The sequence below is a fragment of the Erinaceus europaeus genome, chromosome 21, assembly GCF_950295315.1.
Source record: "Erinaceus europaeus chromosome 21, mEriEur2.1, whole genome shotgun sequence".
Lineage (NCBI taxonomy): Eukaryota > Metazoa > Chordata > Mammalia > Eulipotyphla > Erinaceidae > Erinaceus > Erinaceus europaeus.
The window spans coordinates 27834598-27971390 of record NC_080182.1 but is presented as its reverse complement, the minus strand read 5'-3'; the positions used below and the strand labels follow the sequence as shown (position 1 = coordinate 27971390).

The 136793-nt window shown below is 54.4% G+C and overlaps 6 protein-coding genes and 1 long non-coding RNA gene across 23 annotated transcripts in view; 3 read left to right on the top strand and 4 right to left on the bottom strand.

Annotated features, from left to right (window-relative positions):
* CAND2 (cullin associated and neddylation dissociated 2 (putative)) overlaps positions 1 to 23188 on the top strand; it is a 26764-nt gene extending 3576 nt beyond the window's left edge. The window contains exons 2-15 of one of the 7 annotated variants that reach the window (XM_060180668.1): positions 529 to 669; positions 4216 to 4370; positions 5602 to 5725; positions 6477 to 6751; positions 8788 to 8893; positions 8982 to 9124; positions 11050 to 11342; positions 11941 to 12082; positions 12472 to 13974; positions 14232 to 14327; positions 16164 to 16333; positions 20704 to 20868; positions 21964 to 22071; positions 22553 to 23188. In XM_060180668.1, coding sequence (XP_060036651.1) covers positions 529 to 669; positions 4216 to 4370; positions 5602 to 5725; positions 6477 to 6751; positions 8788 to 8893; positions 8982 to 9124; positions 11050 to 11342; positions 11941 to 12082; positions 12472 to 13974; positions 14232 to 14327; positions 16164 to 16333; positions 20704 to 20868; positions 21964 to 22071; positions 22553 to 22780 — 3649 coding nt within the window. In that variant the 3' untranslated portion in view covers positions 22781 to 23188. Of the gene's footprint in view, positions 1 to 528; positions 673 to 3344; positions 3362 to 4215; positions 4371 to 5601; positions 5726 to 6476; positions 6752 to 8787; positions 8894 to 8981; positions 9125 to 11049; positions 11343 to 11940; positions 12083 to 12471; positions 13975 to 14231; positions 14328 to 16163; positions 16334 to 20703; positions 20869 to 21963; positions 22072 to 22552 lie in introns of those variants that run through there. The other 6 variants (XM_060180667.1, XM_060180673.1, XM_060180669.1 and 3 more) reach the window with 6 other exon arrangements.
* A 275-nt stretch (positions 23189 to 23463) lies between these two features.
* RPL32 (ribosomal protein L32) lies at positions 23464 to 26173 on the bottom strand. Its single transcript, XM_007517083.3, has 4 exons — positions 26119 to 26173; positions 25596 to 25696; positions 25334 to 25515; positions 23464 to 23659 (listed from the first exon to the last, which is right to left on the bottom strand). Exons 2-4 carry the CDS (start codon positions 25689 to 25691, stop codon positions 23530 to 23532), a joined length of 408 nt encoding a protein of 135 aa, XP_007517145.2. The 5' UTR covers positions 25692 to 25696; positions 26119 to 26173; the 3' UTR covers positions 23464 to 23529.
* Positions 26174 to 29690: 3517 nt separating this feature from the next.
* Positions 29691 to 50516, bottom strand: EFCAB12 (EF-hand calcium binding domain 12). The gene is made up of 9 exons (XM_060180666.1): positions 50209 to 50516; positions 45915 to 46378; positions 43561 to 43749; positions 38240 to 38396; positions 36076 to 36281; positions 35447 to 35660; positions 34867 to 35002; positions 32496 to 32552; positions 29691 to 30130 (listed from the first exon to the last, which is right to left on the bottom strand). The coding sequence occupies exons 1-9, from the start codon at positions 50384 to 50386 to the stop codon at positions 29875 to 29877; spliced, it is 1857 nt and encodes a 618-aa protein (XP_060036649.1). The 5' UTR covers positions 50387 to 50516; the 3' UTR covers positions 29691 to 29874.
* Positions 50517 to 54653: 4137 nt separating this feature from the next.
* MBD4 (methyl-CpG binding domain 4, DNA glycosylase) lies at positions 54654 to 65771 on the bottom strand. Of its 4 annotated transcripts, none has more exons than XM_060180663.1 (8): positions 65586 to 65771; positions 63338 to 63564; positions 61931 to 62787; positions 57968 to 58042; positions 57757 to 57891; positions 56822 to 56971; positions 56325 to 56428; positions 54654 to 54998 (listed from the first exon to the last, which is right to left on the bottom strand). In XM_060180663.1, the coding sequence occupies exons 1-8, from the start codon at positions 65637 to 65639 to the stop codon at positions 54783 to 54785; spliced, it is 1818 nt and encodes a 605-aa protein (XP_060036646.1). In that variant the 5' UTR covers positions 65640 to 65771; the 3' UTR covers positions 54654 to 54782. The 4 variants fall into 4 exon arrangements, with proteins under 4 accessions (XP_060036646.1, XP_060036647.1, XP_060036648.1 ...); XM_060180664.1 differs by lacking the exon at positions 54654 to 54998 and adding an exon at positions 55150 to 55503; XM_060180665.1 differs by lacking the exon at positions 54654 to 54998 and adding an exon at positions 55150 to 55484.
* Positions 65772 to 65929: 158 nt separating this feature from the next.
* On the top strand, positions 65930 to 124496 carry IFT122 (intraflagellar transport 122). 8 transcript variants are annotated; one of them, XM_060180659.1, is made up of 30 exons: positions 65943 to 66105; positions 77186 to 77252; positions 78582 to 78666; positions 86363 to 86441; positions 88649 to 88725; positions 89474 to 89540; positions 90538 to 90684; positions 91730 to 91906; positions 93868 to 93943; positions 97238 to 97429; positions 97532 to 97670; positions 98898 to 99100; positions 100364 to 100501; positions 101425 to 101589; positions 103245 to 103442; positions 106884 to 107024; positions 109201 to 109254; positions 112519 to 112680; positions 115284 to 115450; positions 116907 to 117078; positions 118157 to 118259; positions 119742 to 119882; positions 120160 to 120254; positions 120737 to 120837; positions 121814 to 121979; positions 122404 to 122515; positions 122773 to 122863; positions 123536 to 123623; positions 123724 to 123885; positions 124134 to 124496. In XM_060180659.1, the coding sequence occupies exons 1-30, from the start codon at positions 66065 to 66067 to the stop codon at positions 124221 to 124223; spliced, it is 3696 nt and encodes a 1231-aa protein (XP_060036642.1). In that variant the 5' UTR covers positions 65943 to 66064; the 3' UTR covers positions 124224 to 124496. The 8 variants fall into 8 exon arrangements, 7 of the variants coding, with proteins under 7 accessions (XP_060036644.1, XP_060036642.1, XP_060036641.1 ...); XM_060180658.1 differs by having other exon boundaries at positions 65944 to 66105; positions 123721 to 123885; XM_060180657.1 differs by having other exon boundaries at positions 65944 to 66105; positions 122773 to 122898; positions 123544 to 123623.
* LOC132535297 (uncharacterized) lies at positions 103334 to 107038 on the bottom strand. The gene is made up of 3 exons (XR_009547081.1): positions 106905 to 107038; positions 106260 to 106426; positions 103334 to 103458 (listed from the first exon to the last, which is right to left on the bottom strand). It is a non-coding gene; the product is annotated as an uncharacterized LOC132535297 (long non-coding RNA).
* Positions 124497 to 129763: 5267 nt separating the features above from the next.
* RHO (rhodopsin) lies at positions 129764 to 134994 on the top strand. The gene is made up of 5 exons (XM_007517079.2): positions 129764 to 130129; positions 132713 to 132881; positions 133395 to 133560; positions 133655 to 133894; positions 134786 to 134994. The coding sequence occupies exons 1-5, from the start codon at positions 129769 to 129771 to the stop codon at positions 134891 to 134893; spliced, it is 1044 nt and encodes a 347-aa protein (XP_007517141.1). The 5' UTR covers positions 129764 to 129768; the 3' UTR covers positions 134894 to 134994.
* The last annotated feature ends 1799 nt before the right edge of the window (positions 134995 to 136793 follow it).

Here is a 136793-nt window from a genome sequence, read left to right as displayed (position 1 = left end):
ATGCACAGCACCCAGGGAGCCCCATGGAGGGTGGGCAGGGCTGTGGGGTGTCTCCTCTCTCAGCACCATGCACAGCACCCAGGGAGCCCCATGGAGGGTGGGCAGGACTGTGGGGTCTCTCCTCTCTCAGCACCATGGACAGCACCCAGGGATCCCCATGGAGGTGGGCAGGTCTGTGGGTCTCTCCTCTCTCTCTAAAGTGAAGGTGAAACCTGGCCTGGGAGGCCCCAGGAATACTGTTCAGACGTGAGGCCCTGTGCTCACTGCAACTCTACCACACCAGCAGCAGCCAGAGCCCACCCGGCTTATCTTTCAGATTCTGCTTGGGGTAGGGGATGGTCACCTTTTTCTCACCTGCCCTGAAGCTGAGAGAAGGAGGGGACTCACCACAGTCCCCCACCCCAAGGTGCCCAGAGCATGCACACAGCTCCAAGGACACCCTGGTGTCTGGACCTGAAGGGTGCCTGCCCCGTCACCGGGTCCGGGATTGCTGGCACTGTCCCTATCGCCCCCTGCCCCTACACACAGGTTCATGGCCACCAGCGACCTGCTGTCAGAGCTGCAGAAGGACTCAATCCAGCTGGATGAGGACAGTGAGCGCAGGGTGGTGCAGACGCTGCTGGGGCTGCTGGAAGACAGGAATGGTGAAGTGCAGGGCCTGGCGGTCAGGTGGTGAGAGCCGGGGACTGGGTGTGGGAGGGAAGGGCAGGGGTCTTTGTCCCTGTGGGGTGGGGTGTCCAGGAGAACTGTGATGGGGTACAGAGCCTGGCAGTTAAGGTCTCAGGCAGAGGCATGTGTGTGTCGCAATGTTGGATGACAGTGACAGTTTTTTTGGCAAACGCTAGAAGAAGTGACAGTGGAAATAATGCCCAGGTCCCATGAGGTCTGCACCTGCATGAGGGGTGGCTACAGTGCATGTTGGGGACCCTGAAAGGAACATCTGCATTTTTTTATATTTATTTTTTTGTTACCCTTTTTTTGTTATTGTAGTTATTATTGTTGTTATTGATGTCATTAGATAGGATGGAGAGAAATGGAGAGAGGAAGAGAAGACAGAGAGGAGGAGAGAAAGAGAGACACCTGCAGACCTGCTTCACCACTTGTGAAGCGACTCCCCTGCAGGTGGGGAGCCGGGGGCTCGAACCGGGATTCTTCTGCCGGTCCTTGTGCTTTGCACCACATGCGCTTAACCCACTGCGCTACCGCCTGACTCCTGCATTTTTTTTTTTTTTTTTTTTTACCCATTGCACTGGTCAGCTCTGGTTTATGGTGGGGTGGGGGATTGAACCTGGGACTTCAGAGCCTCAGGCATGACAGTCTGTTTGCATAACCATTATGCCATCTACCCCTGCCTGAGGAACATCTGCAGATGAGACACACAGATGCTGCCTCCTGTTACCAGCAGTGGCAGCCTCAGGGTTGAAGCGAAAGCCCAAGCAGCATTCTTTGTGTTTTGTTTGCTTTTTGGGGTTTTGCTTCATGTTTTTGTTATTGTTGTTGTTGTTGTGATTTTTTTATTATCTTTATTTATCTATCAGATAGAGACAGCATGGCTTTGAGAGGAAAGGGGCGCTAGAGAGGGAGACAGTCAGAGACACCTGCAGCCCTGCTTCACCACTCATGAAGCTTTTCCATGGGGACTGGGGGTGTGAACCTGGGTCCTTGCACATTGTAACATGTGTGCTCAACCAGGTGCACCACCACCCGCCCCCCCTTGTTTGTTTTTTAATGAGACAGAAGAGAAGAGAGAAACCAGATGGTGGCACACCAGGTGGAGTGCACATGCTACAGTACACAAGAACTTTGGCTTGAGCCCCCAGTCCCCATCTGCGGGAGTAAAACTTTGTGGTTGGTTAAGCAGGGCTTCAGATATCCTGTCTCTCTTCCTCTCCATCTCCCCCTTCCCTTTCAATCTGTCTCTATCTAATAAATAAAGATAATATAAAATTAGAAAAGAGAAGGAGAATACAGAGAGGACGGCTAAGCCATGCTCAGCTCTGGCTTATCATGGTGCCTGGGACTGAACCTGGAACCCTGGAGCTTCTGACAAGAAAGTCTTTGCAAAACCACTGTGCTATCTCCCCAGCCACATTCTTTGTGTTTATTCAGAGGCTGAAATGAGGTTCTGGACTCAGGCTATGATAGACTTTTCTTTTTTTCCAGTTGTCAGATTCTGGGTGTTTTTGTTGTTGACCATGGAGTTTGAAGGGGAGTTTGATGTGTCTTTTCACCAACATGGAAAGCTGGTGGGATGCTGGAGACTTCCAGAGGTTGTGGCACAGGGCTTCTGTAGAGGGGATGCTGCTCTGTTTTTGCTTTATTTTGCTCCTATCATCCCTGGCCACCCAGCCACCCCCTGCCCTCATAAAAACCAGAAATGCCATCAAATAGTTGTCATGTCCAAAACAGCCCCAACAAGTTTCAAAAAAAAAGAGAGAGAGAGAAAGAAAGGAAGGAAGGCTGTGGTCCAGGAGATGGCATAGTGGATAAAGCATTGGACTCTTAAGCGTGAGGTCCTGAGTTCAATCCCTGGCAGCATATGTACCAGAGTGATGTCTGGTTCTTTCTCTCTCCTCCTTTCTCATTAATAAATAAATAAAATCTTTAAAACAAAAAAAGAAAAGAAAAGAAAGGAAGGAAGGAAGGAAGGAAGGAAGGAAGGAAGGAAGGGGGAGCACCCCTAGGGGCAGGTGCTTTTCCCCAGAATCCATGCTTTAGAGGAAGGAATGGGAGGACCCTGATGCGGGGGGTGGGGGGCGGAGAAAGGGAGCAGCCAGGTGTAGCCTGGCCTGTGCCCTGGTGAGTGTCCTTGCCCCAAGTCCCACTTCAGGGGACCCAGAAAGGGGAGGCTGAGTGAGGCAGGTGAGAGACTCTCATTTTGTCACACACTGAGGCTGCGGATGCTCGACCTTCACTGGTCAGACTCCCCTCCGGGTTCAGCATACCCACAGCGCACCACACCTGAGTCCAGTTAGCCAAAACTCTCTGGGCCAGCTCCTTGGTGACAGCTGTTAAAGGCCTCAGACTGAGCCAGTGTCCAGCAATCACTGGGAGCAAAGTGTAGCTCATTCACCCATATTTGTTTGTCTGTTTATGCTGCCACCAGTGTTATCGCCGGGGCTCGGGGCCAGCACTACAAACCCAGCACTCCTGGCAGCCATCTTTTTTCTCTTCTCCTCCTCTTCTTTCAATTTTTAAATTTATTTATTACTGGATAGAGACAGAGAAATTGAGAGGGGAGGGGAAGATGGAGATGGAAAGAGACAGAGAGACATCTTTGCTCCACCTCTCCACTCGTGAAGCTTCCCCCTCCTTGCAGGTAGGGACCAGGGGCTTGAACCTCATCCTTAAACAATGTAATGTGAGTACTAAACCAGGTGTGCCACTGCCTGGCCCCTTCCTTCTCTTCCTCCTCCTCCTTTTTTATTTTCTAGCACAGAGAAAAATCAAGATAGAAGGAGGAGAGAGAGAGAGAGACCTGAAGCTCTGTTTCACCATTCGCGAACAGAGCTTCCCCCTGCAGGCGGGAACTGGGAGTTGGAACTCAAATCCTTGTGCATGATGGTGTATGCAATCAGCTGGGTGCACCACCATCCAAAACCCCAGCCCCACCCTGTGCACCTGCTCCTAAGCCTGAGTTTGCATCAAGTCACCCAAAGACTCTGGGACTACAAGCTGGGTTCACCAGACTTGGTGCAAGACCCCCAAGTCAGCATTTCCAGCAAGTTCCAGGACGGCTGGTGCCAAGCCGAGACCGCACCTGGAAACACAAGACTGATGGTAAAGCTTCTCGAGCTGCCGGTCCTGGACCTCCAGACTCAGCAACTACTGAGAACTTGCTAGAAATGCCAACGCTCAGGGCCTGCCTTCTGAAAGCAAGAATGGGGGAGAGAGACCCAGCAATCAGAGCTTTCACAAGTTTGGGGTGGGGTAGGGGTCCTGATTCTCACTCAGGTCTGAGAACCACTGCTTGTGGGCTCTGGTTGTTTCTAGCTATGGTCACTGGGTTTCCTGGTTTTGCCACTACAGAGGTCAGAAGGGACATAGGCTTGGGAGCTGGCATAGGCAAGTGGGGGGTTTTCTTGGCCTAGAAGCCAGTCCCCGGGGGTCTGGCATCTTCCCCTGCTCCATGACCCCCCAGGCTAAGAGGGCCCCCACAGGGCAGCCTGGCTCAGGCTGTGTGAGGCTCTCGAACCCCTTCTTGCCCCTGCTCAGCCTGGGCCCCCTGGTGGGCAAGGTGAAGGAATGCCAGGTGGAAGCCATCGTGGAGGCGCTGTGTGCCAACATGCGCTCAGACAAGGAGCAGCTGCGGGACATCGCTGGCATTGGGCTCAAGACCGTCCTCTCCAAGCTGCCCCCCGCAGCCACAGGTAGCCAGCCACAGGGCTGGTGGGCAGCTAAGGCCCCATAGCAGGGGGTGGGGAGGAAGGGCGGAGGAAGCCACCTAAGGCAGTGGGCTGGATGGGTCTCCACAGCAGCCCTGCATCAAGACTCAGTTTCATGTCATCAAAAGTGAGGAGCAAGGGCTTGAAGGGGTGGAGAGTGGTTCTCCGCATCTGTTTCTGCGGGACTTGCCACTCTATTAAAAAAAAAAAAGTGGGGAAGATGCATGTTACCATGCACAAGGACTCATGTTCAAGTCCCTGATCCCCACATGTGGGGGGAAGCTTCACAAGTAGTAAAGCAGGGCTGTAGATGCAGGTGTCTCTCGGTCTCTCTCTATCTCCCCCTCCTCTCTCAATTTCTCTCTGTCCTACCCAATAAAATGAAAAAAATGGGCAGCAGGAGCAGTGAGTTCATAGTATTGGCACCAAGCCCCAGTGATAACCCTGGACACACACACAAAAAAAGATAATTTAAAAAGGGGCACAGGCAGTGGCACAGCTGGTTGAACACACACATTACACATTATCATGCACAAGAACCCAGGTTCAAGCCTCTGCTCCCCACATACAGGGAGGACCCTTCCCTTGCTTAACAAGTAGTAAAGCAAGTCTACAGGTGTCTCTCTTCCTCTCTCCTTTTCTGTCTCTCTCTCTCCCCTCTCAATTTTTCTCTGTCTTACCTAATAATAAAGTTTTAAAAAGTGTTATGATGTGGTCCAGGAGGTGGCACAGTGGATAAAGTGTGGGACTCTCAAGTGTGAGGTCTAGAGTTCGATCCCTGGCAGCACATGTACCAGAGTGATATCTGGTTCTTTCTCTCTCTCTGCTTATCATTCTTCATGAATAAATACATAAAATCTTAAAAAAAAAAAAACTGTTATGAGAGTGAGAACCAGAGCATCACTCAGCCACATGCAGTGCCAGGGTTTGAACTTGGGACCTCATACTTGCTAGTCCTGAGGCTCACTATAGCACCATGTCCTGGGCCACCATCCATCTTGCAGCTCTTGAAGTTATACCCATAGCAGCTGGCAGGGCCAAGGGCTCAGCCCAGGGTCTGGGACAGGAGGTGAAGGCTCTTCCCGTTCCACCAGTGGATGCAAATGCACCACGGCTGACCCACAGTTGCCATCTGCTCCTGGCTTGCTGGCAGCAAGACTTATGCTTCAAGGGGTAGGCTGACCTGGGCCTGATCATGCCCTCTACTCCTGCGCAGAGTCCAGCTTGGCCACCAGCGTGTGCCGGAAGGTAACGGGCCAGCTCACTGCTGCCATCATCCAGCAGGAGGACGTAGCACTGCAGCTGGAAGCCCTGGACATCCTGTCAGACATGCTGAGCAGGTGCAGGGACAGGCCGGAGGGTGGGGGGCTCGAACCAGAATCCTTAAGCTGGTCCTTGTGCTATCCCCCCTTCCCTCTCAATTTCTGTCCAGTCAAGCAAAAATAAAGGAGAAAATAAAACGGAAAAACGGCCGACAGGAGCAGTGGATTCGTAGTGCTGGCACCAAGCCCCAGCGATAACCTTGGTGGCAAAAATAACAATAATAATGACAATATCAATAGGAAGGAAGGAAGGGAGGAAGAAAAGAAAGAGAGAGAAAAAAGTAAGGAAGGAAGGAAGCCCAAGAGTCAGTGCGGACAGGGGAGGCCGTGGGCCGCTGCTCTGTGGAGGGAGGGAGGGAAGCGAGGTCTGAGGACATATAGAGACAGAATATGCAGAGCACAGTCTTGAAGGGGAGGATGGGGCTCTGAAAGAGAAACTACCCTCCGCCACACCTGCTCAGCCAGGGGGGACTGGGCAGCCACGGAGATTAGGCAGAGGAATATGCCAGGTCGGAGGCACATCTCAGACACGTCCTGTGGGGCAGGGGGACACTGAGGTGGAGCCCCTGGACTGGGGGGAGGGAGGTTCAGCCGAGCGCCGGTCCAAGCTTTGCATTCCCGGGCTGAGTGCCCTCGGGGCTCTCCCCTCCGCCATCACCCCGGGTCACTGCTCCCCTCGCCCGAGGGCCCCGGGGTTCCAGTACCCGGGAGGGGGAGGGGCGGCGCCGGCCCCCCACCTGCCGACGCCCAATGCGCCCTCCACCCGCAGGCTGGGCGCGCCCCTCGGCGCCTTCCACGCCGGCCTCCTGCACTGCCTGCTGCCGCAGCTGGGCAGCCCACGCCTGGCCGTACGCAAGCGGGCGGTCGGGGCGCTCGGCCACCTGGCGGCCGCCTGCTGCAGCGACCTGCTCACCCAGCTCGCCGACCACCTGCTGCAGCGCCTGCCCAGCCCGCGCGAGCCCGCCTGCCCCACCTGCCCCGCCGCCGCGCGCACCCTGGTCCAGTGTGTGGGCAGCGTGGGCCGCCAGGCCGGCCACCGCCTAGGTAAGGGGGCTCCGGGTGTTGCTGCTCTTAAGAGGGGCCGGCCGGGGAGGGGGCGTGGCCATGACGGGGCGTGGTTTGTACTTACAAGAGGCGGGGCGGGGCCGTGGGCGGGGCTTCTGGTTCTATGAGGGGCGGGGAGGAGGGCGTGGTCGTGGAGGGACTGGTTTCTGCTTATATAAGGGGCGGGGCGGAGAGGTGAGTGGGACACTGGCAAGAGGCGATCACTCCTCATATGACGGCGGGGCGGGAGGCGGGGCCCTGTGTATATAAGGGGTGGGGGAGGGGCGGGGCTTCTGCTTATATAGGGGGTGGAGCTTACATAAGGGCCGAGGCGAAGAGGTGGGTGGGGCATTGGCGAGAAGCGAACATTGCCGACACAAGGGGGCTGGGGAGCGGGGCTCTGCTTATAATAAAGGGCGGGGCAGAGGGGCAGGGAGAAGCCCCGGTGAAAGGCGGAACCTGAGAGGGCGCAGCGTATATAAAGGGGAAGAGGGCGTGTCCTAAGAAGGGCGGGGTGGAGCGCTAGCGAAGGGCAGGGGGGCGGGCCCGCTACTTACCTAAGGGGCGTGGCAGAAGCGCGAGGGTGGAGCCCTGACGAAGGGCGGGGCCTGAGAAGGCATCTGCTTACAGATCTTGGGGACTGGGTGGTGGTACACCTGGTTGAGAGCACACATTACTATGCACAAGAGCCCAGGCTCAAGCCCCTGGTCCCCACCTGCAGGGGGAAAGCTTTGCAAGTGGTGAAGCAGGCCTGCAGGTGTCTGTCTCCCTATCGACCCCTTTCCCTCTCGATTTCTGGCTGTCTCTATCCAATAAATAAATATTTAAAAAGCTTTACAAAATAATGATTACAGATCATGCCAACTATCTTCTATTAACAAAATATTTATTTATTATTGGATAGAGATAGAAATTGTGAGGAGAGGGGGAGATAGAGAGGGAGAGAGACAGAGAGACACCTGTATTCCTGCTCCACCACTCCTAAAGCTTCCCCTCTGCAGGTGGGGAGCAGAGGCTTGAACCCGGGCCCTTGTGCACTGTAGCATGTGCACTCAAGCAGGTGTGCCACCGCCCGGCCCACTAAACCATGTTCTCTGGATAAGCTCCCGCCTACCAGGTTCAATCCCATGCACCACCACAAACCAGCACTGAGCACAGCTGATTTAAAAAAAAAAAAAAAAAAACATGAAAGATGGCTGCTTAAAAAGCATGCCTCCAGACTTCAATTAAATAGATCCTCTCCTACTTTGATAAACATTCCTTGACAGCACCCCCTCTTTTTTAATTTTTTGTTTGTTTGCGTATCTCAGTGTTTCCTGGGGGATGCACGTGTAACAGGGCACACTGTTGAAGCCTGACTTTATTTTGGAGCGGAGCTGGAAACTTGCACATTAGTGGCTTCAATGTTCATTTAGACAGAGAGACAGAACCACCACAACACTGAAACTTCCCCCATGACATCATGGTATTTGCCACCTCATCCCAGACCACACTAAGAGTGTTTCAGTGTGTTTGCACTCTGTGAAATTACCCCACAGTCAAAATGCAGAACACTGTCACCCCAGAGTGCCTTCCACCCCTGTGAGTAGCAGCCAGGAGCCCCTGGTCTGCTGCCCATCGCCATGACTTAGCTAAGTCAGTCGGAATGTGTGCTCACACCCCTGGAGTCCTGGGCTAGAACACAGAGTGGGGAGATTAGCCAGTCTGCCCACTGCCCTCATTCTTAGGGGCCCTACTAGCACCCATGGGGACCCCAGCCCTGAGCCCACACTCTGCTCCCATGTCCCCAAGCAGCAGCCACCCTTGCCTCGTCCTGGGGATATGGGCAGGGAACAAGGCCTAGGCAGGACTCAGAGTCACAGGCCTTAGGTCACTTGACAGTCAGGGAAGTACCAGGGTGCCCCACTCCCATTGGTTTGAAAAGCAGTCCCTGCCCCTAACATAAGACCCCTCTGGGGCCTCTGGGGTGCTGGCTGGGGTGCTCTGGACAAGTGTGTGGACTGCCTGGCTGGCCCCGTGACCAACCGGCCCTGCAGGGGCCCACCTGGACCGCCTGGTGCCCCTGGTGCAGGACTTCTGCAGCCTGGATGATGATGAGCTCCGGGAGTCCTGCCTCCAGGCCCTGGAGGCCTTCCTGAGGAAGTAGGTGCAGGGATGCCGGGAGACGGGGGTCAGGGACAGTGGTGAGTGGAAGGCATACTCCACACAGTGGCCCCTTCCTGCCCCGCAGGTGCCCCAAGGAAATGGGCCCTTACGTGTCCAGCGTGATAAGCCTCTGCCTGCAGTACCTGAAGCATGACCCCAACTATGACTGTGGCAGTGACGGGGACAAGGGGCAGATGGAGACGGAGGACAGTGAGCTCAGTGGGCAAGGTAGGTGGCCAGCTTCTGGGGGGGGGTTGGAGGGGGGGTGGACACAGCCTCCCCAGGTGCCCTGGCCAGACAGGGCTGGCATCTGGGACACCTCTCCTGCAGAGCCAGGCCCTCTGTGCTCTGGATCCCACCACACCCACCCTCCCCAATGGCCGGGTGACACTAAGCAGAGCAGGAGCTGAGACCTACTGGTATCCTCTTCATGTTCCTTACAGCCCCCTAGAAACAGCTCTTAGTCATTGTCCCCGTTCCAGACCAGTGGACAGACTGAGCAGAGGATTGGGTGGTGCCTTGTACATATCTGTATTTTCACCATCCTTTTAAATTTTTATTTATTTGCCTCCATGGTTGTCACTGGGGCTCAGTGCTGGCACTATGAATCCACCACTCCCAGTGGTCATATATTTTTTTAAGATTTTATTTATTCAGGGGGATGGGTGGTGGCACACCTGGTTGAGTGCACATGTGATAGTGCACAAGGACCCAGGTACGAGCCCCCAGTCCCCACCTGCAGGAGGAAAGCTTCACAAGTGGTGAAACAGTGCTGCAGGTGTCTCTCACCCTCTCTAGCCCTCCCTCCCCTCCCGATTTCTGACTTGTCTCTATCCAATAAATTAAAAATTTTTTTAAATTAGAAGATTTTATTTATTTATTAATGAGAAACATAGGAGGAGAGAGAAAAAGCCAGACATCACTCTGGCACATGTGCTGCTGGGGATTGAGAGCCCAATGCATTATCCACTACACCACCTCCCGGACCACTCACATTTATTTTTCTTGCTTGCTTGCTTTCCTTTTTTTTTTTTTTTTGTTTTGTTTTGTTTGTTTGTTTCTTACCAGAGCACTGTTCAGCTCTTGTTTATGGTGGTACAGGGGATTGAACCTGGGACTTTGGAGCCTCAGGCATGAGAGACTCTTTGCATAACCATTATGCTATCTACCCTCCGCCCCCTTTTAATTTTTTTTTTTTAGTTGGATAGGACAGAGAGGGGAGAGAGTGATAGGAAGGGAGAAAGAGACAGACACTTGCAGACCCGCTTTAGCACTCATGAAGCTTCCCAGCTTCCTGCAGGTGGGGAGTTGGCGCTTGAACCCCGTCCTTGTGCATGGTAATATGTGTGCATAACTGGGTGTGCCACTACCTGGCCCACTCTCCTTCCCTCTAATTTCTCTGTCTCTATCCCCAAAATTAAATAAAATGAGGGCTGGGGAGACAGCATAGTGGTTCTGCAAAAGATGTTCATGGTTGAGGCTTTGTGGTCCCAGGATCAATCTCCAGTATCTCTCTCATTAATAAAATGTTATATATACTTATATATATATATATATATATATATATATATATATATATATATAAGTTTATTTATTTAATTTTGTAGGATAAAGAGAAATAGAAAGGGGGATAGAGAGGGAGAGAGAGACATGTACAAGTGGGGACTAGGGACTTGAACCAGGGTCCTAGCTCATGATAATATGCACTTAACCAGGTGTGCCACTGCCCAGCCCCTAAAAAAAAATTTTTTTCAAATTTTATTGCCACCAGGTTTATTGCTGGGGCTGGGTGCTGGCACTATGAATCCACCACTCCCTGTAGCCACTTTTTCCTTTTTATTCTTTTGTTTCTTTTTATTTTTCCTTTCTATTATACTTGCTAGGACAGAGAGAAATTGAGAGGGGAGGAGAGACCTACTTCACCACTCATGCTAGCAGGATGGGGTGGGCCTTGAACCCAGGTCCTTGTGTATGGTAACATGCACTTAACCAGGTGTGCCACCACCCTGCCCCCCCCCAATATATATATATATATTTAATAGGCAGGTAAGGATGGCACAAAGCCCCCCCTTTCCAGCCTGGGGATAGGCCTGGGCATGTCAGGAGTACCCCCTCCCCCCACCATCTGCTCTTCCCATGTCTTGGCCCCACAGAGAGTGAGGATGGGTACAGTGACGAGGAGGACCAGAGCTGGAAGGTACGGCGAGCGGCAGCCAGGTGCCTGGGGGCGCTGCCCTGTTCACGGCCCGACCTGCAGGCCGAGCTCCTGTGCTCGCTGGGGCCCCCGCTCATCCATCGCTTCCGGGAACGTGAGGAGACCGTCAGGGCCGAGGTGTTTGCCACCTACTCGGAGCTGTTGCACCTGGCACGGGCCCCGGGAGGCTGGCCAGAGACACAGGAGGAGGCAGGGGAGCAGGGGAGCTTCCGTCACCTGCTGCGGGGACAGGTGGGTCTCCCCTACACACAGCCACCAGTGCAGCATCCAGGCTCCCACCTCTGCACCCTCAATCAAGCACACCTGTGTCCCCGGGACTGGGCACAGTGGGGAGCCAGGGTCGCACGGCCACCCATAAACCCCTCCAGACTGAGGGGGGGTGGCTTCCACGTTATTCTAAGGACCTGGGAGTCGCTGGAGGGACTTGGGGCCACCAGTCACACCTGGAGTAGCTCACAGGCTGCCGGGAGGATGGGTGTGGCTGTACCCTAGAATGGAGGGTGGTGCCTGGCGTCCTGAGGGTGCAGGACAGTAGTGGTAAGACCTCAGAGGTAGTTAGTTTGAGGGTCTTGCTGATGAAAGCGAGGGGGAGGGTCCAGGTGTGGGACCTGGGCAAAGCCAGAAGTGCAGTTTCCAAGATGGCTAGGAGGGGCATCCAAGAATCATGGTCTTTCTGGGGGTGAGGGCCTGGTACCCCAGTCTTGCAGGTGGTGGGGTTGGAGACCCGGGAGGCATCGCTTGGCTGCATTTGGAGCTGGGGAGAGGCCTGGAGGGCAGGGCACGGGGTGAAGCAGGGGGCAGGTGCATACTGACTGCACCCCACCCACAGGTGCCCCTGGTGGTCAAGGCCCTGCAGCGACAACTCAAGGACCACAACCCACGGGTGCGCCAAGCCTGCTTCAGCCTCCTGGGTGAGCTGGAGGCAGCGCTTCCAGGCAGCCTGGAGGAGCACACGCCCATGCTGGTGACAGGTAGGGCAGCCAGGTGGGGGGTTGCTGCTCTGGGGGAGCTCCCCTCCACACCCCAGCAGCAATGAGAAAGAAACAGATGAGGGGGGTTGGCTTGGAAAACAGGTCACAGCTGCTGACATGTGCAAGGCTCTGGGCTCCATCCCAGGCACCACATGGGAGATTCTCAGAGCACCAGAGGGAGCTCCATGCTTCTCTTTTGGTGTCCCTGAGGCTGTCTAGCATTGTGGAACATGGGTTGGACCCTCCCTCTATCCCCTGAGGCCTGGGTGATGCCCTGCTTCCGGGGCTCAGAGGGGGTCTCCAGCCTTGGGCCCCTCAGTGCTGAGCTCTTGGGGTGACCGGGCTACGACTCAGCCTCACCCCCCACACACCCCCCACCCTGCCTGCAGGCCTGGTCTTCTCACTCGGAGAGCGGTCTGGCCCCTCGGCTGTGCGCCTGGACGCCCTAGCCCTCCTGCAGCAGCTGATTGGCACCGAGCCGGTGGCTACCTTCGCCTCGCACCTGCCCACCCTCCTGCCTGCCCTGGAGGGCTGTGTGGCCGACCCCTGCTGCCGGCTGGCAGCTGAAGGCCTGCGGGCGCTGCAGGAGCTGGTGAGGGTGCTGTGGCCCCTGGACGGGCCTGGTGCCCTGGACCCGCAGCCCCACGTGGCGAGGGTGGCAGCAGCCTGCCTGTCCCGGCTGCGTGCAGTTGACCTGGACCAGGAGGTGAAGGAGCGCGTACTGGCCTGCACCGGGCACCTGCTGGCCCACCTGGGCGACCGCCTGGCCGGGGCCGAGGTGCTACTGCTGGGCCTGCTGCTGGAGCGGCTGCAGGGCGAGGCCACCCGGCTGCCTGCCACCCGGGCCCTGGCGCTGGCCGCCGCCTCCCCGCTGTTGCTGGACCTGCGGCCCCTGCTGGCCGAGGCACTGCCCCTGCTCGCTGGGTTCATGCGCAGGGGCCCTCGGGCTCTCAGGCTGGCTGCCCTGCAGGTCCTGGAAGCGCTGGCTCGCACCCGGGGCCCCAGCCTCCCATCGCCTGCCCTGCAGCCCGTGTTGGCTGAGCTGCCCACTCTGCTTGGTGATGGTGACATGCCCGCGGCACAGCTGGCCTTGGAGCTCCTGGCCGCCCTGGCCCAGGCCCAGCCGGCCTGCTTGGCCGAGGTCAGTGGCCCGGTGCTGGATGCACTGCTGGGGCTGCTGTGCTGGCCGCTGCTGCCCGCAGGGGTGCTGGCGGCGGCCGAGGCACTGCTGCAGGCACTGGCCGGGGGGCGACCGCCCTGTGTGGACTATGCCCGCCTCACCCGGCTGCTCATGGCACCCGTGATCCAGGCCCCTGCGGCCGGCAGGCCCGGGCCGCCCAAGCAAGCCCTGCATTCCCTGGCCCGCTGCCTGGCCACGCTGGCGGCCGCCTGTCCCCAGGAGGCGGCGGCCACTGCCCAGCGGCTGGTGGCTGAAGCCCGGTGTCCCGACTCCAGCCCGCACATCCAGGTGCTAGCCCTGCTCACGCTGGCTGAGCTGGGCGCCGTGGCGGGGCCAGGCCCACAGCGGGAGCTCAAGGCCGCACTGCTGGACGCTCTGGGATCAGCCAGCGAGGACGTGCGGGCGGCCGCGTCCCTGGCGCTGGGCAGGGTGGGCGCGGGCAGCCTGGCCGACTTCCTGGCTCTCCTGCCCGCCCAGCTGCGGGCCGAGCCACGCCACCAGTACCTGCTGCTTGGCGCACTGAGAGAAGCACTGGGCATGGCTGTGCCTGACAGCCTGAGGCCGCACCTGGAGGTCGTGTGGGCCTTGCTGCTGCCCCTCTGCCAGGTGGATGAGGAGGGCACCCGTGGCCTGGTGGCCGAGTGCCTGGCCAGGCTGGTGCTGGCCAACCCACCCTTCCTCCTGCCCCGCCTCCGGATGCAGCTGGCCGCAGGTAGGGCTCCCCGTGGGTCCTGGAGTGGGGTGGCTGGCAGGGTCCCCATGCTTCTCATAGGTGCTTGTCTCTGTGCTGAGCGGAGTTGAGACCGTCCATCTCCCTAGCCGAGCCCTCAGGCCTGGACAAGAGCATTTGGGGGCAGGCCACGGGCAGAGGTGTCTCCATGAGGCAGGGGTTGCAATGGTGTCTCCCACTTGGTGCCTGGGCACTCATGAGGGCTGCCCACCCCTCACCAGTCTGCCCTCACCTCCCAGACCAGCCCCTCACGCGGAGCACAGCCATCATGACAGTCAAGTTCCTCATCTCAGACCAGCCCCACCCTGTCGACCCGCAGCTCAAGACCATCATGGGTGAGCACCCCCTCCCCTCTGCTCAAGCTGGCATGAGATGGGACAGAGACAGACTTGAGCCACCATTTCCCCTCCCCAGCTGCACATTCCCTCCCTACAGATGAAGCAGAGATGTCTCTCACCACAGAGTTCTCTTCCCGCCAAATTCTGGGCTTCCCCACAGGGAGTCAACACAGAAGCTGCACTGGGGGGTGGGAGCCCTGACATGAGCCACATCTCTGGCTCTGTCCACTGTGGGGGAGCTGCCCCCTGGCTGGGGTCTGTTGTACCCACACGCTGACCACTGCAGAGAGCAATTGAGAGAGGAGAGGAAGAGACAGAGGCACCTGTAGCCCTGCTTCACCACTCATGAAACTTCCCCCTTGCAGGTGGGGAGTGGGGGAGGGTGGGGCTCAAACCTAGGTTCTTGTGCATGGGACTGTGTGTGCTTAACAGGCTGCGCCATCGCCCAGCCCCTCTCTGTCTTTTAGAAAGCAGACCGGGTGCCCTGGGTGCTGCTGTGGTCCTGCTGCCCAGCTGCCCACTCTGCCATGTTGCAGTGCCCCCATACCCCTAGACGGGGAAGACAGCATAATGGTTAGCCCTGATGGGCATCAGCTGCCTCTTGGCAGCTCTGCGGCAGCTGAGCCTGGGCCCCTGGATTTGCACAGGCGCCCAGCCTGGCCACTGGGGTGACATTGCTGCCATGGCCTCTGAGCACACAGGACTGGGACGCGTGTGTCTGAGTGTGTGAGTGTTTATGTGGGAACATGGTTACCCCTCTCCATTCCAGCCCCGAGGGCCTCACTCTGACCATTCGTCAGCCCTTCTCTCTCAGTGAGAAAGTCTCTGTCGGCCAGTCAGCCCTGACATGCATTCACTTCCTCCTGACGTTCACAGAAAGCCATTTGGAAACTGCTCATCCTTAACTATAAAAAGTCAATCTGTAAACAGGGGAGACTGCCTGAGGCACCGAGATCCCAGGTTCAGTCCCAGCACCACCATCAACCAGAGCTGAGCAGGGCTCTGGGCAAAATTTATAATAATAATAATAGCAATAATAATTAATAAGGCTGGGGAAACAGCACAGTGGTTCTGCAAAGACTCTCTTTTTTCTGCAAAAACTCAGCCTGAGGCTGAGTTCCCAGGTTCAATCCCCAGCACCATCAGTCAGAGCTGAGCAGGGCTCTGGGGAAAATAATTATTTTTGTGTCTGTTTCTTAGATCTTTATCCCAAGGGCATCCAGTAAAATTCTTTCTTTAGAAATCACTTTGGCGTTGCCTTTCAAGTAGAAGGTTATGTCAACCATTTGAAATATAGTTAGGAAACTTCACGAGTGGTAAAGCAGGGCCGCGGGTGTCCTCTCCCTCTCTGTCTCCCCCTCCCTTCTCAATTTCTCTCAGTCCTATCCAAAAAAATGAAAATAAAAGAAAGAAAAGAAAAAATGGCCTCAACAATAGCAATGGAGGCAAAAAATAAAGTTTCCCATCTACAAAGGAGGGGTGCAGAGAGCTGTGTCGCTTTGTGTGGGCGTCTTGGCCTCTGCTCTGTAGGAATCGGGTCAGAGCAGCGTGGGCTGAGCTCACAGACTATGCAGGGGCTGGGCCAGGCCCTCTCTCTGTGCAGTGTAGATGCTGTGAATCCTCAACATGGCCCTCACTTGGACAGGTCGGCAGGGGTGCCCACCTTCCAGGAGCCACGATCTGGATTCCAACCTGAGCAGGCACCTGTGCTCTCTCTGCTCTTGAGACCTCTCTTTGCCAGGTGCTGGCAGACAGCACACTGCCCTGCATTTGGGCCAGCCAGGAGGGGCACTGCCCATGACCATGCCCATACTCACACCCACCTTCTGCCAGGTGACTTCCTGGAGAGCCTTCGGGACCCGGACTCTGGCGTGCGGCGGGCGGCGCTGGCCCTGCTCAACTCGGCTGTGCACAACAAGCCCTCGCTGGTGCGAGGTGAGCTGGGCACCGTGCTGCCCCTGCTCTACCAGGAGACCCGCGTCCGCAGAGAGCTCATCCGCGAGGTGAGGCCCGAGGTCCACACCCAAGCTGGACCTCCCCACGGCCATCTCTGCAGTGCCTCCTGGGCCTCAGGCTCCCCTCTGCGTCTGGGGAGGCCATGGACTATTTTTCCCTTCAGTTCTGGCTGAGTGAGGGGTGGTGTTTGGGGGGGGGGGCAGGGTTCAGCACCAGGCTTCACTGCTTGGGGCTCTTTTTCCAACAGAAAGACAGACGGAGGGAGAGTGGGGGCTGGGTTTGAACTGGGGTTTTGTGGGCAGCAAAGCAGGGACACATCCAGGTGAGCTATTGTGAAGCACAAGACTTTCTTCTTTTTTTTTTTTAAAGATATTTATTGTCACTAGGTTTATCTCTAGGGCTTGGCACCTGTGCAATACCACTGTTCCTGGCAGAAGATACAGACACATGCAATGCACACACACAGAGACAGATAGACATATGGAAAGAGAGAGGAGAAACACCTGCAACCTGCAGCACGGTTCCACTACTTGTGAAGCTTTCCCCTTCAGGAGGGCTTGAACTAAAAAAAATAAATTAATTAAGGTTTTTTTTTTTTTGCCTCCAGGGTTAGTGCTGGGGCTCAGTGCCTGCACTAAGAATCCACTGCTCCTGGAGGCCATTTTTTTTTTCCATTTTTGTTGTCCTTGTTGTTATTGTTATTGTTGTTTTTGGATGGGCAGAGAGAAACAGAGAAAAGATGAGAGACAGAGAGGGGGAGAGAAAGATAAGACACCTGCAGACCTGCTTCATCGCCTGTGAAGCAACTTGCAAGTGGGGAGTCAGGGGTTCGAACCAGGATCCTTATGCCGGTCCTTGTACTTTGTGCCACGTGCTACTGCCTGACTGCCCCCCAAGAATTTTTTTTTTAAAACACATTTTCATTCTTCAATGGACAACAGGTTCTAACACTTGGTGGTAACTGCTGTTTTGCCTAAGCAGACTCTGGATCTTTCCTTTCCTTTTTTAAAAAATTTTTAAAAATATTTTTATTTATTAATGAATAGAGACTGAAGTTGAGAGGGGAAAGGGATATATATATATATAATTATGCTGTCTCCATATATATATGGAGAGAGAGAGAGAGTCACCTGCAGCTGTTTCACCACTCATGAAGCTTTCCCCCTGCAGGTGGGGACCAGGGACTTGAACCTGGGTCCTTGTGCACTGTAATGTGTGTGCTTAAGCAGGTGCACCACCACCTGGCCCTTCCTTTTCTTTATCTTAACAGAGAACTGCTCAGCCCTGGCTGATGGTGGTGCAGGAGATTGAGTCTGAGACTTTGGAGCCTCAGGCATGAGAGTTTCTTTGTGGAACCATTATGCTGTCTCTCCCATTCTCCAGATGTTTTCTTTTTAAATTTTCTTTATTTATTTCCTTTTTGTTGCCCTTGTTTTTATTGTTGTTGTAGTTATTGTTGTTGGATTGGACAGAGAGAAATGGAGAGAGGAGGGGAAGACAGAGAGGGGGAGAGAAAAATAGACACCTGCAGACCTGCTTCACCGCTTGTAAAGCGACTCCCCTGTAGGTGGGGAGCCGGGGGCTTGAATCGGGATCCTCATGCCGGTCCTTGCGCTTTGCACCACGTGCGCTTAACCCGCTGCGCTACCGCCCGACTCCCTCCAGATGTTTTCTAATAGGAATGAAATTAAGGAGCCCAACTGTCTCAGGTGGACACAAAAGGAACAGCTTACTCTGCCAGGTTTCTTTTCTTTCTTTTTTTTTCCTCTTTATTTCACGTTACAGAGACAGAGAATTACAGAGGGCCAGGTGGTGGCACACCTGGTTGAGCACACACATTACAATGCACAAAGACCTTGGTTCAAGCCCCCACTCCCCACCTGCAGGGGAAAGTTTCATAACTGGTGAAGCCGGACTGCAGATGTCTCTCTATATCTTTCCATCTCTATCTCTTCCCCTCTCAATTTCTGTCTCTATCCAAAGTAAATAATAAATAAAACTTTAAAAAGAGAGTTTCGGGGGCCGGATGGTAGCACAATGGGTTAAGCGCACATGGTGCAAAGCGCAAGGACTGGCGTAAGTATCCTTGTTCAAGCCCCTGGGCTCCCCACCTGCAGGGGGGTCGCTTCACAAGCGGTGAAGCAGGTCTGCAGGTGTGTATCTTTCTCTCCTGTTCTCTGTCTTCCCCTCCTGTCTCAATTTCTCTCTGTCCTATACAACAACGACTGCAACAACAATAATAACACCTATAAACAACAAGGGCAATAAAAGGGAAAAAAATAGTCTCTAGGAGCAGTGGATTTGTAGTGCAGGCACGCCCAGCAATAACCCTTGAGGCAAACAAAAAAAAAAAAAGGGGGGGAGAGAGTTTCACATCAAGAGAGAGAGAGAGAGAGAGAGAGAGAGAGAGAGAGAAAGAGAGAGAAGCCAGAGCACCACTCATCAATCCAGGGCTCTAGCCAGGGCAGGCCCTGAGAGTCCTGTGCTCTCCCAAACGAAGCTCTCTCCCCAGCAATTCTGCAGGTCTGAGTCCCTCCAATTTCTTTGCTTGTCTGTTTCTGCCTTATCTTCCTCAGCCATCTCCCAGCCTGTTTCTTGGACTGTCAGGGGCTCTCGCCAGCCCCCACACCGCCCCCAGGCCCTACCACCAGAAGCCTCCACTGAGGATAAGTGGAGCCAGCCTGGAGGACAGGCGCTGGGGCAGACAACATGGTAACCAGCAGCTGTCAGTGGTATCTGAGCTCATGGTGGGGAGCTCCCCAGAGAGAGAGGCCACTTCAGCTGGGCTCTGAGGAGTGAAGGGGTTCAGTACTCAGAGCCCTTGCGGCAGGGAAGGGGCTCAGAGGAGGAGCATAGGACTTGCATGCCTGAAGCCCCTGCTAGCATTGCACTGGCCACGGTCAAGTGGAGCTCTGGCTTCTCTCAAAAGCAAAAAATTCTTATGTTTTAGGCCTCACTAGAGCTTCATTGCTCTGGCCCCACTTTTGCAGATGGAAAGTCAGAGACAGACAAAGGGAAACACAGTGTCTGATCCTCCTTTAGGCTGGTTGAGCCAGTCTCCAGCCTGAGTGGTACAGATGCCCGAGCGTCTGTCAAAGTGAGCTCACCTTCCCGAGCAAATAGGTGCCAACAAAAACAAACAAGAACAGCAGAGTTTTGTGGTTAAGAACTTCAAAGCAGAGGGTCGTGTGGTAGCACAGCAGGTTAAGCACATCTGAGCGAAGCACAAGGACTGGCGGAAGGATCCCAGTTCGAGCCCCCGGCTCCCCACATGGAGTCGCTTCACAGGCGGTGAAGCAGGTCTGCAGGTGTCTATCTTTCTCTCCCCCTCTCTGTCTTCCTCGATTTCCCTCTGTCCTATCCAACAATGACAGCAGTGACAACAATAATAACCACAACAACGAAAAAAAAACAAGGGGAACAAAATGGAAAGAGTGGCCTCCAGGAGCAGTGGATTGGGGTGCAGCCCCAGCAATAACCCTGGAGGCAAAAAAAGCAAAAACAAAGAAAACTTCAAAACAAGGTTCTGAGGTCCCAGTACCACCAACAGCCAGAGCTCAGCAGGGCTCTGAGGAAATAATAATAACAATAATAATAATAAATGGGCCAGGCGGTGGTGCACCTGGTTAAGTGCACACATTACAGTGCACAAGCACGCAGGTTCAAGCCCCCAGTCCCCACCTGCAGGGGGAAAGCTTCACGAGTGGTGAAGCAGGGCTGCACGTGTCTCTCTCCCATCCCAATTCCTTTCTCTAGCCAATAATAAATTTGTATTATAAATATATATATTTATTTATAATAAAGGGGCCAGGTGGTGGCGCACCTGGTTAAGTGCACACATTACCTGGTTTGAACCTCTGGTCCCTACTGCGAGCGGTGAAGCAGGACTGCAGGTGTCTCTCTCTTCCCCTACCTTCTCAATTTCTGGCTGTCTCTACCCAATAAATAAAGATAATAAATCATTTAATAAAATAATTAAAAACCGATTCTGGTGGGGGCTGGTGCACCTGGTTAAGCAAGCAGGTTGCCATGTGCAAGGACCCAGGTTCAAGCCCTGCTCCTCACCTGCAGGAGGAAGCTTCATTTAAGTGGTGAAGCAAGGATGCAGGGGTCTCTTTCCCTCTCTATCTCCCCCTCCGCTCTCAATTTCTCTGTTCTATTTTTTAAAATCCTGATTCTGGATCAGCCACTTAACCTGCTGTGTGTCCCCGGACACGTTAACTCACCTCTCTGGGCTCAGAGGTAACAATGCCTCCCTGGGGCGACCAAGACGCCTGAGCCAAGTGTCTCTGCATAGTGCCATCCCACAGGACTCAGCACGGTGACCACTAATCTCAGCTGGTGGACAGGCCTGGTGACCTGGCACCTGGGCGTGGTGTGGGGGAGAGTGGGGTCCCCAGCTGCGGCCTCCCCACAGGTGGAGATGGGACCCTTCAAGCACACAGTGGATGAGGGGCTAGACCTGCGGAAGGCGGCCTTCGAGTGCATGTACTCGCTGCTGGAGCGCTGCCTGGCCCAGCTGGAGCTCGGAGAGTTCCTGAGCCGTGTGGAGGATGGCCTGAAAGACCACCCTGACATCCGGGTAGGCTGGGCTGCCCTGGGGTATGCTGGCCCTGGAGACATACGTGGCCAGCAAGTACCCTGGGGGAGAGCTCCCATCCCCTCAGGGGTGCCTGTGGCACTGGGTCGTTGGTACATTCTGGGGGAGCTGAGTGAGGGCAGGGCCTTCTGAAGCATGGGGGTCCAGGTGACAGCACTTCTGGACTAGGGTCACAGCAGGGGAAGGCGCTTCCCCAGCAGGGCGGGGCTGGCCTCCAACCTGGGTCCCCGTGGCTGGGCAGCACTGTCTAGGTGAGCTGTCTTCCGGTCCCTGGCCCAACAGAGACGATTTTTTTTAAGTACTTCTCTTTCTTTACTTTTTTTTTAAGATTTCAATATTTATTTCCTTTTTGTTGCCCTTGTTTTTATTGTTGTTGTAGTTATTATTGTTGTTATTGATGTCGTCATTGTTGGATAGGACAGAGATAAATGGAGAGAGGAGGGGAAGACACGGGGGGAAGAGAAATACAGACACCTGCAGACCTGCTTCACCTGCAGGTGGGGATCCTTACTTAGGTCCTTGCGCTTTGCTGGCCCCTGGCAGTCCTCTGTGATCTGTTAGAGGACCCCTAGCAATTCTAGTCATAACTTCAAGACAGTGAGGGGGCCGGCAGAACTGGTGTTATCACCTCCTTAATCCTTTAAAAATAAGGGGAGGAGTCAGGCGGTAGCACAGCTGGTTAAGTGCAGGTGGTGTGAAGCACAAGGACTGGCATAAGGATCCTGGTTCAAGCCCCCAGCACCCCACCTGTAGGAGAGTCGTTACACAGGCAGTGAAGCAGGTCTGCAGGTCTCTCTCTCCCCGTCTTCCCCTCCTCTCTCCATTTCTCTGTCCTAGCCAACATTAATAACAATAACTACAACAATAAAACAAGGGCAACAAAAGGGAAAAAAATTAAGAGCAAATTATGTTTGTGTGTGAGAGCCAGAACATCTCACATGATGCTGGGGATCAAACCCAGGGCCCCTACTGGAGAGTCCTGCTTTATCCCCTGGGCCACAACCACTGCTTCTGGAGAGCCCCAGCCCCAGCTTGTGCCCAGAGCTTCCTGGCCCCAGTACCTGTCTCCTTCCACAGATGTCCACCTTCACCATGCTGGCTCGGCTGGCAGCCCTGTGCCCCGCCTCCGTGCTGCAGAGGGTGGATCGGCTCATGGAGCCCCTCAGGGCCACCTGCCTGGCCAAGGTAAGGCCCCTGCCGCAGGTGGGGGCCAGGTGATGAGTGTCCTGACCTGTAGACAGGGTGCAAGCCAAGCTCTGCCTCTCCTGTCAGGTCCCAGGTTCAAGACCTATTCCCCACCAAGGGGTAGGGGGAAAGCCTCATGAGATGTGAGGCAGGGCTCTTATCCCTCCCCTCCCAATTTTGCACCTAAAGGATCCCTCCCCAATGAGCCAGGGAGCAGACTGCTCTATCCCTGGCATCAAGTATGCCAGTGACGCTGTCTCTTGGTAAGACCCACAGCCACTTGCAGTGGCAGGGATACTTCCTGAACCCCAGAGCACCCCAAGTCTCAGAGCACAGTTGGCCCCAAGGGCTTAGGGGGTGCAGAGGCCTGGAGAACAGCAACAGCTGGACTCAGGTTGTTGGGAGAGCCTGGAGTACAGGCGTCTGTTAGGTGGGGTGCAGGGGGGCCAGACCCCAGCTCAGTCAAGGCTGTCTGCTCTAGGTGAAGGCGGACTCCGTGAAACAGGAATTTGAGAAGCAGGAGGAGCTGAGGCACTCTGCCATGAGGGCCGTAGCCGCCCTGCTGAGCATCCCAGAAGTGGGCAAGAGCCCCATCATGGCCGACTTCCTGTCCCAAATCCAATCCAACCCTGAACTCAAGGTTCTTTTTGAAAGCACCCAGAAGGACTCGGCTTCAGGACGCAGCACCGACACCACAGAGCTCAGCTAGGGGCATGGGGGTAGACTGTCCCCTGGACCCAGGCCTGGTCCCCCTTGCTTATCTGGGGTGGGTAAGGCTTATCCCCAACTCACTGGCCCTTTCCTCAGGAGAAAGCAGCAGGGTACCAAGTGCCCAGCTGTGACCTCACTCACTGGTCAGGGCCCCACTCCAATGCCTGAGTAACTTAGCTGCTTCCAGTTACATCACAGAATCCAGACCCATTTTCTTTCTCACTGAGGAAGCACTGGCCCAGAAAGCTGCTCGTTACCCTGCCATAGGGTAGGGCCCTGAGCCTAAGTGGGGGAAAAGGACAAAGAGAAGCCACCTTTCTCACCCTGAGCAGAACAAGTGCAGTTGGAAATGACAAACTGGATAATGTACCTGCTGCCCTGGGGGAATAAAGTCGAAACTGTCTCCGTTTCCTGGGCACACTCTTCAATAGATGCCACCGGGGTGGCAAGGCTGGCACATGGCTATGGGGTGCCCCTCACTGAAACACTAGGAAGCAGGCGGGCAGGTGTGCAGTGGGCCCGTCACCTGCCCCCACACTCCAGCCAAGAGCCACCATTGGACAACCACCAACTTCTGAGGCTCAGACCCCTCCCAGCCTGAGGGCAGTGCCCCCATCCCACAGAGCTGGACATGGGCCCCTCTACTCGGAAGAGCACAGGGAGGTCCGCACGAGGCAGGGGCAAGAGAAACAGCAGACACGCAGAGGTGGGTCTGTGGTTTATTAACAGGACTCTGGGTGGGGGCGGCTACTCGTTCTCCTCGCTGCGCAGCCTGGCGTTGGGGTTGGTGACCCTGATGGCCAGCTGGGCCGCCCGCTCCACGATGGCTTTGCGGTTCTTGGAGGAGACGTTGTGGGCGATCTCTGCGCAGTAGGACCTGGAGGTGAAGCAGAGCACAGCTGACCACTGCGGTCACCTCACCCCAGCACACCTGCTGCAGGAAGCTTGGCCTCTACACCCCCAGGTCACTGTTAGAAACCATGGGGGTGGGAAGCTCATCAAGTTAAGCACACGTCGTATTAAACACAAGGATCTGGGTTTGAGCCCCGCTCCCCACCTACAAGGAGGTCACTTCATAAGTGGCTAAGCAGGTCTACAGGTATCTTTCTCCCCCTCCCCTCTCAATTTCTCTGTCCTGCCCAATAAAGTGGAATAAATGGCTGCTGGGAGCAGTGGGTTCAGTGTTGGCACCAAGCCCCAACAATAACCCTGCCGGCAAAAATAAATAAATAAATAAATAAATATACCAGACTGCCCCCTCACTCAACCCTCTGGCAGCAAAATGTGCAAGAGCCAGGTTGCCGTGGCTCAGCCCAGAGACCTGCTGTCTCCCTCAAACTCCTCCAACCAAGAGAAGTGACCCAGCCAGGGGCCCCAGGCCATCTCAACTTGCCACCAGCCGCAGTCCCAAGCAGCCAAATAAGACATTGGCATATCTACAAGTTTAAGCTTTAAATTGTTCCCAGAACCCTTTTCCTTCCCGTCACTCAGGTCCTGGTCCACAATCACACCAAGGCCCGTAGATGCCTGAACACAGTCACCCCCCCCCCCACACACACCAAGCACAACCAGGAGCCTCCCTGCATTTCAAACGTTTAAAGGCACTGTCCCAGGAGGGACCCGGGGTGCCATAGCCGTGTGCGTGGTTGAACGCACGTGGACTCAGGCTCGAGCCCCAGTGGGTGTCTCTACCCCGTAATCGATATTAAAAAAAGACGGTGGGCCCCGGTGATGACGCATCTAGTCGAGGGCATAAGGACACAGGTTCAAGCCCTCGGCCCCCACCTGCAGGGGGAAAGCCTTGCAGGTGAAGCAGTGTTGCAGATGTCTATCCCTACCATCCTCTTCCCTCAATTTCCAGCTGTCTATCCAGTGAATAGAGTAAGAAAAAAAAAGTCGTCTGGGAGGTGGCTTTGGACTCTCAACCATGAGGTCCTGAGTTCCATGCCCGGCAGCACATGTGCCAGAGTGACGTCTGGTTCTTTCTCTCTCCTCCTATCTTCTCATGAATAGATAAAATCTTTTTAAAAAGGGAGTCCTGCGGTAGCACAGCGGGTTAAGCCCACGTGGTGCAAAGCACAAGGACCTGCCTAAGGATGCAGGTTCAAGCCCCGGCTCCCCACCTGCAGGGGAGTCGCTTCATAGGCGGTAAAGCAGGTCTGCAGGTGTCTCTCTCCGCCCGCCCCGCATCTTCCCCTCCTGCCTCCATTTCTGTCCTATCCAACAACGACATCAACAATAACTACAATAAAAAAAGGGCAACGAAAGGGAATAAAAAATAACCTTAAAAAAAAAAAACCCACCATTCACGCATCAATAGACATTTAGAAAAAAAGAAATAACAAAAACATGACATCTTGGCACCAGCCAGCCCCACCGCGAGCGAGTACGACGGGACCCCCCCCCCCCCGACTCCAGAGCCCAGGCGGGACGGGTTTCACTCCAGCCTGGGCGCTGCCAGCAGGTCCCCGGACAGCCGACACCCCGTGCTGACTTAGCTCATGGCGCCGGGCGACCCCCCCCAGGCTCCCGCACCCCGGCCCGCACTCACTTGTTGCACATGAGCAGCACCTCCAGCTCCTTGACGTTGTGCACCAGGAACTTGCGGAAGCCGCTGGGCAGCATGTGCTTGGTCTTCCTGCTGCTGCCGTAGCCGATGTTGGGCATCAGGATCTGCCCCTTGAAGCGGCGCCGCACGCGGTTGTCGATGCCCCTGGGCTTCCTCCAGTTCCTCTGCGGGGGGACGGCGCTCAGCACCCAGCTCCCCGCCCGGGCAGGGCGCCCCCCACCCAAAGGCCCGCCGGCACCCGCACCTTGATCTTCACGTAGCGGTCCGACTGGTGCCGGATGAACTTCTTGGTCCGCTTCTTGACGATCTTGGGCTTCACGAGGGGTCTGAGGGCCGCCATGACGCCTGCGGGTGGGGAGGGACTGAGCACCCTGAGCCGAGCACCCAGGGGTGCGGGGCAGTGGGGGCCCCCGCCTCCTCTGGAGGATCCAGCACCCAGGAGCCCCCCGGGAGCCGGGAGAGCGGCTCAAGTGCCTCTTGTGCCATCACGTGGCCGGGGCGCCCCGAGCCCGGGATCCCCGGGCCCAGCAAACCCCAGCGCGACACTCTTAACCGGCGCCCTGGGTGCGGAGTTGTAGCCGCAGCCCCATGGCTCCAGGTAGCCTCCGCAGGCCGGCAAGAGCCGGCCCCGGCCAGCGAGACTCCGCCGCGGGGCCTGTACATAATAGCTACCACCCCGGGCCGCGCAGGGCCAGGCCTGCTGACCGGCGGGCGATGGGGGAAGACAGCGGCGGCAGAGAGGCGGATGGCGCGTGATGAAAACTCACCGAGCAGCAGATAGACGACACCTCCGTAGGCAGCGCCGAGGAAGAGAGAGGAGGGCGGGGCGCAGGGGCTGATGGGACTTCACCTCCGGGTCCTGGCAGGGCAAAGGCAAGCACTTCCGGATCCGGGTTCGTCCACGGAAATCAAGAAAGGTGGAGAAACTACACCTAAAAAGGCCGAAGGAAAATATCTGGGTTTCTCGGAGAGAATATCTAGTATCAGGGCCGACAGATGTTCATATATGCCATCGGACTACCAAGAAAATTTGGGATTATCTCAGCTTCCAGGACCTGTGGCGGGATACGTATTTCCGCCTGAACCTGAAGCCGCGTCTCCGCAGGACCAGCCAGTGTTTAGACGACTTCCGCCCGCCCTTCCTCAGCTCCAAAGGGCGCCTCTTAGTGGCCTGGAGGATGCATCACAGGGACGTCCTAATAGGCGCCCTGAGTTTGCCAATGATTGTGGAACCCTGGTGACAGCTGTGGCCTTCAGGGAGGTCGCTCAGGGAGGTTACGAGATAATCACTGCGATGATTTTCCATATTTTGCACATGTACAGAGTGAAGTTTGGAGACCGGACTCCCCAGACCCACACCGATTAGTCTTAACTGTCCGGCAGCTCACTTCTTTGCTTAGCTTTTAGGGATTATTGTGCGAATGATTATCGATCACGTCCTGGGGCCATAGCTCACCAGGCAGAGCGCACACGTGGCGGTGCACGAAGGAGGACCCGGCTCGAAGCTCTCTGCACCGGGGAAGCTTCGTGAGTGGTGGGGAGCGGCGCTGGGGTCTCCCTCTACCCCAAGCCTGGGATTGAAGGAAAAAGGGGGCCACTGGTAGCCGGGAGTCGCAGCTGCAAAAAGCCCCAGCAGGGGGAAAAAATACCTGTGTCAGTCAAGAGGGGAATATAACCTGATTCCATAGCTCAAACACTTAGCGCACAGGGGAGACAGCATCATGGAAATCTCTTGGGCAAAGAGACTCTCATGCCTGAGGCTTCGAAGTCCCATTCAATGCTGTGCAGAGCAGTGCTCTGGTTAGAAATACATTAACAACAACAATAATGATTTAGATGTCGTGGGCACGGCTGGCCAAGTGTACATGTTACCATGCTCAGGGACTCGGCTTTTCAAGCCCCTGGTCCCCACCTGTAGGGGGGAAGCTTCACAAGTGGAGAAGAAGATCTGCAGGTTGTCTGTCTCTCTTTCCCCCTCTCATCTTCCCCTCCTATCTCAATTTCAGTGTCGAAATAAAACAATTGGATGTTCCTTTTTATAAATAATTTTTTTAAAAAAAATTGGATGTCATCAAGAACAGATAGAGAGAAGCTAAACTGGGTGGTCCGGGAGGTGGAGCAGTGGACTCCTAAGCATGAGGTCCTGAATTCAATCCTTGGCAGCATACGTACCAGAGTGGTATCTGGCTCTTTCTCTCTCTCCTATCTCTCTCATGAATAATTAAGTGAACTCTTTAAAAAAGAGAGAGAAGCTAAACTGGGTGTTGTTAATAGTGAGAAGTGAGAATAGAGCCCAGAGAACACAGATCCCTTTTTTTTAAAAAAAAAAAGATTTTATTTATCCATTAATGAGAAAAACAGGAGAGAGAGAGAGAGAGAGAGAAAGAACCAGACATCACTCTGATAAATGCACTGCCAGGAATTGAACTCAGGACCCCGTGTCTGAGAGTCCAATGCCCTAGCCACTGTGCCACCTCCCAGGCCACAATCCTTCTTCCTTCTTCTTCTTCTTCTTTTTTTTTTTACTAGAGTTCTGCTCAACTCTGGCTCATGGTGGTGCAGGAGACTGAACCTGGAACTTTGCCCCACACCACCATAAGCCAGAGCTGAGCAGTGCTCTGGTAAAAAAGAAAGAAAGAAAGAAAGAAAGAAAGAAAGAAAGAAAGAAAGAAAGAAAGAAAGGAGCTTGCATTGTTGAACCTGGAACTTTGAAGTCTTAGGCATGAGAGTCTGTTTGCATAACCATTGTACTGATTGCTAATTCCCCCACCTGGAGATAGAGATGTTTCTATACAGGATTTGCATGCAAGAAGTCCGAGGTTTGATCCCCGGCACAGACAGACATAGCTGAGGGGTGTCTATGTTAAAAAATAAATAAATAAAATAAAATGTGAGACAGTGGTCAGGTGATGGCACACCTGATTGAGCACAGTCATTACAGTGCACAAGGACCTGGGTTCAAGCCCCCAGTCCCCACTTGCAGGGAGAAAACTTCACAAGTGGTGAAGCAGGGCTCTAGTTCTCTGTCTATCCTATCTGTCTATCTCCCCTTTCCCTCTCAATTTCTGTCTCTATCCAAATCAAACAAACCAATAATTGTTTTAAGTAAGATAGGCTAGCAGTGAACACTGACAGCTCCTTTAGGAGATTTGAGGAGACAGAGAAGTGAACTGTGACATGCCGGCTGCTGGTGGGGAGGCAGAGGAACTAAGGGTCACGTCTTAGCTGAAGGCAAATATTGGTGGCGGCCATCTTGCCCTCCTCCTTCCTGACTTGTTTCACTGAGCATCTTCTTCCCCAAGTCCATCTACTTCATCCTAAAGGATCCGATCTCATCCATTTTTTTAAAAAAATATTTTCTCTTTTGTTGCCCTTGTTTTATTGTTGTAGTTATTATTGTTGTTATTGATGCCGTCGTTGTTGGATAGGACAGAGAGAAATGGAGAGAGGAGGGGAAGACAGAGAGGGGAAGAGAAAGATAGACACCTGCAGACCTGCTTCAACGCCTGTGAAGCGACCCCCCTGCAGGTGGGGAGGCTTGAACCGGCATCCTTGAGCTGGTCCTTACGCTTGGTGCCACGTGTGCTTAACCTGCTGCGACACCACCCGATCCCCCCATCTCATCCCTTTTTATTGCTGCATAATACTCTGTTGAGTATCTGTCCCATAACTTTATTATCCTGCTGTCACCAAGTGGCCTTGGCCGGTGGCCTTAGAATCTGCTCCTTCAGCCTCAGAGTCTGCTGACCACTCAGACAAAGTGTCCTGTCTTTATACAGAAAAGAGGGGGAAGTTACCAGTGCTGCTTGTTGCTATGAGTGACTGTGGAAAAATGAGAGCTGTAAAAGGCCAAGCCCCAATGGGCTGAGCTGATAATACTGGCACTCAATGAAGGCCACTTCCTACACGGAAGACTTGGTGTGTCGCCTTTCTGCCTGAGAGTCTGAACAGAATGGACTCAGATCAAGCCGTGACTCACCCCCCCCCCCAGAGTCCTGCTGGGCCCTGAGCTGTGGGGAGGAGGAGAGCAGGGCAGCTCTGAGGACCAGGTGGGGGGGGGTCAGTGAGCCTCTCCCCACTCACCGCCCACACACTGCAAACCTCTTGTCTCTGACACCTGCTTCCCTGCCCGTGACCCCAGCAGCTTTCCCAGAGGGCAGAGCTCCCTTGGGACTCAAAGCAGGAACACCCCCTACTGCAGGCTGCTCCCCCAGGGGTACTGAGCTCCAGCACCAAAAGCCAGAGCTGCCCACAGCTGGGGGTGTGTGTGACAGCTGTGCCACCGCAGACTGAGGACCTCCCCAACCCTAGAGCAAGAAACCACACGGGGACATCGAGCTCTGTGAGAACTCCAACCTGGCTCAGTTCAGAGGGCAGTGTCCATAGGGGGAGCCCCTCCCCCCAAGTCTCCATCTTTCCCTGGACACTGACCCGGCTGCCTTGGGGGTCTCTGGTTACAGGGCCTGGAGAAGCCTTTTGAAACCTGGCGGGGCGCGGGGGGGGGGAGGCAGCCCTGGAAGCTTCTAGTCGATGTGGTAGACCTTGGGGGCGTCGTAGTGGCCGTAGGTGAGGTAGCGCTTGTCCCTGACAGGCCACCAACGGTGCGGGTGGTAGGTGGCTGGGTAGGCAGGTGGCAGGTGCTGGACGCGGCTGAAGAGCACCAGGCTGCGGGGGGCCACCGTGGGCAGGTACAGCCGCAGCTTGTCCAGGAGGTGGCCGGGCCAGAAGGAGTTGGGCTGTGTCCGCAGCTGGGCGGCCAACCTCTTGGTCTTCAGCTGACTGGGGAGGGGGACAGCAGGTGTCAGGCCAGACAGGCTCCAGTGGCCCCAGGCTTGGGGACAGCTCCCTCTGTAACATGGGGGGCATCTCTGGGGCCCTGTGCCGCACTGGGAGCAGCTATAGGAGAATTGACCAGCACCAGCCCACGCTCAGAAATTTGTTCTTTATATATATACAGAGCATGGCTCATCTCTGATGGTGCGGGGCCTTGAACCGGGAATTTGGAGCCTCAGGCATGACAGTCTCTTTGCATAGCTTTATGCTATCTACCCCCGCCCAGTCTTTTTTAAATTAATTATTTTATTTTATTTTTTTGCCTCCAGAATTATCGCTGGAACTCGGTGCCAGTACTACAAATCCACTGCTCCTGGAGGCTGTCTTTTTTCCATTGTTGTGTTGGGCAGGACAGAGAGAAATGGAGAGAGGAGGAGAAGAGAGGGGGAGAGAAAGACAGACACCTGCAGACCTGCTTCACTGTTTGTGAAGCGACTCCCCTGCAGGTGGGGAGCCGGGGGCTCGAATCAGGGTCCTTGTGCCGGTCCTGTGCTTTGCGCCACGTGTGCTAAACCTGGCGCGCTACCACCCAGACCCCAGTCTTGCCACCTCAGGGTTGTGTCCCCATCCCCACCTCCCTAGATGACCACTCTAGTTCTCCTGGTCTTGGATATAGATGGACATTTTTTTTTCACCTTCCTACATTCAGTTGTCTACATTCCACACGAGTGACAGCATTCTGCAGTTGTCCTTCCCTCCTGACTTGCTTCACTGAGCATCATCTTCTCCAATTCCATCCACTTTATCCCAAAGGACATATCACCCCTTTTATTGCTGAGTAATATTCCATTGAGGATATATCCCAGTCATCTGTCAACGGGTATTTCGGCTATTTCCAAGTTTTTGCTACTGTGAACAAAGCCGCTATGAACGTGGGGGTGCACAGATCCCTGAGCAGAGCCTGTAGATCAGGTTTTACCAGAGCTGACGGGACAGGAACAGCTCAGAGCTGGGCCATGAAACCCCCAGACTCAGGTGTTTGCAAGGGCAGAAGATGCCTGGCCTTCTGAGCCTCAGAGACGCCCACAGCTGGCGACTGAGCAGGACAGACGCCGCGCCTGATGGTGGGGGGATGCTGGGACATCCCTTCCCACATACCCCAGCATCAGCCCGGGGGCAGCAGCTCTCTCTTTGCTGACGGGCTTCCCTGTCTCCATGCTGGGGCTCCTTGTCACTGCCTGCCCCTGTCCCGGGGGGCTGTTCCCTAACTTGTTTATTCCCAAAAACCCCTAGACCTTTTGCTGCCTGCTGCGCCGTCCTCCCCAGCCCCCCAGGGCATCACCGGCTGAAGGAAGGCCAGGCCCGTCTTCACAAAGTACTTTACAGACATTGCTATAATTGATTACAGAAATCTGGGAAAGACCCCAGCCCCACTGCTCAGCAAACTCCAGGCCTCACCTCTCAGCTGCTAAAAACAAGCAAGGGGTGTCTCTCCTCTCCCACTCACTTCTCCTTTCTCTCTCTCTCTCTCTCCCTCTCTCACCTCTCCCTCCTCTCCCTCTCTTTTCTCTCCATTTCCTCTCTCCTCCTCCTCTCCCCTTCCTCTCTCTTCTATCTCACCCTCTTATCTTTCATGTCTTCCCCCTGCACCTGCACAATTCCAACCATTTCTGGCTGAAGAGAGAGAGAAGAGTGAGGATGGTGTGTGTGTTTGTGTGGGGGGAAGATACCACACCATGGCTTCACCATTTATGAACCTTTCCCTGTGGTGGCTGGGGGCTCAAACCTGGGTCCCCACACAGGATAAACTGTGCTTTTTGGGGTGAACCACCTCTTGACCCCCTCCCTCTCAGTTTCTATCTGTGATAAAATGGGGGTGGAGGTGGAGTGAAGAGTCCTTTGGGAATCATGCAGGTGTGACTCACAGTGATTGAGTGAGTGAGTGAGTAAGTGAGTGAATGAATGAATGGTACCCACCTGTACATCATCTCTCTAGAGGTATTTTGTGGATTTGGCGGGGGGAGGGGGGAGGTAGGGGAGTGCATTCCAGGGATCAATCCCTTGGCAACATACGTGTGCCAAGGGGCTACGGCCACCTCAACATGGTACTCAGAGCCCCACCACCTTGGGCCACGAAGAGCAGGGTTCAGATCCCCACTCCCCACTCCAGAGAAGCACAGCTCTGAGTAAGCCAGAGTCTCCTCCTATGGAGCAGGCATGCTGACAGGACTCCCAGGGTCTCTGAGAGGGGCTTCTATGTGTCCCCATGAGCATCTGCCTGGCACCCCTATGGCATTTTGCCCACACCCTGCACTGTACAGTGCAGAGTCCCAGGCCCCAGCCCCCCCAAGTATTAGAGGAGGCCACACACCCGACGAACTCTTCAAATTCCTGGAACTCCAGCTTCTTGGTTTTCTTCGGCACCTTCCTGGTAGAGGAAAGGGAGGGGGGCGTTGTCAGGGGTGCGGGACCCCCTCAGCCTCCGGAAGTAGGGCCCCTAACCCAGGTCTGACCTAAACTACAGGCAGGAGGGGCTCTGGCTCAGGCCACCAGCCCACAAGATGTGCCTTGCTTGCCCCAGGGCAACTGCTGGGGGGGACCTACCCCACCTCCACCCCCCCCCAGGCCTGGCCACCAGCTCAGACTGACAGCATCTGGACAGGTCCTGTCTACGCAGGGCCCTTCGTCCAGGGTCCACCACAGGCCAGGTGCAGCTCGGTGTGTGGAGAGGCCACACCTCTCCACGCGGGGAGGCCTGGGCAGTGCTCTGGGGAGCCAGGCCCAGCATCTGGGGAAGCGCTGAGTGTTGGGGCAGCACTATGGAGTTTCTCCTTCTCTCTTACGATTACTGTTAGGCTTTATTTTATTTTATTTATTTATTTTTTTGTCTCCAGGGTTATTGATGGGGCTTGGTGTCTGCACTACAAATCCACTCCCCTGAAGGCCATTTTTCCCATTTTTGTTGCCCTCATTGTTAGCCTTGTTGTTATTATTGTTGTTGTCCTTGCTGTTGTTGTTGGCCAGGACAGAGAGAAATCAAGAGAGGAGGAGAAACAGAGGGGGAGAGAAAGACAGACACCTGCAGACCTGCTTCACCGCCTATGAAGTGACCCTCCCCGAAGGTGGGGAGCCGGGGGCTTGAACTGGGATCCTTACACCGGTCCTTGTGCTTTGTGCCATGTGCGCTTATCCCACCTGACCTCCTACTGTAATTTTTTAATATTTAATTTATTCTCACTTGTTGCCCTTATTGTTTTATTGTTGTAGCTATTACTGTTGTCGTCATTGTTGGATAGGACAGAGAGAAATGGAGAGGGAAGGGGAAGACAGAGAGGGGGAGAGAAAGACAGACACCTGCAGACCTGCTTCACTGCTTTTGAAACGACTCCCCTGCAGGTGGGGAGCCAGGGGCTCGAACCGGGATCATTACGCTGGTCCTTGCGCCAGTCCTTGCACTTTGTGCCACTTGCGCTTAACCTGCTGCGCTACAGCCTGACTTCCTGTTAGTTTTTTTTTTAATGATTTGTTTATTTATTTTGTATAGACACAGATATTGAGAGGGAAGGAGGAGACAGAGAGACATCTGCAGCCCTGCTTCACCACCTGTGATGTTTTCCCCCTTCAGGTGGGAACCAGGAGCTTGAACCCAGGTCCCTGCACATTGTAATGTGAGCGCTTAACCAGGTGCACCGCTGCCTGGCCCCTGATCACTGTAAGTTTTTAAATAGTTATTTATTTTACTTGACAGGACAGAGAGGAATTGAGAGGGAAGGAGGAGACAGTGAGACACCTGCACCTGGGTCCTTGCTCAGGGTTACAAGCGTGCCCAAACAGGTGCATACCACCCAGCTCAGTTTTGTTTTTGTTTTTGCTTTTTGGATAGAGATAAAAATTGAGAGGAGGGAGTCGGGCTGTAGCGCAGTGGGTTAAGCGCAGGTGGCGCAAAGCACAAGGACCGGCATAAGGATCCTGGTTCGAACCCTGGCTCCCCACCTGCAGGGGAGTCGCTTCACAGGCGGTGAAGCAGGTCTGCAGGTGTCTGTCTTTCTCTCCCCCTCTCTGTCTTCCCCTCCTCTCTCAATTTCTCTCTGTCCTATCCAACAACAACGACATCAATAACTACAACAATAAAACAACAAGGGCAACAAAAGGGAATAAATGAGTATTAAAAATTAAAAAAGATGAGAGGAGAGGAGGAGATAGAGTGGGAGAAAGAAAAGAAAGACACCTGCAGCCCTTCTCCACCACTTGTGAAGCTGTCCCCTGCAGGTAGGGAGCCGGGACTTGAACCCACATCTTTGCACGTGGTTAAGTGTGCACTCTACCGGGTATCAGCTCCCAGCCACCTCTCCACCCCCCCAGTCTATGTAAGACTAAAAATGAAGAAAAAACACTCCACAGGAGGCAGTGGAATGGCACAAGTGTGAGCCCACAGCTGGGGGGAAGAGAGAGAGAGAGAGAGAGAGAGAGAGAGACGCCCCTGGTGTGGGAAGCGGCCTGCCTAAGAGATCTCTTTGGAGCTCTCTCTCAGAGAGCCCTGCAGGGCTCAGGCAGGAGGTCATCTGAGCTGGGGACGCTGGGACAGGACACAGACATGGGCCAGCAGGGCACTCCATGCAGGTCAGACCCTGCAGCCGTGGGGAGAGAGGCCATGGGGGTATAGGCCGTGGGGGCAGAGGCCATGGGGACAGAGACTATGGGGACAGTAGGGCCATAGGCACAGGGCAGGGGGGGTCACTCACTCATTCCCCTTCTTGGCGGCGGCCAGGCGCGGCTTCTGCCTGGGCAGCTTCATGTCATCATAGTAGCCCCCCGGCTGGCGAAGGGGTCGCACCTGATTCTTCAGCAGCACAATCTTGTCCCCGGGGTACAGCAGTGCTGTGGGCACAAGGTGCTGGCATGTAGGCAGGGCCACAGGGGCACTATGGCATGTGGGCAGGGCCACCAGGGGTCGCCTTTGTCTCCCCCTGCCCCCCCCAGCCTTATGGTCCCCCTGCCCCTCAAGGCCCCTCCCTATCTCCCCCAGCACCCTGTCTCACACCAGCACCCCGTGGGTGAGCTGCAGCCCTCACTCCAGGACCCCTCCAGCTGCCCCCTCTGTCCCCCTTCCTCCCCTCCCCCAGGACCCCTCTCTGTCCCCCCAGCACCCTGCCTTGTGCAGCACCCCATGGTGAGCTGCAGCCCGCTAGGGGCCCCCGGTCCTCCCAAGGTGAGCTGCAGCCCTCCCCAGCCCCCTCTGTTCCCTCCTCCCAGCCCCCCCAGGGCCCCTCCAGCTGCCTCCTCTGTACCCTTCCCCCCTGCCCCCCCAGTTCGGCGCCCTGCCTCTGGTGAGCACAGCACGCGTGAGCTGCAGCCCGTAGGCCTGGCACAGGCGGCAGCAGCGCAGGTAGACCAGGAAGCCGTCCCTGCGTGAGGCGTTGACCTGCTCTTCCATGGGGCCATCCAGCGTGGTGGGGAGCAGGTGATCATCCACTGCCTGCTCCCCACTGCGCACCAGGCGGCAGCACTCGGAGAACTGGATGGATGGGACACACAGCTGCGGAAGAGAGAGACCTGGGTGGACCTACAGACAGCTGTGGTGGAAAACTGGGTGGACAGGACGGAACGGGCAGCTGCGGGGGAGGGAGAGAGTTTGGGGGGCAGGGTGCTGGGGTTAGGATCTCAGGAGCAAGGTTGGGGACTGGATCCTCGGCGCAGTTCTGGGGTGGGGTCCTAAGGGCGGGGTCCTGCGCTGACTGGGTGGCCGGGTCCTGGGGCAGGGGGTTATGTGGTTGGGATCCTGGTGGGGGTTCTGGGGCAGCGTCCTGGGGGGTGGGGTCCTGGGGGGCAAGGTCTCTGGGTGGGGTCGGGGGCATGGACCTGGGCGTGGTTGGGGGAGGGCCCAGGGTGGAGTCCAGGGGCAGGCCGGGGGACTGGGCGCGTCCGGTGTGGGGTCAGCCCCACAGGCCCACCTTGGTCAGCCGCCTCCTCTCGCGATTGTGTTTGCCCACATCCTCCATCTCCTCCAGGCTCATGGGCCGAGACTCCTCCAGGCTGACCTCTGGCACTGTCAGCAGGTGCATGGGGGGCGGCAGGGGTGGCCGGGGAGGCTGGGCCATACTGGGCTCCTTTCTGACTTGGCTGGGGGACACAGCTCTGTGCTTGGCCGCTTTGTAATCTGGGCCCAAGGGGAAAGACAGGGAGGGACTTGGGATGCAATAGGCCCAGGAGCCCCATGTCGCCAGCGCCATGGGACAGGTTGGAAGCTGCCCCTTCTCACGTCTCCTTGGGCCAGCTCACCCCTGCCCTGCTCCATCCTGCCCCCACCACAGCGCATGCTGGAGCTTTTAAAAGACAGAAGCCAGGCCTGGGAGATAGCTCACCTGGCAGCGACTTGTCATGTGTGAGGACCCGGGTTCAAGCCTCTGCACCACATGGGAGCATCATGGACAGTAGAGCTGGTGACCTCTCTCTCTCTCTCTCTCTCTCTCTCTCTCTCTCGTCTCCAGAGTTGTCACTGGGGCTCAGTGCCTGCACTACAAATCTGCTGCGCCTGGCAGACATCTCCATTTTATTGGGCAGGACAGAGAGAAATTGAGAGTGGAGGGGGAGACAGAGAGGGAGAGAAGGAGAGAGACACCGGCAGACCTGCTTCACTGCTTGTGAAGCCCCCTCCCCCAGGTGGGGAGCCGGGGGCTCCAACCTGGATCACTGCTCAGGTCCTTGTACTATGTACACTACTGTCTGGCCTGCTTCTCTCCCACCCTCCTTCTCTCTCTCTGTTCCTCCCTCTCTCCCTCCCTCCATCACTCTCCTACCCTTCTTTCAGTCTCTCAGCAGTAAAGAATGAGAATAGAAAAAAGGCTGGGGGGGGCTGGCAGTGGTGCCCCAAGTTAAGCACACATAGTACAAAGCGCAAGGACCAGTGTAAGGATCCCAGTTGGAGCTCCCGGGCCCCCTGCCTGCAGGGAGGGTAGCTTCACAAGCGGTGAAGCAGATCTGCAGGTGTCTCTGTTTCTCTCCCCCCTCTGTCTTCCCCTCCTCTCTCCACTTCTCTCTGTCCTATGCAACAACAAGAACAACAGCAATAATAACAAGGGCAACAAAATGGAAAAAAATGGCCTCCAGGAGCAGTGGATTCATAGTGCAGACACCGAGACCCAGTGATAACCCTGGAGGCAAAAAATAAATTTAAAAAAATTGACTTAAAAAAAAAAAAGGAGAGGCAGGCAGGGATAGATAGCATAATGGTTATGCAGAGACTCTCATGCCTGAGACTCCAAAGTCCCAGGTTCAGTCCCCCACACCACAATAAGCCAGACCTGTGCAGTGCTCTGGTATTTGCCTCTGTGTCTTTCTCTCTTTGCATCTCTCTCAAAAATAAAGTAAATAAAATACAAAAAATAAATAAATAAAGGAGAGGTTAGGAGCCACTTATCAGAGGAATCACAGCTACCCGAGGCCCTGGTTTCACTTCCAGCTGCCTCATTAAACGGGTATGTTTGCACATGCCCGCCAGGGAGCCTGAGCTGTGTGGGGTGAGGTCCGGGGTTCACAGCTGTCCCCCAAGTGCCAAGCCAGGACACCCATGGAACACCTGGAAGGCACTCCAAGTCTACCTTCCAAATAAGGCCTCCCAGTTAACTTTTCTCTTCCGTGATATCACGGTACAGACACCTCCTTTTTATTTTATCTCGAGAGGCAAAGATAGACTAAGAGAGGAGAGATATGACAACACTATCCATGGAGCTTTCCTTGGTGCGTCATGGTGCTTCCATGTGGTGCCAGGGCTAAAACCCAGGGCCTCACTGCACAGTGACAGACAGCTCTGACCCTTGGCTGAGTCTTTGCCTGCAAGGTCCAGATAAGCAGAAGAAAGCCCTGGCCACAGGCAGCAGTAGAGCTCTGGAAGGCCTTGCTGCATAGGCCAGTCCTCAGGCGGCCCTACTGGCTGGACGCGACTGCCCTGGACATGATGGAGAGACCCCTCCCCCTTGGCTGTTTCTGGGCCTGGGCATGTTAGTCTTGGCCACCCACAGGAAGACAGAGCTGAGGGACACACTGGGGAGTGAGCCAGCCCCCTGCTGCTGTCTCCCCAGTGGGGTGGTGGAGGTCTTGGGGGCTGGAGGCACCTACCCTCTATGGCTGTGGAGGTGCTGTTTCTCCTCTGAGAGAACTCCCAGAGCTTGTAGGTGGTGGTTAGGACGTCCATGGTGATGGAGTTGTGCTTCCCCAGAGAGCTGAGGTAGATAACCACATCCTCCACCTCCTGTGGACTCAGGGGAACCCCCACCTGCAGAGGGAAGGGCGCCCCGAGGTGGGCAGGCTTCCGTCCAAATGTCCTGCCAGACTGTCCCGCCGGCTCTGCCCACTTGCCCTCCCGCCCCTCTGGCTTCAGCCACAGCCCTGTCCTGAACAGGCTCTGCTCTGCCCGCCTCTTCTTTCTCCCTTCTTTTCTCATTCCCCCAGGCCTCTCCCTCCACCCCCCTCTCTGTATCTCTCTCATTAAAATAATTTTTTAAAAAGGATTTATTTATTCACGAGAAAGATAGGAGGAGAGAGAGAGAAAGAACCAGACATAACTCTGGTATGTGTACTGTCGGGGATTGAACTTGGGACCTCATGGTTTTGAGAATCCAGTGCTTTATCCACTGCATCACCTCCCGGACCATTAAAATAAATATTTTTTAAAAAATTGAAAATGGTTCAAATCTTAAAATAAAAAAGGACCTTGAGGCTCTTAAGTCCCAGGTTCAATCCGTTGCCAGATTTGAGCAGTGTCCTAGTTAAAAATCCACCCACAGGGGTTGCTGGGTGGTGGCGCACCTGGCTGAGCGCACATGTTACAGTGCACAAAGACCCAGGTTCAAGCCCCCACTCCCCCCTTGCAGAGGGAAAGCTTTGCAAGTGGTGAAGCAGGTCTGCAAGTGTCTCTCTGTCTCTCTCCCTCTCTATCACCCCTCCTTCTTGATTTCTGGCTGTCTCTATCCAATAAATAAGTAAAGATAATTTAAAAAATCTTCAAAAAATCAATCAATCAATATAAAAAGTAATTATTGGGGGCCAGGCACTGGGTTAAGTGCACATAGTGCAAAGTGCAAGGATGGGCACAAGGATTCCGGTCTGAGCCCCCAGCTCCCCACCTGCAGGGGGTCGCTTCACAAATGGTGAAGCAGATCTGCAGGTGTTTTTCTTTCTCTCCTCTCTGTCTTCTCCTCCTCTCTCCATTTCTCTCTGTCCTATCCAACAACAACAACAATGGGAAAAAAGATGCTGCCAGGTGCAGTGGATTTGTAGTGCTGGCGCAGAGCCCCTGGAGGCAAAAAAAAAACCCCTCCTATTCAATAATATATAAAGGTTTAATTAACCTAGACCAAGCATCAGTAATTAAAAAAAATATTTTATTTATTTATTTATTTCCTTTTGTTGCCCTTGTTTTTTATTGTTGTTATTGATGTCATTGTTGTTGGATAGGACAGAGAGAAATGGAGAAAGGAGGGGAAGACAGAGAAGGGGAGAGAAAGATAGACACCTGCAGACCTGCTTCACTAACTGTGAATTGATTCCCCTGCAGGTGGGGAGCCGGGGGCTTAAACCGGGATCCTTATGCCGGTCCTTGCGCTTCACACCACATACGCTTAACCCTCTGCACTATGGCCCGACTCCCGTGTCAGTAATTTGTTTAATGTTTTATGTATCTAACTACTTTTTTTAAAGATTTTATTTATTTATTAATGAGAAAGATAGGAGGGAGAGAGAAAGAACCAGACAGCACTCTGGCACATGTGCTGCCAGGGATCAAACTCAGAACCTCATGCTTGAGAGTCCAAAGCCTTATCACTGCGCCAGCTCCCGGGCCACTGAATCTGTTTATTTGTTTTCAATTTTTTTCTTCTTTTTACCAGAACTCAGCTTGGCTCTGGTTTATAGTGGTGCTGGGGATCGAACCTGGGCCCTCAGAGCCTCAGGCAAGAGAGCTGCTGTCTCCCCAGCCCATAATTTTTGTTTCATAAATAAGCAGAGCTGTGGTCCAGGAAGTGGCACAGTGGATAAAGCATTGGGTTCTCAAGCATGAGGTCCTGAATTCAATCCCTGACAGCACATGTACCATTGTGGTGTCTGGTTCTTTCTCTCTCTCCTCCTATCCTTCTCATAAAAAATAAAAATAAATAAACAAACAAATAAATAAATATAAGCAGAGTAAATATTTTAGACTGTATAGGCTCTTTTGCAACTTCTCAATTCTGCTATGGTAGCCTCAAGTCCATAACAAGACACAGATGAATGAGTGAGACTGTTCCAATAAAACTTTATTGACAAACAGGAGGCAGCCTGGATTTGGCTGTCTACGGCTCAGCCCCAGGGACAGGGGAGAGAGAGAAAGAGATAATGAAAGAGGACAAAAGACCAGGGCACAAAGCTTCCTGCAACACTGTGGGGGCCGGGCTTGAACCCAGGCTGTACAGACAGCAAAGCAACACTGTCCCAGTGAGGGGTTTTACCAGCTCAGAAGATGCAATTTAACAAGACCCTGATGTGTTTCCTGCATGAGTGAAAGCGGAAGAAGTTCTAGAAGGATCCACAGGCAGGACTGCAAGCCCAGCTCTCTCTGGTACATGTGATGTGGAGAATTAAACATGGGACCTCATACTTGAGAGTTCAGTGCTTTATCCACTGCACCGTCTCCTGGACCACTAAAATAATTTTTTTTTCTTTTGCCTCTAGGGTTATCACTGGGGCTTGGTGCCAGCACTGTGAATCCACAGCTCCTGGAGGCATCTTTTTTCCCATTTTGCTGTTGTTGGATAGGACAAAGAGAAATTGAGAGAGGAAGGGAGACAGAGAAGGAAAGAGAGAGAGAGACACCTGCAGACCTACTTCACCACTAGTGAAGCGTCCCCCGTGCATTTAAGAGCAGGGGCTCAAACCTGGATTCTCGTGTAGGCCCTGGATCCACTAGTACTATGTCAGCTTAACCAGGTGGGCTACCACCCAGGGCCCTAAAATAAATATTTAAAAAGTTACATAATAGGGAGTCAGGCAGTAGCACAGAGGGTTGCAGAGGGTTAAGTGCAAGTGGCACAAAGCACAAGGACCAGCATAAATGTTGGTTATTATGCCAGGCCCCCTGCATTGCTTAAACTGTGGTCTATTTACATAATAATTGTTTTGTCTGAGACACACCCTGCCTGCAGAGCATTGGTTTAATCCCCACTGGTTAGAACCTTCACAACAGTTGGAGACCCACCCTGCAGGGCATTGATTTAATCCCACTGGTTAGATGAAAGTGTTGCTACTTTCTCACTCTTTTTCCGCTCCGCTCTCTCCTTTTGTCTGACCTGCCACTTGCGTCTCAGAAGGTATAAAGGCAGGTTCTTTTCTGATCAATAAAAGCATTGGATTGTGTTCCCTGCTCAGCCATGAGTTCCTGGTCGTCTCTCTCCTGCCCATGAAGCTAGCCCGGCACATAAGGATCCCAGTTCAAGCCCCTGGCTCACCACCTGCAGGGGAGTCACTTCACAGGCAGTGAAGCAGGTCTGCAGGGGTCTATCTCTCTCTCACGCTCTCTGTCTTCCCCTCCTCGCTCCATTTCTCTGTGTTCTATCCAACAACAATGACATCAATAACAACAATAGTGGTCCGGGAGCTGGCACAGTGGTAAAGCTTTGGACTCTCAAGCATGAGGTCTCGAGTTCCATCCCCAGCAGCACATGTGCCAAAGTGATGTCTGGTTCTTTCTCTCTCCTCCTATCTTTCTCATAAATAAATAAAATCTTTAAAAACAACAACAATAATAACTACAATAACAATAAAAAAGGGCAACAAAAAGGGAAAATAAATAAATTTAAAATTTTTTTAAAGTTATATAATAGACATGGGAGGTGCTGCAGTGATAGTCCTGGCTTCTGATTAACAAAACGGGGTCCCTCCCAGGCTCCTGGCTAGTTAAGCATCAGCTCCTTATGTACCCTAACCACCCCCAGCCTTTCAAGTTCAGATGGGAGCTGGGGTGCCCTCAGGGACCCCTGTGGCTGCAGACGAAGCCATTCTTCGGATCTGGCTGCACAAGTATTGAGTCTGCTCAGCTGTAGCCCTGCACTGATGTCTTTATTCATCGTGTTTGATTATTTATAGCAGAACACTGCTCAGCTCTGGCTCATGGTGGTGTGGAGGATTGAACCTGGGACTTTGGAGCCAAAGGCAGGAGAGTCTCTTTGCAGAACCATGATGCTATGTCCCCCAGCACCACTGACTTCTTTTGTTTTTTTAATGTTTTTATTTATTTATTGTTAGATAGAGACAGAGAGGAATTGAGAGGGGAGAGGGCAACAGAGAGGGAGAGAGACAGAGAGACACATGCAGCCCTGCTTCACCGCTTGTGAAGTTTTCCTCCTGCAGGTAGGGACCAAGGGCTTGAACCTGCAACCTTGCATACTGCAATGTGTATGCTTAACCAGGCGTGCCACTACCTGGCCCACCCCCCACTGACTTCTTTATTATTAATATTTATTTATTTCCAGGTTCCAAGCACTGGGTTAAGCACACATAGTGTGCAAAGTGCAATGGCAGGGACCCTGGTTCAAGCCCCCGGCTCCCTACCTATGGGGGGGGTCACCTCATAAGCGGTGAAGCAGGTCTGCAGGGATCTATCCTTTTCTGCCCCTCTCTGTCTTCCCCTGCTCTCTCGATGTCTCTGTCCTAGCCAACAACAGAAGCAACAACAAATATAACAATAGAAAGAAGATGGCCGCCAGGAGCGGTAAATTCATAGTGCAGGCACTGAGCCCCAGCAATAACCCTTGAGGCAAAAAGAAAAAAAAATAAGACATTTATTTTCGGCTAGCAAAATAGCTCATCTGGACAGTGCGCTGGTTTGTGTGTGTACGTGACCCAGGTTCGAGCCTGGCCTCTGCCACATCAGAGGAAGTCTTAGTGCTATGGTCTCTTTCTCTTTGCCCCCCGTCTCTCTCTTTCACTGTCTATCACTCTGTCCCTATACATCTATATGACTTATTACATGTGAGGTAATTTGATGAGAGAGAGAGAGTAGCCAGAGTGGCATTCCTGCATGTGCTGTGCAGGTAGGGGACCAGAAGTCTCAGTACCAGGGGCTGCAAGTCCTTCTCCAGAGCTGAGCCGTTTCTCCAGCCACAACCTTTCCTTTCTAAAAGATGCTGGGCATGTGCTCTGTTGCTGAGCTGCATGCCTGGCTAGGTGTCCACAGCAGCCTGGGGTCTGGGGATTGGGGCCTGGGGCCTGGGATCTGGGATCTAGGTCCTGAGTCCTAGAATCTGGGGCCTGGGATCTGGAGCCTGGGTCTGTGGCTTGGAGTCTGGGGCTGGAGCCTGGGGTCGCCTGGGGCCAGGGCTGGGCCTGGGGTCTGGGGTCTTGGGCCTGGATCTTGAGGCCTGGGGCAGCATGAGGAAGAGGTAACCTCTGGGGGAGGGAGCACTCACCATGTTCAGAGCCAGAATGAATTCCTCCCTGGAGATGCGGTGGTGGCCCTGGGTCCGATTAGGCCTCTGAAACATCTCCAGGATCTTGATCTTGTGGCTCCGCAGGTAGGTGTAGAGCGCAGAGAGTGCGGGTGGCTTGGGCAGCTGCAGCCGGGGAATGGGCAGGCGAGGCAGGCGGGGGCTCCTCTTCTGGGGGGGGGGGTCAGGGGGAGAGTCAGGCAGGCCCGCGGAGGAGTCCCCCACCATTAGAGAGAAGGGAGGGGGGAGTCCGGCTCTGGGTTCCATCCCTTGGTGCTGTATTGCTGGAGTGGTACTCAGACCTCTCTCTCTCTCTCTCTGTCTCTCTCTCTCTCTGGTACAGGGGACTGAACCTGGGATGGGACCTGGGAACCTCAAGTATAAGAGTCTGCTTGCAAAACCTTTATGCTATCTACCTCTACCCACTCTATCATGTGATTTTCTTTCTTTTTTCTTTTTAATATTCTAATTATCTTTATTTTATTTACTGGATAGAGACAGCCAGAAATCGACGGGGAAGAGGATGATAGAGAGGGAGAGATAGAGAGACACCTGCAATATGGCTTCACCACTTGCAAAGCATTCTCCCTGCAGGTGGGGACTGGGGGCTTGAACCTGGGTCCTTGTGTGCACTGTAACATGTGCGCTCAACCAGGTGCATCACCAACCGACCCCTATCATGTGATTTTCTGACAATATTTATTTACTTATTAACAGGTGGTGGGGTGGGGGTGTGTGAAAGAGCGTAATGATTGGTTCTAAAAAAAGAAAGAACTTTCCAGAGGCTGGGCGGTAGCACAACAGGTTAAGAACACATAGTATGAAACACAAGGACTAGTTTTAAGGATCCAGGTTCAAGCCCCAGCTCTCCACCTGCAGGGGGCCACTTCACAAGCGGTGAAGCAGGTCTGCAGGTGTCTCTCTTTCTCTCCCCCTCTCTGTCTTCCCCTCCTCTCTCCATTTCTCTCTGTCCTATCCAACAACAACAATAAAACAACAAGGGCAACAAAAGAAAATAAATAAATATTTAAAAAATTTAAAAATCTTTTTTTTTCCCTCTAGGGTTATTGCTGGGCTTGGTGCCTGCACCATGAATTCACCGCTCCTGGAGGCCATTTTTCCCCCCTTTTGTTGCCCTTGTTGCCGTAGCCTCGTTGTGATTATTATTATTACCATTGTTGATGTTGTTCATTGTTGGACAGGACAGAGAGAAATGGAGAGAGGAGGGGAAGACAGAGGAGGATAGAAAGATAGACACCTGCAGACCTGCTTCACCACCCCTGAAGTGACTCCCCTGCAGGTGGGGAGCTGGGGGCTCAAACAGGGATCCCTGCGCTGGTCCTTGCGCTTTGTACCATGTGTGCTTAACCTACTGCACCACCGCCCGACCCCCCAAAATAAAAAAAGCTTAAGGGAACTGGGCCCTCCCTTACCCCACAGAACATTGAGGAGACTGCTTCCCGGCAGTCTTCCTGTTGTTTTTTTTAAATATGTTTGTTTGTTTGTTTATTGCCTCCAGGCTTATCTCTGGGGCTCGATGCCTGCAGTACAAATCCACTGCTCCTGGAGGCTGTTTTTCCCTTTTGTTGCCCTTGTTGTTTATTGTTGTTGTTATTTTTGTTTCATTGTTGCCACTGTTGTTGGATAAGACAGAGAGAAATCAAGACAGCAGGGAAAGACAGGTGAGAGGAAGATAGACACCTGAAGACTGCTTCACCGCCTGCGAAGTGACTCCCCTGAATTTGGGACCTGGGTCTTTGCACATGGCAATGTGTGCGCTTAACCAGGTGTGCCACCACCTGGCCCTGTTTTTTTTTTTAATTCTATTTATTTTATTGAGAGAAATACGGGGTGGGGGGACAAAGTAAATAGCATAATGGTTATGCAAAGACTCTCATGCTGAGGCTCGGAAATCCCAGGTTTGATTCCCCACATCACCATAGCCAAACAACAACAACAAGAAGAAGAAGAGAGACACAGGAGACCTGAGATTCAATCTGGGACCTCAGAACCTCATGCAGAATAGGCTATGCAGAACCGCTGAGCTGTGTCCCCAGCCTCCTGGCCTGGGTTTTCACGTGGGCTGCGGGGGCTGGTCAGTGTCTGGATGCCCGCCACCCACTGGACACCAAAGTCCAGTCCCACTTGCAGCTGGAGAGGATCTTGGTGAACCTCTTGCCAACCCCTCCCCAAGCTCCAGGCTAGCAGGAACAGCCCAGAAATGCAAAAGTTCTCCCTGCCTCAATCTTCAGCTGATCTCTGTGCTTAGGTTCAAGACCCTCCTGTTAGGGCCAGTGCACACGCTTCTGAGCCTTGGCAGGCCTTGGGGCACTTACCCTGCCTAAGACGGTGACGGACAGGGTGTCACCGGAACTGGCCTGCTGCTCCTGGCGGAGCCTCTGGAGGACCTTGGCCTCGGAGGGCGTGATGCTGGCCTTGTTGTGCAGCCAGTGCTTGGGGTCCCCAAAGGAGTCCAGGGCCTGGCGCAGCTCCAGCCTCCGCTGCAACCAGGCCCCCGTGTCCTCTGGCACCTCTTGGGGGACCCCTGGATCTGGGCCCCTGAGGCAGGGGAAGGGCTGGGGGGGAAGCTGGGGCAAGGGCACAGGATCCTGCTTTGGGGGTGGGAAGATGATCCGCCGGCGGCTGACAGGTAGGGAGAAGGGCTTGCGCTTGAACTTCTGGAAGCAGTGTGCTACCACCCGGCCGGGGTCAAAGATGGGATCCTTGCTGGCGACACTGGAGTTGGCAATGTCCTTCGAGATCCTGCTCAGACTGTCCGAGTCCACGGACTGACAAAGTCCTTGGGGAAGAAGGCTCAGAGATCAGTTCCTTCAGGGAGAGGAGAGGATCAGGGAGGGAAGGGGCTAGGTGGGCTGAGAGGGAGTGCACTGGCTCCATCATGTGGGAGGCCCTGGGCTCAATTCCAAACACACCCAGGGAGCTCCATGGAGGGTGAGCAGGGCTGTGGGGTCTATCCTCTCTCAGCACCATGCACAGCACCCAGGGAGCCCCATGGAGGGTGGGCAGGGCTGTGGGGTCTCTCCTCTCTCAGCACCATGCACAGCACCCAGGGAGCCCATGGAGGGTGGGCAGGGCTGTGGGGTGTCTCCTCTCTCAGCACCATGCACAGCACCCAGGGAGCCCATGGAGGGTGGGCAGGGCTGTGGGGTGTCTCCTCTCTCAGCACCCTGCACAGCACCCAGGGAGCCCCATGGAGGGTGGGCAGGGCTGTGGGGTGTCTCCTCTCTCAGCACCATGCACAGCACTCAGGGAGCCCATGGAGGGTGGGTAGGGCTGTGGGGTCTCTGGTGAATAAGCAAATGAAAAATGAATAGCTCCAGTTAATGCAATGGTCAGATTCTTCTGTTTTTCAGCTCAGAGGGTCCAGAGAGGCCCACAGCTGATCGGGGCAAGGCAGGGCCAAGAACGCCTGTCTGCCTGCTCCCAGAGCCCACATCCCAGCCACGACTTCCAAGCTGCCACGTGACCCTGCAGTGTCTCAGCCTGCTTATGTCAGAGAGGGCAGCTATTCTGCTCTCACTACCTCCTGATGCTCTTAAGACCAAATGAGTAGCTGATGTGAAAAGAAAGAAAGAAAGAATATGCCAGTATTAGTAAACATAGTGTTATCATTTAAAACTTAAAAAAATATCTTTATTGGATACAGACAGTCAGAAATCAAGAGGGCAGGGGCAGAGAGAGAGAGAGAGAGAGAGTAAATAGCATAATGGTTATGCAAAGAGACTCTCATGCCTGAGGCTCCATAGTCACATAGTCACAGGTTCAATCTCCCGCACCACCATAAACCAGAGTGCTCTGGTAAAACAAAACAAAACAAACAAGCAAAAAACAAGAGGGAAAGAGACAGAGACCCCTGCAGCCCTGCTTCACCACTCACAAAGTTTCCCCCCTGCAAGTGGGGACTGGGGTCTTGAACCTGGGTCCTTGCACATTGTAACATGTGCGCTCAACCAGGTACACCACCACCCGGCCCACCATTTTTTTTTCAAAACCAAAATCCCCTGCTTCCCTCTCTTCCCTTAATCCCACCTGCTTCTAGATAATAAGTTTAAGCCCTTTTTCCAGGTCCCACCTGGCCCACCCAGCCTGGTCAGGCTCTAAGTTCTCAGTCCCCTGCTATGTCCCCTCAGTCTCACCTTGTATCTGCTACCCGACATGAAGCAGGTGCTTAATGGCCTCCCTGCCCTGCCTCCTGAACTCATGCATTTCCTCTCTGGAATATTCTTCCTTCTTGCTTCATTCCACCAAGCGGGGGTGCGGGGTGGTGGTGGGGAGTGTGTGTGTGTGTGTGTGTGTGTGTGTGTGTGTGTGTGTGTGTGTTTTACAAATATTTTTTAAAGATTTTATTCATGAGAAATATAGGAGAGAAAGAACCAGACATCACTCTGCTACATGTACTGCTGGAGATTGAACTTGAGACCTCATGCTTGAGAGTCCAGCGTTTTATCCATTGAGCCACCTCCTAGACCACTGTTTGTGTGTTTTGACCGTGAACAATTCTACCTCCTCCTAGTCACCTTTTCACTCTTTTCATTCTAGTTAGATTGACAGTGAGGAAAAGAGACACCACAGCACTGTCCCACCACCCATGGGACAGCGTCATGGGGTTCCCAAGTGGTGTCAGGGCTCAGGGAGCTGTTTGTGGTGAGTCCCACACACCGTCAGGTGAGCTATTTCCAGGCCCCTTTTCCCAGTACCTTTGGCCTGAGAATTGGGCGCTCCAGACACCCCACGCCTGCTGTTTCTGTCTCCACATTAGGTGATACTCTGAGCCAATCTGAGCATTCCCAGAAGCTTCTCTCTCTCTCTTTATTTTGTTTTTATTATTTATTTTGCCTCCAGGGTTATTGCTGGGGCGCTTGGTGCCAGCACTATGAATCCACTGCTCCTGGAGGCCATTTTTCCATTAAAATTTTTAAAAAATATTTATTTATTTACTCCCTTTTTGTTGCCTTTTTTATTGTTGTAGTAATTATTGTTGTTGTTATTGATGTTGTCATTGTTAGATAGGACAGAGAGAAATGGAGAGAGGAGGGGAAGATAGAGAAGGGGAAAGACAGACACCTGCAGACCTGCTTCACCACCTGTGAAGTGACTCCCTTGCAGGTGGGGAGCCGGAGGCTTGAACTGGTATCCTTACAGTGGTCCTTGAGCTTAGCTCCACATGCACTTAACCCGCTGCACTACCACCTGACTTCCTCCATTTTTTTTTTCAATGGGGTAGGACAGAGAGAAATTGAGAGAAGAGGGGAAGAGGGCAGGAGTAAATAGCATAATGGTTATTCAGAGAGACTCTTGTGTCTGAGACTCCAAAGTCCCAGGTTCAATCCCTTACATCACCATAAACCAGAGTTGAGCAGTGCTCTGGTAAAGAGAAAGGGAAGACAGAGGGAGAGAAAGAGAGACACCTGCAGACCTGCTTCACCACTTGTGAAGAGACCCCCCCTGCAGGTGGGGAGCTAGGGGCTCAAACTAGCATCCTTGATCAGGTCCTTGTGCTTTGTACTATGTGCGCTTAACCAGGTGCCCGACCCCTTTAATTTTTATTTATTTATTTATTTGTTTGTTTGTTTATTGGATAGAGACAGCCAGAAGTTGAGAGGAGGGGGTAGATAGGAAGGGAGAGAGACAGAGAGACACCTACAGCACTGCTTCACCACTCGTGAAGCTTTCCCCCTGCAGGTGAGGACCAGGGGCTTGAACTTGGGTCCTTGTGCACTGTAATGTGTGTGCTTAACCAGGTGCACTACCACCTGGCCCACCTCTTTAATTTTTTTGAAACTTTATTTAAATAATTTGATGACAGAGAAAAATTGAGAGGAAAGGGGGAGAGACCTACAGCACTACTTAACCATTGGTGAAGTGACCCCCCGCAGGTGGGACCAGTGGCTTGAACCCAGGTCCTTGTGCACTGTCATGTGAGTGCTCAACCAGGAATGGCACCATCTGGGTCCCCCAGAGGCTTCTCCATCTTCTGACTCACAAGACCTTTCATATCTGACTCCCTTGGCCCTCACACTCCAGGCACTTTCCAGAAGATTAGGTGGCTTTGTACAAATGGCCCCCTGGCCGAAACTGCAGGACCTTCCCCCTGGGCGGAGAAGGCTCTTCTAGGGTGAAGCCCCAGTGCAAACCCCTGCAGGCTAGGGGTAGGGCTCAGCCACAAGGCGAAGGCCTTCCTGTCCCGGTTTGGGTCAGATTCCTGCCACAGGCCACACACACCCCAGTAAACCTCAGGACAGACCAGCCCCTTCCCTCCTCGTTGCCGGAGCCATTTCGTGTCACTTCTGTTAATATGCCGGATTGTCATTGTGCAGTTTGGGGGTTTCGCCAAGGCCATGTCGCCTAGCTTGAGCTGCCCCCTGGGGCCAGGTGGTGGCGCCCCTGGCTGAGTGCACGTTACCATCTACAAGGCCCCGGGTTCGAGTTCTCCTGCAGAGGAGAAGCAACGCTGCTGGTGTCTCTCTCCCTCTATTGCCCTCCCCCCCACAAGTTCTCTCGGTCCTATCAGGTCAAATCAATTGGCCTCTCGGAGTCCGGCGGGCACAGAGCGATCCCCGCCCCGGGCCTGAGGGCTTCCCGGAGGTGGCGCTACTGCCCGGAGCTCACCGAGTATGGAGGACAGCAGGTCCTCGCAGGAGGCGTCGTAGCCGAGCCAGGAGCCGGGGGTATTGGGGGGCACCTGCAAGGCCGAACCGGGGGTCTGCTCAGGCCCCGACCGCAGCAGCGAGCCGAACATCTCGTATATCGAGGAGTCCCCGGATGGCGCGCGACCAGGTAGCTGCATGGCCGCGGCAGAGGACCAGCCACATGGGCGCAGCCTAGACTCCGTTGCCAGGACGACGGAGGACGCCGCGCGTTGATTGGCCGGTCTCGGCTTCGCTCACTGGCCACACCTTGGGGGGGCGGGGTTCCCGGCTCTTGGAGGGTCTCCCCAGCTTCCCGTCCAGAGAAGGGGGGCTCCTCAGGGGCTGGGAGGGAGGAGGGGGAAGAGAGGAGAGAGAGAGGGAGGGGAGAGGAAGAGAGAGAAGAGAGAGGAGAAGAGAGGAGCGAGAGGGAGAGGAGAAGGGGAGAGAGGGAGAATGGGAGAAGGGGCCTCCCTGGGGGCTGGGAGGGAGAGAGACAGGAGAGAGAAAGAGAAAGAAGAGAGAGAAGAAAGACAGGAGAGAGAGAGAGAGGCATTGGAACAACAATTCAGCCTGGGGAGACAGCACAGTGGTTCTGCAAAAAGACTTTCCTGCCTGAGGCGCTGAGTCCCAGGTTCAATTCCCTGCCCCACCATCAGCCATAGCTGAGCAGCACTCTGGTAAAAAATAATAAAAAGTAATAAAAAATAATAAAAAATAATAAAAAAGAAATCTAAAGCCTTCTTCCATAATGTCAGATAGCATTCCTTCTGAGGGGTGTCATCTTTGAGACACTCTCAGCAGCCACAGACCACACCCGAGGACTTCATCAGAGAGCAACTTCCACGCAGAAGTCCCTAGCTTGACTCCAAACCTCTGGTAGCTCACTGGGCAGGCTGCCTGCCTTGTCCTGTGCATGGCCAGGGTTTGAGTCCCAGTAGAGCAAGGGAGGTGCTATGGAGCCAGGTGGGGGAGGTCCCAGGGCTGTGGAGTCCTGCCCTCTGTCTGCCTGTCTGTCTGGCTATGAAAGGCAGGTGGGGTGTGTGTGTGGAATATACATTCAAGGGCCTAGTTCTGAATACAAAGACTGACTGTGAGGTCAGGGGTAGGTAGCATAATGGTTATGCAAAGAGACTCTCAGGCCTGAGGTTCCACAGCCCCAGGTTCAATCCCCCTCCACCACCATAAACCAGAGCTGAGTAGTGCTCTGGAAAGATAAATAAATAAAAAAGACCGACTGAGAAATCCAGCAGTGCCAAGTGCAGAGGAGTGCAGGCTCTGCTTAGGCTTCCACACAAGCCTGCGGCATGCCAGCAGGTAGAGCTGGGGGTGGAACCTGGGGCCGTGCAGTCTCAGGCAGGTGTCTTTTGCAGAACACCCCCCCCCCCCATGCTGCCTCCCTGCTCCAGGGACAAGCACTGCTTTTCCCAGCCACCCACGTCACGGTGCTCATGGGTTTCTGGCCAGGTGGGACACAGAGAAGCTAACGGCTACCATCTAGAACCTCAGCCCTGTGGCTCGGGAATTGGCTGACTGACAGCTGCTCCCTTGACCTTGGACTCCTTCGCCCTCTGCTGGTAGTGCTGTCCAAGTTTCAGTCTCAGTGGCTCTTGAGCAGCCGGTAGCAGATGCATCCTGGCTCTGTATCCCCTGACTCTAGATCCCAATTCTTGATCCCCTGACTCTGGATGCCAGTTCTTGATCCCCGAACTCTAGACCCCTTGACTCTTAGCCCAATCAAGCAGTCTAATCACCCCCTCCCCTTAGTGGAGTGCTTGAGCATCTCACCCCCACATTTACCGCTTTGGTTTCTCCCTTTGCTGTGCCTCTCAAGGTCTCTCCACAGTGGCTCTCATCTCTGAGTCCCATCCCAGTGCAGAGCTGCACACCTGGTGGAGTTGATGTCTGCTAAATGAAAATGGGCTGGGGTCTTCAGTGTGGAAGTTTGCCTTGGGGGTGTGGGCTCCGTTTTCCTGTTCTTTAGTCAAAACCCACCCCCTCTCAAATGTAGGGGGGCTCAGTCTGGCATGTCTGAGGTTCAATCCCCAGCATCGCGTCTCTCTCCCTTATATCAATTAAGTCTCTCTCTCTCTCTCTCTCTCTATATATATATATATAATATTTATTTATTCCCTTTTGTTGCCCTTGTTGCTTATTGTTGTAATTATTGTTGTTGTTATTGATGTCGTCGTCGTTGTTGGATAGAACAGAGAGAAATGGAGGAGGGGAAGACAAAGAAGGGGAGAGAAAGACAGACACCTGCAGACCTGCTTCACCACCTGTGAAGCGACTCTCCTGCAGGTGGGGAGTCAGGATCCTTATGCCAGTCCCTGCGCTTTGCGCCACGTGCGCTTAACCCGTTGTGCTACCGCCCGACTCCCTTTTTTTTTTTTCCTCCAGGGTTATTGCTGGGGCTCAGTGCCTGCACCATGAATCCACTGCTCCTGGAGGCTATCCTTTTCCCTTTTGTTTCCCTTGTTGTTTTATCATTGTTGTGGTTATTATTATCATTGTTATTGATGTTGTTGGATAGGACAGAGAGAAATGGAGGAGGGGGAGAGAAAGATAAGACACCTGTAGACCTGCTTCACCATTTGTGAAGTTGACTCCCCTGCAGGTGGGGAGCCGGGGAGTTCAAAATTTTTAAGCTAGGGGCTTAAAAATTGGATGTCATCAAGAACAGATAGAGACAAGCTAAACTGGGGTTGTGAAGCCTGGGGCTCAAACTGGGATCCTTGTGCTGGTCTTTGCACTTTGTACCATGTGCACTTAACCTGCTACGCTACCGCCCGGCCCCTGAAATAAGTCTTAAAAAAACACTGAAACCAGGGGTAGATAGTATAGTGGTTATGCAAAGAGACTCTCATGCCTGAGGCTCCGAAGTCCCAGGTTCAATCCCCCACACCACCATAAGCCAGAGCTGAGCAGTGCTCTGGTGTTTCTCTTTCTCAAAAATAAAATAAATAAAATACAAAAACAAACAAACACACACAAAAAAACACTGAAACCATCTGAGGCAGACATGACCCACTAGCACTGCCTCCCACCTGAGACACCAGCGGGGTCTCCATTTTCTCAACCGATTTGTCTTTTTGAATTAATTTTTAAAAATCCTTTATTTTTACTTTACAGGATAGATGCACAGAGAAATTGAAAGGGAAAGGGGACACAGAGGGAGAGAGAACTAGCAAAGCTTCCCCCTGCAGGTAGGAACCAGGGGCTTGAACCTGGGTCCTTGAGCATGGTAATATGTGTGCTCAACCAGGTGCAGCACCCGGTTATTTTAGTATTTAAATTCAGAACTAGTATTTTTAATTTTTAAAAATATTTATTTACTTATTCATTCTCTTTTGTTGCCCTTGTTGTTTTATTGTTGTATCTATTATTGTTGTTGTTGTTGGATAGGACAGAGAGAAATGGAGAGAGGAGGGGAAGACAGAGAGAGGGAGAGAAAGGCAGACACCTGCAGACCTGCTTTACCTGCAGGCGGGGAGCCGGGGGGGCTTGAACCGGGATCCTTATGCCGTTCCTTGTGCTTTGCGCTGCCTGCACTTAACCCGCTGTGATACCGCCCGACTCCCTAGAACTAGTATTTTAAACTGGTGACTGGTGAATCACTGGCTTCAGGTTTTACATTGCTTGGTGAGTTTCCCCCTCGGGGAAATGCTTCAGGACCTGAGCTGCACCATCACAGTGGCATTATTAAAAAGACACAGGATGGGAGTCGGGCTGTAGTACAGTGGGCTAAGCGCAGGTGTCGCAAAGCACAAAGACCGGCATAAGGATCCTGGTTCGAACCCCGGCTCCCCACCTGCAGGGGATTTGCTTCACAGGCAGTGAAGCAGGTCTGCAGGTGTCTATCTTTCTCTCCTCCTCTCTGTCTTCCCCTCCTCTCTCCATTTCTCTCTGTCCTATCCAACAACATCAACAATAATAACTACAACAATAAAACAACAAGGGCAACAAAAGGGAAAAAATAAATTAAATAAATATAAAAAAATTAAAAAAAAAAAAAAGGCACAGGATTCAAGAGGCCCCGTCTCCCGGAGAGGAGAGAGGGAGAGGAGAGAGAGCTAAGTGCTCCCGAGGGAGCCAAGTGACATGGGGTAGGCCGAGTCTTCACCTGGATCAGCTGTAGGTCAATGCTCACATCTGGCCACCGACCGGACATGGGGGCACAGCAAAGTGGGAACTGCGTCACCGGATGAGGCCAGAGCCCTGTGTTTCTTCTGGAATCACTTTATTTATTTTTAAAAATATTTATTTATTCCCTTTTGCTACACTTGATTGTTGTTGTTATTGATGTCACTGTTGTTGGATAGGACAGAGTGAAATGGAGAGAGGAGGGGAAGACAGAGAGGGGGAGAGAAAGACAGACACCTGCAGACCTGCTTCACCACCTGTGAAGCAGAGGCTTCAACAGGGAGCCAGAGGCTTGAACAGGGATCCTCATGCTGGCCCTTGCGCTTTGCGCCACCTGCGCTTAACCTGCTGTACCGCCTGAGTCCCTGGAATCACTGTACGTGAAGACTGAACTCAGGGCCTCACACGCACATGTCACCACTGAGCCATGAGCGAGAGAGGCAGATGAACAGTGAGAGAGGGAGCGAGACATAGACACATGCCAAGTTCTCCGAGCTGTCCTGCTGAAGAACCGCAGAGCCTCCCTGGCCCCAGAGCCAGAGATCCTCTCATTAGTTGCCACATCACACTGAGGACGCTCCTCTCGCCACGTCTGGCTGGAGATTCTTTGGTGGTATCTTCACATGACAACTGTACAGAAGAGTTTTTATACAAAGAGAACAGCAAGCCGTCATTTCCCTTCAAGCAAGGTTGATAGACATTTGTTTTATATTATTGATGGTGGAGAAAAGTCTTTTTTTTTTTCACCTCAAATTATGTTTCTGATTGGAGAGAGCACACATTTTTAGGATTACTGTCAATCAACAGTTTATTTTGAAAAATCTCAAAACAGCATCACGCCCACTCAGCGGCAGAGCTCTGTCAACGGCAGCATGAGAAGGAGACGCGGTTAGGCTTCTGGTGGGGCTGACTAAGATCTAGACATCTGAAAGGCAGCTGTGCTCAGTGGACTCTTCAAAGTGCAAAGCGCTGGATAGAAAGCAAGCTTGGGAGCTTCAGCGTTTCAAGATAGGCTTAACTTCTCATGGTTCTCCCAAAGCCAGTCGTGATACTTATTGAGCTTGTGGTCTTCAGGGTGCACCTGGAGGAGACACAGCACTTCAGGAGACAGAGCCCCTGTGAGGAGACAGAGCCCCTGGGTACATGCGTCAGAGATGCATTTCTAAAACTGGGCTTTACAGAGGATGAGGGGACAGCAGCGCTTAGGATGACACGCAGGCATTGTAAGCACCGCTAGGTGGGGCTCACGGTGTGTGGGTGTGTGAGGTAACCCCTGACTAGAAGGTGATTCCCTACAGACTGCAAAGTACTTCCCCTTCCAGCACTGAGGCAAGGTGGGTGGTGGCAGCATGGCCAAGCGTTACCAGTCCGTTCCCCAGGCAGCCTCATCACTGAGGGCTACATGGACCACTCGGGTCCAGTCAAGGGTGGGGCAGGAGGGGCTTGACCAGACCTGGCAAAAGGTCTGAGGCTAAGTCAGACTGAGGGCTGTCCACCCCCGGCCGGGCCGACTCTGCAGCAGGGGCAGTGGTCACTACAAAGTAGCCTTGAGAGCACTGGGAGAGGCCCGAGAGAACATGGCCAGGCCCACACTTGCCTGCTTCCTGCAGAAAGACATTTCTTTCTTTCTTTTTTTTTTTCCCAGAGAGACATTTCTGACAATGGCAGGAGCCAGCTCAGGCCTGGAGATGGCCCAGGATGAGGAATGACCGGGAGAAGTGACTGATAGCTGGAGGCCAGCCAAGGCCACACCGGGTCTTTCTGGATGTGGAACATGTCTGTCCTCTTGCCCGGATGCCAATAACCCCACACCACTTACTGCCCCCACTCTGTGAACAGAGCTAGTTGTGACTGCAGTAACACACGCGTCCAAAGCCCAGATCTGCCCACCCCAGGCGGGGTCGTTTTGCCTCAGAACCGACTTGTGCTGATGGCGTTTTGGCTAGGCCTCCTTACCTGCTTCCACTCATTGACACAAAAAATCCGGTAGGAGTCGTTGCCATACTTGCCAATGCCGTGAAGCTCAATGGGGTATCGCCACTGCTTTGTCAGGTATTCATCTGAGAACACAGCAGCCCAGTGTCAGCTCAGCCTGGAGGAAGGCACAGCCCCAACATGTGCTGTGGGGGGCTGGGGAGCTGGGGTGGGGGCCACAAAGCTCAGCTGGGATGGGGCTTCACTCTGAATCCCCTGCTACCACTACTCTGTGCCATGCTCATGAGGCAGACAGAATGTCCTCACTGCCCACTAGGCTTTCTGCTTGGCTGACTTCTTCCTCCAGTTCTGCCCGAATGGGCTGCCCATTGCTGGGTAGATTTACCACCTGGGTCAGCAGGAGATGGCGGGCTGGGGCACTTGTGCTGAATGGCCTCTGTCAGTGTTGGCTCAGAGGACACTCGGGTTTAAAATGTGGCGTTTCACAACAGGGACTGCTCCCGTGTGTGGACAAGTACCTGAAAACTTGATGATTGTCTTTGCTCGGAGATCATACAGACCGAGAGGTTTAAGGAGCTCTGACACATCTCTCCAGTCTGCAGCTCGTGCAACCTCAGCTGAAGGGTATTTCTCCAGAAACTCCCAAAGTACTGGGATCGCCATTTTTCCTGGGCAGGAAAGACAGCAGTGTGATTCTACCGATGAGAGCTACAGTCAATGGCCACGTCAGAGTCACAGGTCAGTTAGCCTGTTGGTTCACAGTTTAAATAATGCTGAAAACCAGCCTTGCAGGACAGTGATGTTTGTCTGTCTGTACCAGGGCCTAGCGTGGACACAATTCCACTGCTCCCAATGCCCTCCCCCTTTTTTCCTTTAAATTTCAGAGAGAGAGAGAGACCACAGCACCAACCCACCACTCATGGAGTTCCCTCTGGTCTCATATAAGCTTGTCTGTGGACCCAGACCCTTGGGTATGGTGACATGTGCACTCTGCTGTAAGAGCTATCTCCCGGCCCAAGATACAGGTTTTTAAATGATTGCATCATCAAGATGACCAGAGTAAGAGCAAGCACAAGACACCAGAGAGAGAGGGGGCAGTCAAGGGAAGACACTGCGACGTGTGCCGGGGTGGAGGGGGCCGCATCCAGAGTGTTCATGGAGAACCACCACTTGCTCGGAAATGCTGGGCTGCTGGAAAAGTCGCCACGCATTTTTGCACAGAAAAACAGAGCAAAATATGGCATGACTTTCTGACAACCCAGCGAAGAGAAATGCAAGCCAGCCCCTGTGCAGGGAGGCTGTTCCTAAGTCTGACTCTCCGGCCAGGAGCTAGAGGGCTGGAAGGGCAGCCCCAGCTGCTCTTGCCGTCAAAGGCTCACTCAAACTCACACTCAGGTCTGCTGAGTGCCTCAGGCCCTCTCCTCCCAAGACAAAGAGGGAGCAGTGCACAAACCCGAAGTCCGGTTGAGAAATATGGTCGCGATGAGGAGCTTCCACGGGTCGTGAAAGAGCGTCTCTTGGATGAGATTGAAGGGTGAGCGGGGAGGTGTCCACTTCTTGAAGGCCTTGCGACGTGGTGGGCTAAGGGCTAAATGAACACACAGCGTCAGAACTGAGCACCTGACAGCTGCTTAGTCTGGCTTTCTGGCTGGGAAGAACTCTACCTTCTCTGTTGTATTTGTTGGAGAAATACAGGCTTGTTTTCCTCTTTTCTCTGTGCATCCGGGGGAAGTTGCTTTCTGGAAAGGAAGAGTGGAGTTTGTAAAAGGTATGGTTTAGTCTAGATAAATACTCAGGGATGCAAGTAACAACAAAGAAACCAGTGTGCTATGGCCCAGGTGCTGTCTTCTCTCTACTTTGCAGGTAATAAAACTGAGGCATAGAGAGGCAAAGTCACTCTCCCAAGGTCACACAGCTATCAGAGGTGAAATTCAGATCCAGCCTCCTAAGTTCATGCAGTTAATCACGGTCATGTGAGTTCTCCATGATTTATCTGTCCTAAAAAAACTGAGCCTGTATCATGTACTTTATTTTATTTATCTTTTTATACCAGAGTATTGCTCAGCTCTGGCTTATGATGGGGGGGGGGGTGTTCAACTTGGGAACTTGTGACCTCAGGCCTGAGTCTGTTTGCTTAACCATTATGCTATCTACCCCCGCCCTATCATGCACTCTCCCATCTCACCTTTCAAGTGAAAACAGTAAGTCTACTTATGATCCCAATTAACAAAAAAGAAGTATATGATAGAGGGTTGGGCAGTATCACAGCGGGTTAAGAGCATATGGCACAAAGCGCAAGGGCTGGCTTGAGGATCCCGGTTTGAGCCCCCAGCTCCCCAGCTGCAGGGGAGCTGCTTCACAGGTGGTAAAACAGGTCTGCATTAGTCTATCTTTCTCTCCCCATCTCTGTCTTCCCCTCCTCTCTGTTCTATCTAACAACAGCTATGACAACAGTAACAGCATTAACTACAACAAGGGCAACAAAATACAAAATGGGAAAAATGGCCTCCATCAGTGGATTCATAGTGTAGGCACCAGCCCCAGCGATAACCCTGGAGGCAAAATAATAATAATAGGGAGTCAGGCGGTAGTACAACGGGTTAAGTGCAGGTGGAGCAAAGCGCAAGGACCGACATAAGGATCCTGGTTCGAGCACCCGGCTCCCCACCTGCAGGGGAGTCACTTCACAGGCGGTGAAGCAGGTCTGCAGGTGTCTGTCTTTCTCTCCCCCTCTGTCTTTCCCTCCTCTCTCCATTTCTCTCTGTCCTATCCAACAACAACAATAACAATGATAACTACAACAATAAAGCAACAAGGGCAACAAAAGGGAATAAATAAATATTAAAAAATAATAATAAAAAAAAAGTATATCATACAGAGATTAGAATAGTGAGCCCAAAATGGTGTAATGGCTGTTGCTGAATAGTAATGCTTCTCTTAACTTTCTGTAGTGAACATTTCTTTCAAAAAAGAAAGGATAGGGGTTGGGTGGTGGCACACCTGGTTAAGCACATAGGTTACAGTGCGCAAGGAACTGGGTTCAAGCCCCTTGTCCCCACCTGTAGGGGGAAAGCTTTACAAGTGATGAAGCAGGGCTACAGGTGTCTCTCTGTCTCTCCCCTTCTCTCTAGATTTCTGTCTCTATCAAATAAATAAATAAAAATAATTTTAAAAACACTTTATGTATTTAAAAAAAAAGGAGGAAAAAAAGATATAACCCAGAGGGCTGGCAAAATAGCTCCTTGAGCAGCGTGCTGCCTTGCCATGTGTGCGGCCCAGGTTCGAGTCTGGCCTGCACTGCAACGGAGGAAGCTCTGATGCGTTCTCACTCTCTCTGCTTGTCTCTATCACAACCAGCACTCGAAGAAGAACTTAAGGCCTAGACCTTGGGACACTTGATGCCACTGTTTCTGGGCAGCTCAGTAAACTTAACCAAGGCTGTTTGATCAATGTCAGCAAGCTTCCCAGCATCTAAGGTGATTCTGAATTCATATTAAATAAGTCCCTCTGGCCATATCCTGGCATCTGGACATCAGTTAATGACACCCTGCATTTGTGTGGCATGAGACAATCTTTCTTACTTCTCCTTAGACTTCACTTTTTTAATATATATATAATTTACTTTCTTTTCATGACAGAGATACAGAGAGAGGCAGAGAGGAGAGTCTCTTTAGACTTTACAACACCCTTGATATGGAAAACAGGACAGGACAGGTGACTGCTTCCATCTCAGAGATGAAGACATGGCAGTCAGGGAGCAACTCAGAAGCACAGCAGGAGAGGCTGGACACTGGGACAAGGGGCCAGGGCTCCATGTTAGTGCCACAGCTATACTGGTTTCACCAGGGAAGGCCTGGCAGAGGGGGAAGAGTTGGAATAAAGGAAACTGCTTTTATTGGCTACTGAGTAGTATTTTCTCTGTCCGTTCCTATTAACTAATCCCTGACTGGCCTCACTACGAGGAGACTAAGTCAGGCTCAGTTGTCTCTGCAGTTTGAATGGAGTCAAAGGGAAAGGCTGTATCATCTCACTGGCCGGCTTAGTCTCTGCTCACGTCATGTTATAACCAGAACTAGGCTTCCTTAAGTATGGGAAGAGGATACTTTCCCTTGCAGTTGGAAAATGATGTTTTTAATATTTAATTTGCCTATGCAACTAGCACTAAGTTTCCATGAGCCTCAAGGCTTTAAGAAGTTGTTAGAGGCAAAACTTGAAGAATTCTCTGGCAGGTCCTAGGCACATGTTGCCACTTCCTGTTACGATGTTGAGAAATCCCATGCACAGTCAAGATAATAAAGGGAGTGGGCTCGAGAGCAGGAGTCATGTCTAACCCTCTGCTCCTGCAATCTGTACAGGCTGTGGCCTCACAAGACTTTAAGTAACATTACCATTATTCTTTAAAGGAGTTATTCATTACACTGTAATGGCATAAAGAGTGACTACTACAGGGCTGCTTAAAGGCCTTTTTATCTCTAATTCACTGAGGAATTATAAAAGCTGAGCTGCTAAGCTGAACTCTGTATAAAAAGCACACTACAAATAATAGATGAAGTATGTGATTAGTGCTTTGAATTATTTAGTGTTTCCAAGCAGTTTAGAGAGGTATTACATTATAATAGAAAATAAAACGACTGTGATACAGACAAAATTAAACTGGGACTGCCTATCAGGAGTAAATAACAGGATGGGTGTGAAGACATTGTTTTATTCTTTATTATTAATAAACTTAGCTTTTATTTTCTACCCACTTACTGGCTCATGTTGAAAAGAATCTGCTCAACACTTTTTTATACATAAAGGAATATTTAAAAAATATATATATATATATCTTTTTTTTTTTTTTTTTTTTTGCCACCAGGATTACTATTGGGTCTTGGTGCCTGCACTAGCATCTACTGCTCCTGGAGGTCATTTTTTTTCTTTTTAAAAATTTTTATTAGAGAGGACAGAGAGAAATTAAGAGAGGAGGGGGAAGATAGGGGGAGAGAGAGAGAGCTGTTTCAGAGCTCGTGAAGTGTCCCCTGCAGGTGGGGGTAGGGTTCAAATACAGGCCCTTGAACTTGGTGATGCGCGTGCTCAAGCAGGTGTTACCATTTTGCCCCACCCCAACTTTGCTTTTTTCTTTCTTTATCCTTTTTTCTTTCTTTATCTTAAGATTGATGGTGGAAAGGAGATGGGGAGAAGGGAAAGCTATCAGAGCATAAAAAGATGGTGGTGGACCTGGTTGAGTGCACATGTTACAATGTGCAAGGACCCAGGTTCAAGCCCCGATCCCCACCTGCAGGGGGAAAGCTTCATGAGAGGTGAAGTAGGGCTGCAGGTGTCTCTTTCCCGATTTATCACTCCCTTCCTTCTCAATTTCTGGCTGTCTGTATCTAATAAATAAAGATAGTAAAAATAATAATAATAAAATAAAAAGATGGTGGCAGAAACCAATGAAGGACCAAGGCAGGCAGGTTCCTTTCTGCTACAGGGAGGGGGTGATGGTCATGTGAGATCAAGTGGATCTAGTGTTTGGCCCCATTGCTTTCTTCTCGTCCTTTGTAAGTGGGCAAAGGCCTGCAGTAGAAGACCCAGGAGGGGTATCCACTCCTCCCACGTGCAATCACACTTGAGTGCACTGATACCTTGAGACAGTTTCACAGGAGGAAATTCTTTTTCAGTTTGCGGGCAGCTGCCATTCACTTCAGAGCCACACTTTAAATTGTCAATATGCAAATCTTCCTTCCTTTCCGGGACTTCTACTTCTGTCCTCCTTTCCATTGAGTCTATAAAGGGGCCGTCATGCTTGCTGCGCTCTGCTTCTTCGGTTGGGCACAATTTGTCTGAGGTGTCAGAAGCTATTTGTTCACAAGGAAAATTTGGCCCTGAACTCAAAGGGTTTTGTTTTTCCAGTTTCTTCTCTTTACTGGTCACAGCAGGGGCCTCGTTGCTCTCACTGGCATCGGGAATGCAGGAGGTTCTGGCAAGGTGGCTTCCTTCTACACGGGCTTCAGCTCCAGTGTCTGCTTGACTATACACAGCTTTTCTCTTTCTGGTTCTCCGAATGGTATCTGGAAGACACTTCTGGCATCCGGCATTAGATTTCTCAGTCTTAATTCCATTCAAATCTGTTGGCTTTCTTTTGGATTTTCTGCCCTTCTTGGAGTCAGCATCGTTAGCAATCACTTCTTTCAAAAGCAAGTGGGTGGAGCTCACATCAGACAGCTCTTTGCTTGCCTGCGACTCAGAAGTACCACTTGGCAGAGGACACACGTCCTTTTCCCATTTCCTTGGTGTCTTGAGGTTCTGGCTTGAGTTACCACTTTCCCCCTGGGGTTGGGGTGATGACAGAGCTGCCCTGCTGCAGTGCTTATGTTCTGGCTTGAGGCCCTTTTTAGAAGGTACAGTGAAATCAAAATCTTCTGGCTTAAGATAAGTCTCTCCATTTTTGAGAAGATAATTAGCAAGTGAACTTTTTGATCTGAACTTGAGTCCTTGGGGGCTAGAAAAAATGATATTAAAGAAAACTTATTGCTAGATTATAAAAGTGACTTTACAAAGAACTGAGTGAACACATTTCAGGTTTCTAATGAATAATTCCCAGGGGCTGCTGTGGATAATTGTCACTCAAAACACAAAGACAGTGACCTGGGAAGTGTCTTAGATGCCAGATCTGAATTTACAAACATGGGGTCATGAGTTTAACCCACAGCATCAAATGTGTTAGAGAGACACTCTCTAATAATTAATAACTCTCTCGATAATTAATAACTAAAAGCTGATCAAATGGGACTGTTTGATCACTCCCCCTAAAGCTTAACAGAACTTCACAAATAGAATTCATGTGCTATCTTACCACTAGCCTTTCACAGTAGGGAAAAGTATATACTTTTCTCCAGACCACTTGGCGCAACTACCCCATGCAACTGAAGGAAGAGAATTCATGACGGGTTTGCAGGAGAAAGAGAAAGTCACGACTTCTTCTGTGCCTTCTGGCCGCCAGCTTAGATAAAATTATTTGATCACATTTTTTTATCGCCTTATATACTCACCTGATCAAATATACATCGTATCTTCCTGCTGTCTTCCCAGATAACCTTTGCTTCACGATTCTTTCCCACCCACAGGGGACAGGCCTGTGGCATTCTGTTACTGGCATGCCACCAGACTGGGCAGAAGCAGTGGATTCTTGTGGCCCAGAATTACATTCACTGCTGCTTCCTACCATCATTTGTTTCTCATCATCTCCTACCCTTCCTGATCCCACAGCGATGTCTTCCTCACTGGAGAAGAAAAACAAAACACACACACACACACACGGAATTAGCCCAGTTAAATATTTTTTTCCTTTTTTTTTTTTGCTTATTGAATTTCAGTCTGTGATAGGATATAAACCACATCAACTATGCTGACTCTGGGAGAGATTGAGTCAGTGTGGAGCTTGTGCTGCTGGATGATATGTCTGCCATCTGAAAGCTTCCAGCCCTTCAACGTGGTTTAAGGACCAGGAATCTCAGCATGCTGAAAAGCTCCAGCCCTCTACAGAGAAGACTTTTCTCTTCTTTATAGTGGAATGAAGTTATTATAGTGTGTTCCGGAAACTCTTTGCTTATGTTTAAGATTGTGAACCAATATCAATTCACCCTTTGCCCTCCCCTAGATAAATGAGGCAAAAATCTCATGTATATGGGCATTTTTCCTTCTAACGATTTTATTTATTTATTTATTCATGAAGAAGACAGGAGGACAGAAAGAACCAGACATCACTCTGGTACACGTGCTGCTGGGGATTCAACTTAGGACCCTCACAATTCAGAGTCCAATGCTATATCCACTGTGCCACCTCCTGGACCACTATACAAGCATTTTTCTAGGGCAGCATGTCTATCATTTCCACCCAGTGTAACCATCCAAAAAGTAAATAATTTCTGATATATATTTCAGATCTTTGCTCTTAATCATTGTGAGACAGGCTGGGTACAGGCTACAATTATTTTATTGATGAAACTGAGCAACAGGAAGATTCATTTACTTGCAGAACGGACACCAAGACCCACACCTACTAAATTTGATCTAATACCACCACCCTCCCCCATCTTATAGGAAATTTTCAGTTATGCATTCTGATCACTAAACCACAAATTTAAAAAGTCCACAGAAATATCTAACTGCTGTCTCTTCTACAAATGGGGAAATGGAGCAAGAACTCACAATGAACTAGAATTAGGACCAAGGTCTTCAGAAGCAATTGGGGGTTAAGCTTAATTTTGGGCAGCCGGGAGACACTTGAAAAAACGCTGGGGCCTGGTGGAGGTGTGCCTGATTCTCTTTTTAAAGATTTTATTTATACATCAATGAGAAAGACAGGAGGAGAGAGAGAGAACCAGACATCACGGGTACATGTGCCACCTGGGACTGAACTCTGAACCTCATGTTTGAGAGTCCAATGATTTATCCATTGTGCCATCATCTGCCCGGACCACTGTCTCTCTCCCTCTCTACTTCCCCCTCCTTCTCAATTTCTGTCTCTATCCAAAATAAACAGAATAGAATAAACAAACAAGCAAACAAACAAAAAACCTTTAAAAAACTGTTTAGTCCAAGTTGCTCGAGATAAGGAAACTGAACCTGTTTGAAAATAAAAAAAACTCCGCAACTCTGAAGCCGACAGGTTGGGCTGAACTCCCAGCAAGTACCACTTACTAACTGCCTGTCCAAGAAGTCTCTTTTCTCCCTCTGAGCAGGAAGTTCTGAAGATTCAGTTTGGAAGAAAAAGGAGAGTCACACACACAGTCACACTCCCCCAGGCTGTCCCCCCAGCTGTCCCAGGTTGTCCCGTCCCCCCGGCTGTGCCCCTCTGGCTTTCTTCTTCTTCTTCTAGCGTTTGCCCTTCTTCCGTAGCCAGTCAACAGGTCAGGTTGAAAGCTGTCAGGAGCTGCTTGTTGCTGGCTTTGAAAGTGACTGGGATCCATGTGGATTCAGTCGGCTAGGAAGGATCGTCAGTTTCCCCAATGAATGGGTACTCACGGGATGCACCATGAGAAGGTCGATCCAGTGCCGCCCGCCCTCTGGCCCCTCTGGCTGTCTCCCTCTGGCTGCCCCCCACTCCCGCCCTGCAGACCCTTCTCCGGTTGCCCAGCCGCCCTGGACACTTGGGGTCGCGAGGTGGGGGCGTCCCGGGGCTGCGTCCGCGGGTCACCTCGCACGTGCTTCACACAAGTGCCCCGAGGCTTCCCGGGTCGCTGCGGCTTCAGCTCCCCACCCCCCGCGTGACCCCCCGCGACCCCAAGGGACAGCGACTTGCCGGGGGTCGCAGGGAGCAGCTCCGCGGCCCTCCAGGCTGGCTGCCTCCATCCGAGCCGAGGCACTCGAGCGGACGCAGTAGTGGGTGACAGGCCGAGCCGCTCTGCCCGTGCAGCGGAGTCAGATCCCAACGCCCCGCGGACACAGAGTCCAACATTCACCTGCATCTCCATCCCACCAAGGCCGCCATGGCCCCGGACCAGCCAATCAGATCCTAGATCCCTAAAGACGTCCCGCCCCACCCATTCAGCCAATAGCGCGCGCTCCTACGCGCAGGCGCAGTCTGGGCTCCCAAGGCCGCCTGTTTACGCCTCTAGCCTCTGGTCGACTGCGTACTCTCAACTCCGCACGGCGCGGTCACTGCGCATGTGCGTTGCCAAGGGTAGCGTGGCCGCCACCATGGCTGCCGCCGTGGGCAGTTGCTGAGGCTAGGAGGAGGAGAGGGAGGCGGGCCCCGAGGCGCTAAAGGAGCCGCGATGAGGGCTGTCCTGACGTGGAGAGATAAAGTCGAGCAGTGGTGAGGAGTCGGCGGGCCGGAGAAGCCCGACCTGGGCGGCGATGGCGGCAGACCTGCGGGCATCCCGGGGTTGCCTGCACGACGGGCCGGGGCGGGGCGGGGCGGGGCGGGGAAGCCGAGGGGCCCCGGCTGTGCAGACCCCTCGGGGGGACCTTGCGGTGTGAGCAGGGAGGGCTGAACCCGGGGCCTCGGGGCCTCGGCGACCCCTGTGCAGGCCCCTGTGCAGCCCCCACCATGGTGATCATCGTTATTAGTTATTATTGTTACTGTTACTGTTATCCCCAGAGCCCTCATCAGCTTGGCTGGTGGTGCCGGGGATCGAACCCTTGGCTTCGGCGGGAGAGTCTGTACAGACCTCTGTGCATGCCCCGCAGCCCCCATCATCATCATCATTATAACTATCATTATTATCATCATGTTCCCCAGAGCTCTGCTGACTCTGGCTGGCGGTGGTGCTGGGGACTGAACCTGGGGCCTTGAGCCTCAGGCAGGAGAGTCTTTTTGCAGAACCACTGTGCTCTCTCCAGTATTTCTACTACTACTACTACTACTACTACTACTACTATTATTCTCCCCACAGTCCTGCTCAGTTAAACCTGGGGCCCCAGAGCCAAGCAGGAGTCTTTTATAGAACCATTATGCTACCTCCCAGTCCTAAAATATTTTATTTTAATGATAGAGGTAGGTAGGTAGGTAGGTAGGTAAGAGCCCAGAACCTGGGGGCTTGCCAGTTAAGCGCACATGGTGCTAAGTGCAAGGACTGGCATAAGGATAGCGAAAGGATCCTGGTTCGAGCCGAGCCCGGCTCCCCAGCTGCAGGGGGGGTCGCTTCACAAGTGGTGAAGCAAGTCTGCAGGTGTCTTTTTCTTCCCCTCTCTGTCTTCCCCTCCTCTCTCCATTTCTCTCTGTCCTATCCAACAACAATGATAAACAATAAGGGCAACAAAAGGGAAAAAAACAGCCTCCAGGAGCAGTGGATTCATAGTGCAGGCACCGAGCCCCAGTGATAACCCTGGAAGCAAAAAAAAAAAAAAAAAAAAGAAAGAAAAAAGAGAACCCAGAGCCTTGCTGATGGTGGTGCTGGGGATGGAACCTGGGGCCTCAGAGGCTCAAACTTGAGAATCTGTTTGCATAGCCATTATGCTGTCTCCCCACCCAGCCGCTTTTCATCTATCTATCTATCTATCTATTTTCTCCCCAGAGCCTCTGGGCAATGGTGGTGTGGGGGATTGAACCTGGGCCCTGGGAGCCTCAGGCAGGAGAGTCTCTCCGCAGAACCCTGTGCTGTCTCCCCAGCCCCGAGGTGACTGAGTCCGGGAATCTGCGAGATCTTACTGAGTTGTGGGCCTTGTCGGTGGGGCCTGAGCCTGAGCTCTGACTCCGTGGAGCTTGGTCCAGGTGGTCGAGGCCGGGGAGGTGAGACTGTCACCGTGAGTGTCCCATGCAGAGGCCGCAGGTGTGGCGGGGATGGGAGCAGAAGGGCGTTTCTCTGTGTGCCCAGCGTCGCTTTATGATTTAGTGTTTGTGTCCTGGTCTGTTTGAACCGCCCGGCCCACTGCATGGTGACGTGATCTGGGGAACACGGACTTAGGAGTACTTTACTGGCTTGACTTTACACTCTTCCGAGTGTCCTTGTGGAGTTGTGTTTGTCATTCTCTGTCTTCCTCAGGCATTTCTGTGTGTAAAGCATGTCTTCTTCATCTCCTCACTTTGGAATCCTGAACATTCTTAAGAAAGATTTACTTAGAGAGAGAGAGAGTTGACACACCAGAGTATCATTCTGGCACATGTAGTGCTGGGGGGGGGGAGAGAGAGAGAGAACGAGAACACACACCAGAGCCATCACTCTGGCACGTGTGCTGGGACCAAGCTCAGGGCTTCATGCTTGAGAGCTTAGCACTCTGTTCCCCGCGCCCCCTCCTGGGCTGAACCCTGACGTCCTTGAGGACTGCTTGAGATGCTCTCTCGTGTCCACTGGTAATAGTCACATGGGCTAAGAACTTCATATATATATATTTTTAACTATTTTATGGGAGAAAGAGCAAGAGACCAGAGCACTGTGCCAGCCTGTGTGATGTCGAGGGTCAGAGTAAGGCATGCACCTGGAGTGTGCATGTCTTGAATTCCACCTCAGCACTACATTTCATTAAAAATAATGCTCATCATTTCATGGTGACCTCACAACAACGTTCAGAGTCAGATCTGTTCACTTTTGTCTTCCTGTGAGGAAACATGCACAGGGACCAGGTGGGGGAGCACTCCGTTTAGCACACATGGTACCATGTGAAAGGACACGTACAAGCACCGAGGTTCAAGCCCCTGCTCCCCACTTACAGGGAACACACTTCACAAGCGGTGAAGCAGCTCGGCATGTGACTCTTTCTCTCTCTCTCTCTCTCTCTTCTCCATCTCTCTCAATTTCTCTCTGTCCTGTTCAATAAAAAAATTGAAAAATGGCCTCCAGGAGCAGTGGATTTGTAGTGCTGGCACCAAGCCCCAGTGAAAACCCTGGAAGCAAAAAAAAAAAGGGGGGGAGGGGGGACAAGCACAGAGAGGCAGATACTGTGCCAGGCCAAACAGTCAGCAGTCGGCAGTGGGCATCGGCATCTCAACCGGGTCTTCACGCCACTCAGCTTCTCCTTCAGCTCCCCCTGGCTCCGGGGCCCAGGGTGCACCACGCTGAGCCGGCAGCACAAGCAGAGCTGTTTCTGGGTGAAGACACCCCCCTCCCCCGCCACTGAAGTTATCTCTGGGGCTCAGTACGTGGTGGCAACTCCACTGTTCCCGGTGGCTATTCTCTTTCTCTCTTTTTTTTTTCTCTCTCTTTTCCTTGCCCCCTTCCATTTCCCCTTTCCTCTTCTCCTTCCCCACTCTCTCCTTTTCCCCCAGGGCCCTGCTCAGCTCTGGCTGATGGTGGCTCGAACGGGGATCCTTATGCCAGTCCTTGTGCTTTGCACCATATTTATGTATTTTCTTTGCCTCCAGGGTTATCATTGGGGCTCGGTGCCGGCACTGTGAATCCACTCTTACTGGCAGCCATTTTTTCCCATTTTATTGGATAGGACAGAGAGAAATTGAGAGAGGAGGGGAGACAGAGAGGGGGAGAAAGATAAGACACCTGCAGACCTGCTTCACTGCTTGTGAAGCGTCCCCCCTGCAGGTGGGGAGCCAGGGGCTCGAACCTTAATTCCTGCAAGGGTCCTTGTACTTTGTACTATGTATGCTTAACTCAGTGTGCTACCTCCTGCCCCCTTTAGCTTTATATTAGTGATTTAATAATGTTTTAAAAAATTCTAAGATTTCAGAGTATGACTTCCCACCCACAGTCACCACACCCTCCACCAAGGTTCTGTGTCCCCCCAGCCCCAACCAACCACTATAGTTATTACAAAGTGCAGCAAACTGTCCTGTTACTGTTTTTCTTTTTTAAATTGTTGTCAATAGCTTTTTTTTTTTTTTTAATTTACTCATTCATTCATAAGAAAGATAGGAGGGGGGGGAGAGAGAGAGAAAGACCCAGACATCACTCTGGTATATGTGCTGTTGGGGATTGAATTCGGAACCTCATGGATGAGAATCCAATGCTTTATCCACTGCGCCACCTCCTGGACCACCTGTCACCCCTTTCTGAGGTTGAGAGTGGAGAGACAGAAGCCGAACGAGAGTGGAGTCCCCAACACCAGCCTTGTCCCCAGTTTGCGCACTTGGTAAAGCAACCCCCCATCCAAGGAAGCTATTTCACAGGCCCCCATTCTCCCTCTCTCTCTCCCTCTCTCTCTCCCTCTCTCTCTCCCTCTCTCTCTCCCTCTCTCTCCCCTCTCTTCCTCTCTCCCTCCCTCTCTCTTTCTCCTTTTCTTTCTTTTTCAAGTTCATTTGCTTTTGTCATCTGTATTTCATATACATTCGAAACTACTTACTGGTTGGCCTTTATATCTCTACTTTTTTCATTTGGCATACTCACTTCCAGTTGTGTCCCTTTTATTCCAAATGACACAACCTATTTTTTTAATATTTATTTATTTATTCCATTTTGTTGCCCTTGTTGTTTTATTGTTGTAGTTATTATTGTTGTAGTCGTTGCTGGATAGGACAGAGAGAAATGGAGAGAGGAGGGGAAGACAGAGAAGGGGAGAGAAAGACAGACACCTGCAGACCTTCTTCACCACCTGTGAAGCGACTCCCCTGCAGGTAGGGAGCCGGGGACTTGAACTGGGATCCTCATGTCGCAGGTCCTTGCGCTTTGTGCCACCTGTGCTTACCCGCTGCACTGATGCCCATCTCCCCAACACAACCTTTTTTAAAAAATAATTTATTTTATTTTTGAGAGAGATGCAGAGAGAGAGAGAAACACCACAGCACTGCCCAGCTCTGGTTTATGGTGGTGCGGGGATTGAACCTGGGACTTCGGAGCCTCAGGCATGAGAGTATCTTTGCATAATCATTATGCTATCTACCCCTACCCTACACAACCTATTTTAAAAAATATTTTGTCTTATTTTAATGAGAGAGTCCAGAGCACTGATCAGCTCTGGCTGATGGTAGTGCTGGAGATTGAATCTGGACCTTGGAGCCTCAGGCGTGAGAGTCTTTTGTAGAACCATGCTTTCTTCTCAGCCCTCTCATCATTTTTGACTACAGAGTAGTATTCCATGGAGTGGATGTCCCATATCATCATCATCATCACTTTTTTTTTTTTTTAAACCAGCTCACTGCTCAACTCTGGCTTATGGTGGTGGTGCAGGGGGATTGAACCTGGAACTTTGGAGCCTCAGGCCTGAGAGTCTCTTTGCATAACCATTATGCTGTCTATCCCTACCCTTGTCTCATATCTTCTTTATCCAGCCATCTACTGATGGGCATTTCGCTTGCTCTTGTGTGTTGCAGGCTATACAGTCGTTTATTGAGGTTAATCAGTTCCAGACTCTACCGAGATAAGTGAATTTCCTCAAAGTAAGATTCTTGACTAATAAAGTGAATACTTTCCTAGTTAGAACATAGAAAACCTGTTTACAACCTTCTAAATATGGTTTTTTAGCATTATTAGAGCCCTCTGGACATAGAATAACACCCCTTTATCTTTGCTTCCTTGTTGAAAGAGACAGTAACTGTTGCACAAATGTTCTTTTCATCTTTCCGGATGGAGTGAATCGTAGACTAACTCAAGTCGGAATCCTGGGCCACCTCCATGATTTTCTTACCATCTCTGACCATATCTAAAATTTTCACCTTCTCCTGGATGGTAAGCATCTTCCTCTGGTGTTTGGTTTCATCATCAGAAGGCTTAGAAGAAGCAGAACATTTAGGAGCCGTTGCGGGTTTAGATAAAGGTTCTCAGAACTCTCAAACACTTCCAAGAGCAAAGATGCTTCCGATGCCTAGCGATGCAGGCACTCGTCCGAGAGAAGCCCGCGATGGCTTGGCTTCCCCACACTGATTTCACACACACACGAGGAGTGGTGGTGCCCGAATACATAGGCCTGCAGCCCATGTGGACAGTTGTTTTAATTTTAATTGTAATACAGAGGTTTACAATGGACTCGGACAACCTAGGGCGCGTTATATCATTTTCACTGACTCCATCAACTTTTTGATGAATATATTTGAAAAAACCACGGTAGAGTGAAGCCAAGAAAGTCGAAGCACGAAGTGGTGAGGGCCGACCGTAACAAGTGCAGCTGTGGACGAAGGGTGCCTGGCAGCCGGGCACCGGGGCTCCTGTGGCAGAGGGCAGTGCTGCGGGAGGGGACTCGAGCTGCAGTGCCAGGCTCTCCCCATAGGGGGCAGCGGCTGCCAGTCTCTGCCATGCAGGCATTCGGCCTGCTGTGCCATATCTTCCCGTTGCCACCAGAAGCCAGGAATCTGGGGTTCTGTGTGAAATGTCCTCATTTCAGGATGTTGGCACCTAACCTAGAAGAGAAAGGGAAAACACCATGTGGGCCAAGGCAAACATTGGCTGGCCAGACCCAGCCTGGTTTGCATCCAGTTTCAACCCCTGGCATAGACTTGTGCCCAGTTCTCCCTGTGGTGCTCCGTGTCTGCTAGGATGGGAGTGAGCCTGTCCTGTGCCGTTGCTTATCCCAGAGGTCTGGAACCCCTCCAGAGCAATGGCAGTGTCTTACCCATTTGCAGATCCTCCTGGAGCTTGGTCAGGTCAATGGTGGTTGTGGCTACCTGATGGATGTTCGGGTCCATGAATCAGTGAAGGAGCGAATGAACACGTGTGGGTGAAGATGGGCATCTGGTTCTGAGCCCGCTGTCGGGACCCTCCTTGCCAGCAGAGTGGGAGGCCACTGCACATGTCTCTGGAACCCCAGCAGGAGACCCGCAGGACTGGCCACTACAGATGGATTCAGGCCCAGTGCTCCCTGGCCGGTTTCTCAGGAGCCCTGCCCCAGGGGCACCCCACCAGGGGCCTTACAGGCTGCTATGCTGTGTCCACCTCACCCCAGTTCTGCCAACACCTGCTCTCAGCCTCCTTCGCGTCTGGCCAGGGCTCACATATGCCACTGGTCAGTCTCCAAGCTAGGGACTGACATTTGAGGTGACACACCTGACCTAACTGGCTGCGGCCAGGAAGTGAGGCTGGGTGGGATGCACAGCTTTGGAGGCACCTCTTGGGAAGGCAGAGAGATTCTGAGGTGGATCTCTACAGGCCCCCCCTCTGTCTGCAGAGTCTGGCCGTGGTACTCTTGTCCCAAGCGAGGTGCTGGGAACCCTCACTAGAGGGAGCCCCTGCCCCTAGGGGAACTGGCCTTAGAGCCAGGCCCATCCCTGTGAACTCCCGGTGGAATTAAAGCCCAAGGTGCTCACGATAAGATCAGTTGCCTTTGTTACAAGCCATGCACGGTGGGCTCATCAATATGGAGAGCTGGGCCATTGCCCTCAGATTGCATAAGGCTCTAATTAAGGGGATAAGATAGTGTCAGAAGAACACGAAGCAGAGGAAATTGTATATTGACTTGTGCAGAATCTGAGTGCAAGTGCAGTCGAGTCTAGCCCAGGGCAAAGCAGACTTCCATCTTTCCTTCCTTCTCCTCTCCCTTTTTCTAAGACTAATATGTGTGTGTGGGGGGAAGGGTGCAGGGTGGGGGGAGGCCCCAGAGCACTATTCAATTCTGGCATATGGTGGTGTCTGGGAATGAACCTGGGACCTCTGGGACCTCAGGATGCAAATCCAGTGTGCTCATATGTTGAGGTATCTCCTGGCCCTTAGGAGTCATTTCAAGAGATTGAAACAAAAAGGAGGACTTTTAACATCTGAAAGGAATCTTTGGCTTTGGCCCAGGTGGGGTACTCATTAGTGATTTTTCCCTTCTTTCTTCCTTTCTTTTTTCTTTTTTAAGATGTTTGTTTGTTTTATTAATGAAGGAGGTGGGGTGGAGAACTAGAGCATCTCTCTGGCACATGCAAAGCCTGGGATTAAACGCTTTGTCTCAACGCCACTCCCTGGGCTGCTCAGAAATGCCTGCTGATACCCAAGTCAAAATGACCTTATCTAGATGAGGCCACACAGGAGACAGTGGACACGCTCACTGCGGGCAGACAGGGTTGTGTGACTGAGGGTGACTTTGACTGTGCAGGGCTGCCCCCTCTGATGGCCACCTCTCCCTAGCAGTCCTCCGGTGCCTTGCAGAGTTGGGCAGCCCCCTGTCCTTGTCAGGAGGTGAGGAAGGGGCCCAGCTCCTGAGCCCAGGCCCACCTCTCAGCTCTGAGAAACGAGCCTGGGAAACAGGAAGGGCAGGCCTTTTATCTCAGCCCTAAGGAAGTGGGGGGGGGGGGCTGCTCCCTCTTTGTCCAGAGGGTGTGGCCCTCCTCTCTCTCTCTCTCTCTCTCTCTCTCTCCCCCTCCCTCCTTCCCTCCCGTCTGTAGCAGCTGGGCAGCAGACGGGAGACTTCCCTCTGCCCAGGCCTCCTCCTTGAGAACACAGGCCCCTTGGCACCATGTCCAGACCAGATGACCCTCTGAGTTTCCCTGCTTGACTCTCAAGTGTTGACTTGATATGCAGAGTTCTTTTTCCTAAGGAAGCGTCTGGGGTCAGTGGAGCTTTCAGTGATGAATGCCCTGAGTGGGCGATGGCCCCTTTCTTCTGGCTGCTGACAAAGCATGGAAACTTGAGCTAATTATTCTGTCAGCCACCGGCACACTGACTATAAGGATAAGGGTCGCCCGCGGGGGAGGGAGCCATCGCAGAGGCAGGCCACCCACCGCTCCTCCCTGCGCTGACCGGCTCCTTGGCTGCTTGTGAAAGGCAGGTAGGGTTGTGTGCAGAGGATTCAGACTCTTAGCACACACAGTGAGTGCACATACTCAATAAAAAAGCCAGCCACAGGGAGTCGGGTGGTAGCGCAGTGGGTTAAGCGCAGGTGGCACAAAGCTCAAGAACTGGCATAAGAATCCCGGTTCGAGCCCCTGGCTCCCCACCTGCTGGGGAGTCACAGGTCTGCAGGTGTCTGTCTTTCTCTCCCCCTCTCTGTCTTCCCCTCTTCTCCATTTCTCTCTGTCCTATCTAACAACAACGACGACATCAATAACAACAAGAACAATAAAAGAAAAAACAAGGACAACAAAAGGGAAAATAAATATATTTTTTTAAAAAGCCAGCCACTGTTCTTTTTGCCTGGGAGGACTTAATGGTTTACAGTTAGTCGGTCTGAATTAAACTTCTCAGTTTTCTGCAAACATGCCCCCCCCAAGTCCTCCTCCTCCATCAGTCACCAGGATCTGAAAGTCTCTCCCCCGCAAGAATCCTTCACTTTGGTGCAAGACAACAAACCCAGTCCAAGTTCTGCTTTGTGTTTCCCCTTCTGTTATTTCTCCACTTCTGCCTATGAGTGAGATCATCTTATCTTTATCCTTCTCTTTCTGGATGATCTCACTTCCTTCTTCTTCTTCCTTGATTCCTTTTAAGTTCCATCCAAGATGAGATGAAGGTGAATTCGTCATTCTTCACAGCTGAGTAGTATTCCATTGTGTATCTAGACCACAGCTTTCTCAGCCACTCATCTGTTGTTGGATACACCCGGGTTGCTTCCAGGTTTTGGCTATTACAAATTGTGCTGCTATGAACATAGCAGAACAGAACTTTTTGGATGGGTGTGTTTGGTTCCTTAGAATCTATCTCCAGGAGAAGAACTGCAGGATCCATGGGCAGGTCCACTGCTAGTCTTCTGAGAGTTCTCTAGACTGCTCTCCACAGAGGCTGGACCTACTAATATTCCCACCAGCAGTGCAGGAGGGTTCCTTTGTCCCCACAACCTCTCCAGCATTTGATGCTGTTACCTCTTCTGATGTCTGACATTCTCACAGGAGTGAAGTGGTATCTCATTGTTGTCTTTATTTGCATTTCTCTGACAGTCAGAGACTTGGAGCATTTTCCCATATGTTTGTAGGTCTTTTGGATCTCTTCTATTGTGGAGAATATCCTGTCCATGTCCTCTCCCCATTTTTGGATGGGGTCATCTGTTTTCTTGTTGCTGACTTTGGTGAGCTGTTTCTGTATTTTGGTGATTAGCCTCTTGTCTGATGTATGGCAGGGGAAGATCTCCCGTTCTCTGAGGGTCTCTCTGTTTGGCTGGAGGTTCTTTTGCTGTGCACAGCCAGCCACTGTTTTAAGGGGAAAGTAGGTTTGTCAGTTCTTTTGGGTCTCCGGGGCTTCACTCCTGTGTGAGGCTACTGCTCCCAGCGGCTGTCCCACCCAGAGAGGGTGAGAGACTGAGGAAGAGACAGAGGAGGAGATGAGTGAATGAATGCCTCTGTAGAGCTGCTGGGGCGGGCGATTCTGTATTTGGGGGCTCTGAATGTGTGTTGGGGGGGTTTCGTGTGTGTGTGTGTGTGTGTGTAGGGCATTCCGTGGGGGGGGCTCTGCGTGCTAACACAGCGGGCACTGCTGTTGGGCTGAAGCATTTGAATTGCTCCAGCACCAGGCCTGTCTACCCCTGGCACAGGTGCACTTGGCGCATTGGCACTGTGTGGATGGCTCACAGAGTCACCTGGATGCGCCCCTGGGGCACTCAGTCCTTCTCTCCCTGCTGCCCTGCACAGAAGCACGAGTTTTGGTCAAATCTGGCCGATTGCTATTCTCCAACTTCCTCCTTTGTGGCTTCCTCGCCTGAAAGGCTTCTCCTCCCTTTCCCCTTCTCAAGTGCAGTTTCCTCCTCTTTCCAAATGAGAACATGGCATCTTCCTCTGTGATGATGTTATGGTTTCTCCCAGAGCCACTGTCACAGTATTCTTTTGTATTTCATCTAGTGAGAGGTGGTTATAAAAGAATTGTATTAAGGACACAAATCAAATGGCGCCCATTAAACTGACAGTGTCAGTTATGAGGCACACTCCAAGCCCAGAGGTGTTAAAATGTGAAAACATGTTTAGAATTGATGTCATGGGTTTGTTGAGCGCACACAAGGTCCCAGGTTCAATCCCCAGCACCATCATCAGCCAGAGCTGAGCAAGGCTCTGGTAGATCTCTCTATCATTCTCTCTGCGTCTCTCTCATTTAAATAAATAAATAGTTAATAAATAATATATTTTGAAAGAAGGGAGAGGAGACACATGCAGCACTGCTTCACAGCTCTGGATGTATCCCTCCTGTGGGTGGGCGTGGGGCTTGAATCCAGGCCTTTGCATGTCTGAGTCTCACCTTCCGCTGGTGGAGGGATTGTTGGGTCCCACCTTGTGCCTGTTATTTGAGCTCCTGGGAGGGACCCCGTTAGTTAATTGGAGACAGTAGTGACAATTCAGTACGGAGCTTTGTTTGTAGAGACCGGGCTCACTGGCCTTTACACGGATTCCCTGTGGTCTCTAGAGAAGCCCCAGTGCCCTGACCTGCTGACCCTCAACTGGCTCCCGGCCTGCTGCCCCTGGCCACATGGGGATGTGGACCTACCTTGTGCTTGACTGCGTGGCAGCCGAGGCGTGCTGGCTGGGGTTTGCAGCCACGTGCAGTTCCCAGCCATAGCTGCCGTCCTCACATTTGCAGTGTCTTGTCTCACTGGAAGTGACACCGGCTGTCCTGGCTGGCAGCAGACCTCATCACTCTGATTTCTGATTGTCTTCTTGTCTCGTCTTATGTCCTGTTTAGTATATATGACCTTGCGTTCAAGCCTGATGGAACACAACTGATTCTGGCTGCAGGGAACAGATTACTGGTAGGATTTTATCTGAGTTTCCTTTTTAAGTGCTTTTTTTCCCTCTCTCTCTTTTGAAAGTACTCTGAAATTTGACCCTTTTTTAAAAGATAAAAAAGGCTAGGGCGGAAAGACCAGCCCTTGGGTTTTATTAGGGAAGGAAATGGGCCATTTAAAACAGGTAAGTAAACTGTCCGTCAGATGGGGCCTGTGAACAATAGCTCCCTTCAAGCCATTAATCTCTCCCTTTCTACTCCAGATGCCATGAGAGAGTTCAAAACAGTTAATCAAAACGCCTTTGAAATGGGGTTGGTGTCAGCTCAGATTCTGTCCCCCTGAAAAATTGAAGCAATGAGACTTGAAGCCCTCTCCCCTCAGAAGGCAGATTATCTGAGCCCAGCATGCTGTCACTGCCCCCCCCCCCAAACAATTCCATATACACCCTGGCCTGTTTTTCATATTTTCAAAGAATATAAGCTCCGTCTGGAGCCTCTCCCAGTGTCTAAAAGTGATTTCCAGAGAGCTGTCTGTGTGACCTGGGAACCTTTGTAGTCTCTCTTTCCTTCTGCGGAAGTCCACTTCCTCTGCTCTGTTGTTTCCAGCTATGCAGACTGGCCAGTCTATTCTCTGCCTGGCAACACCATCTTCGCGTCTTAGTTAAATGTCTTGCAGACTTCCCTCCAGGCAGACATTCCAGTCCTCTCAGGGCTTTGGGTTCTTTCCCCTGTAAGCTGCCTTCTCTACTTCTGATTTTGAAGGGCTTTGCTTTCCTCCTCACATGGTATGTTTTTTGAGCACCACTTACTGAAGGATGTTCAGGCCCAAGACATCCTGAATCGTCATCGCAGCTGTGCTTTGGAAAGCCTTCCTCTTATTTGCAGATCTGTGACACCTCTGCCTCTGACAGTGGTGTTAAGGGCAGCACGGGTAAACTCTGGCATTAAATTGTGCTGTAGCTGGCTCTTTGCACAGACCGGCTGGTCTTTTTTTTTTTTTTTTTTTTTTTGGGGGGGGGTTGCCTAGGGAGTGGGGGAGTCTAGTTTGATTGGTCACATAAGCAAACTCACGTTAAGACGGAGTGAAGTTTGAGAAGGTCTGCAGAGTGAACCTTTGCTCCATACACCTGCAGCTGTGTAAGACATGGGCCAGGACGTCTCCCGGCTACCCAGCCTGAAGTCACCGTCTCCGTGTTTCCTCAGTGCAGTACTGGTGGGGTGCACTTCTGAAGTCTTGACATATGTTTTGTTATCGAAACAAACCTAGCAACCTAGCAGCTGCAGCTGTAGGAATTCTGAGGACTGGAGGGCATGTGGATCATTTCACTTCTGGCTTCTTTTGTTTTTTTGCCAGGTTTATGACACCTCTGATGGCACCTTACTCCAGCCCCTGAAGGGACACAAGGACACGGTGTACTGCGTGGCGTATGCGAAGGACGGTAAGAGGCAGCTCTGGTCCTGTCCCAGCACTGGCTCCGTGTTTTGAGGTTGTCTTCAGTTAGTTTTAGTGAACTGACACAATTTGCATATTCAGAAGGTAGCTAAGTCTCTTTCTTTGCTTTTTACTTAGTCATTCAATTTGACCAGTCTTTTTAAAGCTAGGGAGTTTATTAGGATTAACCAAATTTTAATTTTATTTATTTTTCCCAGAGCGCTGCTCAGTTCTGGCTTATGCTGGTGTGGGGAATTGAACCTGTGGCTTTGGAGCCTCCGGCATAAAGTTCTCTTTGCATGACCATTGTGCTGTCTACCCTCATCTAGCAAGTTTTTCTTTTTTTTGTTATCTTTATTTATCGGATAGAGACAGCCAGAAATCAAGAGGGAAGAGGGCGATAGAGAGGGAGAAACACAGAGAGACACCTGCAGCCCTACTTCACCACACGTGAAGCTTTCTCCCTGCAGGTGGGGACCGGGGGCTCGAACCCGGGTCCTTGTACATTGTAATACATGTGCTCAACCAGATTCACAACCACCCGGCCCCTCTAGCAAGTTTTTCTTAAGGGTCATCTGTGCCAGGCACTATCGTAACTTTATGGGCTACTTCAGGGAACAAAAACAGACAAAGGCCTCTGTCCTTATGGAACTTATAGTTAGAGCAGGTGGCCAGCCTGGAACAGGTGACCAGCCTAGAGCTGTTGCTGCTGTTGAAGAAAAGCAATTGAAGGTAACTTGAAGAGAGCAGAGTGCTTTGCACTTAGTGCTGGCTCCACTGTCCTGAGAGCCTTAAGCTCACTTCATATCTGCAGCAGTTAGCAGCTAAATCCTATTACTACATTTATTTTCCAATGAGGAAGTGAAAGCTTAGGGTTGGTCAGGAGCCCCCTGCGGGTCCTGCAGCTGTTTATGATGCCACAGGAAGCCTACACAGACCCTGAACCCAGAGCAGCCCCCCCGCCACCCCCAGTGCGGGGAAGGGGGGCTGTATTTGCGCCAGCAATAGTGAATAAACTGGGTTCCTCTTCTGTAGTATTTGCAGGGTGTGACACAGTTCAGCTCCTGTGGAAGGTTCTTTAGGGATCCCCCAATTAAGCCCCACAAAGAGGACGGTATTACCACTTTTCACTCTTCATGTGGAAACCCTGAGGCTCAAGGCCAAATTCTAGTGCCCTCAGAAGAAAGCCTGAAAATACAGAACACATTCAGAGTGGCCTGGCGCTTGCTCATACCAGACGACTGCTTAGCCCTGACTGATGGTGCTGCCGGGGATTGAACCTAGGACTTCTAAGCCTCAGGCTTGCAAGTCTGTCTTGTAGATTCTGCTGTTCTCTCTCCCTAGAGTTACTAGCTTTCCTCCTCCTCTTCTCCTTTTTAATATTTTATATTATTAAGAGAGAGGAAGACAAAAAAAAAAAGAGAAAGGACCTAGGTGGGGGGATTGGAGTGTTGTGTGGAGAACTGAGAAATGTGACACATGTACCAACTACTGTATTTTACTGTTGACTGTAAACCATTAATCCCCCAATCAAGAAAAAGAAAGAAAATGAAGGAAGGAGGGAAGGAAGGGTAGGTGAGCAGGAGTTGACTGGGGTGGGGTGGGGGGCTGGCTGTTTTGTTTTTTTTTAACTAAAGCACTGATCAGCTCTGGCTTTTGGTGGTGTGGAGGATTAAACCTGTGACTTCGGAGCCTCAGGCATGACAGTCTGTTTGTATAACCATTATGCCATTATGCTATCTACCCCCACCCTAGGGGTTGGCTTCTAGGTGGCAAATGGACCACAACTCCCAGTGTACACCGGGGCTTTTGCAGCAGGGCTGGCGGCTTCCTAGACTCCATCTCTGCTGGAGGCCTGAGAGCTCTCACCTGCGATGTAGAAGCCCCACTTCCTGATACCATTTCTCTCAGGTTCCATGAGTTCTTCCCTTTTCCTTTGGTCTAGTCCATTCCCCAGCATCCCTAGAGAAGGGCAACAAGACGTTACTGTGTGCAAGCATCAGGGTTCAAGTCCACACTCAGCCTTCACCTGTAAGGGGGAAGCTACACAGGTGGTGACGCAGTGTTGTATCTCTCCCTCTGCCTCTGCCTCTCCCCTTCCTCTATCCCATCTCCCCTCTCTATCTTCCCTTGCCCGCAATTTTCCCTCTGTCCTATCAAAATAAATGAAAAAAGGAAAAAAGACGATGGAAGATGGATGCTCCCAACTGCCTCACCCTGGAGGCTGTAGTGCCCAGCACCCTCTTTTTGCTTTGTATCCACAACAGGCAGCTGGTCTCCCAGGTCAGTAGGAGTAGAGACAGTGTCTGGGGAGATGGTGGGAACCATTCCTCCTAAATCCCAAAAGCAGGGCCCTTGAGCTCCTTTGGTGCTCTGTCCAGAACCTCCTGTGTTCCCACCTCCTCAGAGTCCCCGAGGTGAACACACACAACAGGCAGGAGGTTGCAGCTCCCAGGAAGCACTGTGGAGAGAAGCTCTCCCAGCAAGCACCCAGCATCACTCCTCTCCTAGGCAGCCCAGGGCCCAGCCCCGGAGGAGAGTGTAGCACCACTCACTTCAGGTCACCACTGCGCAGAGCAAAGGGCTCTCAATGGTTTCTGGCAAGCATGCCGGCTTTGAGTTGGGGCCAAAACACAAGCATCTCGGGTTGCCTGCCTGAGCATGCGCAGCTCTTCAGAGCCCATAACTGGACCTGACTTGATGGTGACTGTATTTTGCAGACACTTACCACAGGGAGGTGGGCAATCTTACCCATGTGCCAACAACTGAGCTCTAAATCATTAACCCCAATAATGGCTTACCCACTGTCCTTAAAATATGGGTTTTTATTTTATTTTATTTTATTTTATTGGCTACAGGATTATTGCTGGGCTTGGTGCCTGTACTGTGAATCAGCTGCCCCAGAGGCCATTTTTTCCCCATTTTTGTTGCCCTTGTTGTTGTTACTATTATTGTTATTGTTGGGTAGGACAGAGAGAAATCAAGAGAGGAGGAGGAAGACAGAGAGAGAGAAAGATAAAGACACCTGAAAACCTGCTTCACTGCTTATGGAGCGACCTCCTTGAGGGTGGAGAGATGGGGGTTCAAACCGAGATCCTTAGGCCGGTCCTTGTGCTTCTCACCATGTGTGCTTAACCTGTTGTGCTACCGCCCGGCCCCTATATGGGTTATATTTAATTTATTTTTTAAATATTTATTTATTTGTTTATTCCCTTTTGTTGCCCTTGTTTTATTGTTGTAGTTATTGATGTCATTGTTGTTGGATAGGACAGAGAGAAATGGAGAGAGGAGGGGAAGACAGAGGGAGAGAGAGAGAGAAAGACACCTGCAGACCTGCTTCACCACTTGTGATGCCACTCCTCTTCAGGTGGGGGAGTTGGGGGCTCGAACCAGGATCCTTATGGCAGTCCTTGCACTTTGCGCCACCTGTGCTTAACCCACTGTGCTACCGCCCGATTCCCGGGCTTTATTTTTAATTGCTCATATAAATGAGTAAACTTAATACATAATCCTGCAAAAACTCCCTTTCTTCAACATTAATTTTATAAGTATCTTTGTTCATTTAACTACAAACTTATAACAGTAACAGGTATGCCGCCAAACTAAAGTACTTCAAGACAAGTATATTGTGCAGTATATGAACACACTTCATTGGACATTGTTTTCATTTATACTCATGGGCATTAAGTTGGTCATGGATTTTCAACTATTACAAAAAGCTTTACAGATCATTTTATTTAATTTACTTAAAATTTTTTTTATTACCTTTATTTGTTAATTGGATAGAAACAGCCAGAAATTGAGAGGAGGAGGGGAGATAGACAGGGAGAGAGGCAGAGAGACACCTGCAGCCCCGCTTTACCACTTGCAAAGCTTTCCCCCTGCAGGTGGGGACCCGGGGCTCGAACCCTGGTCCTTGTGCACTGTTATATGTGTGCTCAACCAGGTGCACCACCACCTGGCCCCTACAGATCATTTTAAACATAAAGTCTTGTTTATAGTGGCAAAAAAAAAGTATGCTATTTTAGTGAGAGAGGAGGAGAAAGAGAAAGAGAAGCTGGGAGTCAGGCGGTAGCACAGCGGGTTAAGCGCATGTGGCACAAAGTGCAAGGACCAGCAGAAGGATCCCGGTTCGAGCCCCCAGCTTCCCACCTGCAGGGGAGTCGCTTCACAGGCGGTGAAGCAGGTCTGCAGGTGTCTGTCTTTCTCTGCTCCTCTCTGTCTCCCCCTCCTCTCTTCATTTCTCTTTGTCCTATCCAACAACGACGACATCAATAACAACAACAATCATAACTACAACAATAAAAATTTAAAAAAAAGGGAGTTGGGCGGTAGCGCAGCGGGTTAAGCGCAGGTGGCGCCAAACTCAAGGACTGGCAAAAGGATCCAGGTTTGAGCCGCCGGCTCCCCACCTGCAGGGGAGTCGCTTCACAGGCGGTGAAGCAGGTCTGCAGGTGTCTGTCTTTCTCTCCTCTTCTCTGTCTTCCCCTCCTCTCTCCATTTCTCTCTGTCATATCTAACAACAATGACATCGATAATAACTACAACAATAAAACAACAAGGGTAACAAAAAGGGAATAAATAAATAAATAAATAAATAAATAAATAAATAAATGTTAAAAAAAAAAGGAGAGAGAGAAGCAGACATCAATCTGGTGCAAGTGCTGCCAGGGATGGAGCCCGGGGCCTCATGCTTGAGAGTACAGCACTGTACCTGCTGCGCCACCCCTAGGCCACACCCCCTTCCTTCTAAACAGTCATCTCTCATCGGAGCAGGTGCAGGCTCCCTGTTGCTTCAGGAGGCCCTGTGCTGCTTCCTGGCCTTGCAGACTCCAGCAGTAACACCTGTTGGGTATCACTTCTCACCAGGCAGCACGACCTCTCCCGCAGGAAGCCTTCTGGTTTTGCATGGCTTTGGAATAAAGAGCAAGACCTTGACAGTGGCCTGAACTCTGGGGCTGTCACCCCTCCCACCTCACCCTCGCCCTGGGGGTCCACGCTGGCTGCCTCTCAGCCCTCACCCAGGCCCAGCTCTTCCTGCCTCTGGCTCTCTGCACCCCTGTTCTACCTGTGTGGAGAGACATGTCTTTCTCTCTTTCTTTTTCCTACTAGGGCTTCGTGGTGGCTTCACCTACGAGACTCTTATTTTTTCCAGAAGACTTTTTTTTTCTTTTCTAGGTAGAGATTGGGAGATATAGATGGAGGGAAAGAGGAGAGGGAGAGAGAGAAGGGGTGCTGAGACCCCACTCCACCACTCAAGAAGCCTATCCCTGTGCAGGTGTTCCCCCCATGCTGGCACAGAGGCTTGAACCCAGCCCCACCCGCAGGCCAGCATGTGCTCTACTGGGTGTGCTATCTCAGGCCTCTGTGCACGTGTGTGTGTGGGGGGCTGTCTCTCTTCTCTCTACACCTTGAGAGGTTGTGCTCCCTTGAGGTCTGAATGGAAAGATTTCCATCTCAGGGCAGCCTTCCCTCATCTAAACCAGACACCCCAGTTACTTTCGCTGATGGGACCCCACTTTTTGTTACTGTCGTGTATTTCCGTGGATTAACCTAATGTCTGTTTTTTTTTTTTTTTTTTTTATCTGTTGGACTGTTGGAAAAGTCATGATGCACTTTTGCATAGAAAAGCAGAAAAAATACGCCATGTCTTTTCCAACAGCCCAACAGATGGTGCCGTGTAATCACACCCAGCCCTCAGTCTGGAGCATGAGGCCCAGCGCAGGGAAGGCCCTTCACACGCCTTTGCTTGGCCAGTGCCAGGCAGACAGGGTTTAGACCCAGACTCGTGGACCGAAGCCGTGCTACCCAGCACTGACGGAAGCGAGGGAAGCTGAGGCTTGTTAGCTGCTTTCAAGCACTGGCTTCTCAGAAGTGCTCTCTGGGCGACACTAGGCTATAGGAAGTGTGAGATTTCTCTTTCCTTTTTTTCCTCCGGGGTTATCACTGGGGCTTGGTGCTGGCACTATGAGTCCACCGCTCCTGTGACCATTTTTTTTTTCTCTCAATTTTTTTTTTTTTTTTGACAGGACAGAGAAATTGAGAGGGATGGGGAAGATAGAGAGGGAAGGAGACAGTGACACACCTGCAGACCTGCTTCACCACTTGTGAAGTGACACCCCCCCCCCCCCGCAGGTGGAGAGCCAGAGGCTGGAACCTGGATCCTTGCACTAGTCCTCGAACTTAGTACTATGTGTGCTTAACCCAGAGCACCACTGTCTGGCCCCTGAAAATTTTATTTATTTATTTATTTATTTTAAAAAAGAGACGTTAACAAAACCATAGGATAAGAGGGCTACAACTCCACACAGTTCCCACCACCAGATCTCCATATCCCATCCCCTCCCCTGATAGCTTTCCTATTCTTTATCCCTCTGGGAGTATGGACCCAAGGTCATTGTGGGATGCAGAAGGTGCAAGGTCTGGCTTCTGTAATTGCTTCCCCACTGAATATGGGCGTTGACTGGTCGATCCATACTCCCAGTCTGCCTCTCTTCCTAGTAGGTGGGGCTCTGGGGAAGTGGAGCTCCAGGACACATTGGTGAAGTCGTCTGTCCAGGGAAGTCTGGTCGGCATCATGCTGGCATCTGGAACCTAGTGGCTGAAAAGAGAATTAACATCAAACAAATTATTGAACAATCATGGACCTAAAGGCTGGAATAGTGCAGATGAAGTGTGGGGGGTACTCACTGCAGACTATTGTGTACTTTTGCTTTCAGGTATATATTTTGCCCTAGTTTATGGATACATGTGAGCATATGTTCTATTTCATGGGACCTGGTCTATAGCTAGGTTATGGGACTTTGTTAGGAAGTGAACTGCCTGGAATGGAGTTAGAGAATACTATGAAAGGAAAGGTCTCACCTGAGTAATGAAGCTGAAGAGTTGTCATTCCACACCTGAAGTCTGTGGACACAGTCTGAAGTGAAGCATGCTAAGGTGGTACTCGTGTTGATTAGGTTGGGATCGGTGGATGCAATATTGTTTGGTATGAATTGAGAGAAGCATGAGGTTCCAGGACTGGGGGAAATATAGGCTCTATAGTGGAAATGTGAGGTTCCTGCTGTGTTAGGGTTCAAGAAGATAATAGATAATTACTGTTATAATCACATTGTTTGGTAACTGGGTTAACTTTGAAAAATCCCTTTGTTAGAATTTGCTGTATAATACCCAGCATCACCATAATTTATGTCATTTGACATTATTCGTATATAGCTGTGCCACCGGTTGCTTCTGTTCTCCTTGGTCTAGGGTTTTGAGAGAGTCAGCATATCAAAGACTCAGCTTGTGTATTAAAAAGACTCAGTCTGTGCTTTAAAAAGTTTGAGACATGGGCAGAGGGTAGATAGCATAATTGTTATGCAAACAGACTCTCATGCCTGAGGCGTCAAAGTCCCAAGTTCAGTCTCCCACACCACCATAAGCCAGAGCTGAACAGTGCTCTGGTTAAAAAAAAAAAAAAAAAAAAAGTTTGAGACATGCAATCAATTTTTCCCCTCTCATATTAGTTAAATAGTGATTTATATTACTACAGATTAATAGGAGTATACATAAACACCATTCCCACCACCAAAAGACTGTGTCCCATCCTACCCCATCCCCACCCCACCACCCCAGGAAGCCGAATATCCACCCTCAACCTCTCCTCAAGGTTTTTACTTTGGTGCCCTACTCCAGAAAATTTTCTTTTTGAAAACACTTAGGTAAGCGCTTTGCTTCCGGATCAGCTGATAAAAGTGTCATTATCTGGACGTCAAAGTTGGAAGGCATTCTGAAATATACGTAAGTGACTTTCTGTTAAAAAGGATTTTTAATTTATGCACGAGAGAGAGAGAGAGAGAGAGAGAGAGAGAGAAAACCAGAGCATCACTGTGCTACTTCCCAGGTCACAGAATTCATGTGGGGTAAGGGGAGGCTGTGTAATGAATCAGTAATGGGATATTTCATTCTATTTATTTATCTTTATTATTTTTTTAAAAAATAAGTATTTGAACTTTTTTTAAAAAATCTTTATTTATTTATTGGATAGAGACAGCCAGAAATCAAGAGGGAAGGGGGCGACAGAGAGGAAAAGTCAGAGAGACATCTGCAACACTGCTTTACCACTCGAGAAGCTTTCCCCTTGCAGGTGGGGACCAGGGGCTTGAACCTGGGTCCTTGCACACTGTAAAATCTGTGCTTAACCGGGTATGCCACTTATCTTTCTTTATTTTTTTTATTTTTATTTACTTTTTGTTGCCCTTGTTTTTATTGTTATTATAGTTATTATTGTTGTTGATGTTGTCATTGTTGGATAGGATAGAGAGAAATGGAGAGAGGAGAGGAAGACAGAGAGGGGGAGAGAAAGATAGACACCTGCAGACCTGCTTCACCGCCTGTGAAGCGACTCCCCTGCAGGTGGGGAGCTGGGGGCTCAGACTGAGATCCTTATGCCGGTCCCTGCGCTTTGCGCCACCTGCGCTTAACCTGCTGCGCTACCCCTCCCCCCGACTCCCTTATCTTTATTTTTTCATTTGATAGGACACAGAGAAATTGAGGGCAGTGGTGAGGAGGGGGAGAGAGAGACCTACAGCCCTGCTTCACTGCTCATGAAACTCCCCCCTGCAGTGGGGACAGGGGGCTTAAACCCAGGTCCTTGTGCGTGGTGCCATGTGCACTGAGTAAGGTGACCACCACCCCATTTACTTTCCTATTAAGTGTGGTTTCTCTCTCTCTCTCTCACACACTCACTTTACCATACCACCACCTTAGTACTGGAGTTCTTGTGCTTTCTGCACCTCCATCCCTGTGGGAGTGACCCTTTCTGGGGCACTGTCGCTTGGCCAACACTGACCCTCATGCCCTCACACCGCTCACTTCAGTAAGCCTGCCACTGAGACTCCGCCCCAGCCCAGCCTGTCCTCTCCGGCCGTCTCACGGAGTGACCCCACATCCTCCCAGAGCCTCTGAGCTTCTCTCCCAGTGTTGGGGCTCTGCTCAGCTGACCCCCAGCACTCCTGGCAGCCCTGGCCACCCTCAGACCTCCGTCTCCAGTGTTGCTGCTCCCCTGCCAAGTAGCCCTCCCTGCCCATGGGGCTCGGCCATCCTCTGGATGGCACAGCTCACGGCTGCCATCTTGCATTTGACCCATCTCCAGCACTTTTCCATCTGAAAGTTCAAACTCTGCCCGTTTATGGCTTCCCCTGTCCTGGGGCAGCACTAGGTTCTCCCTTTTGCCACGTCCCATCCTCAGGACCCTGCTGGCTGTGCCCACTGAGCTGACCACCCCACACCACCCATCTCTGTCTGTATGTGTTGGACTTCCGTGAGTGGAGTTGTAACCAGGGTCCACTCGTGGCTGGTTTCCTTCATGTTTCACCTGGGTGATACATGTCAGAGCCCCTCCCTGAGGCTGGCCTGGGCTGGCCTGGCCTGGTGCAGGTATTGGCCGGGTCCTGTGACCTGCTTCTCTGCCATCAATGAACATGGACCCCTCCGCCTCTGGCTGTTTGCAGTAATGCTACTGGGAGCGCAGGTCCTTAACCAGCAGGCAGCTTCCGGGAGTGAATAACTGAGTAACCAAGGCCGTGGGGGAGTGTCACCGAAGGGAAGACACTTTGTGGCGGCCCTGCTGGGCTTCCAGACATTGGCCCGATGTCTCCACAGCATCTCACCTGGGTTTCCACCCAACAGAGAGGAGTGGGCACTGGGAGGCACTTCCAGGCCATCGGGCACAGGGCTCCTGCCTTCCGTCACTCTCCCCAGCCCCGTCCCCGGTGCTCGGCACATCAGACTGGCTGGAGGACACAGCCAGGCTGCTGGGTGACAGACGCTGAGGAGGCACAGTGGTAGGAGAGGAGACTCCAGGGAGGGGGACGCTGCCCCGCTCTTCTCTGGCCCCTCACAGTGGAACTCGTGGTGGCTCTGACGAAGGCTGGGGTCCGTTCAACCCTCAGTGGGGGCCACCAGCACTGTGGTTTGCTTCGTGACGTGTAGCCCATTTCTCGCAGGCACAACGACTCTATCCAGTGCGTCTCCTACAACCCCGTTACCCACCAGCTGGCCTCCTGCTCCTCCAGTGACTTTGGTAGGTCCCCACCTCTGCATACTCAGGGTGTGGTGGTCCTGCCCTCGGGGCTTATGCTAATCCTGACCCCCACTGGCTGATGGGACAGTGACAGCTACTCTAAGTCAAGTAGAATCCATGGAGGGAGTGATAGTGATGGAGTGATGAGAGCACAGGCAGAACTAGGTGCCTCTTCAGGGCTCTTAAGCTTTCCCCACCTCTGTGTCTGAAGGGAGGGGGGAGAGAAGGAGAGACAGAGAAGAGAGATCCACTTCAGTGGTGCCCCCACCACCTGCTGCTGTCCACGGTCTTATGTGGTCCTGAGGCCCCAACCTAGGGCCCATGCAGCAGAGCTCCTGGCCCCAGGTGACTCTTCAGATTGGCCCAGCTCTGGAGATGTTGTGTGTGTGTGAGCTTCTTCCTCTTTGTGGAGGACTAGTATCACAACCTACGTATCTTTCACGCCTTCTTGCTTTTTTTTTTTCTACTAAATTAAAAAAAAATTATTTATTCCCTTTTGTTGCCCTTGTTTTATTGTTGTAGTTATGATTGTTGTTACTGATGTCATCGTTGTTGGATAGGACAGAGAGAAATTAAGAGAGGAGGGGAAGACAGAGGGGGAGAGAAAGACAGACACCTGCAGACCTGCTTCACCGCCGGTGAAGCGACTCCCCTGAAGGTGGGGAGCCATGGGCTTGAACTGGGCTCCTTGCATGCGCTTAACCCGCTGTGCTACCTACCGCCTGACTTCCGCCTTCTTGCTTTGAAGGCCTGTGGTCTCCTGAGCAGAAGTCTGTCTCCAAGCACAAAGCCAGCAGCAAGATCACCTGCTGCAGGTGAGTCGTGGTAGCTCTAAAGTGGCCATGTTCCCTCCTGTGCCAGGCAGGTTTGGGGGCCCGTTGGCTCACCTAGGCAAATAGGCCTTGGGCCTGCGGGTTGGTCTGGGCCCAGCACCTCCTCCTGCTTTTCTGTTCTCTTTGTGGGAAGGACCTCTGATGGTCAGGAAACAGAGAGCCCCATGTTGTCTTCATGCTGACCCCTACCAACAAGCTGCCTTGGCCGAGAGCTGTGCTCAGCCTCCTTGTGCAAGCGGGGTGAGTGCTGGAGCAAGTGTGGGCTTTGGAGCCAGGCCTGGGTCTCAGGTCTGCTTGCCGGCAGGCTCTGTGCCCTTCCTTAGGAAATGCACTGAGCTTTGAGCTGGGACCTCTGGCAGCTATTCAGAATGGAGTTTTTGTTCCACACCTGCTAAGCACCTGTCTAGAGGCTAGAGACCCTTGGAGCAGAGCCTGTTAAGATTCCCTTGAAGGGGGCTGGGCAGAAGTGTGTGTGGGGACCAGAGACTGTTCCAGCCCTCACCTCAGCCTCAGGGAGACGGGAAAGATGTGCCCTGCACCCACCTTCACAGCTTACGATTGAGTCTAGAAAGAAATGGTGGCGGGGTAGATAGCATAATGGTTGTGCAAAGAGACCCTCATGCCTGAAGCTCTAAAACTCCAGGTTCAATTCCCTGTACCACTGTAAGCCAGAGCTGAGCAGGGCTGGAAAAGAAAGGAAGGAAGGAAGGAAGGAAGGAAGGAAGGAAGGAAGGAAGAAAGAAAGAAAGAAAGAAAGAGGAAGGGAAGGAAAAAGAAAAGAAAAGAGAAAAGAAAAGAAAAAAAAGCAAAGCAAAGCAGGCAGTTCTCCACTCAATCCTCTGATCTCTATGTCAGGACTGGGATAGGCCTTGTCACTGGGGCCACCCTGTCAGGCCCCACCCCCGTCACTGAGGCCTCCTCACAGGTTTCCCTGTGTTGCTTCCTCTCTTTCTCGGGGCCATGTTTGGTGCATGGGCAGCTGGACAAACGATGGCCAGTACCTGGCTCTGGGCATGTTCAATGGCGTCATCAGCATCCGGAACAAGAACGGCGAGGAGAAAGTGAAGATTGAGCGGCCGGGTGGCTCCCTGTCCCCCATCTGGTCCATCTGCTGGAACCCCTCCAGGTGCTCTGACACCCCCCCTCCCGTCCCTCACAGTCTCGGGCTTGCATGGGAGCTGGGCCCCGAATCTTGGAGATGTAGCTTGGCAGAAGAGCTGTGTAGGCCTGCTTAGAGCATGGCCCTGTGCGTGCATGCGTGTGCGAGCGTGTGGGAGTGCGTGCCACTTCCCTGCTCATCAAGGCTGACCTCTTTGCTCTGGCTTTCTTTTGGTCATTTCCCTTTTTCCAATTCTTCCCTCCAAATCTGGCAGCACAAGGCCCCCACCCAGGAGGAAATGGGTTTCTTTTTTTTTTTTAAGATTTTATTTTATTTTATTAATGAGAAAGATAAGAGGAGAGAGTAAGAACCAGGCACCACTCTGGCACATGTGCTGCCGGGGATTGAACCCAGGACCCCATGCTTGAGAGTCCAAAGCTTTATTGTTGCACCACCTCCCGGACCATGGAAATGGGTTTCTTGAGAACCTGTTCTCTGTCCTTGTCAGGGCAGTTGAAAGCTATCCTACAGATGTCCCCTGAGCCTGTAGTTCCACAGACAGTTGGCACCTACCTCCACAAACCTGTCACACACTCTCCTTCCTGTGCCCACGTGACTTTGAGGGTGGACTAATGGGCTTAGATGCTCTGCCCATAATCCTCTGATATTATTAAGCTGTCAGTATCCCCCATGAGACCTCTGAAGGTAAATTAAAGGACTTAGTGGCTTACCAGCCCAATGTCACTCTACAGGTGGGGCCGGCTTGATTTAGAAGGCTGTTTAACCCCACTGCCTCTCCTCCACCAGACGTTTCTGCCTCTTCCTGGCCGTGTGCCCCTGCCCCCAAGCCCCACTGTGCTGTCTGATGCCTTCAGATCCATTAGCCTCCCCCAGAGTTCCTGCTGTTCAGTTTTGTGGCCACAGGGTGCCATTTCTAATTCATGAGAGGCAGGATGCCTCGGGTCTGCTGCTGTCCTCTTCCGGGCAGGGTGTGGGGCTCCTTGGCGGGCTGAGACGAGAGCTTTAGCGGAGCCTAAGGCTGTGTGACTGTGAGCCCCCTTCCCGTCTACAGCCGATGGGAGAGTTTCTGGACGTGCAGGGAGAGCGAGGACGCGGAGGAAGATATTGTCAGCACATACTTTCAGGAGCTCCCCTCCGCCCTGCAGTCGACAGTGTACAGTAGTCAGGGTAGTGAGGCAGAGGAGGACGAGCCCGAGGAAGAGGACGACAGTCCCAGGGACGACGACTTGTGAGTGTGGCCTGAGGAGCCCTCCTTAGGTGGGTCCAGGCCCAGTAGGCCTCCCAGGACCAGGCTGCTCTGAGCCCGCTGGCCAAGAGTGGCTGGCGTCGAGGGCAGAGACCTGGCACCAGGGAAGCACACCATCTTGCTTGTGTGGACCTAGGAGCCCTGGACGTGCTGAAAAGGCCACAGGCTGCCCTGTAAGCCCGTCCCCAGAGTAGCCACTGCTAGTTCTTTGCCACCTGCCCCTCCACCCCTCAGGGTGTTCAGAGGCTTGACCAGACCTGCTTCTGTCCCACTGGCCATCAGAGTGAGCTCTTCCCAGCAACACTTGAAGTCACTAGTAGCCTGGCGAGAGCCCTGGGCTGGCCTGCATCCTACTTCCCTGGAGGGTCCCTGGGCCCCACTTAGCACCTCACTTCTGCCGGGATGCAGGTCAGGGAGGAAGGCTTGACCACTCCACACAAAAACACACAGTCTGCACCCCAATCACTGAACCCCAGTCTTCACCCTCAGCTCTCAACCTCCACAGTTCTGACCCCCAGCCCTGATTCCCCCAGACCTGACCCCTAGCCCTGATCCCCCCACAGTCCTCACCCTCAGCCCTGACCACCCCCTAGTCCTTACCTCACCCACAGCTCCAACCCCCCCACCCCAGTCCAAGCCCCCAGCCTTGACTGCCCCCACTTCTTTCTCCCTGGAGTGGGGCAGCCTGCAGCAGTCCAGACATTCAGACTGGGCAAGCATGGTGGGGCCTGGGATTCTCCAGACAGTGCTGTCTGGAACCCCGGGCTAGCAGGGAGCTAGGAGGTAGAGGAACAGGGAACGGGAAGGGGGGGGGGCTTTGGGTCCTCAGCCCCTTTTCTTCTTTGTCCTTGGATGTCTCTGGTGCCCCCTGGGCCAGCCCTTTACTTGGTAGGAGCCGCACACACAGGGCTGAGGCCGGTGCTCTACAAGAGCTGGGGGGGCGCTGGGTACAACTCTGGTAACACCTCACAGGCAGAACAGCAGGCAGGGAAAGGGCTGAGATGCACCCACCAAGCTCACGGGGGCTGAGTCCAACTCTGAGCCCCGTCTGGCTTCCCCAAGAGGGCTGGGCACCCTGCCCGCCAGGACCTCGCTCTACCTGTCCACCTTAGTTGTGCGCACCTGCCTGTGACTGCCACTGCTTGTCTGCTGGGCCAGGCTTTGCATGAGACACCTGCCCTGCTTCCCTGCATACAGGCTGAAGGGTGCAGGGGGCCACGGGCTAATAAATGAGCCAGGGGCTGGACCAGGTGCATGGAGGGTTGGTCTCCAGCAGGAGCAGCCCCCGGCCACGGATCTTGGCTTTCTGCAGCCTGGATCCTCGGATGCAGCTGCTGGGAGGCGCTGGCTCTGAGTCAGGTGTCAGTCTTCAGAGCACCTCTGTCTCCTTTCACTAGGTCTAGGCAGAAACCACTAGCGTGCGGGAGCCCCCAGCCGGTGTCCAATCAGACATCACGTGGCCCCACCTTCCCATGGGTCCCCTCTGTCCACTCAGAGGTCACGCGGTCCACACCTTCCCTGTGTCCCCTGCCCACCCCCCCACCCCCGGCCCTCACTTTCCCCGTGTCCCCTGTCCACAAGGCTCCACCTTCCCCGTGGAGACGTACACAGGCAGTGTGGCTTCACACACCTGCAGCAGCCCCACTTGCTTAGCAGGCTGGTGTGCTGGCTCAGTGTGGCAGAACAAGAGGCTCTTGGCTCCACAGCCTCAGTCTCTTAGCTTTGTTCTCTGGAAAGCTTTGAAACTGGGGGCCTAAGCCTCTGCATTGTAGAAACACAGGCTCGCAGCTCAGCCTCGGCAGCTGATAGGCCCACAGGCCTCACACAGCCTTCTGTTGGCAGGGGCCTCCGACAGCCCAGCTGGCTCTCTCTTTGCTAAACTTCTGGGCTGACTTTTCCAAGGCCACACTCTCACCTAACCTCGCTTGTCTTCTGTTGATTAGAGAGGAACACAACGACATCCTGGCTGTGGCAGATTGGGGCCAGAAGCTCTCCTTCTACCAGCTGAGTGGGAAACAGGTAGGCAGCTCCGCATGCCAGCGGGTGATGCCCTGGCCTACCAGCCTCCTTCTCTGGGGGTGCTCTAGGGTGGGGTCTCCTCACTGTCAGCTTCTGGTGCAGAGACTGGCCCTGTGCTGGGGTTGCGCCTCTAGTTCGTCTCATTTGATGTCACTTGGCCCCATGAGCCCTCGTGTCCTCAGCTATGGGAGTGAGGGCCAGGGTCCCCCAGAGTTGGCCGGGCTTAAACTCAGCTGGGCCTGGCGGAAGGCCTTCCTGCCCTGGGCTCCTGAGCTTGTCTTACCCTCCTGCAGACCCTCTGGGCGCCCACCCAGAGAATCCCCTCAGCTGTGCCAGGTGCTGTGTGAATCAGCACCTTGGCCTGCTGGGGCAGGACCCTGGCTGGTCCACAGTCCCAGTGTGGCGTGGCCCATGGCTCCAGGGCAGGCTGGATGGACAGGCGGATGATATGGAGACCAAAGAGGGAGCCATTGCTACTTGGCGGGTGGGAGGCCTTGTAGGGGGCCTGTGAATGCACCCACAGGGGTAGAGGGCAGAGACAGTGGGATGGATGTGCCCGCCAATGCAGGATAGAATGAGTTGGGGGTGACTGGATCCTGGGATCTGTGGGCGGAAGGGAAGGTGGGACAAGCTTGGGGAGGAGTCTGCCAGGGTTCAGGAACCGCAGCTGTAAAGAGCGCACAAGGAGCCGTCCCGTGGCAGAAGTGCACCTCAGATGGGAGAGCCCGGTGGCAGGGAGACGGATGTGCTATCCGTGGATGGTGCGTGGGCTGCAGGTAGCCGAGAAGGTGGGCCTCTCCTCAGCGCCACCATGGCAGCTGCCCTCCGCCATGCCATGGCTACCTCACAGCTGAGTGAGGACAAGTTGAGCTCAGTGGAGGGTCTGGGGTGTCTCTCCACTTTCTTCACACCCTGCCTCTGCTCACTGTGCGCTCGCTTCCTGGCACTCTGTCCCTTTGTTACTGTCCGTCCCCCAAAGGGTCCATGGCCATCTGCTGTCCTGACACAGCACTGGATCCCTACTGGGGAGAGTTCTAAGCACTTGAAATTCTTCAGAACAGTAAGTGAATAGGTTAAACTGTCAGTAATAATCACTATTCCAGTGAGCATTGGTCCGTGTAAAACAGCCTGAACTAAGCTGAGAATGGGGCTGCAGGCAGGACAGCTTTATAGTCGATTTTAGGTTGAACTGATTGATCAAGAGCCTGTTCAGTTGGATGCCCACTTTTACTAAACTTACAGATAAGAAACTACGAATAAACGGACATTTAAAACTTAAGTAGTGGCGCACCTGATATATTACATATATACCATATTACAGTGTGCAAGGGCTTTGGTTCGAGTCCCTGGTCCCCACCTGCTGGGGGAAAGCTTTGTGAGTGGTGAAGCAATATTGTGTCTCTCTCTCTCCCTCTCTCTCTCTCCGTTCTCAATTTCTGGCTGTCTCTATCCAATAAATAAAAAATAAATAAAATTAAAAGAAAAAACTAAAGGGAAAAGCCAAGATTTTGAAATTATTCCCGTCACAGTCTTAGTTTATAATGGTAATCTCAAATGGCCTTTTTATTTACAAAAAAAGATGACTTCAGGGGTACTCAGATTTATCTATATTGGTAGGAGTTTGGGCTTCCGTGGGGAGACAGCAAATTCAGCCTTTACCCCCAGGCTGGGGGCCATGGGTCCAAACCAGGCCTCCTGGGCTGGGGTGAGGGGGCACCTCTCCTGGCAGAGGAGGAGAGGAAAGGGGCATTGCTATCAGGGGTGGGCCAGGATGAAGAAGAGGCCTGGCAGAGCATGAACCCCATGAGCAGGTCCCAGTTTATTCTGCCCAAGAGAAGGAGTGAGCTGCTGAGCTCAGAAACAAGGGGATGTGGACAACAGTGGGAAGCCAGACCCGGCAGTGTGGGGGAAGGTCTGTGCAGATCTTGTCTCTGCTCAGGGGTTTTTATGCAGGAGATACAAACAACTGTCACAACTCAATGATAAAAAGATAGCCAAAGAGAGTGGTCCGGGAAGTGGCACAATGTATAAAGTGTTGGGCTCTCAAGCATGAGGTCCTGAGTTCAATCCCCGGCAGCACATGTACCAGAGTGATATCTGGTTCTTTTTCTGTCCTCCTATCCCTCACATTAATAAATAAATAAATAAATATAATATTTTTTAAAAAATGGAAAGAGGGTCTGAGCCCATATCCCTTCAGGTGAGACATACCGGGTGCCAGGGAGCACACGAGAGGAAGCTGGGCACCACTGGCTCCAGGGAAATAGAGGTTGGTCACTGTGGAGGAGTCAGGACCCTTACACTGCAATGCTTGAGTACAGAGCACTTCAGCCACTGGGAAAATGCCTGTCCCTGTTCACGTGCCAGATGCTGGGATAGCTTCACGGGCAAGAGACAGATGACCAGGGACTCACGGCTGAGCTGGGACGCAGTTCAATCTTTATTGATGAGCAGGGATGCAGTGCAATGAATCTAATCTCTATACATTAGGAAATCCTGTCCTTTCTATCTCCTGAGGTGTGTCAGGTCGGAAGAGGAATTGCGTAGGATAGAGGGTGGGGAGAAAGAAAAAGCCTGCGAACCAGTGGGATTAAACAGTGGAAAACAGGATGTGACTAGGAGAGGGGCGGAGTGGAGAAAGAGCAGGAACCGGTGGGGATCAAACCAGTGCCCTGTAGGCAGGGCGGGTCTCAGGTAAAGCAGTGATTATGTAAATAGACCACAGCTAAGCAATGCAAGCAAACCTAACGTGATGATCAGAACAGAAGGGGTCTTAGAAGCAGACCAACATTAAAACCTCTGGCAGTCCTTCCAGGGGCCAAACAAAAGTTACTCTGTGACTCAGCAGCTCTACTCTGAGGGGCTAGGTGAGAGTGGGAAACGTGTCCACACAAAAGCCAGTACACAGCAACGCTAGAAAAAGTAAAGGCAACCCAATAGCCTCAGCGATGAGTAAGTGACGTGCAGGTGAAGTGACGTGCAGAACACTCCACCTGTGGCGCATGGCACAAGGCTCCTACCCTGTGGGTGGCCCAGTCACCAGGGGCTTCCTCAGATGCAGCCCCAGGTTGGCGGGGAGTCTAGTCACGAGGCCCATGAGAGGGAGGTCTGAGGAGTGACGGATCAAGGCTCAGCTGCTCACTATGGGCCAGGGAGTCACACAGTCACAGGGAGCAGCTGCCTTCCTGCCTCACCCTCCCTCACCCCCCTCCTGAGTCGGCAGGAAAGCCCTCAGCTGCCTCCCTGTTGCTGTGGACTCAGTGGTTCTCTCTGGCACGTGTCCTCTTTGCTCAGATTGGGAAGGACCGGTCTCTGAACTTTGACCCCTGCTGTGTCAGCTACTTCACGAAGGGGGAGTACATTCTGCTAGGTGGCTCGGACAAGCAGGTGACCCTCTTCACTAAGGACGGCGTGCGGCTGGGCACCGTCGGGGAGCAGAGCTCCTGGGTGTGGACATGCAGAGTGAAGCCCGACTCCAACTACGTGGTAGGAGAAGGGCCTGGCTCTGCAGGCTGGGCTGAGCGGGCGTAGGCTACCCCTGTGGGCCGCCCCTGCTGCACGCTGGGCCCACCGAGCCCCTTTTCGCAGGTGGTGGGCTGCCAGGATGGATCCATCGCCTTCTACCAGCTCATCTTCAGCACCGTCCACGGGCTCTACAAGGACCGCTATGCCTACCGAGACAGCATGACAGACGTCCTCGTGCAGCATCTCATCACCGAGCAGAAAGGTGGGCCCGTCCACTCCAGGTGTGTGCATTGCCGTGGGGGGGTGGGGGTGGGGGTGGGTAGAGGCTGGGGAGTCTGCGGGCAATGTGCCTGCTCCCCAGCCGAGGCAGCCGGGTCTCCCAGGGGATGTTCCTGTGTCCCAGGGCCCAGAGCCTTTCTCAGGGCTCCTGCGCAGGGTAGCTGGTTTGCTCATCTCCCTGGTGCCACGTTGAGCCTGGTGTACACTGTGCCTTGCTGCTCACTCTCCTGTTTGTGGACCTCTTTGATGAGGAAGCTCTGACTTATGACATCACCTCCCCAACATCAGCTCCCTTTTACCACATCGCCTCATGCATGTGCCAGGGGCACTGGGCAGTCTCCTCAGCCTGATCTTTCTGTTTTGAGAGGGAGAGACTGAGGGAGAGACTGCACTACTCCAGCATCCACCATCCATGGAGCCCCCCCCCATCCCGGGACCTCCCACGTGGTGCCAGGCTCACACCCAGGGCCTCGTGGTTGGCACATGATGTGGTCTACCCAGTTATGGTCTCCCGGCCCTGAGGTGTGCTCAGTGCCATTTCCACAGGCCTCCTGGTGAATCCTTCCCCTGGGGAGAAGCAGAGCCTGGGAATCACCACAGACTCAGCCAGAACATGGGGGCTCCAAGCTGAGGAGCCTGTCTAAGCCTCAGTCTCCTCTCAGTGGGTAAACATACCAAGAGCCCACTTCTGTCAGGAGTGTCCGTGTCCTCCTGTGCCAGCCAAGCCACCTGCCCAGTGCTGGCTGCAGGGTGAGGGTGGACGGGCAGGTCCAGGTGGTCTGCTTTGGTGCCCCCCAGAGTACCTCTGTTGGAACACGGTGGTGAGATTGGAGCACTGCGGCAGTGCCCTGGCACTGGCCTTTGTGGGCAGAGTATGACGTGCCTCCCTGTTGGGGAGAGTGGCCAGAGGTGGGGCGACCCTGAGGTGCCCAGGCGGCTGGATCTGCAGTCAGCAGGTGACAGTAGTTCTAAGAAAGGCATCCTCTGCTCATCTCGGTGCTCCTGCCCACAGGGGCCATCCGTGACTCTGGCTCCCGGTGGCACAGGGCCGACTGTGCTCGTTAGATGCTCTGCACAGAGCTTCTGATGAGTGCCTCACTCTAATCAACGACAGCATTAAGTAATTGATGGCTTTTAATTTCTCTGCCCTCCACCTTACTTAACCTCTAGCTGGAGTGATTTTTTTTTCCTTTCCTTTTCCCTTTGACAGTTCGGATTAAATGCAGAGAGCTTGTCAAGAAAATTGCCATCTACAAGAATCGATTAGCTATCCAGCTGCCGGAGAGAATCCTCATCTACGAGCTGTGCTCAGATGATGCGGCAGATATGCACTACCGGGTGAAGGAGAAGATTGTCAGGAAGTTCGAGTGCAACCTCCTGGTGGTGTGTGCCAACCACATCATCCTCTGCCAGGTGGGCAGCAGCCTTCCCCACCCCCAGAGAGAGACCGTCCATGACTGGGTCCTTCCTTCACACTCGGGGCATACATAGTGACGTCTAGATGTGTTGGACTTGACTAGAAATGAGTGAGCCGTATACTGGAAGGGATGTCTTTCTACCACAAAGCACACTTTGTCACTGTGTGTGTGTGTGTGTGTGTGTGTGTGTGTGTGTGTGTGTGTCTGTGTGCATGAATGTATGTGTGCGTGTGAGAGAGAGAGTGAGTTTGTGTGCTTGTTTTGGCCAATTGGGGTTTCATACCTGCACGATTCCACTGTTTCCAGTGGACTTTTTTCTTTCAGTTTCAAACAGGAACTTGACAGCACTCCTCCAGCACGTGTGGAGTTTCCCCTCAGTGCAGTGCATTGTGTTCTCCTATGGTGCTGGGGGCTCAGATCTTGGTCCTTGCTGCCGGTGAGGCTTGTGCTAAGCCAGGCCCGCTGTCTCCCAGCCCCTGGTATGATATATTTTAATGCAACAGGGACGCCTTATCAGAAGTGAAGCTGGGCTGCAGGTCTCTCTCTCCCCCTCTACCTCCTCTCCTCTGTCAGTTTCTCTCTAAATAGAAAGGAAAAAAAAATGGCCGCCAGGAGCAGTGACTTTATAGTCCAAGCGCCAGTGATAACCCTGGAGGAAAAACAAAAAATCCCCAAAGCAGTGAAATCACTGGAGACACACGCACACGCACACGCACAAACATGCACACACACGCACACACACACTTTAAGCTTCTGGAACCTGTAGCAGTGCAGGGGAGCTACAGATGAGAGGGCAGTATTCCCTGCAGCTGGGAATTGTTGGGGTCACTGCCTCTGCTGGGGCCACACAGAAGACTGGAGGCCAAGCTGCACTTTGCAAAGAGTACTTGCGTGAGGAATTCATTGCACCCAGCGACCACCGGCTTAGGTGCAGCCTGCTCGGGAGTCTCTCCTGTGGGTACTGAGGCCTACAGAGAGCAGGGCCTCTGGGAGACATGGTCATAAACCAGGCCCACTTTATTTCTTTTTAAGAAATTTAGCCTTATTATTGTTGTTGTTGTTGTTATTATTATATTTATTTGATAGGATAGGAATTGAGAGGAAGGGGGAGATAGGGAGACACCTGCAGCACTGCTTCACCAGTTGTGAAGCTTCCCCCTGCAGTTGGGGAGTAGGGGCTCAAACCCGGGTCCTTGCGCATGGCAGCACATGTGGCCAGCCAGGTGTGCCCCCACCAGCCCCCGGCTCTGCTTTCCAGGAGAAGAGGCTGCAGTGCCTGTCCTTCGGCGGAGTGAAGGAGCGCGAGTGGCAGATGGAGTCTCTCATCCGCTACATCAAGGTGATAGGTGGCCCTCCGGGACGGGAAGGCCTCTTAGTAGGTCTGAAGAATGGGCAGGTGAGTGTGTACTCAGGGCTCATGGGGGTCTCCAGTCTGCCCCACCCAGGGCCCCGTGCAGAGTGGTTCATGCAGGGTCTGGTGAAGACGCCATGCCAGTGGAGAGGCAGGAGGGGCGTGAGTGGGCTGAGGTGGTGTGTTCCAGCTTAAGTCCTAGAGGATGCTGGTCTCTGCTATGCATCCACAGAAAGAGGCCTTCTTTTAGATGTGGAAAACTAGGTTATACGAAGTTAAATATGTGTGTGTATGTGCTCTTTGCTCAAAATAAGAAAAGTTCTAAGTGGGTTGCATGGAAATTTGAAAGTGAAAATATAACTGCGTTAGTCTGAAAACCAGGTTGCCTGGCAGATGGAGTGGCTGGGCCTGTCAGGCCTTTCCTAGGGATGGAAGTCGGGAGCCTGAGATGTCAGGGGCCACGCAGGAGCCTGTAGGTGGTGTGTGGGTGTGTGTTGGGAGTTGCCTTCTCACTGTCCCTGCTCCTTCTCTGGGGCCACCCACTGACTCTGGTCCTGGCCACGGGTCACATGGCCTCTTCCAGCCGCAGGTTTTACCACTAAGGGAATTCTACACAAGTTCCCAGGACATCCCCAGATGGAGCTGTCTCTCTCCCACTCTCTGTCATTGTCACCCTGACCCTGCAGGGGTGGTGATCCAGCCTCTTCTTGTGGTCACTGGTTCACTTGTAGCTAGCGTCTTCAGCCCCTCTGGGGGCATTCACTTGAGCCGAGGCCTCTCATGACCAGATTCTGGTCTCCTCAGGATAAGCCCCCACCCCTGCTTTGCTGCCTCCGCTCCTCACACGCGGCCTTGCCTGAGGCAGTGGGAGTTGTTCTGCTAGAACACATGGGCCTCCCTTCGACAGCCTGGCGACATGCCAGGGCTGTTGCCATGGAAGCTCACACTTTCCCTCGGAACCCTCCCAGATCCTCAAGATCTTTGTGGACAACCTCTTCGCCATCGTCCTGCTGAAGCAGGCCACGGCCGTGCGCTGCCTAGACATGAGCGCCTCCCGCAACAAGCTGGCCGTGGTGGATGAGAACGACACATGTCTGGTGTACGACATCCACACCAAGGAACTGCTCTTCCAGGTGAGGCCCAAGCAGCGGGGCCTGCCCAGGGGACCCCTTCCACAAGGCAGCTCCCTGGTGAGACGGCAGGCCATGGCTGTCCCGGCGGGTGCCGTGATGAGTACTGAGTGACCGCTCATCCAGCAGGCAGGTGGGTGGCTCTCAGCACACCTCTGCAGGACCTGGGACACAGGAAGGAACCATCAGTTTAGTCCTCTGAATGAAGAGCCAGGAGGGCGCAGAACAGGGCCCAGGCACTACTGCTCGTCTACTGGCCTCCACACCTGTCCTGCCCCACGCCCCCCATGAGGCTGAGCAGGCGTCTGAAGGAGTGGAGAGCCGTGTCCATGTCCGGCCCGTCCCCTCCCCATTTTGGCCTCTGTGCTGAGCGAGGGAGGTGATTTCCTGGCCTTGCCAGGAGACAAACATTCCCAGCTATCTTCTCCTGCTGGTCTTTCCTCCTCTCCATTGTCCCCGCCATGATTCCCTATTGTAGAAGTCAGCCCTGCCCCTCCTGGAGGACTCAGACTCAGGAAGGCAGCCCCAGGAGGGTGTGTGTCCCAGTGGCCCCCAGCCCAGAGCGAGCAGGAGCCCTGTGCTGCCCCCCGGCTGGCTGTGCTCCCCTGATTCTCGGACTTTGCAAACAGCTCACTCTGTCTTGTCCTGTTGTAAAAACCAGACAGTAAACAAAATCACTGATCTGAGCCGACAACAGCTCAGATGGTAAGGAGTACCACACTTGTTTTCAACCAGAGAAATCAATATCTCCTTTCTTTTAAAAGGTTTATCTTTGCATTTATTTATGAGAGAGGAAAGGAGAGAGAAGCAGGGCATCCTCTGGCACAGGTGATGTGCTGCCGGGGTGGAGTTTGGGACCTCACACCCGAGAATCCGCTGCAGTCACTGCTTACCCTCTGAAACGCCCCCTCCACGTGAATTTCTGTCTTCAACATAAGGGGGGGTCACCCTGCTGACTGACTTCCTCATGTGGCTGTGTGGTGCTCACTGTTTGGAAATAAGTGGTTCCCTGGCTCAGCCAATAACCCTAGCATGGGCGTATGCCTACCCCATCCTCAGCCCCCTTCTCCGCCCTTTTTCTCTCCACTGTACTGTGACAGCTTGTGATTTAGGGCCCAAAGTGTGTGTGCTGAGGACCAGGGAGGTGGCTTGGTGGTAGAGCTCAGGCCTCACATGGGTGAGGTTCTGCATCTGGCCCCCCAACACCTCACACTCATAAACACTCTCTCTTTTTTAATATTTTATTTATTTATTTGAGGGATAGAAGGAGAGAGAGAAAGAACCAGACATCACTCTGGTACATGTGCTGCTAGGGACTGAACTTGGGACCTCATAGCTTGAGAGTCTTAACACTTTATCCACTGCACCACCTCCCAGACCACTCTTTTTTTTTTTTTTTTTAAGGAATTTATTTATTCATGAGAAAGATAGGAGGAGAGAGAGAAAGAACTAGACATCACTCTGGTACATGTGCTGCTGGGGATTGAACTCGGGACCTCATGCTTGAGGGTCCGATGCTTTATCCACTGTGCCACCTCCCAGACCACCTCTCACATTCACACACACACACACACACACACACACACGCTCACACAGTGCCTGTGTGGGGGGAAGAGGCAGGGCTAGCTGTCACAGCACCCTGTGTCCCTGGCCCTCAGGAGCCCAATGCCAACAGCGTGGCCTGGAACACACAATGTGAGGACATGCTGTGCTTCTCGGGCGGCGGCTTCCTCAACATCAAAGCCAGCACCTTCCCCGTGCACCAGCAGAAGCTACAGGGCTTCGTGGTGGGCTACAACGGCTCCAAGATTTTCTGCCTCCACGTCTTCTCCATGTCGGCCGTAGAGGTGCCTCAGGTAACGTGAGCCGGGGCTTGGGGACAGGTAGCAGGGTGAGGGGAGGGGGCGGTGGCATGGGGATGTTCTGGGAGGCGCTCGACTTGAACCTGAAGCCCTGACCCCACAAGCGCACCTCTGTTTCTCTTTGAGCCCCCTCCTCCCTGGCAGGGAGGCCAGGTTGTGTGTCAGCAGACAGTCACTGAGAGTGGGGAGTGGTGGGTCTGGCAGGGAGGGGGCCGGGGGCCAGGGGCTGAGCCAGAGGAGAGTATGGTGAGACCCTCAGGAGGAAGCCAGTACAGGAGCGGGGATCTGGAGTCGCAGCCCAGGACAGGGAGGGTTGGAACAGATAGGAGGGCCGAGACCAGCCGGTGAGGGGCCAGCCAGGATGCAGTGGGCATGGCGGGGAACTGTCTACTTCTCACTGTGTGGCACTGCCCACTGCGGCCTGTCCTCACATGGACACAGGCTGACAAGAAACGAGGCCAGCAGCCCGCCACCTGTGTAAGGGCTTCACCACTGCATCCATGCATGTGCACCAGAGGGCACCGTGCCCTCACAGGACCCCCATGGACGTTCACAAACAAGTAGACTTGCTCTGAATTCTGCTCTGTGACATTTACCCCTAAGTATCCTGCCAACAAACAAAACCTCAGACTTACTGTTCTTACTGGACTGGAGACTGACCCCCCTTCCTTCCTCACCATCTCTAACCTAACTGGCACTGCAGGCTGCAGGCCCACTGCCCTGTGGGTTACATCTGGGACTCAGCAGCTGGCTGAAAGCACAGCTGCACATCATCTGTTCACTTCACGGGGTGCTTGTGTCTCAAGCGTGGACAACACCACTCCTGGGCAGCCTTCTCCAGGAGCGGGAGAGGATAAGACAGTTGAGAGAGACACCACAGCACTGCTCCACCATCCGCAGAGCTCCCTGGTCCCAAGCATGGAGTCATCAAACCCAGGGGAAAGCCGTGTACTCTGGGTGAGCTAGCCCAGCCCTCTCTGGCTATTTACTGTACTCAGATAATGAGAGGGTCACGTGTCATTCTAAGAAATCACGCAGCAGGCCAAGGAATACCTCATGGGACAGCCACATGGCCAGGTTAGGCCCTGCCCTGCTGGGGCACACTGTAACCCCAGGAAACTCCAGTGTGCTATCTTCTCTCTCTATCTCTGTCTCTTTGTCTCTCTCTCTCTCCACATCTGTCTCGCTTTCTGTCTGGGTGGTGGTGGCGTCACACACGTGGGTGGTCTTAGCTCTGCAGGCAGGCAGGAAGGAGTCTTGCAGAGACTTGGTTCCTGAGCGGTCCACCCAGCGCCCTGCTGCACACCCCCTCATGGTACAGCTGTCGCCTATGTGGGCTCAGGTGTATGCCTGCACCGGCCTCGAGGTCCCTGCTGTGGGGTGGCTGTCACAGGTGACACAAGTGCCCCAGGGGGGCATCTGTGCCGGTGACAGCCCTTTCTGACTGCTGCAGGGTATAGCCTCTTCCCCGCTTTGCCCCTTGATGTGAGCTCTCTGGAAACCACATCACCAGCCCAGAGACAGTGTCTGTCTGAGAGATTTCAAAGTGCTTCCAGGCTGCCCTCCGGCTCGGGACACTTCGGTCCGTGTCCCTTCCCCATTGGGCTTCTCTGAAAGGGCTCCTGGAATCCTGGTCTCCCCCAGATGATGCTGTGCTGTCACTCTGGCCACAGGAGTACCTAGTGCCAGAGAGGGACATTCTTCAGTGCATTAGTGGAACCAGATCAGAGGGAAGAGAGAGGGGAGAGTGCCAGAGAAAGGAGGGAGGGAGGGAGGGGCCAGAACAGCTCCCTGGCCTTCCCTAGCAGCCTACTCACCCAGCCCAGCCCATGCACCATGTCCCCCAGAAGCCCCCAGTGCCCCCATAGCACCAAGCCCACTGTGCTGATTGGAAGTTCTCCCCAGACGGCCATCCTGACCTCAGAGACAAATGTCATCTGAGGTCCTGGCCATAGCCGTTTGAGGAGCCGAGGGGCAGCCAGGGCTTCCTCTGCCAAGCCCCTGAGAGTCCCGCACCCCAAGGCTGCCATGGCCCGTGCTGACACAGCAGATGGGGCCCAGGGTTAGGAAAGGCCCCTGGAAACAAAGGCTGTTTATCTGTTCCAGCCGCCCTGTGGCTCTGGCCCGAGGAGGGAGAGAGCACAGGCCCGTGGGGATTCTGGTTTCCTCTGGAAAGCTGCAGAATCTTGTGCAAGAGCTGGTGGGGCCGCCAAGTGGGGCAGCGGCCTGGCCTGCTGGGCTGGGCGGATGACCTCATGCTGGGGACGCAGGCCAGAGGAAATGGAGCTCAGAGGGCATTTTCCTGGTGAGGGCACTGTAAACTCCCGGTCCTGACCCCACCATGCCTCCTGCGCCCACCACTGTGCGTTCCCAACTCTGCAGGGCCCCCCCATGGCCCCACTCCCGGGCACTCGTCCTGGGCAGCCTGACCGCTTCAGGGGACGGCTCTGCCCTCGAGTGCTGGGCCTGCCGTGCTGCCCCTCTCAGTCTGTGGCCTCCCTTTCCTGCTGGGTGGTGGGTGCACTGCCCCCCTCGTGGGCTGTGGCCTGTGACCTGTGTCATTGTCGTCTCCATCTCCATCACCATCTCCATCCCAAGTCTAAAATAGCAACTACTGCGAGACAGAGCTGCTCTGATGGTGGGGGCGTGGGGGGGGCGGACGTTCACACAGGAGTTTGCAAAGGGAAGCTCATGCCCTGGGTGTTGGAGAGGGCTTCCAGGAGGTGGAGGCCTGAGCCTTGGAACATCTGGGAGGGCAGAGGAGTGTGTGTGTGGGGGGCATCTCGGACCAAGGGGGTAGGGTGTCCATACCAAGGAGTATGGTCGCCTGCTTCCAGGCATTTCTCTGGTTTGTGCACAGGCTGGGCTGGGCTGGGGCTGGGGGCTGCTCCACTTCAGAGAGGCGGGTGGGTGGGTGGCACAGTAGGAGCCTTGAGTGTCTACAGGCGGTTACATCTTGCTGTCAGTGGGCAGATCCACTTAGAAAGAGAAAGAAATTGCCTTTGACTCTAGAGCTAAGAAATGTCTCCAAGATAAAGGCCCAAACGAGAAAACAGGACTTCTGGCCCCATGTTTGGGAGCCATTCGTGCCCGGCCAGCTGCCTGCTCCCCACTGCACAGAGCCTGGAGAGGCGAGCTCCCCAGATAGCACCCCTGGGCAGGCGGTACCTTTACTGCAGGTGGCTGGCTGGGCTCGCTCATACAACCCCCTCAAAAGAAGTGGTCCCCCCAGTGCAGCCCCAGCCCTTCCATGTGTGCTCATGCCCTCAGACCAGTCTGCTGTCCTCTGAGCCTCGGCTCCTCCCAGGAGCCAGGGGTCGCTGGCTTCCTGGGGTTGAGGATATGAAGCGCTCCTGTTGGGGGTGGGTATACACTGGGGCCGAAAGGCCTGCTCCCTGCTGCCTGAGCACAGCCTCACCTCTGCTTTGGCCACAGTCTGCGCCCATGTACCAGTACCTGGACAGGAAGATGTTCCGGGAGGCCTACCAGGTCGCCTGCCTGGGCGTGACGGACGCTGACTGGCGGGAGCTGGCCATGGAAGCCCTGGAAGGTTTAGAGTTTAAAACAGCCAAGAAGGTGAGTCCCCACCCTGGCTGCAGCAGCCAGGACCAGGCCCTCATTGGAGGAGGCAGGAGGGAGGGGTGAGGCGGGGGTGACCCTGGGACGGGCTGGAGCTGGGCTGCCTGCGGGTAGAGCCGATTGCTTGTTCATAAATGGGTGACGAGTGCTTCGTCCCTCCGTCTGCTGGGCTTGTGCAGTCGGCCTGGGTGACCTGGCCCCGGGGACGCTGCTGTTCTCAGCTGCCCTCACTGGCTGTCTGCACAAAGCTCCTCTGTGCCTGCACATAGTGGGCACTCAGTGCACAGCAGCCAGTGCTGCTGCTTGCCGGGCCAGGCCGGGTCCCTCACGCTGTGCTGTTTCCCATGGGTCTGCTCCTTGTGGCCAACAGGCATCCGGCGCTCGGGCCACACGGCCCTCCTCACACGACTTGGGGTCCTTTCCTGGCCTGGCCTCCTAAGCTCTGCTCTCACTGGGAAGGCTTAGCTGTGTCAGAGTGGGTCTCCGCCTTTAGAACCAGATGTGGACAAGGACTGGCTCCCAGCCCCTCTGTTCTCCTCAGCCTCTTGCAGCTGATCATGACACTGGCTGTGCCCCCTGCCTGAGCTGCTGACAGACAGGCAGGCAAAGGGGCCAGCTGGACATGGGGAGAGAGTGGACACGCCAGGCCCAGCTGCAGGGGCCCCCATGCCTGCCCCTCCGGGTATTATCAGGCTTCCCCGCCAGCTCCGGATGCGTGAATACCAAGTGTCATCAGAACACGCCATCACCATCGAGCTGAGGGAGTGGGATGAGCTGAGGCCCCCCCCCCCCCCCATCTATTTCTGTGCCCCCAGCGTTCGCCAAGAGCAGGGCTGCTGTGCTCAAGCCCCAAGGCCTTGCCCCTGCCCGGAGCTGCTGTTGGCAGGCCCTGCCTTCCCTTCTGCTTTGCCGAGTCACTCAGCCCCGTGAAGGTGTGCCCACTAGGTGGCAGGGCAGAGCCGCCAGCTCCGCCTACCGCTCCCATTCCCACACTTCCTTCTCTGAGGTTGTTCACTGGGCCTTGTGACTCTGACCATTCTGCCCAGCACCCTGACTGTGGAATGCGTCAGGCCTGGGAAGAGTGCGCGTGGGGCAGAGCAGAAGAGGGAGCCTCCAAGAGGCCATGCTGGGTGCTGAAGCGGGTCAGCTGCTCAGGGGAGTATCCTGGCAGCCCCGGGCACAAACAGTGCCCCCTTTCCTCCCTGCTAGGGGATCACCCCACCCAGCCCTCTCTCCTGTCGTGAGCCTTACAGCTCAGAGCATGACCCCCTGCCCCCCACCCCCTCGTCCCTGTCATGACTGCCCCTCTTGCCGCCCATGTGTCAGCTGCCTCTTTCGGGCTCTGCCTGTCACGACAGGCTCTCCCTTCGTTCAGGGAGCTGGAGAGATGTGACTAGCCCCCTGGGTGAGGTCACTGTGGTCTGTGTGAGGAAGCCAGAGACCAGATGCTTTGCCCATTTCCCCCAGTCTTTTCAGGAAGGAGGCCGTCACATCACTGGTGGGGCTGCAAGGGGTAGCAGCCCTTCCATTTTTCACACTCTGGGGTTCTCCTCCGGGTGAGGCAGTGGGGCCGGCACAGCTGGCAGGAGTGTGGGTGGCAGAGCCGCACACAAGCCCCTCACCACATCTGAAGGCAGAAGAGGCCTGATTCGCCTCGGGCTGCCGAGCAGTCTGCCTAGAACCTTCTAGCAGTCCAAGGGCTACAGCTCTGCTCACTGTGAACCCGAGGCCAGAGAGGCAGTCAGGGCTCACGGGGGTGAGCTGCCCCCCTTTCCAGACGCGCCTTTCCCCTGTCTCAGCTCTGCCCCTGCTTCCCCTCTGTGCCAGGCTGTGGGCTCCGGTGCCCTGTGTTTATAGGCTGTGGGCAAGCAGAGCTATTGCCGCTTTCTATCCGGGTCACCTTGTGGCCACCGCCCAGTGTCCCAGCAGCCCACACTCCCCCTGGCCTCTGTGCAGCCAGGCTGCACCGTCCCAGGCGGCAGCCACAGTGGGTCTCCACAGTCCCACCCAGCACTGGTCTGCTGCCCTCTGAGCCAACTGAAGGCGCACACACTGGCTAGTTGTGCTGCCTCTTCGCGCCCTTGGCGGCTCCCTTTCTAAGCTCCCCCACCCCCAGTCACCCCTTTGGAGACCCAGAGGCATCTGATAAGGCCCTTTCATTTCCTCCCCACAGGCCTTCACCAGGGTACAAGACCTCCGTTACTTAGAGCTCATCAGCAGTATTGAGGTAAAACTCTGAAGTCCTCCTCCTCCTCGCCCTCCTCCTCCCAGCAGCCCTAGGACTGAGCAGAGCCTGGTTGGAAGGTGGTGGAGTGGGGTGCATGGGACACCTGGCCAGGCAGGGGGTTCCTAGCCTCCAGCTGAGTTGTCCTAGTGAGAAGGAGGTCGCTGAACAGGTTCCCAGCTGCTGTTTTTATCCCTGTGCTTGTTAGCTAGTCCCCTCCCCTGAGATCCTGACGGTGTGCCCGTGGGAGAGACTGTCCTCCCCCACGCCTCCCCGTCCCTTGAGGGCCGAGCCATTCTCAGGGTGCCGGGAGGTGCTCTCCTCAATCCCATGGAGCGCTGTGCTGTCTGGCCCTCTGTAAAAAGGCCTACACATATTTTTCCCGCTGAGCAGATTTATTGTGAGCCTGTGGGAATGTGAGATACATTTGAATTCCCATATGGAAGCGGTGAGGAAGCCGGCGAGCGTGTCATCCCTCCACCCGGTTTGGCATAATAACTGCTCATCGGGGCCAAGCCTTGTGTTGAGCCGGCGGCTGGGGGAGCGGGGCCTGCAGTCACTCGGGGCTTGCCAGCCAGTCGGAGCCACCACTTGAGCACTACCCCTTGGGCTTCTCCAGCTTCATGAGGCAGATGCTGCTCTTACCCTGGTGTGATAAGAAGGCAGCTCTGAGGAACCAGCCACACACAGAAGCCAGGTTGGGGTTCGGAGCCAGCTGCCTCCAGCTCATGGGCCCTGAGAAGCTGTCCCCCAGTCCACCCTCACCTGGTGGTGAAGGGCTTGCTTGGCTGTCTTCCCATGCTGCCCTGCAGCTTCATCCCAGGCTCTGTGGGTCTGAAGTCATGCATGTGCTTTGTCTCTGTGTAAGGGGGTAGCACTAGCAGGCGTGTGCCCTTGGCCCTACAGAGACAGAGACAGGAAGCGTGAACACTTCACCCCACCCCAAGTACAGAAACACAGAAAGCGAGCAGAGGGTGTTGTGCTGTAGTGCCGCCTCCGTCTACTGGGCCCTTGGGCCCAGTGCACCTGCCCCCCTGAGTGCACTGTGAGCCCCCACAAGGTGCCTGTGACTGAAAGAGACCAGGGTCTTCAAGGCTACTCGACTGTCGTGGCCCCGGGCCCTGCATGCTGGTGGCGGGAGGAAGAGTGCGGCTCTGAGCTCTGGCCCACCGGCTCCCAGCTGCCCACCCGTGAGGCTCTCAGTTGGTGGAAGTAGCGGGAGTCCGGACCTTGTCAAGCGTGTTTGGTGTGTGTTGCTGTTTCACCCTCACTGTATGTGAGACGTGAGTCCTCCTCCTAGCTCAGGCGCCGTGTGTTTGACTGACTAGTCTGTGGGTCTTTTTCCCTGGATTTGACAGATGATTGGTGTCAGAGAGGAAGTGTGTTGCCTCCAGCTGTTCAGACTTCAGCAGCTTGTCTGGGGTTCGAGTCACTGTCCCACCTCCTCCGCTTGCGAGCAAACACTGAGGGAGCTGCCGGGGGGGTGGGGGGGGGGTGGAGTGGGGGGGTGCTAGGCGAGTTTGCAAATACTTGCACTGGCGGCTGGCGGGTGTTCCCCAACATTGGAGCAGGGAGTGCTCGCTCCTTCTCCTCCTCCTCCTCTTCCTCCCCGCCCTCCCCTCCAGAGGCAGTGCCCCATGAGTCCACACCCCAGTACCTCCAAGTTCTGGTTCCCCTCAGCTCGACGCATGTGGGGGGCATGTGCCTGGCACCCAGCAGGTGCCCTGTGTGTGGCATTGCTCGCCTCCTACTTAGGATTGTTTATTCTTCTAGCCATCGGGGGTCTGCACAACCAGTCCACTGCTCCCAGCAGCCTTTCCCTCCTTCCCCCTTTTCCTCTTTTTAAAATATTTATTTACTTATTCTCTTCTGTTGCCCTTGTTTTTTTATTGTTATCAATGTCGTTGTCGGATAGGACAGAGAGAAATGGAGAGAGGAGGGGAAGACAGAGAAGGGGAGAGAAAGACAGACACCTGCAGACCTGCTTCACCGCAGCAGGGAAGCGACACCCTTGCAGGTGGGCTTGAACCGGGATCCTTCCACCGCTCCTTGCACTTTGCGCCACCTGCGCTTAACCTGCTGCGCTACTGCCTGACTCCCCCCTTTTTTTCTTTTTTAAAAAATATTTTTATTCATTATTGGATAAAGGCAGAAATAGAAAGGGGGGAGATAGGGATAGAGACAGAGAGACACCTGCAGACCTGCTTCACCACTCGCAAAGCATCCCCCTGCAGGTGATGAGCCTACGTCTTTGAGCACTGTAATGTGAGCACTTAAGCAGGTGAGCCACTGCCTGCTCCCTCCTGTTTTTCTTTTCTTGATAGGAACAAAAAGAAAGTGACAGGGACAGGAGAAACTAGCGAGGGAAAGAGAGGAGTGACTGCTTCAGCACGTGTGAAGCTTCCCTGCTGCAGGTCAGGACCCAGCCTTGAGCCCTGGTCTTTGAACATGGTGACGTGTGTTCTATGGGGAGTGCCACTGCCTGGCCTCTAAATATCTATTTATTAACGTGAGTGGGAGCTGGTGCATGAAGCTGGCACACACGTTGCCTGGGATCAAGCCCAGGGCCACAGGCCTGCGAGTCTCTACTCTCTTGCTCTGCTACTTCCCTGACTCTGTGTGTGTATGTGTGTGTGTCTGCTACTTCCCTGACTCTGTGTGTGTGTGTGTGTGTGTGTGTGTGTGTGTGTGTGTGTGTGTGTGAGAGAGAGAGAGAGAGAGAGAGAGAGAGAGAGAGAGCAGCACTGCTCAGCTCTGGCATTCCCGGTGCTGGGGACTGAACCTAGGGCCTCAGACCTGCAAGTCCTGACCCACTGTGCCACCCCCCATGCCAGCTGCTGGCCTTTTTAGGAATAGACTCAATAAGTCTGTTTTGTTAGTCATGGTCTTGGGAAGACACCTTGGACTTCTCCCACTCTGCCACCGTCAGGATCCACCAGGCCCAGCCTGTGGTCTGGGGAGGTCATGGGAGCTTGAGGGTCACCAGCAAGAGGGCAGTCACTTGGTCCTTGTCACCTTGGAAGGCTGTGCAGCCCTGAGGAATGTCCATAAGACAAACAAAAGTGTGCTTCCCTTTTGATCCACATCTGTCTGGAAAAAATATCTGTCTTTGTTGTCCAGCCTTCCCACTGGGAGCCTAGGTGAGAGACACAGCAGCCAGGGAGCCAGGCCCAGGGCCCTCACTGGAAATAGCAACAGCTAACCTTCCTGCAGGCTGCTTCCTGCCCCAGCTCCAGAGGCCACTTCCTGTGCTTCTAATTTTTCCAGGAGCGGAAGAAGCGGGGAGAGAGCAACAATGACCTGTTTCTGGCAGAGGTGTTTTCCTACCAGGGGAAGTTCCACGAGGCCGCTAAGTTGTACAAGAGGAGTGGGCACGAGAGCCTGGCACTGGCCATGTACACCGACCTGCGCATGTTCGAGTACGCCAAGGTAACGCGCCTCCCAGCCCCAGGTCAGCAACACAGCTGGCTGAGCGCCGGGTCCCAGTTGGTACAGCCCCTGCAGCAGCCCTCCAGGGCTGTGTCAGTGCAGTCAGTGTCCTGGGGCTCAAGCTGAGCACACGGGCCCCCAGACTCCCTCTGCCCAGGGTTCCCAGTGTGGAATGGGCTTCCCACCAAACCTCCTGCTGGGGGCAGAGTAGTGCCTCCCTGCTCGTCATCTGACCCGCTGGCATGTGGAGCACCCACTGAGGATAGTCCTGAAGGCCTGGGCAGCACATCTCATGGCTTGTGCCAGACCAGGTGAGCCCCCTGCCGTTTGGGGAGAAGCACTCTGGGCTCCTGCTTGGCTCATGGGGCCCACTAACCAGCCTTTCCCAGCAGCCTCTGGAAAGGCGTCTGTGTGTAATCCAGTGAAGCCACACAGCCAATTAGTGGCTCTTAGTGGTAATTATCTGGCTCACAAGTTCATGGTAGAAAGCCTTCCCCATTCTTCTCTGCATCCCTGTTCTTGAAGATGACTGCCTGCCTCTTGGCCCCCTACCCCCCAATCTGGGCTGAAGTGCGTCTGGGCTGCCAACCTGTCCCTTCGCACGGGGGCTCCTTCACACCACCGCTCAGACTAGGTACTTCTGCCCCTTCACTCTCTTGGCCTTCCTCGGCCGTCCCCACAGTCCTGCAACGTGCATACAGATGAATACCCATTCACGGGCAGGGGCTCCCTTACCTGGGATCAGGACACGGAAACTGAAGACAAAACATCAACTGGAGGGTCAGCTCCCTCTAGGTAGCATCTAGCCTGAGCCCCGGTGGCTGCTGTGGCCAGCCCTCCCTGCGGGCTGAGGCCCTGGCTGAGACTCCACTTCCTTCTCAGTACAGCATGGCTCGGGCTCTGCGTGGCTTGAGGGCTGCGAGGTGCCCTCTGCAAGGGTGGGGGTGGGGGTGGGGCCCCTGGAGCTTCTCCCCATGCGGTGGCTCCGTGCCCATTGCCCCCCCCACCCCCCCAGACGCAGCCCCGTCACACTCCATCTGCTCAGTCTCTGTGGAGACAGATACTCTGGGGATGGTGCTGGTTTGGGCTTTCAGACACAGTTCCAAGATAGGCTGTTCAAACTCTGGCTTTGAGAAAATGTGTGTGCACACCAGGGCACAGTGCTGATTAACTCAGCTTGTTTTTGTTTACATGAAAATTGCTTCCCAGGATTCAATCTGGTTTTTGGAAAATTTTTAAATTACATTCCCATGTACAAATAAATTGTACGTTTTCTGGATAAGTGACATGTTTATGTGGTGATAAGGGCACAACTCTCGTGCAGTGTGTCCTTATCACAAGCAACGGGCATGAGAACTGTCTGGTCCCACTCCCCACTCAGCAGTGCTATCCACTGCCGGACAGAGCCTTGGCCAGCCGGGCCCCAGATAAGTGGAAATTATCTTCATGCAACCAGAGAGCCTTGGAAAACCCAGTTTGTTGAGCCTTGAAGGAACCACTTAGACTCAACTTCAATTAAGTCACCGCTCTGGGGAGCGGGGCTGTTGGGCTCACAAAGGAGGCTTCCTCATGGCTGGCTGCTCTCTGGTGCCCTCCTGGCCTCTTTCTCTCCCAACCCTGTCACCCCAGCCCCCTGAAGCCACTTCTGGCCTCCTAGGGGCCTTCCCCCAGCAGCGGTCTCCAACCATCTCTGTGTCTTAAGTGAGTGCGCACAAGCCCCCCACCTGCCACTGCCACCCCCCTGCACAGAGTGTGTTCTCACAGAATCGGCTAAGGCATGCCCTTAGGGACTGTACTATTACCTTAAGAGTAAGTGGAGAGAGAGAGAGAGAGAGAGAGCGCTAATTGTTCAAGTGTTTTTAGCACACGTGACTGCGTTCAGGGGAAAGGAGGCCTTTTTAGCACTTTGTGGGGCTGCCCGCACACTCTGCAGGTCATCTCACTAAGAGGAACACTTCCCTGCAGCCTTGTATCTGGGTTCCAGTTCCATGAGGGCCACAGCTGCCCCAACCTAGGCAGGCCCCCCACGCTTACATTTTCAGTAACTGTACCCTGAGGAGAGGTAGCTTTCCCACAGAGCGTGGGGTACAGCTGGGGGAGGGGGGTAGCTCTCCATCCAGGCAGCAAAAAGCGTAAATAGAATCAGATCAGCTGTGGGGACTCCTCCAGGGTACCCAAGGCCTCACAGCACCGGGGGCCTGAAAGTTCAGGACATATGCACTGTAGCCAGTGTCCATGTACAAGGGGTTCCAGACCCTGATCTACCCCAGAGACAGCACCAGATCCTACCCCCCAGAGACAGCACCCTGATCCTACCCCCCAGGGACAGCACCCTGATCTACCCCCCAGAGACAGCAGCACCCTGATCCCCCCTACACACACACACACACACACACACACACACACACACACACACACATCCAGAGTCCAGAGAGAGTGGTTTGGCAGCTTACGGGAGGGTAGTGGGAGGGGCAGGAAGTGTAGGGGCCCGAGTCCTTGACACCCTCCAGGTCCCACACCTGCCAGCTGCACACACACCCCCACCCCCGCATCACATTGGCTGCAGGAAGCCCTGACCAGCTGTTGTTGTGCTGCTCCCTCAGGATTTCCTCGGCTCTGGGGACCCTAAAGACACGAAGCTGCTCATCAGCAAGCAGGCAGATTGGGCGAGGAGCGTGCACGAGCCCCGGGCGGCCGTGGAGATGTACCTGTCGGCCGGTGAACACCTCAAGGCCATCGAGCTCAGTGGCGAGCATGGCTGGGTGGACATGTAGGTCCTGCCACTTCCCTGAGCTTCAGTCCACACGGGAGGCACGGGGGGGGGGGTGGATTCGGGCCCCGGGGCAACAGGACCCCAGATCTCCAGACCCTCAGGCTAATTGATGCCAGGCCCTCGTTGAGGGGTGGTATGCTGTGGGCGCCTTGGGGAAGGAAGTGGGTGAACTCTGGCCTGAGAAGTGTGCCTGCTGAGGGAGGCACCCCACCTGGGCAGGGCGCACAGGGAGGTCTGCAGCATGAGGCCCCGCCCACATGGTGGCTGAGGGGCGTGAGGAGGAGACAGCCAGAGCCGGGACCCAGGGGACCCGGTGCTGATCCCTGAGCCTGTGGTGCAGAGCAGAGGGGACAGGGTTCAAGGCTGCTCCATCTGAGCTCTGAAGGCTGCTAACTTCCGGAAGCGGCAGAGCCGTGACCACATGGGGCTGCTTCATGAGGGAATCGGCAGGGAGCTGTGGGCTGGGGCCCCTATCAGCCAGACCTGAGCAGGACTTTGCTTATTAAAAGGAGAAAAGGGGGCTCTGCTTAACAAGGGGAGGGGCACAATGGTTGTGCAGAAGACTTGCAGGCTGCAGTTTCCAGGTTCAATCTACAGCACCTTCAGTAGCTAGAGCTGAATAGTCCCCGGGTTCAAACAATAATGAAGCCCTCCCCTTGAGCCCCGCCATGTGGTTGGCCTCTGCCCCTCACAGGGGGCATTGCTGGGTGATGTGCTGCCTCTTATGCCTAAGTGTCAAGTTTTGAAAATCGATGCTCAGATTTTGTTCCCTAAATTATCCTTTTTATGAAAATGGTACAGAGGAGAGCCTGCCACTCTGATCTGTGTTGCCCACCCTGGGGACCCTTAATGGTCGTGGTACATCCCCTTCCCAGGTCTGACAGGTGCCTGTCCTCTGAGATGCGGAATCTGGTGGGAGGAGGGGTGTTCGGTGCCTGTGCCACCTTTCCCCAAAACGTGTCCTTTCTCGAATGGGAAGTGTTATTTTTAGACGCCATTATTATTCATAGTGCAGACTGACAAGCCTCCCGAGCTTGCCTGTCTGGGCCTGGGACTCTACAGCAACAGCTCCTGCTTTCACACAGCCGTTGGGCCACCTGCCACCCTGGTGCTGCCACATGCTGGCCCCGCCCATCCCCAAGCAGGGCTGGGCCCACGCTCACTACAGTCAGCACCTTGGCCAGCGGGAGGCCCCTCTCCCGGCTCTGAGCAGGTGCCCCATGAGCCTGGACACCACCATGCCCTGAAGTCCTGGGACAGTCAGAGAACACTAGTGGCCAGGCACAGCCCTGGTGTCCCCCTCTATGAAGCAGGCAGCAGCCACCTCAGGACAGCAAACACCCAGAGAGATGGCCTCTGAGGCTCCTGGTGCCAGGCTGGGTCCCCCCCCCCCCCGAGTGACCCCTGAGGTGGGAGACAGTGTCCCTCCCCAGTGATGGCCACCCACTCCCAGGCTGATTGACATTGCCCGGAAGCTGGACAAGGCGGAGCGGGAGCCACTGCACCTGTGTGCCTACTACTTCCGGAAGCTGGGGCAACCCGGCTATGCCGCTGAGACCTTCCAGAAGGTTGGAGACCTCAGCGCTCTGGTCCGGCTGCACGTGGAGAACCAACACTGGGACGAGGTGAGGTGCCGGCTGGACTTGGGGTGGGGCTCCGGGGTCCCCCTCACTGGGAGTGGGTGCCACCTACCCTCACTGAGGCTGGGAAGCCATTGCTGGAGCCTCGGTGCCCACTTGGCATTTGCTCGTCTACCCCAGGCAGCTGCTCCATGCCTGCCTGCCTGGGCAGCACCTGCCTCGAGCACAGATGGGCACACCTGATGTGGACACGCACCTGTGTAGTGTTTGCAGCCTCACAGTGGCATCTGGGCAGACGGCGCTGCCTGGTCCTGCTGGCCCCTCACCTCCTGGCGGGGAAGACAGCCTGCTGGCCCCTTGTGTCCTGTCCCATCCTCCCCCCTCTGGCCCCTTGACCTCCAGGAGGCTGAGCAGGCACTGGGCCTCACCTCACCCCTGCCACCAAGGTCTGCCGGGCAGAGCCACAGCCAGACCCTTCCTAGTTAGAGCTGGACTCCTGTCCTTTGAGGGCTCCACGGGGGAGGTGGCAAGGTCACCGCTGAGAGGGGGAGCCAGGAACAGAGAGGCAGTGACAGCCACTCAGGTGGCGTCTTGGGAGATTTCTCAGGCACGTGACCTAGAGCCACCGGCTCCGGGCCACTTGGTGAGGCAGTATGACCAGGAGACTTTCCTCTGTTGCCATGCACTGTTCCCTGTGACTCAGCTCCGGGGATGGGTGGCTCTGGGCTCCCGCGGAGCAGCCCCAAGTCCATAGTTGACATGCAGCGACGACGAGAATGTCAGCTCTGTCTCCTTAGGTGTTGCCAGCAATTAAAAGAAAGCTGTTTGCAGCACTGCAGGGGCCCACGCAAACCCTCAAAATAAAATGTTTCCGATTCTGTGCCGCCTCTGTGGTCCAGAAACAGCCGGTGTTGTTACTGAAGCCGGTAGCTTACGTGCTGCTGCTAATTGCCTTTTGTTTTCAAGGAGCTGGTTTGTTTGTGTGTGTGTCTGGGGGGGCGGTGGTGGTGGGGAAGGCTCTGTCTCCCACTGAGTTGTCTGAGCTGGCAGAGGGTGACACCCCTGACGGCTTTAGGTCTGCAGGACCCCAAGATGCTAAGCCCAGGTGTGCTTCTCTCTGCAGGCCTTTGCCCTGGGTGAGAAACACCCCGAGTTCAAGGATGACATCTATGCACCCTACGCCCAGTTCCTGGCCGAGAAGGACCGTTTTGAGGAGGCCCAGAAAGGTAGGCTGAACAGGCACACTGAGTGCTATGTATCTGATGATGGGACGCTAGGACAGTGGGATCAGGTGGGCTTTGTGGTTAGACATCCTGAGGGCACCTTTGTCACGAGGGCCTCTGCAGGACTTCTCTCCTCTCTGCTCCGAGCACCCACAAGGAGTTGCCATCCTCACCGCAGCCCCGGGGCAGGCAGCCCTGTTGCATTACTCCCACTGTGTGGTCTTCTAAAAACTGTCCTGAGAGAGAGTGGGGGAGAGAAAGCACCTGTCTGGCATGTGCGGGCCAGGGTGCCTGCAAGGTCCGGACCTCTCCCACTGCATATTCCAGGGTCAGTCCCATGGAAATGAGGAAGCAGGAGGTGGTGGGACTCTCCAGAGGACTCATCCAGGCAGTGGCAGAGAGGGAAGTGGAGTGGGGCTGGGGGGATCCAAGGGGGTCATGCCCACCAGCCTCTCCTGCTCCTTCCTCCGAGTAGAAACAGGCTGCTTCAGGGTCCTGGGTGGCTACACTGCAGGTGAGGCAGCGTCTGGACAGAGTGGGAGAAGGATCAATAGCTGGCACTGACGGAACGTGGCCGTGTTTTCTGCCACCGACCTTTATCGCCACCGCAGCCCTGCACACACAGGCCTGCTGTGCGCTGTGGAGGGGCCAAGGCCACAGGGGCCCGAGTCGAGCTGGGGCCTGTACAGGCTCCTGTCTGTTCCAGAGAAGCGGTCATCCCTAGACCCAGCAAAGGCCTCGCTGCAGAGCCAAGCCCCGGAGAACACAAGCACGCTCCTGCTCATGCGGCAGGGCACCCAGCTGCTGAAGTCGCCGTGTGTTTGGGCAAAGCGCGTCAACCTATCCGTCTGCCTGTGTCTGCCCTTCCAAGAATCCATCACCATAGTAACGTGGTGCTCAGACAGAGACAGAGATGAGAAGTGGGGAATGAAGGCAAGGCCTTTCCTGCTCCAGACTCTTGAGCCAGAGGTCCAAGTGGCCACATGTGGCCAGCCTCTCAGTGAGAGGGGAAGAATCAGTGACCGGGAGGGGAGTCGCTGTTCAGTAGGAATGATGGAGACCTTTTTTTCACTCATTTTCACAAATGTTTGGATGCTGGAACTGAGCCGACTTTCCCAGGTTGTTATCAGAAAGCCCTCAGCCCTCAGAGGGAGGCTGGGCTGGCCCTTGAGCCAGTTCCAGAAACCATCCTCTCTCTCCCTGGCAGTGACAGTGAGGTCCTCAGCTGCAAAACCCTGAGACTCAGGGGCACCGGACCCCAACCCTCAGCAAGACCTTCTGCCAGGCCTTTCCAGAAAAGCCTTCTCAGCCAAAAAAAGCAGTCTCTCTCACTACTCTTTCCAGAACAAAGCTTTGGTTATTTATGGTCTTTGGCCTGAGAGGCGCAGCCAGCAGATGCTCCCAGGACGCTCCAGCAACCCCTCCCCAGCCTCAGGGTCCCCTGAAGGCTCCCCTGATGGCATGTGCTTCCCCCCACCACCACAGCATTCCACAAGGCTGGGCGGCAGAGGGAGGCAGTCAGGGTGCTGGAGCAGCTCACACATAACGCCGTGCTAGAGAGCCGGTTCAGCGACGCTGCCTACTACTACTGGAAGCTGAGCATGCAGTGCTTGAGCATTGCGCAAGGTAAGGGTCCGGGACTCAGCATGGAGCAGGGTGGGGGCCTGGGACTCAGCGTGGTGTGAGGTGAGGGCCTGGGATGGGTCAGGCTGTCTTGGGGTTCCCGGTGGGCAGTGAGCTCAGAGTAGAATTCTCCCCTGTGACCTGGGGCTGAGAACAGGGGTGGGGGTGACTGGCCCCCAAAATGTAATTGAGTGGAAAGGCCCATGTGGCCGCAGGACCTAGTTAGCCTCCATCCTTCCTTCCCTCTCTCCCTCCCTCCCACTCACTGGCACTGCCACAGACCCTGCCCAGGAGGATGCCATGCTTAGCAAGTTTCACCAATTCCAGCACCTGGCTGAGCTCTACCATGGCTACCATGCCATCCATCGATACCTGGTGAGGGCCTGGGGTGGGGACTCGCTCTCGGGGACCTCCTCATAGCAGTCCCCCAACTCTCTGGAGTAAGCCCCCGTGAGCCTGCCTCCTGGCTGGTTGCCTCCACGTCTGCCTGTGTCCTCAGTGGTTGAGTTCCCAGAGGGGAGGGAGTTTGGTGGGCAGGACAGCTGGATACCCGTGAGCTAGGCTGTGTGCCAGCCTCTTGTCGTTGCCCAGGCCCTGCTCCCAATCTCCCCAAACATATCCCCCATCCACACAGGCTGCCATCTGGCCGAGCCCTAAGCTGTGGCAGGCGGGCTGTGGGCTGACGGGGTAGCTGGAGCAGGGACAAGCATCCTCTTGGTCTTAGGGAGTCTGGGCATCACCGGGTACCTGGCACATCTGCTCTGGGACAATAAGGCTGAAGTGACTCCCTCTCAGGGTTGTGCTGAGGGCCCAGCACCCACAGTGGAGGCCTGAGCCCCTGCCCCTCATCTCCCCAGGAGGAGCCGTTCAGCTTCCACCTTCCCGAGACCCTCTTCAACATCTCTAGGTTTCTGTTGCACAGCCTGACCAAGGACACGCCCCTGGGCATCTCCAAGGTGTAACCCTTTTTCCCGTGGGCTCAGCCTGCTCTGCCCCAGTCCTGCCAGAGTCCTTGGAGGGCAGCTCCAGGCCTGCTAAGCCCAGCAGACAAGCATAGGGGGCAAAGCCAGTGTCACAGTCAGCGTGGCTGCCTGGATGCAGCGGTCACTGGGCAGATCAGAGGTGGAGGGCTGGTGGTTCCAGGACAGCACCCAGGGTGTGGAGGAGGGCCCCCAAGCTAGGCTGCAGAGGCAGCGGCCTGAGGCCATCCTGTGAGTTGGCTCTGCCCAGTGCTGTGGAAGCCACAGGAAGCCTGTGAGTGACGGGAAGCCACAGAAGGCTCAGGCACCTGTGAGGACCTTCCAAGGCCCTTTGCTCTGCCACCCCTCCTGAAGCAGCCCCCCACCTCTGTCTGCCACCCCCCTACCGTCAGGGGCAGCGCCCACCCCCCACCTCACAGCTAATTGTGAGAACGGGCTCTCCAGAGGCTCCATGCCTGTCATTACATGTCAGGAAACTCCTCCAGATCAAGTGGCGCCCCACTGCCCGAGACCCCACAGAGGAGCGACCACCGCCATGCCCCCACATCAGGCCCCCCAGCCAACCCTCTAGAGGTTCCGGCCTCCCCTCCCTGCCATACTCTCTGTCCCCCTAAGGACAGACGGGTGTCACCTCATCTGGCTGTGGGGGCCCAGGCCTGGGGAGGAGGCTGGCACTCAAGCTTGTCCCTGGGGCGCTGAGGCCGGGGGCTCAGGGCGGGTTCAGGGGTCACTGTGCTCTGGGCCCAGCTAGAACAGGAGGCTACCCAAGGGCGTGGGGCAGGATGAACCGGGGAGGCCCAGGGCCACGGCTCTGCTGAAATATTAATGCCAGCAGCACCATCGGACCTTGGGCTCCGGGAAGTCCCCTCCCCCCACCTCCGGGCTCTGGGCTCCGGGCTCCGGGGCCTCCCTGCCAGCTCCTGGCTCTGCCGTCATCCTTAACCCACCACGCAGAAAGACACTCTTCACGCTGGCCAAGCAGAGCAAGGCCCTTGGCGCTTACAAGCTGGCGCGGCATGCCTACGACAGGCTGCAGGGCCTGAAGGTTCCAGACAGGTTCCAGAAGTCCATCGAACTGGGCAGCCTGACCATCCGCTCCAAGCCCTTCCATGACAGTGAGGTAAAGGCATGGCCAGGCCTGCACCACCAGAGATGGGCAGAGATAGTCACTTTCCTAAGGCTCTGTGCCTCAGCCCTGCCCAGGCCATGGCAGGCCAGCTGTTAGCTCTGACCCCAATTACCCCTTTGGGGTCCTGCACTCCCATTCTGCTCTACCTCCCTCATCCCTGTGGGGTCCCACACCCCCAGTCAGCTCTGCGCCCCCCCCCCCCCATACACACACATCCCTGTGGGTGTCCTTCACTTCAGGCTGGGCTGAGGGGTAGCTGTCTGGAGGGGCAGCAGGGAGGAAAAGGCTGCCCCTGGGCTTCAGAGGCCCTGCAGGCCTGACCCCACTCCCAGCGTGGAGCCCAGCCAGCGGCCAGGGTGGGGGCTTGCCTTGCTGGCACCCTGACCCCTCCATCCACGTCTCCTGTGTGTTGCAGGAGCTGGTGCCCCTGTGCTACCGCTGTTCCACCAACAACCCCCTGCTCAACAACCTGGGCAACGTGTGCGTCAACTGCCGCCAGCCCTTCGTCTTCTCCGCCTCCTCCTACGGTTAGGGCTGGGGACCCAGCTCCTGGGGGGAGGCAGGGTGATGGCCAAGGGTGCTTCCCACACAACCCCTGCTTCCCAGCCCTGCTGCCTGGCGAGGGAGGTCCCTGCCAGCCAGTCTGTGCCCCCCCACTCCAGGGTGTCCCCCCGCAGCCCCCTGCCTGGCGAGTGTGGCCCATGCCAGCCAGCCCATGTTCCCCCCAACCCCCTGCCTGGTGAGGGAATCCCCTGCCGGCCAACCCATGTCCTGCGTCCCTCAGAGGTGCTGCACTTGGTCGAGTTCTACCTGGAGGAAGGCATCACTGATGAGGAGGCCGTCTCACTCATCAACCTGGAGGCACCGAGGCCCAGGTGGGACAGCAAGTGGCAGGAGGTCACCAGCAACAGTATCCTAGGAGGTGGGGGGGCTGAGAGTGACATGAGGGGCAGGAGTGGGGGACAGAAGGGATAAGAGGGCACGGGGGAACAAAGCAGACAGGATGGGAGGAGACAGTGCCCATGGGCCTTAGGGTGGGATGGGGGCCAGGAGATGCTCTTCAGCTGTTAGCTGAGCATGGCCCAGGACCCCTCTCCCCCACCCACACTCACCCCCCCCCCTTGACTCTTGTGGGCCCTGGCTGTGCCTGTGGCCGTCCAGTGTGTAACGTCACCACCAGCCTGTGAGGCAGAAGCTGTCACCTACTTGGGCCAGCAGTGGCCACACCTGACTGGGAAGCCCCAGCCTTGTGGCCCCTTTTCACCCCATCATCCTGTCTCCCTCTTCCCAGCCGGCCTGTCCCCCACCTTCCTGGAGTTTGGCCCCTAGCTCTGCGGAAGCTCACCCACCCACCCACCATCCCAGAGCCTCAGTCCCTGGCCAGCTGTGGGTACTTCTTTAGGACTGTGACCCCATCCTGCCCTGCACAGCCTCTCTGGCTTGGCACCCACCCCTTGGAAACCTGCCCCTCAGAGCCCAGGGGAGCCAGGCCTTGACCAAGCCTGGGGAGGGGGCGGATGTCAGCCTTGGGTGCTGTCCTTGACCAGACACCCAGACTCGCAGACACTGCGGCTGGATGAGACCACAGACGCCGGGGGGGATGGCGACCCCTTCACCGCGAGGCTCAGCTTTGAGGTGAGGCTGCCCCTGGAGGTGCAGGGGAAGGGCTGTGTGTGACCTGTTGGGAGGGGGCAGGCCACAGAAACCGGTTGAGCAACCTCCCCACACACAGCAGGGCGGCTCAGAATTTGTGCCAGTGGTGGTGGGCCGCTCGGTGCTGCGTGCCATGAGCCGCCGCGACGTCCTGGTCAGGCGCTGGCCGGCCCCACTGCGCTGGCAGTACTTCCGCTCACTGCTGCCTGATGCCTCCATCACCATGTGCCCCTCCTGCTTCCAGGTACTACCACTGTCGCTTCCCACGCTGGGGGCCCCGGGGGGCAGATGCCCGCAGAGAGCCCCCTAGACACACACATCCCCGCTTCCCATGCCAAGGGTCCTGAGGGGGGCAGGTGCCCGCAAGGAGCCCCCTCCCCTCTCCCTGTGGCCTTTGGGCGGGGCGTCCCCATCTCGCGGCACCCTACCCCTCACAGGGCGGTGGCCAGGCCAGGCCCTGAGCCCCAGCCCGTTGTCACTGCCCCTCTGCAGATGTTCCACTCGGAGGACTATGAGCTGCTGGTGCTCCAGCACACCTGCTGCCCCTACTGCCGCAGACGCATGGATGAGGCTGGCCCCTGACCCTTGACCCCGACCCCGCCCAGCCTCCCAGACACCGGCCACGAGGGGTGTTGGCTAGAGATGGTGTTTGAGGACCAGAGAATTGCTCTTGTGGTGTTGTGTGCCTTGTGGGCAGCACCAGGAGACGGAGAAGGGACCGAACGTGTAGTTTCTAGGAAAATAAGCCTGTTCCTCTGAGACAGACGGGCTCTGAGCACCACAGCTCCCTAAGACCTGCCACTGCTTGCGGACAGGGTCCTGCAAGTCATGTAATAAAGGGCCCTGCTTCCCGTCCGTCCGTCCAGCAGCTGCTCCTGTTGTCTGCGGCTATACCTGCTTCTGGTTTGACCCGGGAGGAGCCCTGGTCGCTAGCTCTCCACATCTAACCTAAGGCGGCAGCGGGCTGGGGGCAAGCCGCACTGGCTGCTGAGCTCAGTAGGCTCCCTCTTGGTGAGAAAATGAGGGATCTGGTCCCAAAGAAGATAACAGACGGTCCCCATCCAGCTGCTGAGGCCAAGGGTCTCCGGTTGGGGTTCTGGGGCTCGGCTCAGGCACAGTCCCTCCCTTGCAGTCAGTTTTGGGGTCTGGCAGTGGGGAGCAAGAGCTGACGTTTCTTGCGAGGCTTTTCTTTGCCAGCCATGACCCTCAGGCCGGCTCTTTCCCTCACAGCAGCCCTGTGAGTCCCATCCCTGGCCCCTGCCAGGCATGCCCAGTCGGGTGAAGACCACCCCCTGTGCTGTCCTCAGTGTCCAGGCTCCTGCCCAGGAGCACGGGAGGGTGTCGGGAATAGCAGCCACCCTTGTGACTGGAGGCTGGGCCCCACAGCTTCTCTGGAGGGCAGGGGGGTGAAGATGACCCTCCAGGGGTGTGCCCAGCCACCCACCCAGAGTCCCAGTGCCCCCAGCTGAGTCTCCTGGGAGACAATAGAGAGGAGAAAGGGAGCCAAGCTGCGTGCCAACACAGTCCTCCGTGGTGCCTAACCACCGCACAGATGCGCTAGGCCTGAGAAGCATGTGTCCATGTGTTAGGGCCCACAGCAGTGCAGAGCTGTCTGGGGTGCTCTGCATATGGCAGGAAAGGGGGGAGACAGCACCCCCCAGCAGGCGTCAATCACAGTGACAGCAGTGACAGATAAGCTGGGGGGTGGGGCTCTGGCTCTGCCAGCAGGAAGCTGAGTGTGAGCCCTGCCAGGTTCCACACCCGCTCCGGCCTCATCCTCATGACCTTGGGCAAGAAAACTGAGGCACAGTCATTCTCCCTCCTACAGATACAGAGCCAAGTCAGGGTTCCAGGGCTCAGCTTGTGCTCAGGGCATTCTGCTCTGGGTATGTGTTTTAAAGAAAGGGAGAACTTTCTTTTGTAATTTTAGGTGTTTTATTTTAATAATACTATCTATTAATAGATAACAGAGAGCTCAGAGCCCTGCTTAACTCTGGCTGATGATGGTGCTGGGGACTGAACCTGGGACCTCAGAGCCTCAGGCCGGAGTCTTCCTGCAGAATCATTGTGCTATTTCTCCAGACCTATTACCAGTACTACCACCACTACCACTACCACTACTTCTTACCCCAGAGACCTGCTCAGCTCTGGCTGATGGCAGTGCTAGAGACTGAACCTGGGACTTGGAAGCCTCAGGCAGGAGGGCTTTGGCACCACTGTGCGGCCTCCCCAGCCTGCTCTGCTGTTCTGTGCTGTCCCGGGTGGGCCCTAGACCAGGCCCAGCCCCACTCCCCATCCCCCCTCATCCAAAGGACCCCCAGCCATGAAGGGCCCTTGGAGGGGTAGCACTGGGGTGCCCAGACGCCCTAGGGGAGGGCACTTGGTAAGGGGGGAATACATTTGGGTGTCTGGCCCTGGTCTGCTTCCAGATGTCTCTGGAAGAGGGAAGGAGAGACACAGGCCTTGGGGACCCCGGCCTCCTTCACGGGTCCCGAGCTTGCCCAGCCCCAGCCGGCTAGACGGCCTCTTGTCCCTGTCCCCAGCTTGAGACCTCATGACTGGTGGCTGTTGTGGCCTTTCCTTGGTCCTGAGCAGAGACCAGGCAGCCTTCTGTGCCAGTCCTGCCCTTGGGTGGGCAGGAGGATCCCTGCACCCCAGGGTGCACCTTCCCCTGCCATCCTCCCAGGCACTTGCCCTCCTGCCACTCTGTGACTCAGCACCACCTCCCCTCTGCTGGCCAGCACCCACTCTGGGACCAGCGGGTCCCCTGTGCCAGGAAGAGGGCCACCCAGCCTGCCCCTCAGGCTCCAGCTCTGGGCAAGAGCAAACCCCCAGGCTAAGGGCCCTCTGAGCAAAGTGGCCCCCTGAGGACAGGGCCTCCCCAGGATGGGGGTCCCTCAGGCTAGGGCTCTCCCAAGTTGGGCTCCCCCTAGGACCAGGGCTCCTGAGGATGGGGTCTGTGTGGGGCCCATCCCAGTGTCCCCTGCACACTGGGGTGGGAGGGAGCAGGGGTGCAGCTATCTTCCCCCTTGACCCAAGCAGAGGGCAGGGGAGAGCAGGGCTGCTGACCCAGCACCCCCCACAGCCCGGCAGGCTTATGGCTCTTAGTGCTACCCCTAATCCTCCGCGGCCACTGGGTGCCCCAGCCTAGTCCCCACAGCACCCCCAGCTGGTGGGGGCCGGGCCGGAGTATCACACACACCCAGGCCTAAAGGGTGGGTCTCAGGTGGCCTGGTCAGCCCTGCAAGCCAGGTCCTCCACACTCAGGAAGGGGTCTGGCGTCCCACAGACAGCACGGCTGCCCAGGGTCCCTGCCAGGGCCTGACTCCACATGTGCTGCTTCTGTGGTGTCTCTCCCACATCTGTCATTCTCACTCTTTTCCAAAATGGAATACAGTGCCCAGAGGTCACTCAGCATGTGCAGGGGAGTTGGTGGGGTGCTAGAGGAAGCCCTGGGGGCTCTGGCTGGTGGGGCCGAGGGTCCCGGGGGTGAGGGGCAAGGCTGCAGGCAGGGAGCTGTGGGCAGAGGCCCCAGGGGGAGAGAGGAGGGCCCTGACCTCTCACCATTGCTGCCCACAGACCCAGGGAAGGGTAGGTGAGCCAGCTGGGGGCCTCAGCTCTGCCTGGTGGGGACACAGGGGGGTCTCCCTAGACTGAGGAGGGGTCCCCTGGGCTCCCTCATCAGCAAGCTGGAGTCCAGAGAGAGGAAACCCCCCTCCCCAGGGCCCCCAGTGCATCCAAAGCCCTCTGGCCCCTGTCTTCTCATACTCTGGTACAAGCAGTCTCAGCTGGTTGTCCCTGGGACCTGTCTGCTGGGTGGCCAGGCCTGTCACAGCCGAGACTGTCACCACTGTCCCTTGGCCAGGTGATTCACTGCCTCTGTGCCTCGGGCTCCCCTCAGCAAAATGCACACCAGGGAGGGTGACAGTGGCTGTCCCCTGTCCCCCACCCCCAAGCTGCTGCTCTGAACAAAGAGCTTCTTTAAAAATGTCCTGGTGGGGGTGGGGGTGGGGGGTGGGCAGGCAGCTTGGGCTCCAGCTGTGAGGTCCTGAGTTCAAGTCCCAGCACCGCCAATGCCAGAGTACTTCTCTGATCACGCTCTTCTAATAAGTAAATGCTTGTTTCATTGTCAGATTTGTTTACTTGAGGGAGGGAGGCCAGCACTGCTCACTCTGGCATTTGGTGATGCTAGGGATAGAACCAGTATCCTGCGGCCTCAGGCAAGACCACCTCCCCAGCCCTAGTAGAGAGCTTTATCACAGTGGTAGTACTGAGTGGGCGGGGGCACCCGGCTGAGCTCGCGGGTCACCATACAGAAGGGCCAGTGCTCAAGCCCCTGCAGGGGAAGCTTCACCAGTGGTGGAGCTGGGCTGCGGGTGTCTGTTTCTCTCTGTCTCCCCTTCTCCCTCAGTCTCTCTCTGTCCTATCAAGTATAATAAGGGGAGGAGATGGCTGCTGGGAACAGTGGATTCATAGTGCCTGCACCAAGCTCCAGTAACAACCCTAGTAGAAAAATAAATAAATGAATAAATAAATACATAAATAAAAGTGACAGTACTTTTTCACCCTGCCAACCAGCATGCAGAGCTCAGTCAACCATCAGCGTCCTCAGGGGAGCGGGGGGTGGGGACAGTGTTGTCAGGCCCTGACCTCACTGGACAGTCTGGACTCAGGCCCCTGGGGAGCTGCAGGGAAGGAGGCCCCTTGTAGCCACACTCTGGCAGCCTCACACCCCAGCCATAGGGCTTTGCATTTGCTGACAGGTCTGAGTTCTAAGGGGCCTGCCTGCTGCTGAATAGGGTGGGGGGCATAGATGGTCTCACTAAGCAGTCGGGAACTGAGCCTGCACAGGCCTCGATGCCCATCTCTGTTCTTCCTGTAGTTTAGACAGAGTGAGTGAGAGGAGAGACAGCCAAAGAGAATGGAGAGGCCCTGTAGCCCTGCCCACCTTCCATGGGGCTCCCTGGGTGCTGTGCATGGTGCTGAGAGAGGAGACACCCCACAGTCCTCCCCCACCCTCCATGGGGCTCCCTGGGTGCTGTGCATGGTGCTGGGAGAGAAGAGACCCCAAAGCCCTGCCCACCCTCCATGGGGCTCCCTGGGTGCTGTGCATGGTGCTGAGAGAGGAGAGACCCCACAGCCCTGCTCACCCACCATGGGGCTCCCTGGGTGCTGTGCATGGTGCTGAGAGAGGAGAGACCCCACAGCCCTGCCCACCCTCCATGGGGCTCCCTGGGTACTGTGCATGGTGCTGAGAGAGGAGAGACCCCACAGCCCTGCCCACCCACCATGGGGCTCCCTGGGTGCTGTGCATGGTGCTGAGAGAGGAGAGACCTCACAGCCCTGCCCACCCTCCATGGGGCTCCCTGGGTGCTGTGCATGGTGCTGAGAGAGGAGAGACCCCACAGCCCTGCCCACCCTCCATGGGGCTCCCTGGGTGCTGTGCATGGTGCTGAGAGAGGAGAGACCCCACAGCCCTGCCCACCCTCCATGGGGCTCCCTGGGTGCTGTGCATGGTGCTGAGAGAGGAGAGACCTCACAGCCCTGCCCACCCTCCATGGGGCTCCCTGGGTGCTGTGCAGGGTGCTGAGAGAGGAGAGACCCCACAGCCCTGCCCACCCTCCATGGGGCTCCCTGGGTGCTGTGCATGGTGCTGAGAGAGGAGAGACCCCACAGCCCTGCCTACCCTCCATGGGGCTCCCTGGGTGCTGTGCAGGGTGCTGAGAGGAGAGATCCAGCCCTTGGGGTGTGAAGAACTCCAGTCTGAACCCAGTGGACACAGGCTCCAGGTCCCAAGGGCAGACCTGTCCCCCAGGTTGGGAGGCCCAGCACCTGGGGTCCTCCACTTTGGGGTGCTCTCCAGGGCCCCCATTACCCCTCCCCACTTGGCCTGGGGGTGACCTTGGCCCCTCTGGGCACTAATTAGGCCCCAGCAGCCCTGGGATTACCGCAATCACCCCAATCTGCGGGCTGCTGAGTCAGGCAGGTTTAGCAGGAGGTCGCTTCATAAGGCCCTGGGGGGGGTCCCAGGCACAGTCGCACAGGCACATCGGCAGGCCCCTCGGCCGAGGCGGCGGCGGCGGCAGCAGCAGCAGCAGCAGCAGCAGCTCGTGGTCAGACCGCAGCCATGAACGGCACGGAGGGCGAGAACTTCTACATCCCCATGTCCAACCGCACGGGCGTGGTGCGCAGCCCGTTCGAGTACCCGCAGTACTACCTGGCGGAGCCCTGGCAGTTCTCCATGCTGGCCGCCTACATGTTCCTGCTCATCGTGCTGGGCTTCCCCATCAACTTCCTCACGCTCTATGTCACGGTGCAGCACAAGAAGCTTCGAACGCCCCTCAACTACATCCTGCTCAACCTGGCCGTGGCCGACCTGTTCATGGTGCTGGGCGGCTTCACCACCACACTCTACACCTCCCTGCACGGCTACTTTGTCTTTGGCCACACCGGCTGCAACATTGAGGGCTTCTTTGCCACGCTGGGAGGTGAGTGGGGCTTGGGGGCGACCCAGCAGGGAGTGCAAACACCCTGGCCTGGGTTCAATCCCTGGTCATGGTGGGATGGAGCCCGGGCTCCTCCTCCCTGTCTCAGCCTCATCCCTCTGCCTCTCAGCACAAAGAGGAAAATTCTGGGCTGGCGGGTGCGGGCAGGGGCACACCTGGTCGAGTGCGTACGCCACCCTGTGCGAGGACCCGGGTTCAAGGAAGCTTCAGGAGTGGTGAAGCAAGTCTGTCCCTCCCCTCTTAATTTCTCTCTGTCCTGTCAGAAAGGGCGGAAGAAAGAAGTGGGGGTGGGGGGAAGGAGACTGGTGGTGGCATAGTTGTTAAGCACACACATTACAGTCCACAAAGACCCAGGTTCAGGCCCCTGTTCCCCACCTGCGGGGGGAAGCTTCATGAGTGGTGGAGCAGGACTGCAGGTATCTTTCTCTCATTTCCTCTCTGCCCTATTTAATAAAATAGAAAGGAAAAAAGAAAGAATGATCACCAGGAGCAGTGATAAGCCCCAGTGATAACCCTGGAGACAGTAAAAGCACCCAAAAAGAAAAAGTGGTAGGGAGGCATTGCATGAGGTCCTGGGTTCAGTCCCCAGCAGCACAAGTACCAGAGGGATGTCTGATGATTTCTTTCTTTTAATTTTCCTTCAGGGTTATCGCTGGGGCTCAGTGCTACAAATCCACTGCTCCTGGAAGCCTTTTTTCTTTTTTTCTTTCTTTCTTCCTTTCTTCCTTTCTTTCTTTTTTCATTTTATAAATAGGACAGAGAGCAGTTGAGAGGGATGGGGGATTCAGAGAGGGAGAGACAAACACTCATGAAGCTTTCCCCTAGCGGGTGGTCGAACCCGGATCCTTGCGCTTAACCGGGTATGCCACCTCCCAGCCCCCCTTCTTTCTCTCTCTCCTTTTATCTGTTTCATTTAAAAAAAAAAGAATTCTAAAAAAAAAAAAGATAATGGAACCAGGCACCCATCCCACACCCCCCACAGAGCTCCCCCTACCCCCCCCCACCCCCACCCACCCCCCCACCCCCCCCCACCCCGGTGGTGTCGAAACAAGTCCATCAGAGCCCATTCACCAGGCTCCAGGGGGCTGAGTCAGGCCCTCAAGGAGGGCCAGGCCTGGGACAACAGCCCTCCAGGTGGCCCTGGGCCTTGCTGGGGACTGGGGCTGGCCATGTCCAGGTGGTAGTCCTAAGCCCTGCTCAGTGTCCGGGGAGCAGCTGTGCAGCCATGTCTATGCCCTGTGCCAGGGCTCCGGTTCAAGGTGTCAGCACCAGCCCTGGGCTGCAGGCCTAGCCTCCTCCCAACACCCTCCCTCCACCGCCTGCCTGCAGCACTTCTGTCAGCTCAGGGCTCCCTGTGCTGAGGCCCCATCCCTGCAGAGAGCTGGGGGAGGAGGAGGAGGAGGAGTCCCCCGCAGCTTATGGCGTGAGAGCCTCTTTCTGGTGCTTTTCTCTTAAGATTTTATTTTTGTTATTTTTTATTTTATTTATTTATTTTTATTGCCACCTGAGATATCACTGGGGCTCAAGTGACTGCACTCAAAATCCATCATTCCTGGTGACTCCTTTTTCCTTTTCCTTTTTATTTTACTTGAAAGGACAGAGAAAAATTGAGAGGGGAAGTAGTGGGAAGGGGAGAGAGAGATTTGCAGCCCTGCTTCACTGCTCATGAAGAGTCCCCCCCCCTCCGCTGCAGGTGGGGATGGGAGCAGGGGCTTGAACCTAGGGCCTTGCACATTATAATCTGTGTGCTTAACTGGGTGCACCACTGCCAAGACCCCATATTTTATTTTATTTATTTATTGAGAAAGATAGGAATAGAGAAAGAAAGAACCAGACATCACTATGGTATATGTGCTACCGGGGATTGAACTCAGGACCTCAGGCTTGACAGTCCAATGCTTTACCCACTGTGCCACTTCCTGGACCATGCCCCAGATTTTATTTTTATTGATTCATTTACTAATGATAGAGAGAGGAGGAGAGAGAACCAGAGCCTCCTCTGGCACATGTGCTGCTGGGTACTGAACTCTGGACCTCATGCCTGAGAGCCCGGGGCTTTACCCACTGCTCCCCCTCAGACCACTGGTGCCTTTCTCTTCAACTGGGGGCTGGGGGCACTTGGAGACAGAGGCCTGGAGAAAGGAATGGGGAACAGGAGCCTTTTGAGTGGTGTGGAGATGCAGTGGGCAGAGCCTGCCTGGTCCTCGGCACAGCCCCTCTGGCTCCATCCTTGCTCTCCTGGGCCTCAGCCTGGGCCTGCGGAGGAGGCTGTGTGTCCCCTCAGGGACCACGCACCAGGTGACATGGCCTGCAGGCTCAGCCGCCCTTCTGCTCCCAGGTATGCCCTGTGGAGGCCTGGGACTATGGCCACCCTCCCTCTGGAGTTCAGATGTGAGCCCCAGAATCGCAACTCCCAGGGCTGGGTCCCACTTGCTGGGTTGTCTGTCCCACTGCCCTGGGGGAGTCTGGGATCCAAGGCCCCTGAACTGCTCTGCTTCAGAAGAAAGCTCCCCCCTGCACCGTGGGGTCCCAGCAGCAGGTGCCTGACCGCCGGCTGCCCTGCAGGTGAGATCGCGCTGTGGTCGCTGGTGGTGCTGGCCATCGAGCGATACGTGGTGGTGTGCAAGCCCATGAGTAACTTCCGCTTCGGCGAGAACCACGCCATCATGGGTGTCGCCTTCACCTGGGTCATGGCGCTGGCCTGTGCTGCGCCTCCCCTCTTCGGCTGGTCCAGGTAACAGGGTGTCCCCCCCCCCGAGGGCATCACCTTGGCTCAGCCCTAATCCTCAGCTAAGCTGCCTGATTTCAATCCTCTTTGGCCCAGTGCCCGTGGGCAACACCCCATGACCTTGGAGGCCCCCATTCTCGCCTTCCTCTCTACCTTCCGGGCCAATGGTCACCAGGTCCTGAGCCGCCCTACCTGGCTTTTCCTGGAGCCCGGGGTGGCAAGGGGGTGTCCCCAGCTCTTGGGAACAAGGCACAGGTGCAGGGTCAAGAGGTCACAGTGACTCGGGATGGGGAGCACCAAGGAAGCACCAAGGAAGCACCACACACCACTTGGGTCAGGGCACTGAGGGGTGGTCAGGGGACCCCAGACTCGCAGCCGAGTTCCTGGGCAGCCTGTGGGCAGAGCCAGGCCTAGGGGTGGGTGGCCCTGGCTCCCCTCGAGCACTCGCAGCCCCCCATCCGGTACCCAGAAGCCCCTCCCAGCCGCCCCTAAGCGCTGGTCCGCCCCCCCCCCGTGCAGGTACATCCCCGAGGGCCTGCAGTGCTCATGCGGTATTGACTACTACACACTCAAGCCCGAGGTCAACAACGAGTCGTTCGTCATCTACATGTTCGTGGTGCACTTCTCCATTCCCATGCTGGTCATCTTCTTCTGCTACGGCCAGCTGGTCTTCACCGTCAAGGAGGTGGGCGGGGGGCGAGGCGGGACGGGGCGGGCACGACGCGGGCAGGGCTGGGGTGGGGCGCACTCGAACCCCGGCCCGTGCCCCGTGCCCGCAGGCGGCCGCCCAGCAGCAGGAGTCAGCCACCACGCAGAAGGCAGAGAAGGAGGTGACACGCATGGTGATCATCATGGTGGTGGCCTTCCTGGTGTGCTGGCTGCCCTATGCCAGTGTAGCTTTCTACATCTTCACGCACCAGGGCTCCGACTTCGGGCCCACCTTCATGACGCTGCCCGCCTTCTTTGCCAAGTCCTCATCCATCTATAACCCCGTCATCTACATCATGATGAATAAGCAGGTGCTCGTGCGGCCTGGGGGGCGGGGGGGGGGGGTTGGGCAGGGCGACAATCCTTCCGGAACCTGCCCTCCGGCGGCTCTGGGAGAACTGGGGGAGCTGCATTATTTTCTCTCCCTTTTTTCCTTTTTTAAAAAGAATTCTTATTTCTTTTTGCTTTTCAAATATTTTATTTATTTATTTATTTATTATTGAATAGAGACAGAGAAATCGAGAAGTGATGGGAAGACACAGAGACACCTGAAGCCTTGCTTCACCACTTGTGAAGCTTCCCCGCTGCGGGTGGGGACCGGGGGCTTTAATCTGAGCCTTGTGCATGATATATGTGGGCTCAACCATGTGCACTGCCACTTGACCCCTGTATATATTGAGAGAGAATACCAGAGACACAGCAAGAGAGGCCACAGGGACGGAGATGGTAACTGGCAAGCAATCAGGCCAACCTCGAAGTACCTGCTCGCAGCCCCATGTCCCTGCAGAGCTGAACACGACAATGCCGACAGCTGCTTCCAAGGGACAGAGGGACAGAGAGACAGAGGGACAGAGCAGCCTTTAGGCAGAGACATTGCACTTTGAGCCACAGGCCCCTGGGTGGGACAGGCTGGGCTTGAACCCTAGCTCTGCCACCTCCAGCCCTCTGGCAACGTCCTCGTCTCTGAGCTGAGTTCCCTGCGTCCACCCGAGAGGAGGGAAGGGTCAGGCTTGAGGTTTGAGTAGGTAACTTGTAGCCAGCCACTGCCCAGGTGGCACCAGGTGACGGCTTCAGCGACACCGTTGGCTCTGGGTCCAGCTGCACACATTAGCACCCTGCACCAGCAGGGTAGGTGAGGTCAGCACTGGGGTCCTCTCCGCCAGCCCTGAGGCATGGCCCTGACCGCCCCCATTACCTTCCAGTTCCGGAACTGCATGCTTACCACCCTCTGCTGTGGCAAGAACCCATTTGGTGAGGAGGAGGCCACCACTGTGTCCAAGACCGAGACCAGCCAGGTGGCTCCAGCCTAAGGACTGCCCGCCCAGACTCTGCAGCTGCTGCCTTTAGGAGCCCCCTGACCCTCCCCACCAGGAGCCCCACCTCTGGCAAGCCAGCTGCACTGGCCCTGAAGGAAAAGAAAAGAGAGGAACGGAGGCTCTCCCTCGGCCGGGGAGTCCCCATATGGAATCCTCGTGCACAGGATGGGGAGGCCTGGGCTCCCCGCCCCCACTGTCAGGAACACAGCTTCTCTGCTCTGTGAGAACCTCCCAGCCCAGCTCGGGCACACAGTAGGCATCTTATAAATGTTAGGTGAAGGAAGTGGCTCTGGGCTCCTGCACACAACAGCCCCACCCCAGGGCCTCAGTATCCTCTCCTATAAAAGGGGAGCGTGAAACCCCTGGGCCTGATGACACAGAGCTGCTGTGATGAGAGAGGGAGAGCAAGAGGGAGAGGGAGAGGGGGGGGGCACTGTGGAAGATAAGGGCTTTATGGATTGTAGTCACTACTACAGAATGGCAATCACGGACACCCATCACCTCCACCATCTGCTCTCTCTCTCTCTCTCCTCTCTCTCTCTCTCTCTCTCTCTCTCTCTCTCATTACCTCCATGGTTATCACTGGGGCTTGTTGCCAGCACTATGAATCCATTGCTCCTAGCAACCATTTCTCATTTTATTGGATAGGACAGAGAGAAATTGAGAGGGAAGGAGAGATAGAGAGGGAGAGAGAAAAAGACAGACACCTGCAGACCAGCTTCACTGCTTGTGAAGTGTCTCCCCTGCAGGTGGGGAGCCAGGGCTGGAACCCAGATCCTCATGTGGGTCCTTGCTCTTCATACTATATGCGTTTAACTGGGTGTGCCACTGCCCGGCCCCTGCCACCTTCCATTCCCACTGGCTCAGGTGATCTCTCCTTAAACTCTCACAGCGTGTCCACTCTCCAGCGTTTCTTCCTTCGATACTGACTGCTCAGGGATTAGGTCAGGCCTGAGGCCTCAGCGGGTTGATAGACATTAGCCAGGTGTTCAGGCCAGAGTGGGGCCGGGGTCAGCCCCAGGGAGGAAGCAATGTGTGTGTGTGTGTGTGTGTGTGTGTGTGCGCGCGCAGCGCGCGCGCACGCTCACACTCGCAGAATGCAGCCGTCAAATCTGGAGCACCCTTGCTGGGATGCTCACACTGCTCACACTCTCGGGGGTCCAGCTCCCCCTACATGCCATCCAGAGGATTCCAGGCTGCCCAGCTGACAGACAGACTCAGGGCCTGAGAATCTCTTGCTGCAGCCCCCCACCCCCGTAACCAGAGCCAGAGCCTCCTCCCCGCCCCCCCTCCCCACAAATGAGGCATTAAAAGCTCAGCATGTACACTTGGCGTCGGTGGCAGTGGTGGTTTTCATTGCTCTCAGCTCTTCCTCCACAGGAGGAGCCAGTGTGGCACAGCTCCGGCCTCGGGTGCCCAGCTTGGGCAGCCAGCAGAGCCCCTGAGGGTGTGGGGTGTGGAGTGTGGGGAGCAGGTCTGGCAGTTTTGGAGTCAGAGGCCTGGGTGAGCTGAGAGGCTGCAGCATTGCAGTGAATCTGGGAGCCACTTCCCGGCCAGAGGGAGCAGGGCTCTGAACTGGAAGGGTGAGGTGGGCAGCAGTCCCTGCCCGGGTATGGCCAGGGCCTCAGCTCAGCCCCTGGGGCTCAGGGTGGAGACATGCTTCCTGCACATCCCAGGCACAGCGAGGGCCAGGCCCCTCCACCTGAGAGGGGAAACACCCACAGCTAGAGGCTTCTGGAGAGAAAGTGGAAGCTTGGGCCCCGAGTCAGGTGGCGGCTGGGTTCTGAGCAGCCTGGCATGAGGCTGCCCCACCCTCCAACCCAAGCGCCTGCCGTGCAGGCCCTCAGAGGTGGTCTGAGCAGTCTCTGGGTGATGCGTCCAAGAGATTGGGGTG

Bases quoted from the DNA above. Each gene is read 5' to 3' on its own strand.
- RPL32 (XM_007517083.3), bottom strand. From the start codon at position 25,691: ATGGCGGCCCTCAGACCCCTCGTGAAGCCCAAGATCGTCAAGAAGCGG. The intron at 25,516-25,595 runs GTGCGGGTGCCG...GTCCCCCCGCAG, and splicing joins ACCGCTACGTGAAGATCAAG to AGGAACTGGAGGAAGCCCAG. The intron at 23,660-25,333 runs GTGAGTGCGGGC...CTTCACCTCCAG, and splicing joins GTGCTGCTCATGTGCAACAA to GTCCTACTGCGCAGAGATCG.
- EFCAB12 (XM_060180666.1), bottom strand. From the start codon at position 50,386: ATGCAGCTACCTGGTCGCGCGCCATCCGGGGACTCCTCGATATACGAG. The intron at 46,379-50,208 runs GTGAGCTCCGGG...TTCTTCCCCAAG, and splicing joins CCTGCTGTCCTCCATACTCG to GACTTTGTCAGTCCGTGGAC. The intron at 38,397-43,560 runs GTGAGTGCTCCC...TTCCCTCTGCAG, and splicing joins TCATTCTGGCTCTGAACATG to GTGGGGGTTCCCCTGAGTCC.
- MBD4 (XM_060180663.1), bottom strand. From the start codon at position 65,639: ATGGAGGCAGCCAGCCTGGAGGGCCGCGGAGCTGCTCCCTGCGACCCC. The intron at 57,892-57,967 runs GTAGAGTTCTTC...GTGTTCATTTAG, and splicing joins CAACAAATACAACAGAGAAG to CCCTTAGCCCACCACGTCGC. The intron at 56,972-57,756 runs GTTTGTGCACTG...TTTCCTGCCCAG, and splicing joins ATTTCTCAACCGGACTTCGG to GAAAAATGGCGATCCCAGTA.
- IFT122 (XM_007517081.3), top strand. From the start codon at position 66,065: ATGAGGGCTGTCCTGACGTGGAGAGATAAAGTCGAGCAGTG. The intron at 78,667-86,362 runs GTAAGAGGCAGC...GAAAACACTTAG, and splicing joins CGTGGCGTATGCGAAGGACG to GTAAGCGCTTTGCTTCCGGA. The intron at 112,681-115,283 runs GTAACGCGCCTC...CTGCTCCCTCAG, and splicing joins GCATGTTCGAGTACGCCAAG to GATTTCCTCGGCTCTGGGGA.
- RHO (XM_007517079.2), top strand. From the start codon at position 129,769: ATGAACGGCACGGAGGGCGAGAACTTCTACATCCCCATGTCCAACCGC. The intron at 130,130-132,712 runs GTGAGTGGGGCT...GCTGCCCTGCAG, and splicing joins CTTCTTTGCCACGCTGGGAG to GTGAGATCGCGCTGTGGTCG. The intron at 132,882-133,394 runs GTAACAGGGTGT...CCCCCCGTGCAG, and splicing joins CCCCTCTTCGGCTGGTCCAG to GTACATCCCCGAGGGCCTGC.